This window comes from Microtus pennsylvanicus, chromosome 3 (genome assembly GCF_037038515.1).
Source record: "Microtus pennsylvanicus isolate mMicPen1 chromosome 3, mMicPen1.hap1, whole genome shotgun sequence".
Lineage (NCBI taxonomy): Eukaryota > Metazoa > Chordata > Mammalia > Rodentia > Cricetidae > Microtus > Microtus pennsylvanicus.
Window position 1 is genome coordinate 58680286 of NC_134581.1, and position 141376 is coordinate 58821661.

Genomic DNA, 141376 nt, shown 5'->3' on the forward strand with positions numbered 1-141376 from the left:
TACACACACAGATGGGGAGCCTCCTGCCCCTGCCCCTGCCTCCCAGCCTTCCCCTCAGCCTCAGCACCTGCAGTGTTTACCCAATGCAAGTCAGGGAGAAGGAGACACCCAGAAGAGCTATAAGCCACTGCCTGTAATTCAGACAGTAAGTGCCATTGCAGCTGTTGCTGGGAAAACCCACCCCCATCCTTGTGCCCTGGAGCCTTCCGAGAAAGCATGAAGGGTTCTATGTATGACTGCAATGGGCTAGAGCTAACCTAGAACATCGTAAGAAATGACAAGGAAGGAGGCACCGTCTCTGTTGTGATGCCCCCACAGTCAAGCAGGCTAAGGTAGATTCCCTGGGCGTTCCCATCTTGTTTGTGCATTAGGGTCCCCAGAGGAGCGTATGGGTCTGCTGACACATACCTCTAAATGCAGAACTTGGGAAGCTGAGGCAGGAGGATGCAAGGCTAGCCTGGACTACCTAGGAATACCCTGTCTCAACAACAAAACCCCTTTTAGTATGTGTATGGTGATTGCATGAATATGTGTCTGTGTATGCATGTGTGTGAGGACATGCACATATGCACACGTGTGGTGGCCAGAGGTGTCTTCTGTTGCCAATCTCTACCTCCCCTTTTGAGAAACCATGTAGAACTAGTTATATAGCCTAGGACAACCTTGAATTTTTGATCCTCCTGCCTCTACCTCGTCTCCCACCTCCACTGCCCCAGTCTCAAGTGCTGTCATTCTGGGAGTGTGCCACCACACCCCGTCTGTGTATTGCTGGGAACAGAACCCAAGGCTTCCTGCACGCCAGGCAAGCACTCTCCCTACTGAGCGACACCTCCAGCCTCCTAGTCTCAAAAGGAAAAGCAGCAGCAACAATTCTAAGAGGAGATTTTAAACAGCCTGAACTGGTGTCGCCTGTGGCTGGAACTGAGCTGCACAGGACTGGCATGGCGCTCTCCTGGAAGGGCACAGTATGGTTTGGATGTGGTTTGCATGTAATGTAAGAAGCATGGCAGCCAGTCTTACTAGCCTTCGTGACAGTATTGAGAGGTCAAGGAACCTTTAAGAGGTGGAGCCTCCTGCAAGGTCACAAGCTTATTAGCAGTACATTCCTCCAAACAGATTGACTAGCCATCTCGGGACCCTGGTTAGTGGGAAGAGAGAGGTTGCTATAAGAAAGAGTCTGATCTTTGAGTGTTCTCTGCTTATCCATCTCTCCGTGGGATCATCGTCCTCATACCTGCCACTCTGATATCATTTGCCATGAGGCCCTCGCCTGATTTCAAATCAATGAAACTACCTAACCTTGGCCTTTCAATCTTCAAAACTGTTAGCTAATTAAGCCTCTTTTCTTTATAAACTCCCCAGCCTCGGGTGTTTTATGATAATAAAGAAAAATACAAGGAATTTGGGGATGCAAAGACAAGGACACTTTTAGGCTAATAAGAGGAAGCAATTTCTAAAGGGTAACCAGGGTGCTTACAGGGGGCTTGGGGTGGGGGACCAGCGCTGCTGAAGCCCCATTCAAATCTCTGTGCTTCCTCCTCCAAATCATGTCAAAGAAATCCTCCACCTCTATAAAACAGTGTCTCCAGCTCTCTGGAGGGGACTTGTAAGTAGGGAGCTGCCCAAGGAAGCCAAGCTCTTGACTGATGTAGAGTGCCTGGGAGTGGCAGGCTGGGCCCTGAGACAGGCCTGGACATCACATGGCTTCTAATGTCTCCAACAGCTTTTCTATTGCTCTTGAAACATCTTCTTCAGGTCAGAAAGGCCTGGAGGCCCTGCTGGGCACTCTAGTTGTTATTGTTATTTTTTTTTAATGTACAGGTAGAGGTGTGTGTGAGTGTGAGTGTGTGTGTGTTTTATAGGTATGTGTGTATCTACATTTACATGTACATATATTTGTGGGTGCATGGGGAGGTCTGTGCATGTATGTGGAGGCCCAAAGTTGACATTAGGCATTTTCCTTGATCACTCTCCACTTTATTTATTGAGGCAGGGTCTCTCATGAACTAGAGCCTACTCAATACCTAGTCCAGTGTCTTAGTCAGTGTTCTGTTGCTGTGAAGAGACACCATGACCACAGCAACTTTTATGAAGAGAAGTTTTTAACTGGGACTGTTTCAGAGGTTTAGTCCATTCATGTCGTGGTGGGAAGCATAGCAGCATGCAGGCAGACGTGGTGCTACAGACGTAGCTGACAGTTCTACATCGGCAGGCAGCAGGAAGAGGGAGCAAGTCACCGGGCCTGACCTGAACTTCAAAGCCCGCCCTCAGTGACATGCTTCCTCTAACAAGGTCACACCTATTCCAACAAGGTTAGTTGCGCGTCCTAATCCTTTCAAGTAATGCCACTCCCTATGATCCTAAGGTGGCCATTTTCACTCAGACCACCACATCCAGCTAGCTGTTTGTTCTAGGGATCCCATCTCTGTCTCCCAAGTTCTGGAATCGAAGGAGGGCTTTCCCAGCCAGCTTTTCCTTCCATGAGATCCAGTCCTTACCATTGTCTGAGCCATCTCCCCAGGCCCCACATTCTGCTTCTGATGGATATTGGACCTAGAAACCTTCCAAGCACAAAGCAGGCCTAGAACTCCTTTGTACTCAATGAGAAAATAGACCTTGTGGGTCTCTCTCTCCTTGGGGAGGTAGGGGCCTGAGCTCTGGCCAAGAGGAGGGTCCCTCTTCCCCTTCCAGAACTTTCTCCCAACCGCACGCACTCATCAAGGGCCAGTCTTTCGTGCTCGACCTCTTGAAGTGCTACTGTCAGGACATGGTCCATGCACAGGGCGGGACTTCCAGCCACTGTGCCCTTGACCCATGGAGTCTGCTTCGGGCTCTGTGCTCTCAAAACAGAACACAAACCATATGGCCTCTGGCTTCCAAGACCTGGGTTGCAGAAGAGTGGGGTGGGATAGCAGGGAGAAGCATAGTTTTCTACAAGTCCCTTCTCTAGGAGAGGGGAGCTTCTTTCCAGAGAGAGAGAGAGAGAGAGAGAGAGAGAGAGAGAGAGAGAGAGAGAGAGAGAGTCCCTGAAGGACAGATGTTACCAGAGGGGGCGCAACTGGCACTGTTCAGATAGCTGTGATCAGACTGTGATGTGTGACAAAACTTTGCCTGGGGAGACATCACACTAGATAGCGAGCCCACTATCTAGTAGAGTGCTACTGGAATCCTTACAGGCGTATGGGCAAGAAGTCACAGCAACAGGAAGGACACAAAGACAGCTGTGTCGGCAAGGCCCACTCAAGCATGGGTGACAGCTCACAAATATTAGGAACTTGGGGCACACTGCAGAGCCTACAGACAGCAGCTCAGCAGGTTCAAGACTGTCCTTTCCAAGGGACTCTGAGCTAAACCTCTTCCAGGTAGCTCAGCTGGTTTGTTTTCTTCTAGGCAGTGGACTGGTCTCAGAGTCTTTACAGCTCAGCTTTCCTTCTGTCTGAGAGTTATACTCCGTTTTTTTTTTATTGTTTACTGTAGCGGGGAGGGGCCTAGTGAATCTGCTCAGTTTCAGGGAATTCCTGAAGCTGTTTTGGGGTTATTTACCTTCATGTTTAAGGCACTTCTCCACAGGATGGAATGTCTTAGCCTCAGAGGACGCTGTTACACAACAGACTGAGTTGAGAGGGAAAGGAAGTCACTGGAGATACCCCCCCCAGCCCTGCCCCTAACAATTTGGAGACCATTTGGAGACCTTTCTCCTCCTTCATAGTACCGCCAAGAGAGAGAAGAGGTTCCAGAAGGCTCTGTCCAGGCCCAAATGGAAAGGCGTCTTGTCCCTGCTGTAACACCCTGCACTAGGAGGGAACAACGAGGCTCAGGGTGCACACGTCTCCCTTTGTGTGTCCCCATCCCCACTGCTGTGATGATGAGGAAGGGAGAAGAAGAGTCTTCAGATGCCACAAAGCTCAGATATCCCGACCTCAAAAGTGCTGTGCTTAGGCAGAGAGGAGAGACATGGAGACACAGGGAGAGCAAGGTGAAGACGGAGGCAGAGAGAGGAGAGACTGGCTGCAAACCCAGAAACACGTGGAACAGGAAGCTGAGAGGGAGATTCTCTCTTCCCTGTCCTGCCTTCCTCTTTTCTGTCCTCTTTCTCCTTTATCCCCTCCTTCTGAGCCAGGATCTCACAGCTTTGTCTCTTGAGTATTCGGATCACAAGTATGTGTCACCACCCGGACTTGGGCAGTGCCTTTTCCTTGGTTTCTATGTTTTTATCTGTGTGTACAGTGTGCAAGAGCTGTGGCATGCAAGAGGATATCACAGGACAGCTCAGTTCTCGCCCCCTTCCGCAGTGGGTTCTAGAGAGCAAACGGTTTGCATGGCAGGCTTCTTTCCCCACTGAGCAGTCTCAACAGCCCACATAGGTATCTTGAACAGACACAGAGAGGAGCCCCAGGCTAGACACAGTGTAGAGGAACTAGCAAGTCCCCTAACGGGTAGGCACATGTGGTGGCGGCCCGGGAGGGAACATCAATCAAACACCTCAGAAAGGACAAGTGGGAGACCCTGAGTCATGTGGATGGGACTGGTTCCTCTGAGTTAGTTTGTCGAGATGTCAGAGGAAGACAGACCGCTAAGACTGACCCCATTCTCGCCCACCCTCTCTGGGCCTCCCTCTGTCACCTGTGGACCCCTGCAGTGTGAGCTCTGCTCACCCAGGCTGATGTGCCACCTCCGTGAGCCCACACTGAGGCTAGTGGGGAGAAACCAACACTACTGCACATTTTCCTTCTGCTGTGTGCTCTGAGCTTGCGGAATGCATGCAGATGTGATCTTCCGCCACACCGTGAACCTGAGAAGGAAGAGGTTACCTGCCACTTCAGGGGCGGAGAAACAAGGGCTCAGAGAACAGAAGCATCTTGGCCAAGGCCATTTGGATACAGACTGCCTGGCCCTTGGAGCTCATCCTGCCTGGCCGTATCACCCAGTGTCTTCCTGGCAGGTGGCCTGAAGTCTTGTTGGGCATTTGGGGGACCATATCTCTAAGGACATCCTGTGTCCCTATTTCCACAGCTGGCTTGGGCTTAAAATGTTTCTACACGGACAGCTGCCAGTCTGACTTTCCTGCTCTGTGCCACTCCCTCCCTCCAGATCCTGCCCCTCGTCCCAGCAGCTTGCCCCAGCAATTTCACTGCTGCAACCAACCAACCAACCAACCCACAACAGTCTCCCACTGCTGGTCCCTGGCTTAGTTCCTCCTCCCCACCCCAAGGCATCCCACACTTCCCAGGCTCTACATTTCCCTAGGTTGCAGAGAAAGTAAAAAATAACTCCTAGCCCTGAGGACCAGGTCTACACTTCAACTCTGCTACTTACCAGCCTGTGGCTGTGTGAACTTGGTCAGGTCGCTTTCCTCTCAGGCTCTCCATGTTGAACCCAGTACTCTCCAAGTTCCGCTCTGTGTCCTCTAGGCCAGCAGCCCGCTCACTTCTCTCGGCCCTGCTCTCGTCTTCCTGGGCGCTCACCATCCCTCTCTCCCTGCTCCACATGGTGCTTAGGTATCTAGCTTCCTACCTACTACCGATATGTGTGTGTGCCTGGGTCTATGGACTTGTACCATACACGTTGGATCCCTTGGAACAGGAGTTGCAGGAAGGTGTGAGCTGCCTGATGCGGATGCTGAGAACTAAACCTAGGTCCTCTGTAAGAGCAGAAAGTAAGAGCTCTGAACCACTGAGCCATCTCTCCTCATGGTGTTTTATCATTCAGCTAGACTCTGAACTCCCTGAGAGCAGGGATGGGGATGATACCGATGTGCAAGACTGTCGTGAATTAAGGTATGTTGATGGATTAATCAGCAAGGCTCACATGCATTTAGCTTAGGAGCCTGCTTTTCTTTACAAGGTGCACATACCTGCAGAGGGTGGACTCTGGGTGGGCACTAGGCGTCTCTGTTTACCTTGGCGGCTGGTAGTGAGGTGCTTGCCCATACTGTGGGTTCTGAGCTTTGGCAAGGAGTACACTGAGGCCTCCCAGAGAATGCTGCATCTACCTTCTACCTCCAAAGCCCATTCCTATGCCACAATCAAAAGACGGTATCAGAAAACGCACAGGGCTAAAGGTTCTTCTGTTACTGCCATACCTGCTTGGGTAGGGGCAGCCCTTGCTCTCTCCTGCCAATGGGCTTGGCAGATAGAGTAGGGATCTGCATCTCCATTTAGTGGATTCACCCGAGGCTGAGCACAGCGTGGAGTCCATTTCCACTCCCTTGTCACACTGTGGTTTGCAGAAGATACTTGCATGTCTATGTGGCTAAGACACTTAGCCCTTAAGCAATCAGATCTAGGAGTGCAGAGGAGAAATAGCTCAGTTGGTAAAGGGCTTGCTTTTCAAATATAAAAACCTGTGTTCCACCCCACGGTTCATGTTTAAAAGGGACAATGGGCTGGAGAGAAGATTCAGCAGCGAGAGCACTTGCTGCTCCTTTGGAGGACCAGATTTCAGTTCCCAGCACCCACATCAGGTGGCTCACAAACACCTGAAACCTGGGGGATCCAACCCCCAACACCTTTTATACTGGCCTCTATGGGCACCTGGACACACAAGGCACACAAATTGAAAGGAAAAAAAAAGTCAGGAATCAGTGGCTCATGCTTGTGACCCCAACACTGGGAGGCAACAACAGGTGGATCCCTGGAGCTCACTGGCCAACCAGCAGACATGAATGCACACAAACACACCACATACACACACAGAGTTACGAGAAAACAAACCCAGCCGCCAAACTATAAAGCAAGGTGCCCAGTGTTAGTGATCTGGGATCTATAAAGGGGGCCGAAGGCAATTCGCTCCAACACATCCCAGTGTCTCCATTCAGAAACAGACCTGGAAGGGGCCGGGGCTTTGTGCAAGGTCAGAGGTGAGTGGAGACGAGGGCCTAGGAGTCTGAATGCCCAGCCTCCTATTGGTGTCTTTACCTGCCAGCAAGACAGGGCCGCAAGCAGAAGGGAAGCGACTAGAGGGAGGACCAAGGTGTCTGTCCACTGCCCACTGCAGACTTTCGGATTGATCCTGGGGCTTGTCTGCCTGCAGTGGGCAGGAGGAGGAGGAAGTGGCTTTGGGCTGCTCTTCCGCACCTGGAGAGCCAGCTTCCAGATCCCTGGAGCCAGGTTTCTTTGTCTTCTGTGTCCCTTCATTCTTAACTCTCTGTCCACCAGCTGGCAGGGGATCTTGCACCTTCCAGTCTGGGAGCCTGGGACCTGGAACTAGGAGCTCTCCGAGAAGAGTAGAGGGTTACCAAGGAATCCGTCTTAGGTGGACTGACGGCAGGGGTCATAGCCAGTCAAGGGTCAGGGGCCTCTCAGCAGGGGAGAGGTGGGGCTTTCATGTCCTGCTAGCTGCACCTGCAAGGTGGCTTCTGGGCTCCCAGGCCTCAGATCTAAGGGTAGGGGTAGTGTGGAGTACCAACCAGAGGGTACAGGGTGCGAGAGAGGACCTTGTGCACCTCAGATTTCAGCTAAGGGGCACCTGAGGCTGAAGAGACAAGGCTTTGGAGGTGAAGAGGCCCAGGGTTCAGGACTCCAAGCCTGGCGCGGCCAGGGAGCTGGGAGGGGAGCCCATCTCTCGGCTCCTCCCCGGGGCCGCCCTGCCCCGCCCCGCGCCGGGACAGCCTGGGCGGGGACCCGCGGCGGGAGGGCGCGCCGCCTGGTGCTCCAGGTGCAGTTCCCACGAGCCTGGGGGCCACGGTGGCCCTGGAGGAGTGGCCCGTCTCCAATCTGCCCCTGCCGTGTCTCTGCACCCTGTCCACTGGACGCCAGTGAGCCTCAGAACCCAGGTAACCGAGGGCGGGACTCGGCCAGTGTTCCCCACGGGTCTCCGCTCGCGTGCGTCCATCCAGTCCATGCGCTCTTTCTCTCTGCCGCTGGCCGCGGAGCGCGGGTGCTGCTTGGGGATGTGTCTTGAAAAGTTTGCGCCTGGACGGCGGTGCATCAGGCGACTACTAAGGGAAACACTTGCCACCCGCGCACCCCGAGCCCACGTGAAAGAGGAGATGCCTCTGCCCCAGCCTCTCTGAACATCCAGTTTTTCTCCCAATTAGAGCAGCCAAAAGCACCACCCTCCTCATTCTGGCTCTCCATCCCTGAAAAAAATCCTGGGATGGGAACTGACAGTTGGTAATTCTTACGCCTTAGGGATGTTTATATCCGAACTTCCCGCCTCCTCCCCACAGACACACGCTATGAACCAGTCAGTGTGCACGGAAGGCACAGTTTTGTGCCCAAGGAGGTAGGTCTGCACTCTGATAAAGAGAGTGCACGGCCACATGAAGCCGGCTTCTCCTGTCCCCTCTGTCTCTTTCTGTTGGTCAGGCCGGGTCCTCGTGGACGCCCAACTAGGCACTCTCAAGACCAAGTCTGATGAGCCTAGGTAGTAAGAGGGGCTACAGCCTGCGGATGGAGAGACCCAGAGCCCATTAAACCCTCATGGGTGTGCCCACAATGGACTTTCTTCCTTCCGTGAGAGAAGGGCTCACTGCCTGGTGGGGAAAGGAAAGCTGCTCCTTCCCCCAGAGTCAGAGAGAAGAGATGGGGGAGGGGGCTGGGTGGAATCTAAAGCAGCCATCATGGCTGACATGAACACCCCTGATTTCACTTTCCCCCAGGGACAAACCATGTAGGCAGTAGATGAAGAAAGAAAGGATACCCCCAAAGTCTAGGCATTTGGCTCAGGCACAGTGGTGGGCCTCAACCGCAGCCTCCAAGACCAGGTTCTTCTGCGTGCTAAGAGATAACTCCGCTTGTTTAATGCAGTGGGGAGGTGCTTATGGAATCAAAAGACAACTTGAAGGAATAGATAGGTTCTCTTCTCCCACCATGTGGGCTGAGGACTGAACTCAGATTGTCAGGCTTGGTAGCAAGCACCTTTACCCGGCAAGCCATCTCTGCATTCTGGTTGTGACCTGCAGGGACCTGTTTCTCCTTGGGCTCCCCTGCAGTTCAGGAGTGCACAAGGCAAGGGCACCTCCAAAAAGAACTCAAATCCCCTTAGGAAGCACTGCCAAGCCCCAGCCAGCCCTTTGCTAAGCTCCCCAGACAGCAGGAGGCAGGACCGGCATTCCCTCCTGTAGCCATAGTGCTTGGCATAGAGAAGAAACTTGGCCAGAACAGCGTGAGTTAACCAGAAACAGCTGAGTTTTTTTTCCAGCAGGCAGGCCTTTGCCCTTGAAGAGCAGGAAGGACATCAAAACCTAGGACCAGAAAGCTGCAGACACAATCCCAGATGCCTTCACACTCTGCCCCTATGTGGGGCAACTTCTATCTTAATCCAGCAAATGAAACCATTATCGTTAATCCCACTATTGCAGGGGCAAGGAAAAGCAGTGTGCTGGGTGAAGTGGACAGCCAGTGTGTCCCTCTCCTGAGCTGGAGGATGAGAGACTTCGCCCCACCTTGTAGAATTCTTTCCCACTCCTCAGGAGGTCTCATTTGGAAACATTAATGCCATTGCCTTTTATTTATTTTTTAATATTTTTAAAATTTTATTTATTTTTATTTTATGTGCATTGGTGTTTTGGCATGGGTGTTGGGTCCTCTGGAACTAGAGTTACAGACAATTGTGATCTGCCATATGGGTTCTGGGAATTGAACTCGGGTCCTCTGGAAGAGCAGTCAGTGCTCTTAATCACTGAGCCATCTCCCCAGCCCTGTCATTGCCTTTCTTTGATTCTTACCAGCCTGGCAGGGTTGCCAGGGATTAGGAAAGGAATCGACTTTTCTTACCTCAGTTTCCTCTAGTGAGAAATAAGGTTTTATGAGCAAGTGGGTGCTCTAAAGGCATCTGTAGGCTGTGGCATAAATCCAACGGGTGGTGTGTGTGTGTGTGTGTGTGTGTGTGTGTGTGTGTGTGTTAATCTGGCTTCTCTAGGTGGGCTTTATGTCTCCCTTGAGCAGTGACTGCATTTCGGTGTTCCCCAGAGAGCAAGCCTCATCAGGAGCATGGAGCATATAGTAGCTCCCCAAGAAGTATTCACTGATCCAAGACAATCTCTACAAGAAGAAAAATTTCCCTAATTCATGAGACTTGGAGAGCCTTGAATCCCTTGACCCTTTCTTCCCTGGGTATGGAGAGGGGAAGACAAGGGCCTGGAGAGAGAAGAGGGGGACTCCCAGAACCCAGGCAAAGGCCCTCAGGCTGGCTGCCCTCAGAGTCACCTACAGGGATCTCTCTACGAGCTGATGGCCACTGTGAGGAGCAGTGGAGGAGTCCCAGTGAGGAGGGATCCCAGCTTCCTAGGGAGGGGTGGAGGCTAAGATGAGCTGGGCTAAGTGGCCAGGCTGGTGGGGAGGGGGAGCTCAGAAGCTCCCCTAGGTACATAGGAGGTGAGCCTGGGGGCAGGGGTGAGACACACCCTCATACAGAAAGCGGTTTTTCTGCCTGACCCTGATAGGCCCACCGGGAGCTTTGGCTTTTTGCCCCCAGTCCTGCCTCTGACCCTAAATAGCTCTGTTCATTGTCTCAGCACTGGAATGCACCTGCTGAACCTTGGAGTTGGGGCAGGGAGTGCAGGAGCCTGACCTTGAAGAAGTTATAATTTCCTAGCTTGCTGGGGTAGTTGAGGAGGAGGAGGAGTGAGCCAGTCAAGGAAGAAAAGTAAGGCTTCACCTGAAGAAATAAGTCAGGGTGGTGCTTCTTCCGTATCTGAGGCCATTGTTGGCCTCCCTATTGGTCTGCCATCCTTGCCCCTAGCCACCCTCTGTGGGGAGAGAGTGAAGCGATGGCTGAGATCTGGTTTTCTGTCCCTTTGCATGTTGGCTTTCTCCTACAAGTCTGATGGCTTTCCACCACAGGGGATGGAAAAGTACGCCTATTGCAACACTTCGTGAGTCAGTGTTCACTCTGCTGTCTAGTGTCTGGCCCTCACTTGGAGACAGTGTTGACTCTTTGGAGACAAGGACAAGGATAAGCCTGGAGACTGTTGTGAAACTGTGTGGGCTGGCAGAGGGAGCCATCACAGGCAAAGATACAGTCACTTCTTGGGGAAAAGGATGGTGTTCCCCAAAGTGGTGGCCCAGTTTCATCCCAGTCTCTGATTTGCCTGTAAGTTTTTAACCTGCAGTATTCTTCTGCCTTCTGACCTTGACCAGGCCAGGGTCACCTACAGCAGGTTCTGGACTGTTGGAACCTCAGAAGAAGAGTTTCCTGAGCCTCGGGCAGGGCATTTTGCCCCCTAAGGTCATCTCCTTTGGTTAATTAGAAGCTTTGTAGCCAAGGTGGCCTATGCAACTTGGGGAATTCATTGGGAGCCTGTCAGAGATATGGAGCCCAACCCCATAGCTTCTAGATCCCAGAACCCAGAATCCAGCTGCTTCAGAAACCTGCCACTGGCCTTGCCAACCTTCCCAGCAGCCGAAGGCCAGTGTGGCTGGCAGAAAGCCCCCTAAAGCTCTGGTTCTAACATTATCCAACTGGAGTGTGGCATTGGACCTGTTTCTGGGTCTCAGTTTCCTTATCTGTCAGAGTAGCTTGGATTCTATAACGGTATCTTACCCTTAGCACTATTGCCGTTTGGAGGAAGAGAGGCGGTGTGCCATAGTGGGTGCTTCCCTGTACCCTTCGCCTCTTCCAATAGTGCCATCATATCACATCTTCCCTGAGTCATATATGTGTGTGTATCTACTATGCATATATGCATGCAGTACCCATGGAGACCAGAAGAGGAGTCAGATCCCCCTGAAACTGGAGTTAAAGATGGCATGAGCTACCATGTAGGTGCTGAAAACCAAACCTAGGTACTCTGGAAGAGCAGCCAGCACTCTCTTGGAATATATATTTCCATCTCCCTTGGTTGGCTTCAGATTCACAGAGATTTTCCTGCCTCTGCTGCAATTAAAGATGTGTGGCACTATGCTGGGCTTCGGAGCCCCTTTTGACCTCTGGGAATATCTCTGGACATCACCAGAGGTGCCCTGGGGCAGCAGCATCACCTCTGGTTGAGAAGGACTGCCTTAGATGGTCTCTGAAGACCTTCCTTCCCTTGGGATTTCTCTTGGTACAAAGGGCTTCCGGCTACGAGTGTGTCCTGTGCACGAGTGAGAAGTAAGTCAGAGGGAAGGCAAGGCTGTTTAACCTTCTGCTGAGAGCCAAGGCCAAGTTCTCTGTGCCTCTAGACCTCTAGTTATGTAAGAAGGACCCATGCGTGTGGTCCGAGCCCCACCCTGGGGTCAGCGACCTTCCAGTGCAGGCAGCATAGTGATGAATTCTGTGCCCTACTCCACATTCCCCTCTCCTTGCCCTGGGAAGGGGCACAGGAAGTGAATCAGCTCAGCAACCACATGAGAGAGGGCCGAGTGCCCTTTGAGATGCATGCTCACGCCCCGACCAACCTACCCGGGCTGTGTTTTGATTATTCCTTCCATGTTAGCTATTTATTAACTCTGCCCACGGAATCCCCCTCTGACCTTGTTGCTTAATGGAAGGGCAGAAGATTTATTTTGGCGGGGTTAGGCTTGGGTGCTGCGGTTGTTGACGAATCTTGGAAGTAAATCACAGTTGCTTTGGGCTGTTCGTTCTTACCATCTTCAAAAAGAAACTCAGGCTCTGGGCTGTGGCTAGATACTGGGAAGGATCCTTGGAGTTAGACCTATTCCCCGGGCCGCAGAAACCCCCTAATCCAAGGTATCTGTCAATGCCCTGCCCAAGTGTACAGAGGAGGGCATGGCCAGCCATGAGGTCCCCTGTGCTGGAGGGAACTCTACAAGAGTAAGTTCCTTTAGGGAGGAGATGGTGACTGTGTCAGAAACTTCACAAGAGGGAGGGTTGGGGGCAGGAGTGGTTTTGTTGTTTGTCTCTTTGTTATTGTAGTAAAACACAGAATATAGCATTCTCCTTTTGGCAGTGTGTGTGTGTGTGTGTGTGTGTGTGTGTGTGTGTGTCATGCACACCTGTCGCTGCCAGAAGTGATCCTTAGCTGTTACTCTTCAGGCACCATATACCTTGCTTTCTGAGATAGGTTTTCTCACTTTTATCTCGAACTAAACAAGCAGGCTAGGCCTGCTAGCACTGAGATTACTGGTATGCACCATCATTCCTGGCTTTTTTTTTTTATCTACATGGGTGTTGGGTATCAACCTCAGGTCCTCATGCCCACAAGGCAAGCACCTTACTGGCTAAGCCATTCCCCATGCCCTGTTCTGAGACTATTGAAAGGTACAATTCATTGTCACTAAGCACATTTACATTATTCGACAGCTGTCACCACCATCCAGCCCCACAACTTCATCATTTGCCAGTTAAAGCTTTGCACCCAATAAACACTAGCTTCTCACTGTCCAAGCCCCTCTGCAATTACCCCTCTGCTTCCTGTCTCTGTGATTGACAGCTAAGGGTACCTTTATTAAGCAGTGTGAGTCTCTTTTCTGTGGCACATAATACAATACCACAATGGCCTACGTTTTAATGAGAAGAGGTTTATTTGGTCCACAGTTCTGGCTCAAGGTCAAGGTGATTTGTCTAGTGCTGGTCCTTCCGACTGCCAGTCTGGAAGTAGTACAGAGCATCTCCTGGCAGCAGACAGGAAGCACACCACTGTGGACATGTCTTCTCCCCATTTTTCCTGAGAGCTCACTTGGAGATTCTAGCTGGGGGCACAGATACTTGTATGCCCTTGAAGAATGGTCTGCCTTTGAAAGATGCCCACCTGCGGAGCACAGGGTGGGCAAGACTGCGCCCTATGTCGTAAGTGGAGTAATCCAGTATTTGTCTGTGTGACTGACCTCCCAGCTGACAGCATCCTCATGGTTGGTGCAGGTTGCAGCTTGAGCTACAGCTTCCTTTGGAGGCAGCTAGGGACCACATTCCATGTGTCTGCTCTACTGCCCTGAACACCTGGGTGGCTGCCACCCTTCAGCTACTGTGGGTGATTCTGGGGTGAGTCACGTAAGCATGTAGCTGTTGAGTCCTTGACTTTGACCTTTGTTTGGGAGTATATGCCATGAAGTGGAGCTACAGATCATATGGGAAGAATAAATATATCTAGAGTTTTGTATGCGTTCTGCGATAGGCCTGAGCTGGGTGAGATATGGCTCAGTGGCCAAACATATTTGCTACCAATCTTGAGACCCATGGGGTGGAAAGAAGAACAGACTTTTGCAAGTTGTTCTCTGACTTCCTCATGGTGGTTGTGATGCACACACACATACACATATACACACACAAAAATTAATAAATGCAATTTTTAAAAGTTAAGCCTTTTGAGATAGGCTCTCACTATGACGCTTAGGCTAGCCAGAGGCTTGCAGCCCTCCTGTTCAGTCTCAATAGTGCTGGAATTACAGGCATGTACCTAAGTTTAGGATGCTTCAAGGAGAGATGTTTGACCTTGACTTCAAGGATAAATGAACTCCCTGGACATCTAAGGGGTAGACAGGCGTAAACTTTCAGCTTATGGCCTGGAGTGAGCGGCACACAGGCTCATGTGCCTGGCATTGGAGGCTGCGCCAGAGGCAAGTGTAGTAGGAGCAGGTCGGGTGTAGAGTCTTGCTTCCAGCTAAAGAAACTGGGCTCTACCTCATGGAAACTGAGAAGCAGTGAAAGAGATCTCTGGCAGGAAGCCATGTAGGCTGATTGCCATCTTACAAGGATGGAGCTGGAAGTGATAAAGCAGGTGGGCTGGGAGGGAAAGAGGCTGGAGGCAAGAAAACCATACAGGCAGAAAACCAGAGCGCTCACAAAGTCCAGGAAAGTAGTGGCTGCTCAAGGGTGCTCACAGAGCCTAGGATCGTGGTGGCTGCTCAAGGGTGCTCACAAGCCTAGGGTGGCAGTGGATGGTCAAGGGTGCTCACAAAGTCTGGGGTGGTAGTGGCTGGTCAAGAGTGCTCACAGAGCCCGGGGTTGCAGTGTCTACTCAAGGGTGCTCACAGAGCCCAGGGTGGCAGTGTCTGCTCAAGGGTGTTCACAAGCCCTGGGTGGTGGGGCTGCTCAAGGGTGCTCACAGAGCCCGGGGTGGTGGGGCTGCTCAAGGGTGCTCACAGAGCCCGGGGTGGTGGGGCTGCTCAAGGGTGCTCTTCTCCAAGATTGCAGCTAAGTAGACTATGCAGCCTCCCCCTAGATGAGCTTACAGGATGAATGCTAGTCTGAGAAGATGAGAGAGCATCCGCTTGGGCTGGGCGGCTTTGAGGGCCCATGAGAAGTATCTGACAAGCATGTAAGAGTAAGGGTGAGAAGCGGGCAGTCAAGGGACAAGGGAAAGGACTGCCATGGAGGCCAGGACATGAGGTGGCCTCTGGGCAGTGTGGCCTGCCCCCATGAGTGTCTTATCAATCCACACACTGATTGGGTTCTAGGCCCTGTGCCTATACGCTGAGGAGTGGACACACAGAGATGAGCATGAGCGATGACTTTAATTCACTAATTCATTCTGTAAAGCGCAGGCTGGAGCTGGGCCAGCACCTTTGCACAGCTAAAGATTGAATGGTGATAGGTGGCATGCAGGACCAGCGGAGCGTGCAATGACAGTACGTCCCGGACCTTGACGGTCTGAGGTGCAGTTTCTAAGCACCCCTGATAATTTTGCCTTTTTCGTTCCTTTGTTTTGTTTTTTGAGACAAGGTCACGTATGGCCCAGACTGGCCCAGGAGTCATATGTAGCTAAAGCACACCTTGAACACTTTGCCTCCTGTGCCAGGATTACAGGTATGAGCTACCAAGGTTGCTTTATGCAGTGCTGGGGATGGAACTCAGGGATTCCAGCTGTGCTGTGTCCCCATGCCATGGCCAGCCTTTTGGATCAGCAGATTCCTTATTGTAAAGGAGACAGTTCTAGATGTACTGTAGAGTGTTCCTCAGCATTTCTGCCTTCTGCACACTCACACGGGGGCGGGGGTGGGGTGGGGTCAGATGTTGTTCTCTGGGGAGTGAGTTTGTGCCATTCCAGGTGACCTCCATTGGTCCTGGGGTCAGAAAGGCCGATAAGAAAGTACTAACCTGAATTCATCAAGTCTAAGCAGGGATGGAGACTCCCATGATGGAACTGATTAACGTCATATCTAAGATAATCACCGAAGAAGAGGGAGGGGCTTATTCTGGCTTGTAGTGTGGGGTGTTCCATTCACAGTTGCTTGGCCCTGTTACTTTGGGCTTGTGATAAGCCAGAGCACCATCGCAAGAGCACAAGGAAGAGCAGGCCAGCAAGCAGAGAGAAAGGAATGGGTAAAGCTCCAAGATTCATTCAAGGGTTCACTTCCACACATCTAGCAGACTTCACATGGGACGCCGCATCTTAGAGGTTCTGCCACCTCCAGAGAGTGCCATGGTGGGGACTGTGCCTTCAACACATGGGTCTTGGGGGGCATTTTACCGAGCCATAGCAATGGGAGAGAACATTCAAGGCATAGATTATAGGATGTGCAAAGGTCCGAGGTGGGGAGAGAGCATACAGGGAGACCAGTGAAGAAGCTGGGGTCGCCGTTGAAGAAGGCTTTGGTTAAACAGACAAGCTGTGGTGGAGGTGGGGGAAAGTGGGCAGGTTCTGGGTGTGTTTCAGAGGTGGCACGGCTATAATTCAATGACCAAAGGGCTGTAGACTCTACAGCGGCAAGGGAACCTCCCAGATATGAAGAGCAAAAGTGGCTGGAAGCTGGTGAGTCGCACCTGGGCCATGTTGGTCACAGATACTCAGGCTAGAAGAGGGGTCTGGCTGGACGCACACCTTGAGAGTGAGCAGCACACTGATACCGAAGCCATGGGATAAACGCGAGAGTCCAGGATGGAAGGCTGAACCAGGCACAGGCAAAACAAGTGGGCGCTAATCTCCCCTGCTCTGAGGCACCAGTCAGGCTTCCAGGCTTCGCTTGGGGAGGCGCAAGGTCAGAGCAGGAAAAGGCTCTAAGGGTGGGGAACCAAGGCAGCTCTAGGCAAAGGAAGTAGCTGTACCACCCACGGAGCAAGGGCAAGTCAGATGAGAACCCGTGAGTGGCCCACTAACAGCAACAGGGAGCAGGGCAGCTGGTTCCCCAGACATTTGTGGGCTGAAGGGAGGAGGGTGTGCAGAGGGCAGGATGCACAGTTAGGGAGGGCTTAGTGTGTTCTCTGCCCGAGGCTTTATTTTTTTCATTTATCTCTCTGAGTTCTTCCCTGTCTGTATAGAGAGCTTTTCTTTTGTCTAGAGTATAGGTTGTCACGTTGAGGCTTCTGCCTCCACCCGGGATATTCTAGAGAGTCACCTTGTCCCCGAGTCACTTTGTAAATGCAGGTGGCCCTATGTGAGGTCATGTCCCAGGAATGGAGTGGCCCGCCAGTATGGTTATCAAACTGGCTTGCTGATCTGGAGATAAAAGCTTTTCCTTGAAGTTTTTGCTTTGATTTTTTTTTGTTTGTTTGAGTTAGGGTCTCACAGGCTAGGCTGGAACTTGCAATCGTCTGACCTTGGACTCCTGAATGCCAGGATTTTAGGCATCGAATAGAATACGAGTAAGGAGAAAAAATCCACGGGCCTGGAGAGATGGCTGGGTGATTAAGCGCACTGACTGCTCTTCCAGAGGACCTGGGTTCAATTCCCAGCACCCACATGGCAGCTCATAAGCAATTGTAAATCCAGTTCCAGGGCGATCTGACACCTTCACACCATTGCACATAAGTAAAGTTAAATACATCGTTAAAAAGTTCTTAAAAAAAAAAAAGACCACACATTTCTTATTGCGTGTTAGGGGGTGCATGAACCATAGTACACACATGGAGGTCAAAGGACGCTTGTGAGAGCTGCCCCCCTCTCTCTACCATACAGGATGCAGGGATCACATTCAGACGGTCAGGTTTAGTAAGGGCACCTTTATCTGCTGAGCCATCTTGCAGGCCCTGTTCTATGTCATTTTAACTTGCATTTTTCTTACTATGCACAAGGTGAGCGTGACAGGCAGGAGCTTTGTACTTCCTTTTCAGTGAACAGTCTGTTCATGTTTCACCCAGTTTTCATCGTGTTTTTTGATTTTTTTGTATTGAATTAGAGGAAATCTTACTGAATCAAAGGAAACCTTTGCTTATTTTTTTCCCTTTTGAGACAAAGTCTCACGTAGACCAGGCTTGAATTCCCTGTGCATCTGAAGATGACCCTGAACCTCTGATCCTCCTGCCTCTGTTTCCTGAGTGCTGGGATTACACACACGCACCACCACACTCAGTTTCTGTGGCACGGGGGTTGGAGGTTGAACCCAGGACTTTGTGTATGTGAGGCTAGCTGTCTACCCCCTGAGCTACATCCCTGGTCCTGGAGGAAACATTTACGTACCAAGAAAATTTGTCTTTTTTTTTCTGGAATATAAATTATAAGTCACCCTTCTTCATTGGATCAAGGAAGCCTTTGTTGTGTGTGGGGAGGGTTGTTAAAATCAATTTGTTTTATTTTATGTATCTGAATGTTGTGCCCCCCTGTGCATTCCTGGTACCCTTGGAGGTCAGCAGAGGGCATTGGATCCCCTAGAACTAGAGTTATGGACCTTGTGAACCATGGTGTGGGTGCTGGAAACCGAACCCAGGCCCTCTGCTGGAACAAGTGATCTTAACTGCTGAACCATCTATCTCTCCAGCCCGTTCTTCTGGTTCTTGCTATTACTTCTAAATTTTAAGAATTATAGATGCTGGTGAGAGGTCATTTCCTAGCTGGCAGGCAGGGTGTTCTGGAGTAGAGGTCCTTGTGGAGGCAGTGGAATAGGCAGGGGTGGTCTTGGAGCAACAGGGGAAGGACTTGGGGCTCATTGAAGGGGAACATCGAAGGAACAAGGGAGATGGCTGAGTAACCCAAGGACGAAGTCAGGTATGTGAGGTGTTGTAAGGTCCTTGGGACAGGGTCCACTATGTCAGAAAGACAGGTAGGTGGACTCGGAGTCAGGGCTGGATGAAGGAAGGGACAGAACCTCTGTCCTCCTTGCATTGTCTTGGGTCCCATCTGTGCCCTTAGCTTCTGTTGGACACCAGGCCCTGAGGCCTGAGCCCACACTGGCAACCATGTTCTCATCGTACTCACACATGCCTGGTCACGTGCCACAGCACTGGGATAGCCCGTGCCCAAAGCCCATTGATGCTTAGCTAACCAGTTTAAACTGGCCTATTCTTAACCATTTCCCTTGCACTGCCTCACCTTTCCCAAGGGCCCAGGCTTCTCCTAACTGCTCCTGCCTCCATCCACTGGCAAACCTGGTGTTCCTTTGTCCCTACATGGCGTGGTCCCTTCTTATAGGAAAGTAAGCAGGACAGTCACTTCCAATGGTCTTCCTTTTCTGTGTTGTCGCCAACACTGATTTCCAGGTGTTAAGTCCCAGAAGTACTCTTGAGACCTTGGGAAACCCTCGAATATAAAGAGTAAGAGAGTCGGTCTATTGTGTGAATGCTTAGTAAGCAAACATTCAAGGCTGAGGAGATGACTTAGGAGTTAAGAGCACTTGTTTTTCCAGAGGCCGGAGTTCAGTTCCCAGCACCCAGGCTGGGGAGTTCACAACTGTCTGTAAATCCAGCTACAAAGCATTTAATGCCCTCTTCTGGTCTCCCACAGGCATCCAAGCATTCATGGCATGTATCCTACAGACATACACATACATTTTTACATATGTAAAAATAAGTGTTTTTTTTTTAAAAAAAAAAAAGAAAAAAAACCAAAAACCCAAAGCTCTCTTGGAAGCCATCCTGGAGGGGGTGGCTAGGTGGCTGGGGCTCTGAGGAATGGACATGAAGTGGGACATTGGAATGACCAGAGCCAAGTGGGAGGCATAGGCTGTGAGCACCTGTGTTGGACGTGAACAGTGAAACAGTGGTCAGCCATCACTCCCAGCGAGGGTGTTCTTGTGATTGTGGAATAGGCACAAGCCAGGGTGAGAGCGTCCAGTATAGGATGGGTCCTGGGGATACGTGGTGGAAACAGGTTTCTCCCCCCAAGAGTGAGTTGACATTTTGTGAACTCTTGCTGCAGGCTCAGGGCAGGGCTGAGCCACTGCTTGTGCTAGAAGGCTCTGCACTGGGCTGCCTTGGGGCCACACCAGCTTCTGCTGATGAATGAAGCCATTGCCCATCCGTCCTGGTGTCATTGGCAAAGCCTTGCCCTGAGTGAACTCAACCACCGGCCTTTGCTCCCTCAACCCCAGGCCCCACAAGGGCAACCTCCTTCCTGCCTGATCCCACAGCACAGATGTTTCCTCTCCTGCCTGATGTGGGCCTCCTACCTCCCTCCTTTCTCTTGCCTTCTCCTTTCTCTAGCCTCTCTCTCTCTCTCTCTCTCTCTCTCTCTCTCTCTCTCTCTCTCTCTCTCTTTCTCTGAGGCTCAGTACCCACGCCTATCCCCTGGTCTGAATTCAGAGGTATTTAAAAATGATTTTATTTAAATTTTTAAGTTTTAATTTATGTGTGGGTGTTTTGACTGCATGTATGTCTGTGTACTACCTATGTACCCAGTACCCGGAGACTCCAGAAGAGATTGTTGGGGTGCCTGGGAGCTGAGTTACAGACAGTTATGAGCCACCATGTGCATGCTGGAAATCGAACTTGGATCTTTTGGAAGAGCACCAAGTGCTCTTAACCCATGAGCCACCCGTCCAGTCCTGGTTTTATTTTTAACTATGTCTATATATGTATGTCATTGTGTGGCTTAATGTTAGTGCAGGTGCCTGAAGAGGCCAGAAGAGGGCATCTGATCCCCTCTTGGGTGGAGTTACAGGTAGGTATGAGCCACTTGACATGGGTGCTAGGAACCAAAATCAGGTCTTCACTGCTGAGCCATCTCTCCAACCCATAAAGAAGTCTTAAACACCCCAAAGGTGTCAGGACACTATAAATGGTGTCTGGGGATGTGGCTCAGTGGCTTGAGCATGGTTCAGACCCCTGCAACAGGTCGGCAAGAGGGCTCAGCGGGTAAAGATGTCTGTCACCAAGCCCAAGGACATGAGTTCAGTCCCTAGGACCTACATGGTGAGAGGAGAGAACCGATTCTCGAAATTTGTCCTCTGACTTCCACACACAGACTGTAGCACATTTACACACACACACACACACACACACACACACACACACACACACACACACATAAACACACTAAACAAAATGTAAAAGAAAAATAGTTAAGCTTGTATTGTTTGAGAAAAAGAGGAAGAAAAATAGTAAGTAATAATGGTGGTGATTGTCAGTGCCACTGCTGTTTGGGGCTGGGAGACTGATCCAAGCTCCTCAAGACACATAGAGTCTTTTAGGAGATGAGTTGCTGGCCTAGGTCATAATCCTGATCTCTAAGTCTGTTGCTAAAATTCATTCCCAGGGGGAGACATAAGCGACACCTGCCTCTTCTCCTAGGGTTCCGATGGTAGACAGAGGCAGAGCTCACTTTGGAGAGCCAGTGAGTTTACTGGGCTTCCTCTCAGAGTACAGGTGAGGGGTTACTTACAGTGATGTGGGCACTTCTTCCCAACAGGCTACACCCGGAGAGCCTTTACCCTGCAGGCATGAGGGTGGAGCTCCATTCCCTAATCTTCCCCAGAAAATATACTCTAGCCCCACCCCAAGGCAAAAAGGGCAGCTTTGCATACAGCAGGTGGTAGGGAGCCGCTGGGTGCTCAGGTGAGGGTCTCACGTCCCTTTTGCCCCTCCTTGAGAAGGTGTAGACGGCCAACAAGCCCAGCTGGGATAATTCTTGCAAGGGGACACTGCTGAATGGTAGTTGATTGGCTCGAGGACAGCGACGTCCCTATTCTGTGGGGTGCTCACAAACGTCCACCCATTTGGCTCAGAGGACAGCGACGTCCCTATTCTGTGGGGTGCTCACAAACGTCCCACCCATTTGGCCCTTCCTGGCGTTACCTTGTGATCCCTCTCTTTGTTGTCTAAAGGGGTCTGTACCTTTCAGAGTGACATTTGTGGGGAAACGATGTCACACTCTCCAAGCCCGTTGCCCAGCTCTTTTGTAAATATTGTATGGCCTCCTCAAAATGCCAGCAGGCAGGCTCACTGCCATGACATGTGTTATGCAGATGGCCTGTGGTTGGTGGAGAATGGCTTCTGGAAAGAGGAAGAAGGCAGTAGACGCTGGGTCTGAGGTGTGGTGAAGGGGTAGGAGGAGACAGGAAGTGCTCGAGAGGTCCCAGTATGAAGGGAGTTGAGTGTCAGATCACAGGAATGGCAAGGCATGACCATGGCTCACCCTGAGGTGGCAAGGAGCTTCTGAAAGGACAGAGTAGGCTCAGTGGAGAATCTGTGAGCTTCTGCCCTGGGGAGCAATGAGTGCTGCCCCCTTGCTGCCAACGGAGGAGCCTGGGGATCTAAGCTGGAAGGATTTAGGGTACTTGGGGGCCTAGAAGCCCTAACAAGCTGGGTGCAACCTCGTGTCCCCAATAAGCCAACCTGTTACACAACATGTCTTAGCGAAAGGAGAGAAAGGCGATTTCCTTATCTGGCTACATTGGAGTGAGAAATAAAAGGTTCAACACCCACCCCATCTTCAAGGTCCTGATTTGAGGTTTAGGTTTAGACAGAGGGCAAGAGGTATACCAGTTAAACAGTCCCGGTCAAGGATGAACCTCCCCATCATCACTGTCTGGGCTCTAGTCTGTCCTGCAAGGTCTGTGTATTGTCAGAACTGTGCAAATCTCTTTCCTGGAAACAAGTCCCTCTCTGGCTGGCACCAGACTCCAGACATTTCCATCTTCCAGCATGAGATTTCTGGGGGAAATCCCAATTCCTTAAGATCCATTTTTTTTTCAATAGTCAGATCACCAAAAGGAGGGGCCCAAGTGTCTCCTTAGAAGACCTCCACTCCTATCAGGACCATGACAGGTGCAGGGGCCTGGCATTTCTGCGAGGGACCGAGGTTCATTCCCCCCCCCGCCTCCCAAGCTACCCCACATCCTGTCCTGGGCAACTCAAAATCAAAGGTGACTTTTGCCCACCTAAAGGCTTTCTTGGCAAGAGGTAGAAGGAGAGGCAGAGGTCAGCCAGTGGAAGAAGCTTCCTGGGAGCAGCGGACTTTGGGCTGGATGGCTAGCTAGGCCTTGTGGCTCATCTCTTGCACGTTTTTGGTACATATCTTCTCTGGAACCTTTTTTTTTTAACTGAAAAGAAATAGGGGAAATTGTGTCGCCGAGGATAAAGGGTTGGTTTACCACAAGACTAAAGAAAAGGTGGGGGGAGAAAGAAGGGAAGTCCCTGACTCTTTGATCTCTCCCCTCCTTTCTCCCCCCTTCCAGTCTGGCCCAGTTTAATCTTCATCTTTGCCCCAGGATGGTCTCTAGTGCTCCACATTCTAGACTGTCAATGGGAACTGGAGCTTCTACATTTACTCCCTGACCAGCTGCTGGTTGTGTGATCATGGGCACTCCAGACTCCCAGCCAGATTTTCTACTGACTTTGAGGTGCCTACACCACTCATTGCTTTTTTTCTCCAGACTACCGGGGTATCCTGGGGGACTAGCTAAAGTAGGGGGACACTGAGGCAGAGATGCCATCTAGCTGTGGGGTTGGAGAAGCACTAAAGCTCCTGACTGGGCCCTGCAGAGCTGGGAATGCTCTCCACTGACCCAAAGCCTCGGGTTTGACTTTCAGATGCTGATAAGGGCAGTGCCATGATAAAGACAGCTTTATTCTGAGCTGGGCTGCAGCTCTGCAGTTTCAGTGCCCCGCCTACCTGTGTGAGAGCTCAAGCTGACTGTTCTCTGGGGTTAAATGATTCCTTTTCAGGGAAGCTGAAGGGCTTTAGGAACAAGAGTCCTGCCCAAGCATGCCTTCACCATCATGATGTACCAAAAGCTTGCCAGGGCTCGGCACTGCAATTTTATTATATATTATATATATGTATTTGGGGATTTTCTACATGCATATAATGTGTTTGGATGAAACCCCCATTCCTGCCCTGTCTTAGTCACTGTTCTGTTGCTGTCAAGAGACACCATGGCTAAGGCAACTCTTGTAAGAGAAAGCATTTATTTAACTGGAGACTTGCTTATAGTTTCAGAGATTTAGTCCATTATCTTCATGACAGGGAGCATGGTAGCAGACATGGCGTGCTGGAGCAGTAGCTGGGAGCTGCATCCTGATCCACAGGCAGAGACAGAGGGGAGGGAGAGGAAAAGAGAGACAGACAGACAGACAGACAGACAGACAGACAGACAGAGTTGGCCTAGGCCTGGACCTGGACACGGCATGGGCTTTTGAGACCTCAAAGCCCACCCTCAGTGACACACTTCCTCCAACAAGGGCACTCCTCCTGATCCTTCTAATCCTTTCAAACAGTTCCACTCTCTGGTGACAAAGCTCACTTGTTCCTCTGGGTTCTGAGTGCACCTTAGTCAGGAGCCTCTGAGGCCTGCTCTGGGGCCTTGACGTGACCCTGGTGACAGGTACTAAAGAGGGTTGAGTTATGTTGCTCTCCTTGGTCTCAGAAGATGATTTAGAGGAACACATTGTTTCCAATCCTCATGAGTTTTGTTTTGGTTTCTTGTTTTAGTTTCTTCCTTTTCATGTGTGTGTGTGGTGTGCTTGTGTGTGTATGCATGTTTATATGTCAGTACAAATGCTGGTTCGTGGAGAGGCCCCAGGTGGATGTCGGGAATCTTCTTCCATTGTTCTTCCACCGTATTCTTTTGAGGCAGGGTCTCACAATCAAATCCAAAGCTCACTGATGTGGTTATTCTTGCTAGCCTGCTTGCTCTGGGATCTCATCTGTGCCTCACAAGCCACCGCCACGCCCACCCAGGATATAAGGGCGTGCTTAGGATCCAAACTCCAGTCTAATTGCTTCCACAAAACACTTTAAGGGCTGGTCCATCTCTCCAGCGCACCTCTTCACTAACTCTTGAGTGGTACATTTTACTTCAGCCCTTAGAATAAAAACAACCACCAAACCACCTTGTGTTTTATAATGCTAGAATGATAACCTAATGTCCCATGTCAGCCACTGGGCTCTTAATCCATGACTGCATTCACGTGTTGTAAGATCTGTTACACAAGACATCGATGAGCAGCGCGCATCCTGTCTATGCTCATAGGGATACTTTTATTAGCTGCCGTATAGCCTGGGGCAGCCAGAGAAGGCGGCGGTGGGATGGGGCTCAGTCTCCACAGCCATGGCTGCACTTGCCCTAGCTGAATCCAGTTGCACACAAATGTATGTTGAACACCCCTTGTGCAGGGAGGCCTGCATACAACACTCAGCAGCGTGCAAGCTCACCAAAGCATCAGCTTCTGGGGGACTGGGAACTGATGGTGTGGAATTTCCAAGCCGTATCACCTCTGCGTTAGTTGTGTTTCTTGTTGCTTGTTTGTTTTTAGATTTATTTCATTTTCATGTGTACGAGTGTTTTGCTTACTTGTTTGCCTATGCATCCTGTGTATGGTTGGTGCCCACGGAAGTCAGAAGAGGACAGTGGATCCCCTGGGATCCCCTGCAGCTGAAGTTATGGACAGTATGAGCAGCCATTTGGGTGCTGGGAATTGAACCTGGGTCCTTACAACAACAAGTGCTCTTAGCCACTCACTGAGCTGCCTCTGGCAAAAACCCCTGACGAAAGCAGTTCTAGGAAGGGAGGCTTCTGGCACTGTGGGGGGCAGGTGAGAGATGGCAGCAGCTGTCACATCTGAAGCTAGGGGATGGAGATGAATGCTGGGTCTCAGCTTCATTCAGCTGGGAGCCTGGACCAGGGAATGGTGCCACTGAATCCTCAGACTGGTCCTCTCTCCTCAGTTTACCTGATCTAGAAACTCCCTCACAGACAGCAGGGATTTGTCTCCAAGGAGACTCCAGGTCCTGTCAAAGAGACAACCGGAGGCTCAGAAAGGCACCCAGGACCCTCAACACGTGGAACTGACTCGGGGAACGCGGGCCACGTTACCATGTGAACCTAAGCACCAGCACAGGCAGGGCCATCCACCTGGCTTCCCATGGGCGGCTCACTGGGTTTGGGTCTGTTTGCAAGTTAGGTCCTTTCCCAGCTGGGCCCAGATGGCCCCTCCCCTGTCCTCCAGCTGCAGCTAACTTGGGTGACCTTCTACCTGGCAATTTTCACACTTCCTTTGGCTCTGTGACTGCCCCCTTCCCATCTTACCCTTGGGGTGTGTCCTCTGGCTAATGATACTGAGAAATGACTCACCCACAGGTGGACTGGTTAATATCCACCATTCCCAAGTCTGGCGGATGAAGTTAGAAGTTAATGGTTGCTGAGAAATGTGTTTCACGAGCGCGGACCTCAATCTAAAGAGGGACGGATGCCATTTCCCTGTGCCCTCGCTCTGGCTCCCTGTGGCGTGGACCTAGAGTACACTAGAGGTACTGTTTCTTGACCTGTTCTTTACACGCACACACACACACACACACCCTGCATCACCACCTCCACGCTCTGCTCCCGTCTCTAGCACCTCTAGACCCAGGGCCAGTAGGCCTCCGTGTTCACTGCCTGCTTCCCTGCTCTGGGCCTCGGCTTTCCCAAGGGACACTGCTCTCTTCTGCCAAAATTGAGCTCGGCTTTGGGATACCTGCTTCTACCCAGAACCTCCTTGCTCTGAGCCCCACAGCCTTGCTCTGGGTACCCTCTCTGGACTCTCACAAGCCTTGGACGGCTCTTTATGTACATTTCCCGTGTATTGTTGGGTTCTTTGCTTGCCTGACGATTCAGCAGAGGAAGAGGTAAGAGTCTCACCTAGATTGGGTCAGCTGGGCTCAGGACCATCCTTAAGCCTAAAGTGCCCTGTGGGGTCAGTGGAGGGAGAAATGGAATTTTCCAGGCAGGTGAGGGATGTGTGAAAGGACAGCTGAAAGCCTCAGGAGTGGCACATGGGGAGGATAAGGCAGGACCTGTGGTCAGATAATGGCCCCTGTGATGTGAGGTCAGCAAGGAGATTTGTTTGTCCCTTGCTGCTTCCTCATCGGCTAAGTTGGACATCTTGTCTCCTCAGCAAAGGGGCCTCTCTCTGTCTGAGAGCAGCTAAGATGGCCGACGCCTGGCCAATCGGTGACGCCAGGGCTGAATGTGTGCCTACTGAGTCTGTGGAGTTACACGTGAAGTGAATCTTCTTCAGTAGCTGTCCCCATCACCTGCTGTCCACTTTGTCCTGATGCGTCTGGCTTTGGGTTGTGTAGCCCTGTCTCTCAGGATACTGGGGACGTTGGAGCGTAGACACTCAGGACAATGCCCCTTATCTGGCTGTGCCTGGGAACTGACCCTGAGACTTTAAAGGCAAAAGGTGTATAGGATCTGAAGAAAACCAGCGACTGGAACCTGATGGATGTTCTGCAGGCACCCTGGGGCCTCTGACGCAGCACGCTGGAGGTAGATTGGAGAGGAAGGACTGGCTCTGAGGAGAAACAACAGGATTCATTGGGTTTGGGATGGCTTGCTGGAGGTTTCCAGGCCCCTTCTGTCCCTAACTCCAGCCCCTCTCATCACCTCATGTGAGGATCAACTTCCCACCAAGAGCATAGATGGGCCTGGTTTCCACAAGGGCAGCCCTCCTCCTCTGTCCTGGTTCTTCTCCGGGCTCTTGTTTCTGCCCCTGCGGACTACACAACACTTTCAAGTGTGAAAATACTTATCTTCTCTCTACATCCTCTCTTGTCTTTGCTCCCACACAGTGGCTGCTTTATCTCAGGCTGCTTTCTGATTAGATTAGCAGCTGGAGGGGGAGGTGGAGATGGGACTAGCCTTCCCCAGCAGTCTAGGGGCCCAGCACCAGCAGTCAGGGCCTGTGATTGCATTCTATGGCCCTTCCCAGTCTTAGGGAGGAGCCTGCTGTGGCACCTGCCCTGGGGGCCAATGAACTAGTAGGTAGGGCTGGGTGCCTTGGTAGCAGTCTTTAAGGCGGTAGCTCTGTGACTTCTGTCCCTCTTCCTGGGGTCCAGAACTTCAGTGGTTCTGGTCTTTTCTGTGCTTTGTAGTCACCTGACATCCCCTCCCCTGAGTCCCTGAGAGCATGAGGTACCTGAGATATAATACTCAAAACTCCCCGGGCTATCTGGGCACGTGGTTTTCCCGCCATCTCCGACAATATGCACAGGGTGTGACCACTGGATCAGGCTACTCCTGTGTTCATCCATATCTGTATTTTTGCAAAGTGGCATTTCAAAACTGTGAAACAGTGGATGCTTCATCATTTGAGATACAGAAATGGTTGTGAACACTAAGTAAAAGAGAATTCACAAAAATGTACATTTTTATTTGGACCTGAGATAGCAGATGAACAGAAATCAAGTTTCTAGGACATTAAAACCTATGCTGTTTTTGTTTGCTTCCTGATGTATGTTTGTGGGCCTGGCATTGGGCACGCCACTCAAGCTCTCTGCTGGGTGCACTGAAGCCGCAGCGTTTCCAAGGTAAAACATGAAGAGGAGGAGTCAGTTGATGCCGCGGAAGCAGACAGAATCTTTACATCAAAAAAGTTGTTGCTAGGATCATTTGTTGAAAATATTTTTTTTTGGCGGGGGGAGCATGTTTTGAGATGGAATTTCTCTGTGTAGCCCAGTCTGTCCTGGAACTCATTCTGTAAACCAGGCTGGCTCCTGAACTCAGAAATCCACCTTCCTCTGCCTCCTGAGTGCTGGGATTATAGGTGTGCGCCACCACCCCTGCCCGGCATGATTTTATTTTTTTTTTCTAGGAAACAGTTTTTTTGTGGGTTAGCGAAGATGACACTTGAGATTGTCCTCGGCATCCATATGCATGTGCACACGTGTATATGTGCACACTCATGTAGACACAATGCTAAGGGTAAGGTGGGGGAGGATGGCTAGGCAACAGCAAGCACAAAAGTATGGAGGACACTCCTGGCGCTAAGGACAGAGGTGATGGAACGGGAAAGGGAAGCATGGCCAGGCTGGCAGGAGGTGAGGCTGGTGGGAGGTGAGGCTGGTGGGAGGTGAGGCTGGCGGGAGGTGAGGCTGGCGGGAGGTGAGGCTGGCGGGAGGTGAGGCTAGGGTTGTCTGTGGGTATCTGGAGGACATGCTAAGGATTTTGGGTCATCCAGGAACTACTGGAGGAGGGCTTCATGGTTTATTTTTGAGACAGGGTCATGTTTGCAGCCCAGACTGACCTGGGCACCGTCCTCCTGCTTCCAGTTCTCAAGGGCTGGGATTGCAGGTGTGCACCACCGAGCCCATTCTCAGGGTTTTCCTGTAGGAGCATAAGGTGTGGACCATGAGGAAAGCAGAACCTTAAGGGACAATGAAGAGTCTTTGAGGTTTCCAAGGCCTCCTGGAGCTCACATCCACTAGACCTGAGGTGCTAGGCGAGCCCACGTCTGCTTTGATCCCAGTGAGTGCATAGGGATAGGAGGGTGGCTACCTATGGCGGGTACTGGATATGATCTCCAGATGGCCTCTCCAGTGCTTCCCGTATGGGCCACTTGGCCCTCCCAGTCCTCACCTGTGGTGATAACTGAGGGAGAAACCTGGGCCTTTAGCCCTAGGAATTGTGACTTTCCCAGATGCCTAAACCAGTCAGCAATAAGAGCCCTCTGGGGAAACTGCAAGGTCAGTGCTTTTGCTGGGACCCACAGGAAGGCCCAGATGTGACTTTCTCAGGAATCTCAATATTTACAACTCTGAGTTGATTGACACAGGTTAATCTTCCAAGACCCGCCAAGGTTCAAAAGACTCACTCACCTGTTTCCTTTAAATAGTACATTTGCTTTGCAGACAGCGCTGTCTACCTGTGATCTGGTGTGAGGCAACTCTAGCGTTGGAGAAAATTTAGGAAGGGAAGCCCCTAGGTTGGCTGCCCTGCCCTGCCCCCACTGCCTTGAGAGAACCCCAGTCAACGCTTTTTTTGTTTTCTGTCTACAAATATAAGCTGTTAAATGTAACGAGTCTTTATATGGCGGTATAACAAGATTTACGCCATTACATAACCTGTTTTCCCTTTAGCGACTTGTCATGACACGGTTTCCTGTCCGTTACCACCAGTCTGTAACGTTTCATAGTGGCTCAGTCCAGGTTTTCATGGGTGTGCCCTAACAGCCTTGCTGTGCAGCGTGCTGAGGAAAAGCACCCACTTTTTTTTCCCAGATGTTCAGTAATTGCCTAGTGGTAAATATTTAGAATAGCTCCCACAGCTGGCAAGAAAGAGAGATAAAAAAGGTTTAGCTCCCTCTCTGAGCTCTAATGCCCAGCTGGGGGGTCACCATGGCAACCTCCTGCTAGCCTCATTTGTGGCTCAGTACCAGCAGCACTGCGGTGGGGGTGGGGGCTGGTGGCAGTGAGCAGGGCGGTCTCTGTCTTTGGAGATGTTATAAGCACAGGGTAGAGGAGCAGGGGGCACCATCCTCAGAGCTGAGAGCTGAGGCCGCAACTTAGATAATGGCCATCCTTGGCTAGGTGCTTGTTCGCCATCAAGCACCACGTCCTTCTTCTTAAGTGCCACTTCTCCTGTCCTTGGTCAAGGGACAAGGGCATGAACGAGGGGGTCATTGTCCACGTGCACACAGTAGATGACAGAGTGAGCATTGGAAATTGGCCTGGTGAGATTCCATCAGGTAGTGGTGAGCACTGTGCACACTGGAAATTGGTCTGTATTTGCTACTTAGAATCCTCCTTGCCACCCAACTGGAGGTTCCCAGTCTTCCCCCGCATCCCACCCCATGCCCTCATCCTGAGGCTTTTGTCTTAGCAACCCAGGCAGCCTGTACTTCCCTGGTTCTGATGTGGATGTAGTGACTCTTCATCCAGGCTGACTACCTGCCACGTGGCCCCTCTCCCACCTTCATGCTAAACAAATTGGCTTATACACAGTGACCTCTTATCTGCCGGGGATACATTCTCAGACTTGGCCTAAAACCATAGGTATTACCAAACTGCAAAGTGCAATGTCTCCCATCTTTCTTCTGATAAACATATGTCCATAATAAAGATTAATAGAGAGATTTAGCACAGTTGGGGGTGGTGTGCTGGACAGCAGCGTGGCTCAGCCGATATATTTGCCTCCAAACCTAGTGACGTAAGTTCGATCCCCAAGACCCACACCACAGAAAGAGAAAACTGACTCCCACAGGTTGTCCTCTGACTTCTGAAACACACACACAAAGTAAATAAATACATTCATTTATTTATTAATGTAATTTTAAAAAGAAATCAGGTATATTAGTGAATGGACAACAGTCATAAAAACAGAACCTTTGCCATGATACGTTGTAACAAAAGTTGAAAGAATAGTGTTTCTTCCTTTCAAAGGATCAAAAAGAAATGCTAGCCGGGCGGTGGTGGCGCACGCCTTTAATCCCAGCACTCAGGAGGCAGAGGCAGGCGGATCTCTGTGAGTTCGAGACCAGCCTGGTCTACAAGAGCTAGTTCCAGGACAGGCTCCAAAAAAACCACAGAGAAACCCTGTCTCGAAAAACCAAAAAAAAAAAAAAAAGAAAGAAAGAAAGAAAAAAAAAGAAATGCTAGTATTTTTGTGCCGAAGTTGATCCTGGGTTCCTGAAATTGCTGACAGTGAAGCTGTGGATGTGATGGTCACTGTCCTCTTCGCCTGCCTCGGGCTTTCCCAGTGTGCCCTCGGGTCTCTGAGGAGGCTGCACTGGAGAGTGGGCAGGAGTCACCTCACGGTCTCACACAGACTCCATGCCCTCCGTCTCAAAGCCTGGCCCTCCTTTCCCTCTATGTCCTTAGAGGCCCCCATTCTCTCCATCTTACCGTCAGTGGGACCGTGGACCACCCTTGGGTCTGATGTGCACTGCAGTGTGGGTGTGGAGGCCCCCATTCTCGCCATCTTACCATCAGCTGGACTGTGGACCACCCTTGGGTCTGATGTGCACTGCAGTGTGGGTGTGGAGGCCCCCATTCTCGCCATCTCACCATCAGAGGAACCGTGAACCACCTTTGGGTCTGATGTGCACAAGAGTGTGGGTGTGGAGGCCCCCATTCTCGCCATCTTACCATCAGCTGGACTGTGGACCACCCTTGGGTCTGATGTGCACTGCAGTGTGGGTGTGGAGGCCCCCATTCTCGCCATCTCACCATCAGAGGAACCGTGAACCACCTTTGGGTCTGATGTGCACAAGAGTGTGGGTGTGGAGGCCCCCATTCTCGCCATCTTACCACTGTCAGTGAGACCGTGGACCACCCTTGGGTCTGATGTGCACAAGAGTGTGGGTGTGGGGGGCTTCCTTCCTCACACCACAGTTCTTCTAATGACAAGCAAGGGAAACTGAGGCTCGGGGTGAATCCTGGTTCTCATCCATCAGTGCCATCAGTCTGACTTTGCATCCCGTAGATTCTCTACCTTTGTCAAGAATCCCTCTCCTTTGAGGGGATACCCAGGTGTTTCTTGGCTTCTGAAAGTTCCCTCTTTGTGTCTCTCAAATTTATCTGAAGCTTTAACTTCCCCTCTGAGACATGGTTATGGATTGTTTTAAGTACATTGATTGACTGATTGATTGTAGGTAGCACACATACGGCACAGCATGTTTGTGGAAGTCAGAGGACAACTCACAGAGTCGGCTTTCTCTGTCCACTAAGTGGGTCCCAGGGACTGAACTCAGGTCATTGAGCTTGGCAGCAAGCATCTTTATTCACTGAGCTATCTCATTGCCCCCCCCCCCCGTAAACTGCAGGCCTCTGTGTTTGGAAAGTACCCTGGGGCTCCTCATTCTCCCAATGCTCCCATCTCTTCCAATCCCCTGGAATGGGGGTCTAGGGCTCTGTGTGCTCTGAGCCCCGATCTGAATTTACTGTTTCTCTTCTTGTGATTAGACACTTGATTTTGCCACCAAGGGCCCAGAGTTATTAATCTGAGCAGCCAGCCCAGAACCACATAGCTTCTTGCTCATCAAGAGAACTGGGGCTCAAGGTTTCTGTGTGAAGACTCCACATTTCTTAAATGTAGGCCTAGGTTTTGTTCATTTGCTTTTATACAACATTTTAACCAAATGTCATGTTTGTTTGCTTTTTGAGACCGGTCTCATATATCCCAGGCTGGCCTTCAGCTTGCTATGCAGTGGAGGGTAACCTTGAACTTCCGATCCTCCACTTCCTGGGTACTGAGATTTCTGGCTTGCCCCACTCCACCCAGTTTATACAGTGGACAATCAAGCCAGGACTTTGTGCACGTTGGGCAAGCATTCCAACTGAGTTCCAGCCCCCACTTGTATGTTTTTTCCTTAATAGATTTAATTATTTAGAGTCATCATTCAAAGTTTACAGGAAAAACTGTACAAAGGTGCAGAGCCTTCCAAATATTTCTTCCACTCGGCCTCCAGTCCCCTGTCATTAAAATGGGATATATAGATGTATAAATAGGTATCGATCCTTTTTTTTTTTTAAAGACAAAGCCTCATGTAGCCAAGGTTGGTATTGAACTGCTCCTGCCATCTATACAGGTGACCACCACTACATCCCAACCAGGGAAATGTGAACAAATCAATACTGATACACTGTTACTAGCCATGGTCTTTGTTTATATTAGGGCTTCTGCGTTGTGCCTTCTGTGCATTTGACAAATGCATAATGTCACATGGCCATCATTACACTGTGGTTCTGGCTTTTAAAACACTTTAGAAGAGAAGGCTATTTGTCTTGCACTCCCCGCCTTTTCAGAGTCCTGCCCCACCCAGCATTCAGCCTTTCCCGCCTCCCTCTACTTTTTAGAGCTCTGTCTCTGCAAGCGTGTCTGTCTGTCTATCTGTCTGTCTCAGGCTGCTGCAGGATCCCTAAGGTGTGACTTAGGAGTCGCAGTCTGGGCCACTCTGCAGACAACCCTGAGAGCTACCTCTGGCAGCCTTCCCAGACCAGGACAGCCCTGCCCTCACCACACCTGGATGGGTGACTGGCCTGAGAGAGGGGTGTGCCCTGTGTGGGGCTAAGCATTCTACAGAAGAAAAAGGCTCAGGGTGTGGCTGGCAGGCTTGTTTGCAGACTGGCTGAGGCCTGAAGGGCAGGAATGGGGAAAGAGATGAAGGGAGATGGGTGGGACCCCTATGCCTCACCCTCTGTTCCTGGCCTGGCCTCACAGCTGGAGGCTGGAAGGGAGTGAGCCAGCAGGCTTGGGAAAACAGTTGAGAAGGAAAATTAGCTAAGAATGCCCTTCCCTGTAAAACTGCACCTCACACGTACTGGGAGATTCAGGTCCCCTCTCATTGCCCCCAACACACACAAGGCAGCTCTGCTTCTGCATAGCCAGAATGGGGTGCGTTGCTTCCTTTCTGTCTAAGGAACTCAGAGGTCACCGTCACTCTTTGCACCTTTGCTTAAACTGTTCCTTCCACAACTGTGCACTCTCCCTGAGCTTGCACACTCCATTTGCACACATACCACTCTCGGAGCAAAGCTACCCTAACCCTCCGCTGGTACTCCACGAAGATGCCCTGCGGGACTCCTCCACCCAGCTGTGCCCCTTTGTCCACAGAATAGCTGACCCAGTTGTTCAGTGTCTTCATATCCCCACTATTCTGAGGAGCCTGCCAAGGTTCTGCATGGTGATATACCCCATTCCCGGAGTTGCCTAACTCGCGGCCAGCTCACCCCATGGATAAGTGGGCATGTAGAGGGGCAGACTGAAGCCTGTATAACCTCAGTGGAGAATACTCAGTAAGGTTTTATAGGGTCTCATAAAACAGACCAATTCCTGTCATCAGCTGAGCCCTCTAAATAGTGGCTATCAAAGTGACCACACCCTCAAGGCTTGGAATGAGGCACGCTAGCCTAACAGTCATCGGCTGGGCGGCTTCGCTGCAGGCATCCTGGAGGCAGAGAGACTCCATCCTTTATTCATTTAGCCTTCCGGCCCCCATGAGGACCAACGCTGAGAAGTGAAACCACATTTTCAAGGGTACCAGCTGGTAAGCAGAGAAGCTGAACCTGCAGCTGTGGCCCAAAAGACTACTTGGAGGGGTTGGTGAGGTCTGAATGAGATTAAGTAAGGATCAGGGTGCCTCCTAGAGGAGGCAGACATGACTGGACCTTGAAGGTCTAGAGAAGTGGACAGTCAGGGGGTATTTGAGACCTGTGGACATGGCCCCAAAGCTTGGCCAGAGTTGAGCCACCCAGGGAGCTGCAGAAGAGTAGTTATGAGTGGCCACTATCCAGGCGTGGGCTCCCCCTGGGTGACGCACTGTGACAGCTGTGTCCGAAGATGAACCCTTCAGGTGAGCTGGCCTGAAGGTGAGCACTACGCCTATCGTCTCTAGGTGTGGACACCCCTCTAGTGCAGGACAAGTCTAGCCGAGGGCCTCTCTTGGGGCTGCCTGCAGAGATAGCCCCCGCCGTGTAGTCATTAGTTGCTGCACCCCTCTGGAGCCTGCACAGCTACGCCTGGCCTACTGGGATCTGTCTAGACACCAGAGTGCCTCAGAGTTTGACTTAACTCTCTGGGGCTGGTGGTCCAGACCTTTTTCAGTTCACAAACATCACTGAAGATTTGATGAAAGCCATGGCTGGTCCCAGTGTCACAAATGCTCGTGTACCCTTCTGTGCTTTCTAGGTTATAAGCCCCCGCCCCCAAAGGTGTCATGGATGCTGGCTCCTCCCCTGATATTTTCTGCTCTAGTCTTTCCCAGGCTAGACAGGACTTAGTAATGAACTTTATGACCCGTTAGCAGCATCTTACCTGCACTTTGGACAGAAAAGACAGTGTGAAGGGACCTGATGTCCTGACTTTCATGAACAGTGAACTACCCAGTGGCTATTTCTGTCTGTTGAGGTGGACAGACATTTGGACACTCTGACTGCAGCCTGGCTTCAGATTAAGAGTGACATCAGATGCAGCATGCTTGCTGACTGTCCTGTGAGATTGCTCTTTCCCCCCTTGGGTGGCCTCAGGTTTGGGTTCCCACAGGGTGGGGCTACTGGATTTTCCAGTTCTACAGACATTTCTGTACAGGTTCCCCTTGTTGCTTAGAGAACTTGTTTAATCTTGACTTTGCCAGGCCTTGTCCAGTGACTTCAGGCATGTCCTTCCTATCTAGAATGTCTGTCGTCTATGTAGCAGTACAAAGGGTGGGTTGGACAAGACTATGCTTCTCTGCAAAGAAAGTGCTTGGCAGCAATAGGAAATATATGATACATAGTTGTTTTTCTTTTCTGGAAGATTTGGAGAGAGTAAATTTTTGTATTAAAACAGCCATAACTGAGTTATAGACCAGATTGCAATACACATGCTTTTAAAAAAAATAAAGAAGATGCTTCCTTTATTATGATAGAAGTACATTACATAAAATTTATCATTCTGCATGTTTATGTGAGTGCACATGCATGTGTGCATGTGTGGCGGCCAGAGGTTAATGTTGGGAGCTGTCCTCAACGCTATTATTTGAGGCTGGGTCTCTCATTGAGTCTGGAACTTAATGATTTAGTTAGTCTGGTTGGTTAGTGAGCACCAGGATCCTCCTGCCTCTGCCTCTCCAATGATAGGAGTAAAGTCTCACACTGCTGCCCTTGGCTTTTTATGTGTGTTCCAGGGGTCCGAACTCACATCTTCATGGTCAGGTAACGGTCTTTACTGACTGAGCTATCTCCCCAGGAAATACTCATATCCAGTTATTTTGTACAGTAGGTGTCCTAATGGAGGCAAAGTGTTGTGTTGTGGTTTTGAATTGTATGTCCCTTGAGACAGTGCTGAAGTATCTTTCTATGTACTTAGTGATGTCTTTGGGGCAAATATATCCAAATCTTTTTCTCATTTGTTTGCTTAATTTTTTCCCCCCATACAGCCTTAACTGTCCAGGAACTCACTCTGTAGACCAGGCTGGCCTCAAACTCACAGAGATCCGCCTGCTTCTGCCTCCTGAGTGCTGGGATTAAAGGCATGCGCCACCACCGCCAGGCTGCTTTAAATCTTTTATTCCATTTGTGTGTGTGTGTGTGTGTGTGTGAGAGAGAGAGAGAGAGAGACAGAGAGAGACAGAGAGAGAGAGAGAGAGAGAGAGAGACAGAGAGACAGAGACAGAGAGACTTTGTAGGCACACTTGTACCAGGGCATACCTTAAGATCAAAGGACAACTTGTGGGATTGATTGGTTCTTTTCTTCTACCATGTGGATCCCAGGAATTAAACCCAGGTTGTCAGGCTTGGCAGCCAGCTCCTCTACCTGCTGAGCCTCCTTGTTGGCCTCGTATTTCTTTTTAAGATTGGTTTTGTTGTTTGCTGTTTCCCAGCCTGGTCTGAACTAGTAGATGGAATCCTCCTGTCTCAGCCCCTAAGTAGCTGAGACTGCAGCATGTACCACAGAGCTCAGGTTTTTGTTCAGTTTACAGTTGCTGTTTTGAGCCACAGTCTCCCTGTGTAGCCCAGGCTGGCCTGGAACTTAGGACACCCTGTCTATACTGGGCTCACATGGCAAGCCATCTCTCCAGCCCTGTGCTTAGAGCTCCCCACTCCATGCTCAGGGCTTATGCCTTTAGAGTACTGGGTAAAGAGGCCAGCCTCTCCTGCCACGCCTAGGAGGCCGGGCTCTACTTGGGCACCAGCATCTAGCCACTCAGATTGGGTTCTGAGGACAAGCAGAGAGGTGATTCAGGCTCCTCTGAGCATCTCCCCACCGCCTTCGGCAGGCCCCGATGTCCCTCTGTAACACTGCTTCTTGGGATCAGTGTGTAACCTCTTGTCTGAAAGTCCCCTCCACATAATCGCATTTATCAGGTCCTGGATCTGTGCTGTTCAGTGTTTTCCTGATATTTCATGGCTAAGTCTAAAACCAAGGACTCCTTGGAGTCCCTAGAAAAAAATAATTATTTTATTTTTATTATTTATTCTGAATGTAAAATTATTAACAGAGTATTTTTTTCTTTTTGTTTCCTTTCCTTTTCTTTCTTTTTTTTAAAAAAATATCTTTCAAGAGTGTTTCTCTGTGCAGCCCTGGATGTCCTAGAACTTGGTCTGAGGACCAAACTGGCCTCAAACTAAGAGTCCAGTTGCCTCTGCCTCCTGAATACTGAAATTAAAGGGGTGTGCAAAAAATTTATTTATTTGTGGGGGCTGGAGAAATGGCTCAGAGGTTAAGAGCATTGCCTGCTCTTCCAAAGGTTCTGAGTTCAATTCCCAGCAACCACATGGTGGCTCACAACCATCTGTAATGGGGTCTGGTGCCCTCTTCTGGCCTGCAGGCATACACACAGACAGAATATTGTATACATAACAAATAAATACATATTTAAAAAAAATTTATTTGTGTATTTTATGTGCACGAGTGCTCTATGTACATGGTCACCTGTATGCAAGAAGAGGACGTCGGATTTCATTATAGATGGTTGCGGGCCACTGTGTAGTTGCTGGACCTCTGGAAAAGCAGCTAGTGTTCTTAACCACTGAGCCATCTCTCTGGCCCCATAATTTTACTTTCTGACATAATATTTTCTAGAAACTAAGAAATGTGTCATAGCTGAGTTTCAAGTTTCTTAAGAGTCGTTGTTGATCAGTAAATTCTTTGAGGGTGGCACCCTGACAGTGTGATGCTTTCCCTGGTAGTGGTGCTTGGGAACCCTGAGGAGGCACCCAGCATAGGAGAGAAGCGGTGTGGATGGAGAAAGGGGATGAGAAAATACAGTCTTCCAATGGAAGTAAGGCTCGGCTACTCCTGATGATCTCTTGAAGAGAGTGACCGTTGTAAACAGACTAAGACCTAAGGCCGTCACTGCCCATCATCACAGGGGCTCCATCACTGCTACAAACACTCTACCTGACGCTTATGGGCACACTATCTTAGCTGCTTTCCCGTGGCTGTGACAAAACGCCTGGCAAAGGCACCTGTTCCCACCTCCTGCTCCCACCTCCTGCTCCCACCTCCTGCTCCCACCTCCCCAGCACTGGAGTTATAGACACACATTTCAATGTGCACTGGAGACTGAATTTAGGAACTCATGCTTGTGTGACAAGCACACTTATTACTGAACCATCTCTCCCCACAGCCTAACATTTTAGCAGCTCAAAACTGGAATTCATTTCCATTCAACAGCATCTCCTGATTATAACTGGCACGGCTTTCTCTCTTTTTGGTCCATGAAAATGGTGATGTACTTCCCAGCTAACAGTGTCTGAAGGTCATTGAAATGCCATCCTGGGCTCAGTTGGTATTTGGAGGTGCTTGGGGACAGTTGGACCATATTTCCCACATCTGTGCCCATTGTTAGGCCAGCACTGTGAGAAGCTGGTGCTGGGTTTCTGCCACCCATATTTGTTTAAGCAAACCAGCATGATGGCATCATGAGGACTTCTGAACTTGTCCTTTGGGAGCCTCTCAAGCACACCTTGCCTAAGAGGTCACCCCAGGCCAAGGCGACAGCTGTCTGGCAATGATGCAGGAGGAGCCTGAAGTAATAAAATTAGTGCTATAAAGGATTTACTAATATGCCTTGCTTAGGAAATACTAAGTTACACAAAGTAGAGCTTAGGTAAAGGAGCACCGACCCCAATATGGCTGGAAGGTACGACAGGTGCTAGCCAGGCTGGTTAGAAAGGAGCACCCACTCCAATATGGCTGGAAGGTATGGTAGGTGCTGGCCAGGCTGGTTAGAAACTATAGCAAGAAGATTCTGCACCACAACTGTTCAAAAGAACAACACTGTTGTACTTAAAAACAATTCTGCCAATACGTTGCTTTGTAAATCTCTCATCTGCCCAAGTGGCCAGACTGGCGGTCTCCTGTGTCTATTTAATTGTTCAAAGTGTGAGCTGGGGCAGGACCTGAAGGACATTTGAGGATGACACTGTATGTGGGAAGTATGAGCCTAAGGCTGTATGAGCTGGTCAAATGCTCTGTGCGAGGCCAGCTCCCCTTCGTGCATTAGCCAGAACCAGCTGTGAGCTTTTTATTAAAGAACCTTCTTCTTTATTAATCTCTAAGGCTGTGATACACTTCCCTGCTGGGAAGGCATGTAATCCTGTGACAGCATCCTTTAAACATTGGATCTGAGTTCCAGCTACCTATTCCTCTCTTGTGGACTCGTGGGCTCCATGGGAGGAGCCAGTCATGGGGCTATGGTTAGAACATTACCCTCACAGCAGGGTCTCTATGGTAATTATTTAAAGATTATATTACTAATACTGGTGTGTGTGTGTGTGTGTGTGTGTGTGTGTGTGTGTGTGTGTGGTGTGTATAGCCAGAAGAGGGTGCCAGATCCCCTGAGGCTACAGTTTCAGGTGGTTGGTTGTAAGTCTTCCCATGTGGGTCCCGGGATCCAAACTCGGGTCCTCTGCAACAGCAGTAAGTGCTGAGCCATCTTTCCAGTCCCTCCATATGAAGTATTTCAAAACTGATCATAAACAGTATAATACAGGTGAGCTCCAGGCTGGGAGAAATGCTGTCTGACAAAAGGGTAAACAGCACCCGAGGGATGACATATAAGGTTGTCTGTGTCCTTTGTGGGCACACACGTGAACACACACACACACATTTTCTGTGGCACAAGATACTTCAGAAATACAGGCTCAAAGACCCAGTGAGAACTGTGTTCATGCTCAAGTTCTAGGAAGAGTGGGCAGCCATTTGAAATGTATGATTGGACACAGAGTATGGGTGGCCTAGTGAGTAGGACCCCCCCCATGGGAAACCCAGCCGGGCCTGTCTGCTTGGAATCTTCTTTACCTCTCCATGCAGTGTACTCTCCTGTTGGAGTGGGGACCTACAATGGAGTCTGAGACCATGAGTTCTCTGAGTGTTACAGATTGCTATAGGGGAGAGGTGCCAGAGGACAGGGCAGGAGGAGGTCAGAGAGCCCTTGTTTCTGACGCCTTCTAGTCTTCTTCATCTTCTTCGGTTTAAGTGTTCAGCTTGATAAGGACTCGTGTCTTGGGAGCCTCTACATTTAACAGGCATACGATGAGACAATATTCTTCACTTGGATGAGGAAACTCAAAAAAGTGACAGTATTTATAAAGAAGATACTATCTTTGATGACACAGATGAAGGCTTCATTCAATGCATTTAATAAATGTGGAAAAATTTTAAGTACTCTATTAAATACAGTTGGGATTCTATATGTGTGCAAGACTAAATTAATAAATCCAGGCTAACAGTGTGACTAATTGTTGGTTTATTGATATTACTATATTATTATATTTTTGTATCCTGTCATTGGGATCCAACTCACCGGATTATTTTGGGTCACCTTATATGACAATATTTGTTAGGTATCTTCAGGTTTTTGTTGTTGTTGTGATAAAGCACCATTACCAAAAGTAATCAAGGGAGGAAACGGTTAGTTTTATATACATCATCATGGGAAGTCAGGACAGGCATCCAAACAGGGCTGGAACCTGGAGGCAGGAGCTGATCCAGAGGCCATGGAGAAGGAGCGCTGCTTACTGGCCTGCTCTCCATGGCTTGCTCAGTCCGCTAGTCCGCTAGTTCCCAGGAGCATGAGTCCAGGGATGGCACTGCCCACAGTGAGCTGGGCTCTCCCACACCACAGATTTGCCCACGGGTCAGTCTAGAAAGGGGCACTTTCTCAATTGCAGATCCACCTTCCAGAGTGTGCTAGCTTGTGTCAAATTGACATAAAACTATCCCACACAGTGGGTTGTCAAGTCTTCAGCTATAGCCTTCAAGGCGTGGGGTAGCCCAGCTGGGGTTGTCTTCAAGGGCAGGGACCTGTAAGAATGGAATCCCATCAGGAGATGAATGAGGTATCCAAGTTCAGATTTTACCTATTATTAATTTTTGGATGCCCTTGAATTTGAGTTCTAATATGAAACCTCCTGCTTATGGTTTTATTCTCATGACTTTTAATGGCTATTCCAGAATAACCCCAGCAAGTCCTTCCTTTTTTGAGGTGGTATCTCGTATATTCCAGGCTGCCCTGGAACTCTCTGTGTAGCCAAGAATGACTTTGAACCTTTTTGTTTCTTTGTTTTATTTTTCAAGGCAGGATTTCTCTGTGCAGCCCTGGCTGTCCTGGAACTCACTTTGTAGACCAGGCTGGCCTCAAACTCAGAGAGTCACTTGCCTCTGCCTCAGGGCTCACCTTGAACTAATCTTCCTGCCTCTCCCTCCGAGAGCTGGGGTTACAGTGTGAACCCACTATATTTGGTTTATGTTGTGTTCAAGATCAAACCCAGAGCTTTATGTACGCTAAGCAAAGACTGTGCCAACCGAGAAACATCTCTAGCCCTTTTGTTATTAAAAGACATAGAAACTTCTGTAAGATGAAGTCTTCTATGAGGCACTATTAAGCTGCATCTTCCTGATGGGTTTGGATTTCATCTTAGAAACTGTGATGGTTAACTTAATTGTGCACTTGACACAACTTAAGAGTCCTAATGAGGGATTGTCAACACTGGGTTGGCCTTTGAACATGTTTGTGCAAGATTATCTTAAATTAATTGATGTAAGAAAATTAAGGCACCGCGGGTGACATCATTCCCTAGACAGGGGTTCCTAAATTGCATGAGAATGAAGAAAGTGAGCTCACGGCGATCAAGTGGGCCTATTTCATTTCTGCTGACTGTGGGTGTCATGTGACCAGCTCTCTCAAATTCCTGCCACGGTGACTTCCCTGCAGTGATAAGACTATAGCCTGCACATTTTAGCTAGAATAAGCCCTTTGTCCCCTAAATTGCCTTAAAAAAAATCAGTGCTTTGCCACAGCAAGAGAATTAAAAGTAGAACAAAAGCCCTGTGGTTCGGTTCAAACTTGTCTCTAGACCTCTCCATAAAGACATAGCAACCCAAGCTGCAATGTTGGTGATCCTGAAGCCTGCAGTCTGATTCTTCTAGTGTCTTCGGAACGAAGAGATGGTTTCCAAACAGGACTAAAAGGATGAAAGAGTTCGTTCCAGGCTCAGTGATGTCTGAAAGGCTTAAGATCGGCAGTGTGCCACAACTCCCCATTATCCGCCACTGGTCTCCGGCAATTATTGACAAAATGATGGGTGTTTTAGGTGTTGGCTGACAGCTAACCATGGGAAAGGCCTCATCGCTTTGAATGCTGTGAGACTCTAACAGCAGAAGCCTTGCACTTTTGAAACAGGTCAGTCAAGTTCCGTCTTATCTGCGAATTTGCCTCGGCTTGCTGAGTTGGCAAGAGTGGCTCGCTACTTGCTGCCCAGGCTTAGCACACATCACAAACATTGTTTCCCATTATCTCCCAGTGCTCAGGAGAAACTCAGTCTTGGTGCTTTGTGCCAGGATGCAATTCCCTTTCATTGAAGCCAATTCTGCTATTTGTGTGTGGTATACGTGTTCATATATGTGCATGTGGAGGCCAGAGGTTGCTGCGTGTCTTCCCAGTTGCCTTCCTTTCATTTGTGTGTCTGTGTCTGTGAGAGTGTCCAGCCAGCCACAGAGGTCCCAGGAGGGGTGTGACTGGTGATCCAGGGAGGTTAGGAAAGGTCCCTGGGCCCTCAGAGAAAGACTCCCCTCTGTTGACGGGGACATGAAGGAGGCTCTAAGGAGGCAGCAGGCCTTGGTCCAGGGATGATAGCAAGAGAAGATCCACACTGTGTTGGTCCCTTGCTTTGCTCTTCCCATGTTAAAACAGCATTTTTGCTTTGTGGGTCTGAGAACTTTAGATGTCTGTAGTTCATATTATTTACAGTTACTAAACAGTCGTAATCCTGTCTTTGATCAACTTTATTGTTTACTGCAAGTTGCTCTGTCTCCAAGAAGCTCCTTGGATTTTTGCCTGGCCTGGTTCTTTCATGTGAGAGCACTGTGGTCAGTGCTTTCTGGACGAGCCGATTCATCCTTGAGAACCCTGTGGTCGGTGCTCTGGATGAGCTGATTCGTCTTTGAGAGCACTGTGGTCGGTACTCTCTGGACGAGCCGATTCATCCTTGAGAGCCCTGTGGTCAGTGAGCTTTCTGGACGAGCCGGTTCGTCTTTAAGAGCGCTATGGTCAGTGTTCTCTCTGGACGAGCTGACTCGTCTTTGAGCTAGAGAGTAGTTCCTGCCTTCTTTTTAACGTTTCTATTATATTGTGTCTGTGTGTGCTTTTCCAAGTGCGTGTGGGTGCCGCAGTAGAAGAGCAGAGGACAGCTATAGATTGTCTGTTTTGTTTCCTCCCATGGGGGTCCTGGGGTTTTCAGGCTTGGAGGCCAACAGCTGAACCCTCTCATGCCCTCCCCATTGTTTCCTTATGTCACCTAGGATGGCACAGGCTTGAGATTCCTCTGCCTACCTAGGAAAGCCTCAGCTTTTCCTAGCTCAGCAACTCTGGGAAAATCATCTGCTGCTCACTCCTCAGAGGGGAGCGGATAGCCTCAGGTCCTTTACTACCCGACAGGTTTTTCTTTTCTAAAATTTCTTTCTTTTTCCCTCCAACTTTCTACTTCCTCAGTTCATTCTGCTATAGCAAAATACCTTAGATTGGGTAGTTTATAAACAATGAAAAATTTATTGTTTCCAGTTCTGGAGGCCCAGAAATTCAATATCAGGATGGCAGCATCCCAAGACTCCTTTCTTCTTCATGGATGGCTCCTTCTCCTTATGTCCTCCCAGGGCCCAGTGTCAAGAAAGCTCCCTTAGGCCTCTTTTATGATAAAAGTACTAATCCCATTCAAAAGAGTGGGACCTTCATGACCTCATTACCTTTCAAAGGCCTTACTTCATAACACACCGGGGATTAAATTCTAGCATACAGATTATGAAGGTCAAAACTTGCATATTGCAGTAATCAGCCATTGGAGGATCTAATTGCTTAAATCTGTTAGCATTCACTGAGTGAGGGATGAAGTAGTCTGGATTGCTGCTTTTAAGAATTTTTTGCTTTTGTTTTGTGACAGGGTCTCAAGTAGCCCAGGTTGGCCAGGAGATGAGGATGCCCTTGGCCTCCTGATCCCCCACTCTGCCTGCACCTCCTCAGGGCCAGGCTTGATGGCATTCACCAGCATGCACAGGCATGCCTGTCTTCTGCAGTGCTGCGGACTGAACCCAGGGCCTTGAGTGTGCCAGGCAAAGCGCTCTGCCAACAGAGCTCCATTCGTCAGCCATGGGCATCTTGGCTTTTTGCTATCATTCTAAAGCAAATGTCCAATAGTTGAGCCACCAGATGGCTGATCCAGCTGGAGTTAGGTGGAGTCTGATCTGATTTTCTCTTGCTATCCTCTTTCAGGGAAGTCACCCAGATATCCCTGGTATGCCACAGTTCTGAGTGGGACCTGCTGGGAGGCCGGAGAGACCCCAACTGCCTTGCCCGGCCTGGTATCAAGATGCTGAGTTGGAAGCTCCCTAGGCTGTTCCGTGTAGACCAGGTGCCTCAGGTATGTGCTTTTCGTTCCACAGCTGGGTTCCAGAGTCTGCAGGCGACCAGCCTCTGCAATAGGGGAGTTCAAGATGCTTTTTGCAGGCCCCTTCTCTTTTAGGCTGCCCTCTGAATCTCCTGCAGAAATCAGGACCCCTCGCCACACCCATGCGCCAGGCTGGCTAAGGGTAGTCCTTCAATCTGTGTTTCATCCAGAAGCAAAGTCCTTAGAGAGACCTTAGATTTGGGCTAGTCAGAGGAAGTAGGAGCAGCTGCTGGTGGGGAGAAGGCTGGTTAGGGCCTAAGGTGGCGCTTCAGAGCAGGCTAGGGAACAGTCACCTCAGCATGGCCCTGCACAGTGTTCTCTCTCTCCCTTATTTCCCACACCTCTGTTTTACTTGAGACAATCTAGCCTCAAACTCACAAACCCCCTACCTTGGCCTCCCCTGGGTAGGGATTATAGACTCCACCAGCGTTCCTAGCTCCAGCCTCCACTCTCACAGGAAGGCTCGGCCAGGTATGGGGTTGGGCAATGGGAAAGTGTTGCAGGTCTTTCTTTGGACTGCCAAAGAAAGTCCGAAAGTTCTTACTAGTTATGAAAGCTTGGCCTTAGCTTAGGAGCTTAACTAGCTCCTAAAACTTAAATTAACCCATTTATATTAATCTGCAATCTGCCACATGGCTTGTTACATTTCCTCAGTACAGTAGTCTGACTTCTGTGTCTGGCTCGTGAATCCCCCACCACTCAGATTCTTCCCAGAGTTCCTTTCTCTGCCCAGAAGTCCTGCCTGTCCTCTCCTACCAAGCTATTGGCCATTCAGATCTCTATTTAACCAATCAGAAGGTGTCATAGGCAGGTGAGGTAAAAGAGTGTCACATCTTCACGCTGTGTGATCTAGTATCCTGCAACACAGAAGGACTTGCTTAGTAGCTTTTCTTGTCTCCTTTTTGTGGATTCCTGGGACTAGAGAGCCATCCCAGCACACGACATGTCCAAACACCCTGCTTCCATAAACCCTAAGATTTTGGTTATATGCTATGTCAAACTGGTGTGCCTCCATCTTGCCTTGTAGAGAAAGCACAAGACTGTACCTGTCTCTGGGTCCAGTTTCCTTCCTGCAGGACTGGATAAGAATCAATGTTTGTTGTAGGACGTTTCACATGGAAATGAGAGTTCTTTGGGCTCAGCTGACTACCTACACTGATCTTGTAATACCTAACCAAGCTCAACATCACCAGCAGGACACTGAGCAGAGATACCTGACAGGCTCCCGTCTGTAGGTGTAGAGCTAGCTGGTGCAGGGAGATGGCGCTGGGCAGAGTCATGTGCAGAGCAGAGGAGCTGTGAGACAAGATGAGGAAAGCTGGCCGCTCTAGAGGAGGTCCTTCAGCAGGGCCCTGCCTCTGGTCTCACAGGGCTGCCCGTTCCCTTTCCTGCTCACACATCAGTGACTGTGGCCAGTGGGAACACAGGGTAAGTCTTGGATTTATTCATTCGTGACATTTTTATTCACTTCTTCCTGTGTGCAGGATGTTTCTCTACAGGACTCGGAGAAGACTTGCAAGTCAAGCTCTGTCCTTATTGGGCTCCTCCGGAGCTCAGGGGGCTCTCAAAACCCTCACGAGTACTTTGTAAAACAGCTCAGAGGAGAGACAGATGTGTCGCTTGTCTAGGGGAGGAGGGGATCAGGAGAGAGACAGTTAAGATGAGTTTCAGGGACTGGGAGAATAGCGGGTGGTAAGGTGCTTGTTACGAAAGCCTGAGGACTTGAGTTTAAAACCAGAACCCATGTGAAAAAGCTGGTGAGTGCTTGTAACCCCAGTGCTGGGGAGGCAGGAACAGGCACGGATCCCTGGGGCTCACGGTCAGTCCACTTAGCCTAGTCTGCAAGTCCCAGGCCAGTGAGTGACTCTTAAAAAACCAATATGGACGGCACCTGAGGAAGAACCACCCTGGAGATTGTCCTCTGGCTTTCACACACACGAGCACACATATGTACTCATACATGCATACGTGAACACATACACACACTAAACAAATAAATGCAATGAAATTTTAACTCCTCCTAGGTAGTTCTGAGCCTCCTGTAGCTCCCCGTGAGTGAGGGTAAGGATGAATTTGCTGTGCCTTCTTCACGGTGCTCTGTGTCTCAGGGCCCAGCTGGGGCTGTAATCCAGCTTCTCTGCTTTTATTACCGTTTGCTTGAGTCATCTCTTTTCTTCCTTTGCCTTTCAACCCTTCCTGTCGTTACATTTTAGCTGCGCCTTGTGTAAACAGCTCGTGGTGGAGCTTTAGCTTGGCGGCACATGTCTTTTCCTGCGCCGTTGGCTCTGTTAATGTTCAGAGTGATAGCTAGAGATGAATTTGCCTGTTTCAACTGTCTCGTGTGACTCTGTCTTCTCTGCTTCTACCTCCCACTCCGGTTGTTTGGGAGAAAGTGTCACATTCTGAGTTTCTTCGTTGTCTTCTCATTCTGTTTCCCCCTCTACTGATAGACCAGTTTCCCTATCTGCTGCCTTAGAGATCGCTTCAACTGCTTTATCATGGACATCTGTACGAGGCACAAGGAGTAAGCAAACAGGCTAAAAGTCACCCAGGATTGGCCAGGAAGGTGGCTCAACTGATAGATTACTTATCGAGCACGCCACCAAATCCCAGGTTTAAGTCCCAGTACCACAAGCTATCATCTTAGCATTCACGAGGTGGAGGCAGGAGGATCAGAACTTCATGGCTACATAGTGAATTTGAGGTCAGCTGGGCTACACGAGACCCTGTCGCAAACAAGTTCCTCCAGACACCTCGGTGACTTGAGGTGTCAAAGATTTCTTGCATTTCACATTGCATAGTCGTTGGGAGGCGGCAAAGGCAAGCAGATGGAAGATCTGCCATCTCCTAACGGCGCCATCTGGAACAGGTGGCTTCCAAGGTCACCACAGAGGGGAAGAGAGAGGATAGCGTCTTCAGTTGAGTTTCCCAGAAACAAATTTGAGACAGAAATTGGCATGCAGGATGTTAGCTAGGGTGAGGACGGCAGGATGGGGGAGGAGCCATGGCATCAGAGGGTCTCCCCATCACACAAGGCTGTCATATGCCCATCACACAAGGGCTCCACCATGAGCTTCATCATTCAGAACTGTCCCGGATAAAGAAAGTAGGTCAGGACTTTGAATTCTTGGTAGATGGGGATGGCCTGACCCTGAGAAGGGAACATAATGAAGGCAAGATTGTGCCCTTTGACCCAAAACAGTTTCCCCCAAAAGACGTGAGCTGGCCAAGTTCTGAGTGTGTAAAATTCCTCTCAGGATTGCATGGTTGGCTCTGCAGGTAAAGGCGCCTACAGCCAAGCCTGACAACCTGAGTTCAGTCCCCAGGACGCAAATGGTGGAAGGCGACCACAATTCCTCCTACTTGTCCTATGACCTCTATTCAAGTACTCTCTCTCTCTCTCTCTCTCTCTCTCTCTCTCTCTCTCTCTCTCTCTCTCTCTCACACACACACACACACACACACACACACACACACACACACACACAGTAAATAAATAAACATTTTAAATGTGAAGAAAAATGCACTGTAATTTCAAGGCATTGTGCTGCTTTGAACTGTCCTGGCCTAGAGGTAGCTCTGCCTGGAAATATCACCGGACTCTGACCAAGCTTCAAGCAAGTCTAGGAAGTGGGGAAGCACTTGGGTCGGCTGGTGGATGCTGACTATCCTGCCGTCCCTGACTTCTCAGGCCTGAAGCTTTTTAACTTTGAGCAGCTCTGCACATGCATAAGTCGTGACTACAAGTGCCACATTAAAATCTCTCTCATTCTTTGGAGAAATAGCCAGGTCTCTGTTTTGCTTTTTCATAACAGTCTTTCTGGACTGTTCTGAAAACCTCCTTTGCTCTTCTTTCAGTTGCTAAATTCTTCCTTGGTCAGGCCTAGTCTTCAGCCTGTCCTTTTCATATATTTCTCAATATCACTTTTGTTTGCTCATTTGTTTCTAGAAGTTACTCTAGGCCCTTTTTAAATGTTCCCTCTTTATATTTGTTTCACCGAGCACAGTTCTTTTATGTTTCAGTGTCTTCTTCAAACTATTTCTTCCTCCTCCTTCCCCTCTTCTTCATTTCACCTTCTCTCTCTTCGTTTTTTTTTTTTCTTCCCTCTTTTGCTTTTTGGGACAGGGTCTCACTGTGCAGTCCTGACCGGCTTGGAACTTTCTACATAAATCAGATTAGCCTCAAACTTAAGGTGATCCTCCTGCTGCTGCTCGAGTGCTGGAATTGCAATTGTGCTCCACCACACCTAGCTGGGACTCCATCCCTCCTATCCTCTTTTTAAATCTATTATTTTGAGGTTTTATGCATTTTTATTTTGTGGGTGTTTGGCCACATGCAGTGCCCACGGAGGCCAGCAGAGGGCATTGGATCTCTTGGAACTGGAGTAATGGATGGTTGTGAGCCACCAGGTTGGGAACTGAACCTAGGTCAGCCGGCAGAGCAGCTCGTACCCTGAACCGCTGAGCCATCTATTCAACCCTCATGCCTCCATTTCTGGCTCTGCTCTTGCTGCTACTTCAGAACTGCCGCTTTTCCTGAGTGTGCATGCTTGCGATAAGGTGGAGAGCCTTGAGGGAGGCTTTGTGCTTGCCTTTGGGAACTGCAAAACCTTGCGGTCTTTCTGTTTGTAGCTGCATTACTTATCCACTGGAGATATCTTGGTTCTCAGAGACAGTGTGGATTTTGACCAAAACCCCACATACAGACTACCAGAGGGGTCTGAATTCTTGGGAGTTTGTCTTAGTTAGGGTTTTCATTGCTGTGAATAGACACCATGACCATGGCAACTTTTATAAGTGAAATAGTTCAACCTAACTCGGAAAGGGGATTGAGATAGGCTCTTAGTTCCACTTAGATAATTTTTTAAGCGTTGGCTAACAATATCCTGTAACAAATGCCAGAAGAGAACTCAAACCCATAATTACTATAATCTCCCACCTCAGATCGAATTGGAGGTCTCTGATTTTATTGATTTCTTCTAGGCATTGTGTACCTTATCTAAATGAAATCCACATGTTCTCTTCTCCTAACTTTCTCACTGGGTGAAATGAGAGTTTAAGGTTAAATTGGCTATGTGTTTCCTGAGTCATCTCATCCTGGGGATCATTCAAAGAATGAGATAAACACCTCTGAACTGTTCCAAAGAGAGCTTTCGGGGGGCTGGAGAGATGGTTTAGTGGGTAAGAGCATTGGCTGCTCTTTCAGAGGACTCAGCTTGGGTTCCCAGTCCATGTTACCTTGCAACCGGCTGTAACTCCAGTTCCAAGGGATCCACTGCCCTCTTGTGGCCTCCACAGGCATTGCATGCACTCAGTGCACAGCCATTACATGTGAGCAAAACATCCACATGTATAAAATAAAAATAAATAAATCTGGGGGGGGGGAGTTCTGACTCCAAGCAAACAATTCAAAACATGCACTCTGCCTGGCCTGGGGCACACTTTGCGATTTCTGTCAGAGTCTGAACGTTCTTGATTTCCTGCTACTTCCATAACACATTCTTCAAAAATTTGGTGGCTTAAGTAAAAGAGGCCCAGGGGTCTAGCCCAGCACCCATGGGACCCCAGGCTTCACCCCAGCACTGAAGAAACAAAACAACAACAAACGAGCTATGTCATCTTACAGTCCTGTGGACTGCACACGTGGCTCGGATTGGAGGGCTAGAATCCCAGTGGAGGACGACTCAGCAGCCAGCGAGAACTGGTTCCTTGCTCTTCCCAGCTTCCAGAAGTGCCCACTCCTCGGCTCCTGACCCACCCTCTCCACCCTGAAATCCAGAACCCTTGCCTTTTTCTGGCCGCCTTTCTGCCTGCACACCTCTCACCAGACATCCCCTGGGCTCGCCGTTTCCCACGCTGCCCTTTCGTGTCCCTGTGTATTAGGTAGCGTTCTTTTTGCCGTGCCTGATGCTAACTTAAAAGGAGGAAGGATTAAACTCTGGAAAGGGTTTCAGAGGTTTCAGTGCATCCCAGCAGGGTGAGGTACAGCAGCTCCCTCACAACACTGTGGCCAGGAAGCAGAGACCAGGATACAGGAAGGGACCAAGATAGAGGTCCGAAAACGCACCTCCACTGATCGACTTCCTCTAGCCAGGGATACAGGAAGGGACCAAGACGAGATAGAGGTCCCACAACACACCTCCACTGATCAACTTCCTCTAGTCCGGCCCTGCCTCCTGCTTTTCAGCCTCTCTCAGAATGCTCACAGCCTGCATCCACTAGGGTAGGCATCCGCGGTCTAGGTCAGAGCCCTTAGGACCCAGTCCCTTCCCAACGGTGCCATCAGTAGCAGCCAGGCCCCCAGTACACGATCCTGTGGATGTATTTTAGACTCAAACCATAACAGCCTACCTTTGTTCTCATCTTGTTGCTCTTAAAGGGGATGTCCTCTTCTGAGATGAACTGGATTCTGGGCTGGGAGGGGGCAGCACAGAGAAGAGGCAGGAGCCAGACTGTACAGCAGTATCAGCATCTGCCGAAAACTTGTTAGAAAGCAGACTTTCCTCTTGGCCTGCTGGGGGGGCCTTGTCATTCCAGCTCTCCTGAGGCAGAAGCAGGAGGAGCAGGAGCTCGAGGCCACTTTGAACTATATGATGAATGTGAGTTCAGCCTGGGGTGCATGAAACTTTCCAGATAACAAATAAATGCATAAATAAATAAGCGAAGATCCTAATAGCAGCACCCAAGTGCAGTGAGACCCTTGGGTGACCTGCCAAGAAGCCAGGAAGTCGGCTTATGGCCAATGCTGAGCAGCCTTGGAAGAAGCTGAGGACTAAATCCCACTGGCTGTTTCCTCTCGGCTCTGGGTACCAGAAGACCAAGATCAAGATGTGCTCGGGGCTTTTCCTCTGGGGCCTCCCTCCCTGGCTCACAAATGGCTTCCCTCCTGTTGCTTCACCATAGGGTCCTCACTTTGCACACACACACACACACACACACACACACACACACACACACACACCTCTGAAGCCTCTGTATCAATCCAAACCTAATCTTCCTAGAGTCACCAGCCAGATTAGAGAACAGCCCATTCTAGCTTTATTGTAAGTACTGTCCTCATGGGAGACTCTCTTGTCAGGGATGGGGGTGTAGCTCAGATAGAAGAATTGCCTGGAATGTATGAAGCCCTGGGTTTGATCTCCAGCAGAGAATGGTGCTACACACCTGTAATCTAGCACTTAGGAGGTGGAGGCAGGAGGATCAGAAGTTCAAGGTCATCCGTGGGTACGTGGGGAATTCTGGGCCATCTTCAAATGCAGTGTGTTAGGGGTATATACATTTAGCATATACTTTTGAGGGGAGGCCTACTTCTGTCCTTAATGACACTTAAAGAAGAGACTGAAGCTCAGCGTATAGGACAGGATTGTCCAAAATCATTCCCCAGGGGACGGGATGAGAGCTGCACCTCCCAACAGTGCCCTGCTTAGCATGAGAATGCCCTCATGGCCGGAAGGGAGACTGAGGCTTGTATGTGGATTTCAACCTGACTCCTGTAGCCACCAGGAGCATGAGTGGATGGCCTTCCCCTTTTGTCTGTCATGAGGACAATAAAAGACTCGGCAAGGTGGTTGTGAAGATTCTGTGACATTGAGACAGGAAGTGAAGAGCACATGCCAGAAAGCCTCTGCCTTTCCTTCGGCAGCCCCTCTTCCCTTTTCCCTTTTCTCACCAACAAAACCTTATTTACCACAGACCAAGACCCCCACTTATTTCCCCTCAGGTGATTTGCAGCTCAATAGCTAGAAAAAACCAAAGGATGGAATTTCAGGCTTCAGCTGGCCGGTACACTGGGCTCTCAGTAAGTCAGGGAGTCTTCTGTCGCCGAGCCTGTGACAAGCACTAGGAGAGCCAACTGGCTGATGCGCCCTTCCGCGCCGAGTGCCGGGAGGTTCTCATCCCTAATAGACTGCACGCGCCTTGGTTTTATTTCACTCCGAATTGCCCCGTCTGCCACCCTACAGATTCGAAATGGAACCCTACAAATCGGTGCTGCTGTGCAAACAAGCAGGTGCCTCCTTACTCCGAGGGAGGGGGTCGCTGGAGATGGAGCCAGGCTTCAGAGTAGTGAGGCGATGATTGTAACTTGCCGTTGGGGATCAAACTGAGCTTGGAATACAAAATTGTTTTCAAATGTTCTCTTTGCCGTTTTGATGTATGCAGCCTGTGTTCTGCAAAGATCAGCTCCTTGAAGAGGGCTTTGCTGGGGCCGGGGTGGTGGCGGCAGGGAGGGAACTTGCTTCCTTCTTGTGCTCAGAGCTCCTGGGAGCAGGAGCGCACCTGAGTGCTAGCAATTTGGTCCAGCAAACAGAGGTTCACGTTGGGGAGGGGGCAGGGATGGATCTCGGGACGGGAAGGATGGATCCGTGTGCTATTTCAAGTGAAACTCACTCTTTCCTGAGTCACAGAGAGTTGCTACTGTCTTTGTCTGCCCCCTACCCACCTAGCATGGCTTCTCAGGAGTGCCTTAAAATCCTGCCCGCGTCACACAGGCTTGTCATACATGTAAAGGTCAAACTAGAAGGACATGTAGAGGGAGGCTCTAGTCAGTGCCCAGGCCTGGCTTTGCCAAAGACCTCTTCTTCCACCCTCAGATTTGGGACCAAGTCTTCTTCTTCCTCCTCCTCTTCCTCCTCTTTTTAGACAGAAACATGTAGCCCAGCCTGACCTTGAATGCCATCTGTAGCCAAGGATGGCTTTTAAACACCTGATCCCCCTGCTGCCACCTCCCGAGTTCAGGGATTCTAGGAAGGCACCACTTTGCCTGGTTTAAGCTATACTGAGGAGCAAACCCAGGGCATCATGCTTGCCAAGCAAGCTCTTTACCAGCTGAGCTCCATCCCCAGCCCTGGGACCAGATCTTCCACTGTGGTCAACAGGGACAGTATCCCTGCTCTTCCCCTCCAGGCCTTTGACTGTTTTCACCTGTACTGGCCAGAATGCTGGGACCCACAAAGGGGAGAGCAGTTGTTGGTGGCATGCTGAGTCACCTAGGCAGTTTGTAAGGGATGTCTTTCGCTAGCCAGAAGCCCTGCTTCTTGACATGCAACCACCCTTGCTCTTAGAACAGATTCTTTTCTCTTCGACTCTCCCAGTTAAAGTCAGCCACTCTGGCTGTTTTCAGCAAGAATCTTGTCAGGTTGGTTTAGCCCGGCTCATCTTATCTCTTAGGGGTTTCCCCACTACTAGCCCTCAATCTGCTCCTTGGTTATAGACTCATTTGCCTATGCTGCAGCTATCACTGTGGTCCTGAATAAAGTCTTCCCTGCTGTGTGTTGCACAATGATTTAAAGCAAGGATCTACTTAGCTAACTCACACAAAGGAGTGAATAATTAATTATATAGGTTTCTTTCTGGAGACTTTGCATTTTAATAAGCATCCAACACTTTAGCATACTTCAACACTTTTAAAAGATTTCTTTATTTTCTGTGTATGAACATTTTCATTGCATATATGTATATGCATCAGTGTGTGCAGTACCCAAAGAGCCCAGAAGGGGTGCTATGTCCCCTAGAACTGGAGTTAACAGATCGTTGTGAGTTGGCACCTGGGTGCTGGGAACTAAACCCGGATCCTCTGCAAGAGTAACTTGGGAGTCACATTTTCTGAGGGAAGACCTCTGGAACGCCCTAAATTAAAGACAGCCCTATTCCACATGCATCGAAGGCAGAAGGTGCGTGTGCTTCCTTGTCCAAAGCCCCTGTGCCAAGTGCAGGTCAAGATTCTCATGCCTATTAGAGGAGTCTCCTCACTGTTGAAGGAAGGAGGGCCATTTGTTGGTTCTCAGCTGCTCAGTCCTGAAATAATCACATAGAAACCATATTATTTAAATCGCTGCTTGGCCCATTAGCGCTAGCTTCTTTTTGGCTAACTCATACATATTAATTATTAATTTAACCCATCTCCATTAATCTGTGTATCACCACATGACTGTGGCTTGCCGGGTAAAGTTCTGTCCGTTGTCTGACTCTGGCGGTGACTCCATGGTGTCTCTCTGGCTCTGCCTCCTTTCTCCCATCATTCAGTTAGTTTTCCATGCCTACCTAAGCTCTGCCCTATCAACAGGCCAAGGCAGTTTCTTTATTCACCAATAGTATTCACAGCATACAGAGGGGACTCTCACATCAGTTCACTGTAAGCCAGGCACATCAACAGAAGGGTGAGTCCAAACTGGAGCAAGGGCTGGGATATGGAGGTTACTGAGTACCAGCCTCAGCACTCCCTCGGGGTTCAGAATAGGACTTCTACGACAAGCAAAGGCTGGTTTGGAAATGGGATCTGAGTTAGGCATATTTTTTCCTGGATGTTTCTTTATAGGAGGAGCATAAGGGGAAAGAAGAAGCCTGGGGCATAAGGCACAAGGGCGAAGGCAAAGCACAAGGCTAAGGGCAAGGAAGGCATCGGACATGAGGGTCCAAAAGAAGGAAGGGTAATAGAAAGGGGTGATCTCTACAAAACTGTCAGTTTATATAGGCCGACAGACAAGTTAACAGTCCCATAGGTGGTGGCAATAGTATCAAGCATGCATTTTCAGAGTCACAAGAAACCGGTGGATCTGGCAAGGTGGCATCTTATGTCTCAGAGGGGGCGTGGCTCTGTCCCCTGTGGCTGGACACACAGCCTTGGTGGTTATACTAACCTGCAGGCTTGATTTGCATTAGCATCTAGCTGGTTGAGTTAAAGGGAATCTCTTTTGGGAACTTTGCTTTTGACCCCAGCAGGGTGCCCCGGTGATAATTTTTTCTCTATGAAGCTAGTTTTAGCAGCTCAGGCCTTTTTCCTGTATAAACAGTTTATTTCCTGGGCTATGATCTTCTGTTAGTTGATTACCAACGTAAAGGGTAATACAGAATATTAGTAGTCTGTTAAGTCAGAGCAGAAGACCCAGTAGATCACACCTTCCTGAGTCTGCTGTGTGAGGTCCTTTCTTATCAGTGACGACTGTCAATAAAGAAACTTTGTGGGGGACTATTTTTGTATAGATTTTGCCTCTGAGATTAAGGACTTGGCTGAATCCTTTTCACACCAAGGCTTCACAGTGTGGGGGAGGCATCCAGTCGCCCTACAGGAACAGTCAGGTTTAGACACTGCTGGGATATATGGGAGAAAGAAATGCCATGATTTCACAAGACTTTTATAAAATTGACAGCGACTTATCCAAGGACAGATGCCCCCCGCAGCTCTGCAAACGGATTCTCCAGGTGGAGTGTACGTATACACTTACCGTGGATAGTTCAATAGGTCTGTCAGCTGTCCATTTACTGTATGATACTTGTGGACTCACCACACTAGGATGTGGCTCAGGCGGGAGAGCGCTTGCCTAGTCTGCTAGAATTGCTAGGTTTTATCTCCAGAACTCCATAAGCAGGGTGTGGTGGTGCGTGCCATAATCTCAAAACACTGGAGGTGAAGGCAGGAGGATCAGAAGTTCACAGTTATTCTGTGTATCCAGCTCAAGGCCAGCCTGGGCTATATGAGATCCTTTCCCAAAAAGATAAATATTAAGATGATTTGTTTTTTAAAAACGAAAGCAAATCACTTTCATAAGTTAAAGCTCAAACATAATTTAAATTGTATTTCTTTTTTTAAAAAAATTATGTATATATTTACTGATTTCTTATATATGAGTTTACAACATCTTTTATTTATTGACAATGTAACACATGTACACATTATATCTTGGTCCTATCCATCCCCAACACCCACCTCACTTGGCCCTGTTCAAATTGCTGTGTGGTGCCCAAGGAAGCAAAAACAGGGTGACCAATTCCCTGGAGCTGGTGGGTTATGCGGTTACAAGCCACCGTGTGGGTGCTCGAAAGTGAACCCAGGTCTTGTGCAAGAGCAGCAAGTGCAGTTATCTGATGAGCGATCCCTCCAGCCCCCAAACTGTATTTCCTGATGAGACCATGAATCAGCTTCTCTGCCCCTTTCCCTCTGTCTCACCAGTTTACCCAGGAATGAACTGAACATTTCTGAAAATTTCTTTCTCACACCAGAAAGCCACATGTCTGCTGCACTGGTTAGTCTTAACTGTCCACTCAGCACAGCCTAGAGTCGCCTGAGAAGGTGAACCCCAGCTGAGGAACTGCCCAGATCAGACTGTCCCACCGGCGTGTCTATGCGAGATTTTCTGGGCTATTAGTTGATGTAGGAGGGCACCATTCCTGGGCAGGTGATCCTGGGCTATGTAAGAAAGCTAGCTGAAGCCTGAGCCTGTGAGCAAGGTAGTCGGCACGCAGCATCCTCCATGGTTCCTGCTGTATTTTCTGGCAGTGAAGTGAGTCTCTTGATTGGAGTTAATGATGTGTGGACTGGCAAGCAGGCCTGCCTTGAGTTTCCCCCTTGCCTTCCCTCAGTGACAGACTGTGATCTGGGATTATAAATCTTTGCTCTTCTGAGTAGCTTTTGGTCTGAGTATTTTATCACAGCAGGAGAAAGGAAATTGTAACACCTACCCTGCAGGTCACCACCGTCCCGTTTCATAGAACCCACGGGCATTAGTGTGCTGCTTCTTTTTGAGATGAAATCTTGCTACATACACCAGGTTGGCCTTGAACTCATAGAGATCCTCCTGCTTCAGCCTCCCAAGAGCTAAGATTTCAGGCATGTGCCACCAGGCCTGGCTTCCAAACATGCCTTTTTGCTTACTTTATTTATGGTTCTGTGGGAACTCTTGACTAGAACAGCAAGAGGGGGAAGCAGCTCTGCTTGGCACAGTGCTTTGCTTTTGTTTTCAGTGCTGAGGATAAAACTCGAGGCTTCGTGCATGCTGAGTCGGTGGGGCTCTGCCGCTGTCCCCTCCTTCCTCAAGAAACAAAGGGAAAGTGTGGCTTGACCTCCATCATGCAGGCTAAATACTAAGCAACACTGTAATAATTTGTCTCTGTCAACCTACTCCTGTATAGTGTGTGTGTGTGTGTGTGTGTGTGTGTGTGCATGTGTGTGCATTTAGCATGCATGTGTGGACATCAGAAGACAACTTGCAGGAGTCATTTCTCTCCTCCCACCGTGTGGGTTTGGGAATTGAACTCGGGTCGTCAGGCTTGGCAGTAAGCGCCTTCACCTAGGAAGCCATCTCACTAGGTATAATTTACCTTCCAAAGGTTATGACAGTCTTTGAACCATTGAAATCAGTGCTTCTAACCAGGCATGATGGCTTACACGTGTAATGTCAGCGTTTGAGAGGCTGAAGCAGGAGGGCTGCCAAGAGTTTGAGGTCAGCTGAGCTATACAGAGTGAGCCTTTGTCACAAAACAAACAAGATCAGTGTTCTTAGCCAAAATTAGATGTTGCCTCCAAGAGACTGTCCCAGTATTTGGAGGCGTTGGGGTTGTCATAACTTGGCATGGAAAGGGGTTTGTACTTAAGAGTGCTTCTAGCAGGTAGCAGGTAGATGGCCCAGGCACACAGTAAGCCAGTCTTCCACAGCAAGGAACCACCTGGCCCCAAATGCTGGAAGTGTGAAGAAACCTTGAGCTAAGCAACACAAAAAGGAAGATTCATTTCCTGCTAGCCGAGTAGCTCGACAGATGGACCCCTTTCCTCTTCTGTGTTCTCCCCAGTCCCCGCCCCACTGTGAGAGTATGCCTCTCCAGTCATGGTGGGACTAAGTTCCACTTTTCTTCACTTGATGTTACCCTCTGAGATGGGGCCCCTGTGCCCCGGTGTGTTGTCAGTTACTGTTCACATGCGGGTCAGAAGTTAAAACTGGACAGCTTCCTCGTTGCTTCACCACCTTGTCCATCCATTTATTTATTGAGGCGGGGTCTCACTATGTAACCTTGGCTGACCTGGCATGGGCTACCTAGACCATGCTGGCCTTGAGCTCACAGCGCTCTCCCTGACTCTACCTCTTGAGGCGTGCACTTCCATACGCAGCTGCCACCAAATTCTTTAAGACAGGGTCTTGTCCTAAACCCAATACTCACCAGTTCATAGAGTGGCTGGCCAGCAAACCCCAGGGATCCTTGTCTCCACCTCGCCAGCTTTGGGGTTATAGGCCCTCGCTGCTTCCTGTGCTTGGTACCTCACACTGGCACTTGAAATCCAAACTCACGTCCTCATGATTACCACTTCACCCACTCCTAGACCTTTGGTTACCATTTTAATGGATGTAATACAACACTTCAGACAAGTCAGTACCCACATCTTACCTAGCCAGTCTAAGTTTCTTGCCGGAGGTGCTGGGGGAAGAAAAAGTGGTGCTTACCGGTGGTCTCTTGGGGACTGTGGCTCAGTGATCCTGCTGTGGCCAGCCTCCCCTTCCCACAGTCCAGGCTCTGGCATCATCATCGGCCTCATCATCAAAAGGCCTTTATGAAGTCCCTGTGGATGCCTCATCCCACTGGGAGGCTCTACCGCAGAGATTGCCCCACCAGCCTCTGACATCCAGGGCAGGCTGCCTCAGGCAGACAGCATACATGAGAGCCAACCACGAAGACATCTAAAGACCAGGCCATTGGCCTTAGGCAAAGTGCAAACACGGACTCTTAGACAACATTCATGCCAAGGGTAAGCATAGCCAGGAATGCAGAGCCAGACTCCACTCCCAAAGCCAGTCTGGACCTTACATGCCAACTAGCTAGGGACGGCGTGGAGGACAGGGTTCTTAGAAGCTCCTGGGGGAGAGAGTGGACAAAGGCAGGGAGGCAGAGGACCAGGCCAAGGAACTATTTACTCAGTCACCCAGGAAAGTTGATGTTAGCAAGAGCCACCCCTCCCTTTGTCTCACCTCCTTGCCCCTCCCTTGTCTTCCCTCCACAGGTGTTCCATGAGCAGGGCATCCTCTTTGGCTACCGACACCCACAGAGTTCCGCCACTGCCTGTATCCTCAGCCTTTTCCAAATGACCAATGAGACTCTCAACATCTGGACGCACTTGCTACCCTTCTGGTACCTTCGGCCCCCTGGACAACCTATCTCATTCGGGATCCCTGGGGACTAGACTTTGTAAAACACAGCTGGGTGGCAGGGAGATTTTATGCTAGGGCCAGGGGTCCCCTGTGGGTACAGGTGCATGGGTGATGGGGGAAGGAGCCAGGACTGTCATGGACTAAGCGCCAGGCTGTGGACTGCCATAGGATTCTAGGGTTTCTATTGACTGGGTAGCATTTATCTTCATCTCTTTCAGTCTTACAGGCTTTGCTGGTCTTTGAGAAGTCTTTATTAAAATGTCACTAACTTGAGCAAGTCACTTAATCTCTCTGAGCCAGGCATTTTCTGCCTGTAGAGCAGGCATGATCCTCTGTCTGTGCCTTGGGGGTGCTGTGAGGACCTGAGAGAAGACCCTGATAAAGACAAAGAGGCAGGAGCTGGAGATGTAGCCCTGATTGTAGTGTGTGTGCGGCAAGTTCTGCTGTCAATCCCTAGTACTGCATGGCACTGCGTGAACCAAGCCTGGAAGCCTCACCCTCCTCAGGACTCTGCAGGTAGAGGCAGGAAGAGTTCAAGGTCATCTTCTGCTAGTAGTGAGTTTGAGGCCAGCCTGTGCTACATAAGACCCTCTCTGTAAAAAATAACAAAAAATACATAGGCACGGTTGTGGGTGCTTGTAATTATCTGGGGACTATAGCAGCCAGGTACCGTTGGTTAACTTTAATGGAGCCAAGTAGGAGCCACGCTCTGGGAAGTAAGGGTGCAGAATGGGGTTTCCAGGAAGGCTAAGGAGGCTCCTTGCTGAGAAAGGTGGGGTGAAGATCAACTTTACACACCTCGAGCAAAGGTTCTGGAAATGGAGACAGGGTCACCTCTCCACACCATGGTGCAGCTCTCCGAGTATCTGTGGGGATTGGTTCCAGGGTCCCCTAAAGATGCCAGAACCTAAAAGTTCTCTGTGTGGCAGGTAGCACCATATTTACATATCTCTGCACATCTTCCCATGTCCTTTAAATCATCTCCAGATTCCTTAAAATACCCAAGGCCGAGTAAACACTATGCCAAAGGTTGTTTCACAGTTCAGTCAATAAGGACAAGAGAAATGCCAGTGTGTGTTCAGTGCAGAAGCCAGCCTTCCCCGCTGGGATATTTTGGTTGACTCTAAGGAAACAGAAGGTGGAGGTCTGGAGGGTTGGGTATGTGTCAGGCCTAGGAGGACCTCAGTGGTCAGCAGGTCACTGTCCTACTCAGGTCTCTGCGGGCTGACATGATGGTAGGTGCAGCTGGAGAGGGTAAACTGTCCACACAGCACACAGATGATGACCCAGGCCAGGTCTGCACAAATCCTTTGAGTCATTCTGAGAAGCTGAGCGAGGTGGAGAGTCCCTGAGTGTGGCAAGCGGACGTGAGCCCCAGGAAGGTCCCTGTGATTAGCCTGGAACAGCTAGCCCAACTAGATGCGTGGTGGTGTATTACTTGTATTTTAATAAATAAGTCTTGCCTGAAGACTAGAAGCAACTCTAAAGCCACCAGAGGTCAGGAAATGGTGACACACACCTTTAATCCCAGGATTTGGGAGACAGAGGCAGGTGAATGTCTGTGAGTTCAAGGCCACCCTGGGCTACACAAAATCAATGCAGAAACAAATCCAGGTGGTGGTTGCTCACACCTTTAATCCTAGTACTAGAGGGAAATCATGCCTTTAATCCCAGCACTAGAGGGAATATAAAATGTGGGGAGAGAGAGAGGCTTAGTCTAGTTTGTGGTTGTCCAGCCTTGGTGGAGCTAAGAGTTCTCTAGGGGCTCAGCTGCCTTGCTTTTCTGGTTTTCAGGTTGATTTATTTAAAAAAAAAAAAAATATATATATATATATATATATATATATATATATATATATATATATATATATACTACTCTATAGATGTCAGAAGATAGAGTGGGGATCCAGAAACTAACAGGAGGGGAGAAAGGCGACACAGTCTTGGGGTGAAGTGGGGTGATCTGTAGAGAAGCTTGACCACCCTGCAGCCTGCCGTCTGGCCAGTGGCAGCAAGGTCTAGTAGCTCGAGAAGGCTGTTAGCCACATTAAATCTTTGCTTACGTAGAAATCTGAGACTGGCAAGATGGGCCAATGAGTGACGGCAATTGACAAGCCAGCCCGGCAGCCTGAGTGTGATCTCCAGAACCTATGTCAAGGCAGAAAGAAACAAAAAAGACTCCACAAAGTTGTTCCCTGGCCTCTATATATGTGATAAGCATTCACGCGTGTGTGCGAGCACACACATGTGCACACACACACCACACTCCGTACACACAATGATAAATACAAAAAAATTGAAAGACTTTATGCCTTCTGAACATGGTTATACATGCCTGTAATCCCAGGATTTGGAAAGTTGAGGCAGAAAGAGCATGACTTTGGGGCCCAGCCTGTTTCAATTTGACATGCTGACAAATTGAAGGCCACCCCCCAAGGGACTAGATCCAGGCTGTTCCCCTGCTCCCCGTTCTCCTCCCTGGAGCTGCTGGGGCCACTTGTTTCTGTGTGCCCTACAGAGCTTTCCCAGGCAGCCTTGACTGTGGCATGTGCGCCCCGCCACCTGTCTCTTCTCCCATGGTCTTCCCGTTGCCCATCTCCCTTGAAGATCACATTATCTATTTAGACCATTTTAAAATTTGTGCAACTATGTTATGTCTTCCATTGCTTGTATATCTTGAGGTCCATGCACAGCTGAGTCGTCTACACTGCTCACAATTCCCAAAGCTAAGCCAGGCGCTCGGGTCATCCACCCTGACAGCACAGAGCATTCTGGAGAACCCAGGGAAACCTGCGCTAGGATACCCCAAGCAAATAGGACGAGGAGGAATCTGTTGGGACGAAAGGAAAATTTTGGAGGAACAGCAAACAGCCTAAGTGCCACCTCTGCTAGACCATAGGAGAAAGCAGGTAGCCAGAAAGATTTTATGGCTCTCCTTCAGGTACTGGGTGGAGAGATGTGTAGAGTCCCTTCCCTTGATGGACATTGTGGGAAAGCCACCTAGCTCTCCACCTAGCTCTCCAGCTGTGGTTTGTGAAAGGGAGGTGTTGTGTAGGCAAAACACACATAGAGTTGTAGGCCAATGTAGGTACACATGTAGGTACATGTGACTTAGGATGGTCTTCCCAATACTCAGAGCTACCGTAAGAGGGGACGAGACCCTCATTCTAAGGGGTATGTAAGCTGAGACTGGAGAATATCTTGGGCAAGGTGTTATAGGAAGGATCCTATCCCTAAGGACTGTCTTTTTATCCTACTTCCTAACTCACTGCTTCAAGCACAGAGGCTTCTCTAGTGCATGCCGTTTCATTGTAGTGAAGAGTCACTGGACGGGCCGTCTCCCAGTGGGGGTGGGAGGCAGCCAACAGTCCAGAGGGGATTGAGCGGGTGCGCATTCTGTTCCAGGTTCTTTGTGTGGAGGTTCGTGACTGCACTGTATATGACAGACATCCAGAATGACAGCTACTCGTGGCCTATGCTCGTGTACATGTGCACCAGCTGTGTGTACCCCCTCGCATCCAGCTGTGCACACACCTTCAGCTCTATGTCCAAGAACGCCCGGCATATCTGCTACTTTCTGGACTATGGTGCTGTCAACCTCTTCAGCCTGGGTACGTGAGGCCCTTGCCCTTCCGTCCCCTCCTCCCTAGAGTGTCACCTGTTTCCCAGGAGATTTGATGGGTTTTATTTAGGGTTTTAGCAAAGTCATGAAGATGCAGGAGCCCTGTCCAGGGGCTCTGTAAAGAAGCTTGTTCATACGTGTGCTGCCTGTGGATATACCCTCACTGGCATGTTTGCCAATTCTATGGTGTAAATGTCCCTGCCTTGTCTCCCTTCCTGTTCTCTGAGTGGCATCGCCAGTTGTAGAGGTTTAGAAGCTTAGGAACAACCTCACTACATAGTAACTCCACCACACAGGTCCCTGTGCTAAGTACTTAGGACTTTGGTTACTGTGATTTATTTAATTGTAACTTTTAGTGTTAGGAATTAACCACAGGCTTGCAAGGACTCTGAAATGTTCACAGTTTGGCTCTCACGGGCCACCATGGGCTGACCCCAGCATATCAGGGCTGGGATCTGGTCTGCCTAGTGAGAAAGGAGGATGGAGTCACAGACCTCCTTTGCCCAGAGGCTTAGAGGCGTCAACTTTCTAAAGCACTGAAGTAGTGGGGAACTGTTGGTGAGTGGGTGCTGCTGCCCCATGCTCATTGACTTGTTTTTCTGGCTAGGAAGCTTCTCTCCTCCACACCGTTATCATCCATCCCTTAGGATGCTGGTTCTGGCTTCTTCCTCCATCCCGGCCCCACTCTAGCTGGGAAAGGCAGTCACTGTATCTGCTTTTGCATGAATTTGTCCAGGAGGAGGCTACCCTCATCTTTCTTTCTCTTTTCTCTTCCCTCACAAGTGTACACCTGCCCCCCCCCTCTCAAAAACACTGCTCAATGCTCCACTGTCTAGTTCTCTCCAGTCATTAAAACTGGTTGCCATGGTCCCAGTCCCTTCATGTCACTCTCCAATATCCCTATTCTCAGTCTTTTCTGGTTCCTTCCTTCCCTCTACCCCATAGCTGGGCACACTCAGAATTCTCAGTAACTCAGGATTAACTATGGGTCCTTATGTCTAGCATGCCCAAGAGCAGCCCCCCATCCCTAACATCTCTGGACAAGAGACTCCTAAACCTTATCTTTAAACACTGGATCTGAAGCCTGTTCTTTCTCTCGGGTCCCTGGCTAGGGGTGCCACCTCTTGCTTTGCTCAAGTCTGAATTTATAAGCTCCGGCTCCTCCTCCCACCTCTACTCCCTGTTCTATTTAATCAGCTGTCAAGCTCAGGCTGTCCCATGAACCCTCAGTCAGCTTGACTCAGGCCTGGAGCTTCTTAGAGCTCTGCCTTTCAGCTCCACCACGTTACCTGGGAAGTTCCCGCCTCATCTCTTGCCAGGTCCCCTCCCACTAGAAGGCTTTCAGACTCCTTAGTACCTGGGATAAGGTCCAAATCTTCGACTTCCTAAAGATATTCTCTCTCTCTCTCTCTCTCTCTCTCTCTCTCTCTCTCTCTCTCTCTCTCTCTCTCTCTCTCTGTCTCTTTCTCCTCTCCTCCCCTTCCCCTTCTTTTTTGAAAAAGAGCCTTGAACTTGCTATGTAGCCAAGGATGACCTAGACTCCTGACTCTCCTGTCCTCTTTTCCTAAGAACTTTGAAAACAAGCATGTGCCACCACTGTCGATTTAGACAGTGCTGGGAGTGAGGCTCAGCTGTGTGCATGTCAGGCAAGCCTTCTACCAACTGAGCTACATCCTCGGCTGCTCCCTGGGGATTCTAATACAAACAAGCATTTTGAGAAGTCCTTCTCAGCCAGCTGTGTGCTGAGTCCCCGACATGCACCTCTTTAAAATGGATTTATTTTTATTTCTGTTCGTCTGTGTGCCACATGTGTGGGTGCCAGTGGAGGCCAGCAGGTCCTCTGGAGCTGGAGTTACCGGTGGTTGTGAGCTTCCCGACATGGATGCTGGAAACTGAACCAGGTCCCTCAGGTCCCTCTGATACACATTTTGACACAGCACTTGGATTCAGATCCTGACCTTGTGCCACATGTTCCAAATTCAGTCTTAGACCAATCTCTTAGCTTTTCTAAGCCTTGTCCTCTTGAGCAGATGTAGCAGGGTTATGAACAAATTCAAATGCTTTGATTCTGTGTCTATCTCGCAGGGTTAGCTATTGCTGTGATTGACAGTGGTCTCCTTTACCTGCTTCCTGGCCCATCTCAAACACCCATCCCCCACGGGAACCCCTAGGCTCAGGTCAGCTTTGCTTTCTGCTATATTTTCAGGCAGGTTTGAGCCCCTTTATCTAGTGTGCAACGCTTGGTGCACACCTTAGCTCCAGTCAGCATCAGTGGAACATCTTGGTCCAGACATCTCCCTGAGCGTCAGGTCTGGAGAAGGGGTCCCTGGTCTCCTGGAGCTGAGTTCCTGGGTGAACGCCCACAGGAATTCTGAACAGTTTCGGGAAGGTGATGCTCAGGCCTCTCCGTCAGCACTTGGATTTGTTTACATGTGTGTGGAGGGGAGGGGACCTCAGGTGGTGCTTTTAGAGACGAAGTATCTCACTGGCCTGAGAGTCACTGATTAGGCTAGGATGCCTGGCTGATGACCCCAGGGGCCCATCTCTTGCTGCCTCCCAGCACTGGGACTACAGGTGACAATCACCAGATGTGGTCCCTTCAGGTGACAAACATCAGGCTGTGGTCTTTAGGTGACTACCACCAGGCTATGGTCCCTTCAGGTGATGACCACCAGGCTGTGTCTCCTGTGCTTCTATAAAATAAGTGTAAGCTTTCCATGGGACAGGATTGTAAAGACAGAATGAGTATACACACACACACACACACACACACACACACACACACACCTCTAACAAGGACATAACCTTATAGATTTTGAGTGGACAGAGAGGCAAGAGGATATTCGGAGAAGGCAGAGAGGCAGGCTAGCTCAGGATTCTGTGCAGAAGATGAAGGCTAAGGTCGCCTTTCCCAGGAGTCCCCGTGGTGCTGTGGCTTCGCCTGGGTCTCAAGGCTGCTGTTTCTTCTGCAGGCTCCGCCATCGCCTACTCTGCATACACGTTCCCTGATGCACTGATCTGCAGTACCTTCCATGAATGCTACGTGGCCCTGGCCGTGCTGAACACCATTCTTAGCACTGGTCTCTCCTGCTACTCCAGGTACCGGGCACTATGATCTTGGGTGGGACGCCGGGGAGGACCTAGCATCCGTCCCCATAGGAAACGCCCAATAGAGAAGGCTCTAGGAGCCTGGCTCCAGGTAGAACCCCTGTTACCTGATGTACTGGTTGCTTTACTCATTGCTCCTGACAAAAGCAACAGAAAGGAAGAAGGGTCTTCTCTGGCTCACAGTCCATCAAGGCAGGAAGTCATGGCAGCCGGGGCTGGAGGCAGCTGGTCACATTGCGTTTGCAGTCAGGAAGCAGGGGGATGGATGTTGCCGCCAGCTAACTTGATCCTTTTCCTTCACTTAAAGACCCCAGTTTACAGTATGATGTCACCCACAGTTAGGGTGAGTCTTCAGTTAATCAAATCTAGGAACTTCTGCATCAGCCTGCCCCCATTCAAGATTCATCTCCATGCCTGGGTATCCCTTGGGCAGTCCCTCTACCCTTTGGAAAAGCCCACCTATGACCCGATGCTCTGAAATTCTCTGTAACTTAAACAAGAGTGTTCCTACACTACAATTTTTTAAAATTTTATAGCTGGCTTTACTGCTTAGGCAAGTCACCATGTGTCTTCCTTGAACTTCAACTTGTTCACCTGTACAGTGGGGTCCACACTGCTCCCTTCTGGATAGAAGATGTAGGTCATGTGCCCAGGATGACACACACCCTCCATGAGGGCTCAAGCCTGGCAGAGAGGGGTCCTCATAGTCAGGCAGTCCTTCACTCAGAGTGATGGGGGACATGTTGTCGCTAGATACTTGTGATGGGGGATGCGTCATTGCTAGGTACCTGTGATAGTGGGGGATGCGTCATCGCTAGGTACCTGTGATAGTGGGGGATGCGTCATCGCTAGGTACCTGTGATGGTGGGGGATGCCTCATCCCTAGGTACCTGTGATGGTGGGGGATGCATCATCGCTAGGTACCTGTGATGGTGGGGGATGCATCATCCCTAGGTACCTGTGATGGTGGGGGATGCATCATCGCTGGGTACCTGTGATGGTGGGGGATGCCTCATCGCTAGGTACCTGTGATGGTGGGGGATGCATCATCCCTAGGTACCTGTGATGGTGGGGGATGCCTCATCCCTAGGTACCTGTGATGGTGGGGGATGCCTCATCGCTAGGTACCTGTGATGGTGGGGGATGTGTCATCACTAGGTACCTGTGTTGGAGGATAAAGAGTATTCCAGCCGGGCGGTGGTGGCACACGCCTTTAATCCCAGCACTTGGGAGGCAGAGGCAGGCGGATCTCTGTGAGTTCGAGACCACCCTGGTCTACAGGACTGGCTCCAGGACAGGCTCCAAAGCCACAGAGAAACCCTGTCTCAAAAAATCAAAAAAGAAAAAGAAAAAAAAAGAGTATTCCAAAGTGGCCACAAGTCACAGCCAGCTCCCCACCTCTAATCCTGCTATCCTTTTTCCTTTCAAGCAAGACTCTGTGGGGTGGAGCGTGAGCAGTGTTGTCATGGGGACAGCTGTGCTAGTTGAAGCTGTTCTTTGCAGGAGTGGATTGCCTGAAATCACAGGCTCCCTGGGTCGCTTAGGAAACCTTCCAGATGATTATGGTCAGGTGACAGTCCCATCTAGAGAGTACCACCATGCCAGAAGAGGCAAGTCAGGAGAGGTCCTCTGTACCTCCAACTGCACTATCCCCCCTCCAGGGAGAAGCAGGCAGAGTAGGGGGTTCTTCTTTGGGATGGTTATGGTTCGTTTCCTCTGGGTGACACCCAGATTTCGGGGGAACCTGCCAAACTGGTTTTTGTTTTTTAAATGTGGGAGGATAGGTTTTTGTACATTAGAAAGGTTCACCCCAGCTTGCCCTCCATTTTCCAGGATATTTGAGAAGGGTATGAGGCAGATGGGGTTTGTCCCCTGGGGGTGAAAGCGCCTTGCATTGTGTCCACCCTGGATTTTGTATGGTTGGGGATGGGAAGGGTCTCTCTTATCTTTGTGGAAATCACAGAATTCCCTGACAGCTGGGCAGGGCTTGAATTCATCTGTAGAGCCAGGAAAGAAAATCCCTTGTCCTGGGTTGCTATGTCCTAATTCCAGGAGGAGTTAAGTTATGTGGGATACAACCTCTGCACCAGGATGGAAATCTAGGGTACCACTGATGGTGGAGAGGGGTTGGGTCCCCATCTTGGACGAATCAATGTGCAAGCACGGTGAGAGCCATGTTTACAGCACAAAGATGCAATGTACCTGAGCGATCTTTCCTCTGGCTGCCTGAGCTCCTAGGTGGGCCTGGACACCCCTGAATCTGGTCTTTGGGTCCGTTACTGCCCTGTAGTTGGTTTCTAAGCACCTTGTGGCTTTAGTATTTAGAACTGGGATCGGAGGGGACAAACACTGTGGGTAGTGGGGGTTGGGGCAGCTCATGGTGTGAAAGATACAATCCCTATGATTAATAGGACAAAGCTGATTTCCCAGGGGCTCACAGTGCAGCGTATGAGGACATTTGCTGCCTTTTAAGTTAATTGAGTTTTTGAAAGCTCCTGACCGACCACCTGTTAGCCACCAGGGTATATTGCTTTCTGCTAGCTCAGAGTCCTCCTTGACCATTCCGGCTCAGTGTTGGGTGTTGTAGATTCAGCAAGCCTGGTGTATTTGGATGGTGTTTGGCACATACCCAGGAATGTTTTGTGCCCCCAAGTTTTGGAACTTCTCTCCTTGACTATGATACAATTTGTTTTTGATGATCCAGAGAACACATCCGGGGCTATCGTTCCCCCTCACCTGACCAGTGTTCCTCAAAGGCTGCCTGGGCTCTGGGGATCCATGTGAAAAGTTGCCACCCCTAGCAGAGTGAGGTCTTGCCTAAAGAGAGGGCCAGGCAGAATTCTCTCTCTCTCTCTCTCTCTCTCTCTCTCTCTCTCTCTCTCTCTCTCTCTCTCTCTTTCTCTCTCCAACACACACACACACACACACACACACACACACACCCCAAAGGGTCTGAAAGGGCACTTTCATTGCTCTGTGAAGCAGAACAGAGAACAGGGGAAACAGTCCATGTCCGTGACATACACTTGGATACACAGGGCCTTGAGAGGTTGGCTTAGGACTGAGAGTGAGCCAGTGACAGCCCTGAAGCTGGAGATAAGGGAGGGCCTTTGGGGCAGAGCAAACAACCCGGGCAAGGATGGTAGTGTGTGGGAGTGGAGGGCCCAGGAACAGCAGCAACGCACTGGAGGGTGGGAGGGAGGATGGCTAGAGAGGGCCCGAGGGCCAGCTCTGAGGTGTAGTGCTCTCTCAGAGGACCACTCTTGGCTCCTTAGGAACAGCGACCTCCTGGGCTGCTCTTTTTGGGCTCAGCTTCCTCTCCACAAGACCTTTGAGCTATGTCACCAGTAGCCATGTGGGGGGTCCTCTCATGCTGTCGTACTTGAGAGGGGAGCTTAGCGCTTTGGTTTGTGAAGGATAGTCAGTGCCCCAACACGATCCCTTCTTGACCCTGCCCTCAGCTGGCAGCCAGCGAGCTGTCCTTGCTCTCTTTGCCTCATGCCTCCTGTCACCGTAGATCGTCCTTTCAGGAAGCCAGTCCGGCCATCGAGTTTTGTTTGGTTTAGTGTTTTGATAGCGGGTCCCACTGTCCAGCCCTGGCTGCTTTGATACTCATTACGTAGCCTACCCCCTGCTCTGGTACAGGCAGCCACCACCTCTCCCAGCTTTCATCCAAAAATTTTGTTTTGCAAAGTCACTGAGGTCAGTATGGTGAGCATCACAAAGTAATCTGGGCCAGAGGGATAATCCCTCAGTATGCAGAGTGATAAACGTCAGCTTCAAAAGGACCGGGGTCAGAGCTGGGGCAGTGGTTCAGCAGACGAAGTTCTGGGGGCTGTGACACCCCAGCCAGATGGCAGAGGTGCTGCCAGGGCTAAGGACAGGCATAGGAAAGTGTTCCCCTTCCTGTGAGTCTCCAAACTAGAATAAAACCTCACACAATAGAAGACAACACACACACAACTGTGTACTTTAGCAATTGAATAACTTCCAATTAACTGCTTGCATCAACCATTAGTTTTGGCATTTCAGTTGCCAAGATTTATTGACTCTGATCTTAAGGGAGGCTTCTTCCCCAATCCAGTGTTTCCTGTACTGCTTCCTGGACAGAGCTCTCAACCCGTGGGTGGGAAAGCTTTGGAAACTATTGCTGGGTGCTTTGGAGGCATCTCTGGCCAAGGCCTTCAGAAATCTCTGGCTGTGGCGACATCCTGTGGTTGGATGTGGAATTGCACCTTTGGAGTGGTTTTTTTTTTTTTTTTTTTTTTTTTTTGTCTCCTGTGGTTAAGAGCTTTTTTGTTTTGTTTTTGTCTCTGTTGCTTTCTTTTCTCCTATTCTGCTTCTTTTTGTCACCCTGTAGACTCAGCTTTGTTGCTGGAGAGGCTGATTCGTTTACCCCCCGGAGGAAGCACATTTTCAGGCCTGGTGACATGTGGTCTCAAGTCGCAGGAAACCGGTGCTTTGGGGGGCAGCCCTCGCCAAGTCAGAGCCAGGTTTTCTTCCTGTGTAAGTGGCCACAAGGAGCACTCGTTAGGAGTGAGCCTGTCCCGGACAGGGCAGAAGCATAAGGGGCTGGTTGCGATTGGACAGCTTCTGCTGGGGTTGTGGCAATGTGTTTCCTTTGGTCCCTGGGGGAAGAAAGACAGAGACTGGGGCTATGAGAGGCAGACAGGGACGATGTGACAGTCGGGGGACAGATACCTTGGGCTAGAGCCTAACTGTGTCTGTTCTCAGTTTCTTCTGGGACCGTTGCCCAGAGCCCGTTTCTCCTGCTTTGACCCTCGGCTCCATCATAGCTCCATCAAACAGGAAGTGGTTTGTTTGCTTTTCCGAGCTACATTTAGTACCGGGGGCCTCGTTTGAGGGAAGGATAGGTCACACACAGCTTTAGAGGCAACCTGCCATATCAGCATGGTCCTGATGTGTCCAGTCTGTGTTGGAACCTGGTGTGTCCCTATGAAACCACAGCCCACTGCCTTCTTTCCAGTGTTGTGGCATAGTCCAAAAGGTAATTGAGTTCTGCTTCTGTATACAGTGTGATCTGGGGTCTGTGCTTGAGAGGCCCCTTCCTGTCTTGGTGGGACCTTCAAAAACCTCTCTGCTGCTAAATCTCCTCTGGCCTTTGCAGGTTTCTGCCTGAAGACACCCCCACCCCCCATCTTGGGCTGCACCCATTGCATTTCATGCTCTCAGAGCAAGTTTCTCCTTCTTGTTGAAGTTCTGTCATTTCCAGCAGTGTAGGAGGCGTGAGAGAGGCTAGTGGAGAAACTGAGGTCCACAGGAGGCCATGTAAAAACGCTTGTTGATGACCCATGCGCTCATGTGTGAGTTCCTGAACAGCCTCCGTTTCCTCCCTGACTTCAGGTTTCTTGAACTCCAGAAGCCCCGGCTCTGTAAGCTGCTCCGAGTCCTCGCCTTTGCCTACCCCTACACCTGGGACTCGCTTCCTATCTTCTACCGGGTAAGGACATGGGTACGTACATCTCTTCTCTTCCTGTCAGCAATGCCAGGGGCTTTGTTGTCTTCTGAGCTCTGAGAGAGTCATAACACCCCAGTGGGTTTAGGGGGACTCATAGGAGTCGAGACTTGGGTGTTGCAGTTAGAGATAGTGTGAACACAGAGGCCAGACAAGCTGACGAGGGCCTTAGGAACAACCACAGAGACCTGGGCAAGTGTCTTAGTTAGGGTTTCTATTGCTGTGAAGAGACACCCTGACCACGGCAACTCTTATAAAGAAAAACATTTAATTGGCACTGATGTACAGTTCAGAGGTTTAGTCCACTGTTGCCATGGCAGAACATGGCAGCATGCAGGCAGATATGGTGCTGGAGAAGGAGCTGAGAGTCCTACCTCTTCATCTGCAGGCAACAGGAAGTGAAGTTTGAGCCACACTGGGTGTAGCTTGAGCATATGAGACCTTAAAGTCCATCACCACAGTGATCCATTTCCTCCAATAAGGCCACATCTACTCCAGCAAGGCCACACCTCCTAATGGTGCCACTCCCTAAGACCGAGCATTCATACACACGAGTCTTTGGGGGACATTCCTGCTCAAACCACCACCACAGGGCAGACAGCCTGGAGTTTGGTGATCATTGGTATGGGAAAAGGCCAATACATTCATGATTGTATATTATCGGTAACATAGGGTGTTGCTGAAGGAAAAGGCGGGGATGAAAGTCTTAAAAGGATAGATGGGGGTGAGGCCGAGAGTACAGTGGCAGGGAGCTGAGGTCGGAGAACAGGACAAGAAGGAAAGAGACTCACTTGCAGGACACACGGGCCCGAGTTCAAATTCCAGTCTCCATGGTTACCTGTTGTGTGATTTGGGCAGTACACACACCCTTTCTGAGCCTGGGTTTCCTCATCTGTGAATGAGACTCACATCTGCTTCTGCGTAGGAGCTGATGAGGATTCCTCGGTATAATGAATCTTAGAAGGGTCAGCACTACCTTGTGCATAGACTTCTCCCAGAGGCAGTGTGAGGCCCAAGTGGCAGGGGGTGAGTCTACAGGGTAGGGAAGAGTTTTACTTGCTACACTGGTTTTGCCTGTATTTCCCTGAGTGGGTCTACAGGAGAGCTGGAGATGGGAATGCAACTAAGAGCTCTCGCTGGTTCCTGGAGGGAGCTTATGCAGGGGCACACAGGGAACTTCAGCTGAAAGCGGTCCCCAGTTACACGCAGATTTCATGCTGTGCGATGCTATCTGGAGGCTGTGCCAGATGATAGGGCATAGGGCAGGGGGTGATTGCATCAGTACCAGAATGGCCCTGCCTAGATTCCAGCCTTCACTTCACTAACTAGCAGAAGCTGTCCGACTGCAGCATGTCCTGTCTGAGGGATAGAGATGGCTGGCCTGGTGCCTCTAGTAAGGAGAAGCTACTACTGTTATTTATAAAACTAATAAAACAAACAAAAAACCTCTGCTTAAGCTTGAAGCAATATAGTGGTCATATTGAGGGGTGATTGATGCTGGGAATGAGTCTAAGGTCTTCTGTGTGCTAGGCAAGGGCTCGCATAGAGCTATATCCCCAGCCCCTTATTGATTTTGAGACAGGATCTCACTAGGTTGCTCAAGCTGCCCTTCAACTAACTCCATAGCCTAGACGGGCCTTGAACTTCCAGTATTTCTGCCTTAGGGAGTGAGTTCAAGCTTGAGTCACCAAGCTAGGCCAAATGGTGATTCTTTTTGATGATGCAGAAAGGCTTCCAAGCCTTTTTTGTGTTCAAAGATTTTTTTTTTCCCTGTCACATTTATTTCTTCTGTGTGCACATGTCCACCCCCCACCACGTGTGGGTCACAGCAAGCGCAAGGACATAAGAGGACAAATGGTGGGAGACACTTCTCTCCTTTCACTACGTGGGTCCAGGAGTTTGAACTCAGGTCATCAGGCTTGGTGACAAGGGGCTTTACCCACTGAGCTATGCTGCCTCTAAGCCTTGACGCCTTCATTAGGAGCCTCAGTTCTGTAGCTCTGCATCTGGAGTCCGGGCAGATAGGGCCATTCCTCTGTGCTTGCATTTTATCCTCAGAAAGCAGCAATATCTAATAGGATCTTTCTTCTTTCTTCTTCTTCTTCTTCTTCTTCTTCTTCTTCTTCTTCTTCTTCTTCTTCTTCTTCTTCTTCTTCTTCCTCCTCCTCCTCCTCCTCCTCCTCCTCCTCCTCCTCCTCCTCCTCCTCCTCCTCCTCCTTCTTCTTCTCTTTGTTTAGCTCTGGCTGTCCTGGAACTTGCTCTGTAAACCAGGCGGGTCTTGAACTTGGAGGTCTGCCTGCCTCTGCCTCCCAAGTGCTGGAATTAGAGGTGTGCGCCACCGCTGCCCACTGCTCATCTCTATCGGGCCTCTTCTCTTCTATCTCCCTTCCCCTCCTCCCCACACTTGCCTTGATCAGGCCACAATCCTAAGGAGGTGAGGCCTGGGCCTGAGGAGCTTGTGCTGGTATGCTGAGAGGTGTAGGTCTGAGAAAGACCTATGAGCTGGCTTCTCAAGACCTTTTGCTTTGTTTTGTTTTTTTCCAAACACCTGCAGCTCTTCCTGTTCCCAGGAGAGAGTTCAAGAAATGAAGCCATCTTGTATCACCAGAAGCACATGGTCATGACCCTCCTGGCCTCTTTCTTGTACTCAGCTCACCTGCCGGAGCGACTGGCTCCTGGACGCTTTGACTACATCGGTGAGTGGGGTGGGGCAGGGGTAGGGGTGACCCTGAACCAGGGGGTGACTCTCAGCTGGGGTGGGGAGATCCTTGACAATGTGTACACAGCCACCAGGCAGGGGACCTGGAGAGGAGTGACCCTAGAGGGAGTCACCCAGGCATAGGGCATGTGAGTGACAGGGACAACAGTGACCGTATATCTTGACCAAAGCCATCATTTGTGTTGTTACTGCACTGCCAGAGACAGGGAGGATGGGAACAGGGAGGTGCAGGACCCTGAAGCATTCCAGTGAGCAACCATAATGTTGGCATCCCGAGTCTGACTTCCCAGTACAAGAACATGGCGGGGGCAGGGGCAGTCACAGAGAGGAAGAGGGAAGATGGGCTTGCCAGAGACTGAGGGTCCCAGACAGCAGGCAGCTTACAGAGGACAGTCTGTCTTGAACATGGTGAGTGGAGGGCCTGGGGTCTTGTGGAGCTGCGGGTCCCAGGTGTATCCCTACCGAGGCCGCAACTTCTGCGCCCAAACTCAGACCTCCTGACCCAAGAACTCCAAAGCTGGGGCAAGGCCAGCAGCACTCACTGAGGTCATGTGACACTCAAGGGAGTATGACTTGAGAGGGCACATGATCGTGAGTGGTATCAGAGCACAGGAGCTCCTAGCTGCAGCAGTGTTCCCTCCCGCTTTCTCCAGAGCAGGATGGGTGGGGTCCTTCAAGGGTTTATTTTGGTTTAGCTTTGAGGGTGTACCCCACCATGAAAGGGAAGGCATGATGGCAGAGCGGGAGGCAGAAGGTCGTATTGTGTCCACAGTCAGGAAGGAGAGAGAGAGAGAGAGAGAGAGAGAGAGAGAGAGAGAGAGAGAGAGAGAGAGAGATGAATGAAGGCTGGCGCTTGGCTTGCATTCTTTGTATCCGGTCCAGGACCCCAGCCCATGGAATGGCAGGCCTTCTCACCTAGTTGGCCTAGTGTAGAACTCTCTCACGGATATACACAGAGACTTCAGTTGACAATATTAGCCATTACAGCCCCTTTGGGGACAAGCCTTTGGCACAAAAGTTCCTTAACTAGATGTTATGACACTCAAAAAGCCAGTTACTGTCCCCACCACAGCAAGCACCTGGGTCCTCCCCAAGCCACCTTTGCCCCTGCCTGGAGCGTCCTCTCCACTCACTTAGAGATGGAGCCAGATAGGCTTTGTGATCTGATTAGAGCCTCTTCTTTCCCCTTTGTCCTACTAGAAGGGACTGCCTCCAGCGAAATTCTTAGAGCACTTATTCTAGAGAGAACAGGGTCAGAGGCCAGGAGCGAGAGGTCCCAGTCCTCTGCCTAGCACCCGGAGACAGCTGTGGATGAGAGCTGGGGGCCACATCGGCAGGCAGGGGCGTGGCACAGACTGGGCCATTATTTTGCCATATGTTTTACTTATTCACTTAGTCTTGTCCTCTCAGGCCTAAAGACACACAGCAGAAAACCGCCTGTGTGATAGGGGAGGGTGCTTTCCTGGCCTGGTTAGCCCTGGCCTACAGGAAGTTCCCGAGACCTGGTAGGTGGCTTAGTTGAAGCCACTCTTCCCGGTGGGGCCCTTTCAGATGTGCCCATTGCTGGTGGCACAGCTGCTGCTCATCTCTCTAATGGAAACGGGTTGAGTGAATGGCACGAGTCAGGAATCTGTGTTTGGCACCGTGTCACAGCTGCGGCAGACGCCACTTGCCTGCACCACACTACACGCCCTCCACTAAGGCTGGGTGCCATCTACTCACCCTCCTCCCGGGACAGACGCCTGGGCTGAAGGAAAGCGGCAGGCTTGCTTGCTGGAGTTCAACAATCCTGTTTCTGCTGCTGCCAGAAGTGGAGGTGCTGTGGTCAGGCGCCCCCTAGAGCCTGAAATGGGTTTTGCGGTGCTGTACTGAACTTTTCATGCATTGTTTTTTTAATTTCATGTTAATTTATTTAATGTGTTTGTGTGTGCTGCTTTGGGCATTTGGAGGTTAAAGGACCACTAGCAGGAATAAGTTCTCACTTTCTACCACGTGGGTCCAGAGTATTGAACTCAAGTGGTCAGGCTTGATGGAAGGTGCCTTTCCCACAGAGCCTTCTCTCTCTCACACACACACCCTTTTTATAAACTTATTGTTTAGATAGGGTCTCAATATGTAGTGGAGGGTGGTTTTCTACTCATGTAGCCCAAACTGGGCTTGAACTCATGACCTTTCTGTCCCTGCTTAAAGAGTGCTGAGGTACAAGTAGGTACCACCGTACCTGGATACAGGTATCTGGAGAAGCCTTATTTAACAGCCGTGCTGTATTGGTTTCTTAGGCCTGCAGTTCCCACAGAGGGAAGAACTGCATGCAAGTGTGGCTGGTCTGCACAACAGAGTGCTGTTTTCTCCCACTCAGCAGGCTGACAGTCTGAGATGTAGTCGTCAGTAGGACGCTGTCTTCGTACTTGCCCTGGCCTTGGTACCTTTCCACGGTCTTCATGGGATTCTTCCTCCGTATAGATCATGTCCAGTGGATTAGGGCCCACCCCAGTGACCTCGCTGAAACTTAACTGTCTCTCCGTAGACAGCCACAGCTTGGACTTCACATGTTCAGAGGGACAGTTCAGTCTTGGAAAGTGCCATCTTCTCGTCCTGCTTTCTGTGTCATTTCCCTAAGCCTGGACCTTTCCTCATGGCCCTGCCTACTTCTGCCCCTCCTGCTTGGGCTCCTGCCCACTGATTGTGCAGTTGGTGAGCTCAGTCCTGGAGCGAGAGCTCCTGGTCATGTCTCCAATTAGCCGGAAGTTGAGACAAGAACACTTGGGAAGGAGAAGAAGGAAAACTCTGGCTCTTCCAGGGCAGCCGAAGTCAGAACTGGAGCCCTGGAAGAGCAGGGTGTCCACATCTTCACTTGGAAAAGAGCGCTGATGGATAAGGTGCTTTAGAGAAAGAATCTTGCTCATCTAACCTTCCTAGCTTTCTCATATTAATTTCTAAGAATAAATATAGCACGGAGTTATATTAGGCCAGATTCTCTAGAACAGAACTCTGTATGTATGTATGTACGTATGTATACACACACATATGATATAGGGCTTACTAGACTGGAGTTTGGGTAGTCCAACAGTGGCTGGCAGCCTGCAAGAGAGGCAGAAAAGCTGCTGGTGTTCAATCTACAAAGCTGGATGCATGAGTAATTCACAACTGGGGCTATGGGCCTGCTAGCCGCCTGTGGAGCTGGCAGTCAGTCCACACTGGAAGGCTGAAGAAGCTGGAGTCCTGATGGCAGAGGACGGTGGTGTCAGCAAGAGATGCACTTGCTGGGGAGGGAGGCAGGGGACACCGCTTTCAGTTACAAATAGCTTCACTTAGAAAGCAGACCCTCCCCTTGGTTAATTGTCTCTGGAAACACACACACACACACACACTCTCTCTCTCTCTCACACACACACACACACTGTCTCTCTCTCTCTCTCTCTCTCTCTCTCTCTCTCTCTCTCTCTCTCTCTCTCTCACACACACACACACACACACACACACACACACATGGGGAGATGTCTCCTAGACTGCCTTGAATCCCAACAAGTGCACAATTAAGACCAGCTACCACAAGTATGTTTGACTATCTACTACCACACTGTCAAGTCACAAATCAGTGTTGCTTCCAGCAGCTGGGGACAGGCACACCTGTGGTCCCAGTGCTTTGAAGGCTGGAACAAGAGGCCCATAGTAGTTAGTTCTAAGGCTAGCCTGAGCTCTACAGCAAGAAACTGTTACAAATATGAACCAAAAACAATGATGTATAATTCCTCCAGTATATGTACCAAAGTGCAAATTCATTTGGGACATGTCGACCATTCCAGTATGAAACCTTCTGCCCAGGCAGGGAGAATTCCCATTTCTACCCTCTGCTATAGCTTCATCTATTCCCAACATTTTTAAGTTTTAAAATTTTTTTGTATGTGTTCATATTAATGAGTGTGTGTGTGTGCATGTGTCTGCAGTCCGCGGCTAGAGGAAGATGTCAGGCGCCTGCCATGCTTTATCATTCTCTGTCTTATTGCCTTAATCTCTCACCGAACCAGTAGCTTGGCTGAAAACCAGCAAACGCCAGCTAACCTCCTGTGTCCACACAGCACTGGGTTTAGAAGCATGCCTGAGCATGCCCGAGCATGCCCAAGCACGCCTGTCATTTTATACGAGTGCTAGGGATCCAAACTCAAGTTTTCATGTTTGCTTAGCAAACGGTCTTACACACTGAGCCATCTCCCAGGTCCTTTCTCAGCATTTCTTTCTTTTAAGCATAATTGTTATTGATTCTTTGGGAATTTCACATCATAAACCCCAGTCCCACTCATTTTCTAGTCCCTCCATATCCACTCCCACCCCCATAGTGCTCCCCCAAAGAAAAATTTTAAAAATTAATTCAAAACAAAACAGAAAAACAACAACAAAACCCCCACCTTGCTTCTCCATCTCCCCCCCCCCCACCTCTTCATTCATCTTAGTGGCACTGGGTGCTGCAGTGTGTCACACAGTGTACGCTTTTGTCCATTCCACTTTCCTTGTTCTGACTGTGATGTGTTGGTGTGGTCCACGGCCTCTGGCTTCTGATACACCATCAATGCCGGATATCCCGTCCCACCATTGCCCCATCTCATGGAGATTCTGCAGCCATGGTTCTGTTGGACCAGTCTCTTCATGCACTCGACTAGGTCACGGATGGTGTAGGTGCTGGGGAAGGCCAGTTCAAAGCCCTGAATGCTGGTCTGCATGGTAGCTGATTTGGTCATTCTGGGCTGCTGGGGCTGCCCCTCAGGTGAGGGGCCAGCTCTTCTATACTGGTGTTGGTGATTAGGGCGGCTCTTCCATACCCATGGTGAAGGGTGGGGCCAGCTCTCCTGTGAGGGTCAGAGCTAACTATTCTATGGCAGTAGCCAGCTCTCTTGGGGACAGTGATGGGTGGTGCTGGCTTAGCACAGCCCTTTGGTTTCAACATGCATAGTTCCTATGGTCCCCTGTGGTATCTTGAGCAAGGGTCATATCTGGGTCTATGATTCTACCGCAGCCATAGTCAATGCTGATATCCATGGTTTATGTTGACCTTTGGCAGCAGCTTGGACCCAGATGTCACCATGGCTTTGGGTGGCAGTGCAGGCCACTCAGATAAGTATGGCACAGCTGGAGTATAGCGCTCGTACACCAACACGGCCTCAGGTGTCAGGCTAGACCCTGGGCATCCTTTTGGTCTTCAGTGTTAACTGAAGCATGGATAGCAACACAGACCCTGGCTGCAGTAGGGTCATGATCCCAGACATGGCCCTCAGCTGCAGCTGTGGTCCTGATAACACCAAGGCGCCGAGTGGCAGCACGGGCCACCTCAGCTCAGCCCGGCCCCTGTGGTGGCACAGTCCTCAGACACCAACATGGCCACAAGTGGCAGCCCGGACCCTGGGGCATCAGTGTGGCCTTTGGTGGTAACATGGGCCACGGATGTCAACACAGACTGGGTTATCAATTACTCTGATGGGGTAGGACCATGGCTCTTGGCAGCAGGCCAGGATCAGATGTCACCATGGCACTTACAGTAGCTTGTTTCTGACCACCTTTGTTTCTGCAGTTCCTCCTCTTTCCGCAGCACAGAAACCAGTCGGTTTCTCTTTCTCTCCCATTTCTCCACGATATACTTGCTCATCATAATGAGGTCTGTCTGCCTGGTGCTGCAGGCCTGTGGGTATCTTCAGCCAGTCCCAATCAGTGAGGATCATGGAGGGCCTGTGGCTGTCTTTCACCCGCCTCTCTAAGCATTTCTTGGACATGAAATTATAAAATAAGTATTGTTATAGAAGCCTGTAATCCCAGCACTCAAGAGGTGGAGGCAGGAGGATCAGAAGTTCAAAGTCATCCTCAGCTCAAGTCTGGGCTACCTGGGACCCTGTCTCAGAAGACAATCAGCACTGAAATAAAGAAACGAACAAATAAAATCATATGTGTGATCCCTTGTCTGACTACTTGGATTTAGCTATCCCATTTTTAGCATACATATCATAGCCTGCGTCCATACACCTTTTGATTGATGACTTCCGGCACTAAATTTATTCTGAGCATGTGTGTGTATACACGGGTGTACACAAGCCAAATGCAGAGGTCAGAGGATAACTCCCAGGAGTGGCCCTCAGGCTACCAGGCTTGGCAGCAGGAGCCTTCACCCACTAAGCCATTTCTCTGGTTCAGACTGGTAATCTTGACAACCTTTTGTGCTTTTTCCGCAGGCCACAGTCACCAGCTGTTTCATGTGTGCGTGATCCTGGCCACACACTTGCAGATGGAAGCCATCCTGCTGGATAAGACTCTGAGGAAGGAGTGGCTTTTGGCCACCTCCAGACCCTTCTCCTGGCCCCAGATAGCAGCAGCCTTGCTTCTGTGCATCATCTTCAGCCTCAGCAACATTATTTATTTCTCAGCTGCTCTCTATCGGATTCCTGAGCCTGAATTACATGAAAAGGAAACGTGATTTACAACACGCCAGGTGTCAGTGTTAAGTCACTGGTGTGGTGCCGGCTTACCATGGCCAAAAGAATGTGTAGTGGCTGAAGTCTTGACGCTTTTTAATGGGCTCGTATCAAAAAAAGCATCTAACCCGGGGAGAGTTCTCCACACATGCACTGATTCTGTAAGTGTTCTGTAAAAAGGAGAAGAACATGGGCTTAAGTCCTGGACAACGCAAATTATTGAAATATTACGTTTTAAACTTATTTAAAATGGGGTGTTTAGGAGATGGGGGTGCAGCACAGTTGGTAAATACTTGCCTACAATATACAAAGGCCTATTTTTGTTTGGTTGGTTTTGGCTGTTTTTATTTGTTTGTTTGAGACAAGGTCTCACTATGTAGCTCAGGCTGTCCTGGAATTTACTGTGTAGACCAGGCTGGCTCCTGACTCCTCAGGGCTGAGATTAAAGGCATGTGCCATGTACCACTAGACTGAGTCCCTGGTTTTGATCCTCAGCGAAGCAGGAACCTGACCTGATGGTGTATACCTATAATCCCAGCACCAGAGGAGTAGAACCAGATGACCAGAAGTTCAGATACTTAGTGATTTGAGGCAATCCTTGGATACAGGAGATTCTGTCCCTAAAAAAATATAGTTTTTAATTTAAAGTCGAATTAAGCATATTGTCCTGCCCTGCCCCCCCCCCCCTTTTTGACATGGTTTTTCTGTAGCTTTGGATTTGGAGCCTGTCCTAGAACTCTGTCTGTAGACCAGGCTGGCCTTGAACTCACAGAGATCTGTCTCTGCCTGCTGGGATTAAAGTTCTGAGCCACCACTGCCTGGCTGCCTTTCTAATTTTTATATTAATGTTTAAAATGAAATTGGCTGCATTTGATGAATTCTGTATAGCTAAACTTCTTCCCCAGGTGAGAGATGGGTCAATGAGTTACGAAGCTTGCTGTCAAGCCTGACAACAGGCGTTCGATATCCAGGCCCTGCTGCAAAATATTCCATAGTGGAGATAAAATGTGTTGACCTCTGGAGCTAAGTGTATCATCTCAACTGGTAGGGCTCCCTGTCACCTTTTCAAGCAATGAAGGCGTTGTCTTTGGAGATGTCACATGCCTGACACTGTTTAAGCATGCCCAGTATGCTGCCAGACTTAGAATCTGTGCAGAGGGTGTTGAAGATCTCACCAATGGGACAGTCAAATATCCTGTCTTCAAACCCAGGTAAGCCGATGACATGCATTTCCTGGGGTGAACCTAGGGCTTCTTCCTTCCCTACGTTAAATGCAGATCACATCCACATGAGGACTCCAACACAAGAGGGCAGGGAGCAAAAGCTAAAGACATTTGTGGTGTCTTTCATTATACAGCTTGATCAAAGCTCCAGCAACTGGGGAGATACCATGATCCCAAAGGTGGTTTTCCCAGGGTGAGGCTTGGCCATTGCTCTCCAGATGTGTTGACCCCTGTGATTTCCTCAAATGTGGGGAGACTCGACTGCATAATTTGTGGTAGTGGGGGACTTTATTTGTGCTCTCCGATACGGGGCAGGGGAGTTTCAGTAACCCGCCATCTATGTGTAAATCCTTGTATTCTTTCCAGAGTTTTCTACTGTCGATAATATTTTTTAAAGTGGTTAAAATAAAAATGAAGTCTTGTAGGTCAAACTCTAGACTAAAAAGAAGATAAAGCCAGGAGGCTTGAAGGAGAGGCACTCAGGCATGCATGCTGATTTAAAGCTTTCTGTTTCCTGTGTGTGGATGAAATGAGGCCAGCCATCTTCCTGACTGCTGGGTCAGCCTCGCATTCAGGATCCATACCTTTCCTACCATATCCCTTCTAGAACAATAAACCCAAATAACCCCCTTCTTAAAAGAAAAATAACATCACACACACCCCCAACAGAACTCTGCTAAGAGCCACAACCTTGTGCAATGATCTTTGCAGTCTTACACAAAAAATGCTTGTGCAGGGCCATCTACCCATAGCTGCCTGTCTGCCCTGGGGCCAATGTTACCCTTGTTATTGATGCTCTGAACCAAATATTACTGTATTCATATGCAACATAGCATGCTTCTCATTTTGTCTTAAAATCCCACCATAGGGCTGGGGATGGCTCAGTGGGTCCAGTGTTTGCTGTGCAAGCATCAAAGCGAGTTCAGATTCCCCAGTATGCACCATGGAGACCTAGGTGTGCCTGTAACCCCAGCACTGGGAACTAACTGGCCAGGTAGTCTATCTAAATGTAGAGGTTTAGTGAGAGGTCCCTTCTCAGCAAGGTGGAAGCCATGGAGGTAGACACGCTGACGCCACATGCATCAGCATGGATGAGAGTGTCTCGGCACACTCACCCTTGCCTAGACTCCTAATGTGCATGTAATTTCCCACAGCACAGGTGCAGTCATTGCAGCTCTGTTCTGGATTCATTTGTTGTCTTTGGAGAAGCTCTGTTATTTAGGCTCGTGGTATCAAACACGGCAATTCCTTGCTTGTTGCATTAGTAATTAAAGATTAATTTATTTATTATGTATATAACATTCTGCCTCCATGTATGCCCGCACGCCAGAGGAGGGTACCAGATCTCATTATAGATGGTTGTGAGCCACCATGTGGTTGCTGGGAATTGAACTCAGGACCTCTGGAAGAGCAGCCAGTGCTCTTAACCACTGAGCCATCTCTCCAGCCCCCTTGCATTAGTAATTAAAGTTCAGGATTTTATAGGGTTTCAGGGAGTCCAGAAATGCTGATACAAAGCAAAGTTTAAGAGAGGCCCATCAACCCATGATTTGTACTTGGTAGTGACTTTGGGGGTCATTCATCACAGAGCTGGGTCCCTTTGCCGACTTGGAATACCCTCTGTCCTACACCCTCTCCAGGATTAGGCAGCTCAGCCATGTCAATGGCCTTGCCAGTAGCTCACAGTCTCGTTCTTTCATGACAAGGGCCAACATATTTTGGATGTGAGTGGTCAAGAAATATGGTTTGATTATTTTATTATCTGTTTACTTCTCCCTGGGAAGGGAGACTGATACAATTATATGGGCTGGTAAATTTTGTTACATTAATTACAAACTGCACAATCAATTTTGTTCTTTAATAGCAATGTGACATTGTTAGTGGCATTTTCACAGCCCCAATTTTATGGTGAAAAGAAAAGGTATAAAATTGGACTGGGCATGGGGCTCAGATGGTGGTTTTTGCCTGGCATGCATCAGGCCCTGGCTTTGATACCCAGCACTGCATATACTGGGCATGGTGTTACATGTCTATGATCCCAGCATTTGGGATATGGGGACAGGAGAGTCACATCATACTCAGCCACACAGTCTGAGGCCAGTCTAAGATTCATTAGGCAACCAAATAATAACTCTAGTTCAGTGTTTCTCAACATCTTTGGGGGTCGAACAACCCTTTCACGGGAGTTGTCCAAGACTAGCAGAAAACACAGATATTTACAGAACAATATATAACAGTATCAAAATTATAGTTATGAAGTAACAAAAACAATTTTATGGTTGGGGGGTCACCACAACATGAGGAATTCTATTAAATAAAGGGCCACAGCACTCGGAAGGTTGAGAACCGCTGCTCTAGTTCTAGAGGTTTCGAGGCCCTCTGGTTTCCATGGGCTCTGCATGAACATGATGCAGACATAGCCAAAACACTCACACATATAAAATGAATCTTTAAAAAGCAAACAATAACAACAAAACAGGCATAGTGTTGACACTCTGGAGGCAGAAGTGAATAAAACCAAACCTTCCAGGCCTGCTCTTGTGAACATAGCACTAGTAGATAAATCCAGAAAAGATCAGTCCTGTGAAGGAAACAGACCCAGGGATGTGGGGAGAGAGGTAGCCCACTGAATTGCACAGCCTGTCTGATAAGCAACAGCTCAGGAGAAGCTTCAGGACCGGCAGGAGCCAGGCTGGCTGGCGAGTAGTGGACAGACATTTCTGGCCTTGGGGCCAGGAGGGCTATCTTATTGGAAGGAGAGGAGCCAGGCTGTTCCTTCCAGAAATGTTGAACAGCACTCTGGGAAGACAATGATGAATTCTGAAGAGGTTCTGAATTTTCTCTGAGAGATTGCCCGAGGGCCTTCTTGTGCTCCTTTCTAAGCGCAGGGAATGCTTGGAGTTCTGTAATAAAGTACCTCAGGCAAGACACTTATCAGCTGCCATCTTGTCTAAGCATCAGCTTTCTAGAACAGCCTTTGCTTTGGCCTCCCTGAAGAGGGGATCAAAAGGAGCTCAGAGATACCTTAGTTCACCCTGTAAAAATGTTGCCCAACCATGTGAAACGAACACATTCATGCCTAAGCATGCTGACCTATGAGATGCAAGGAGGGAGGGGTGCTGGATACCGGCTATTCAGAAAAATCCTCAGGGGATTCCCGCCTTATGTTGCTAGGAATGGAACCCAGGACCCAGCTCAAAAGTTAACCTCACTATAAGACCTACCAAGAAAAACAAAACATGTATTTCAAGACCTTTATGCAGGCTTGAGAGATGGCTCACCTATTTAGAGCACTCGCTGCTCTTGCAGAGAACCCAGGTTTGGGTTCCAGCACCTACACAGAAGCTCACAATAATCTAAAACTCCAGTTTCAGGGGATACAGTGCCCTCTTCTGGACTTTGTAGGCATGGCATGTACATGGTGCACATACAAACAAACAGGCACACACACACACACACACACACACACACACATGAAAATAAAAATTTGCGTCTTTAATCCCAGCACTTGGGAGGCAGAGGCAGGTGGATCTCTGTGAGTTCGAGACCAGCCTGGTCTACAAGAGCTAGTTCCAGGACAGGCTCCAAAGCTACAGAGAAACCCTGTCTCGAAAAACCAAAAAAAAAAAAAATGTTAAAAAAGAAAATAAAAATTTGTTGTACAAGGCGATCAGGCCGAGTTCTGCCGCCTGGCTAGCTTAACCCAAAATAATTACACAGAAACTGTATTTATTTAAACACTGCCTGGTCCATTAGTTCTAGCCTCTTATTGGCTAACTCTCACATCTTGATTAACCCATTTCTAATAATCTGTATGTCACCACGAGGTCGTGGCTTACTGGGAAGATTCAGCATGTCTGACTCTGGCGACTCCATGGCGGCTCTCTGCCTGCCTCCTTCCCAGCATCCTGTTCTGTCTACTCTGCCCACCTAAGTGCTGCCCTATCAAAAGGCCAAGGCAGTTTACTTTATTCAACCAATGAAAGCAACACATAGTCAGAAGAACCTCCTACACCAAATGTGTAAGGGCATGTTGTCTTTGCAAAGGACCTGAGTTTGGTTAACAGCACCCACATTAGGTAGTTCACCACCACCTGGAACTGTAGTTCCAGGGGATCTGATGTCCTTTTATAGTCTTTTTAGATACACACACACACACACACACATGCACGCGTGTGCACACACACACAGAGTTAAAAATAAATCTTGCAGGGCAGTGGTGGTGGTGCGTGCTTTTAATTCCAGAACTCGGGAGACAGAGGCAGGCAGATCTCTGTGAGTTTGAGACCAACCTGGTCTACAGAGTAGGTTCCAGGACAAGTCAGGGTTACACAGAGAAATCTTGTCTTGAACCCCCTTCCCCCAAAACATTTTTTTTTTTTTGGTTTTTTGAGACAGGGTTTCTCTGTGGCTTTGGAGCCTGTCCTGGAACTAGCTCTGTAGACCAGGCTGGTCTCGAAATCACAGAGATCAGCCTGCCTCTGCCTCCCGAGTGCTGGGATTAAAGGCATGCGCCACCATCACCCGGCTAAAACATTTTTTTTAAAATACAGGTTGTACTGTTGATTCCTTCCTAATTGCTACTGCTGGCCTAGAACTTACTATGTGCTGAGATTAAACACATGATTAATCAGACTTGAGCCAGGTGACTTTTTTTTAAGATGGGGAAATTTAAGATGGGACATTTATAATCTCTAGCACTTGGGTGTCAAGGGGAAAGAAGATCACCAGTTAGAGACCAGCTTGAGCTACATAATAACGTCCTTATCACAATTATCTCAGAAACGCTTGAGTTAGCGAATTAGCTCAGTAATAATAGCACAGCCTCTGGGTTTTCTTCTCACTGCTGGGGGGAGAGGGGGAGAGGTTGCAGGTGGGAGGGTTAATAAGCCCTATTATAGTCTACTTTTCTTTTTTTCTGTTGAGACAGGATTTCTCTGTAGCTTTGGAGCCTGTCCTGGAACTAGCTCTTGTAGACCTGGCTGGCCTCCAACTCACAGAGATCTGCCTGCCTCTGCCTCCTGAGTGCTGGGATGAAAGGCGTGCGCACGACCGCCTGGTCTACTTTTCTTTTTAAAAGTTGTATTTATTTAGTGGGGGGGGGGGGCATGCATGTGGGCCTGTAAACTTGCAGGAATTGCTTCTCTCCTTCTTCCATGTGGGTCCTGGCAATCAAACCTAGGTCATCCGGCTTGGGGTCAAGCATCCTTACAAGTTTAGCCATCTCACAGTTTTGAATTCAGAAACATGTTGCCAAGTACTGCAGACATTCCCAGCCCCCGTCCCCCCCCCCGCCTCCACCTTCTGATGCTTAGAACCCCTTCTGTGGCAGTGGGGGCCTGCTCCCCTTAGCCACCCTGCTACAGTGTTCTTTCTGACTTGCTCAGTCCTTGAGTGTTTGGAATGCCGTTTGAGAATTACTAAGCCACGCCGGGGTGAGAAAGGGGTGTCCTCACTGCTTTGCTGTGTGAGCCTGGGGTGATAGTCCAAGCAGTCTAAAACACTGTGTATGCTATTTCACTTCCTGTGTATGCTATTAATTTGAAATGTGGCTGACGGGACTGGATTTATTTCATGTGAATTTATTATGTCGGCCCCTCCACCTGATCAATTCCTTGTTTCTGGAGTATGAAAAAGGTAAACATCTAATCTTTCATTGTACAGCTGCCTGGAAACCTGAGCCAGTGTTTCCAAGACAACTATTAACAGCCACTCAGGGTGACTGAGGTGTGTCAAATGGGTTTGAGCTGCACAACAGCCCTGTCTCCATTTTCTCTCTTCTTCTCAAATACCCTGAGCTTCAGCAGTTATTGGTGTTTTTAGGCCTCCCCCAGCTGGGCTTGCTTACCTGGGCGCCTTAGCTACCTGCAGATTAACCGTCACACGAGTTTGTATTTGAGCAGAACATAGTCTTGAGCATCTGTAGTGCCAGTCCCCTCTCAGCGGTGTGCATAATACTCTCTGTTGTAATTTAGAAGGCAGCACACAACAGAGCTCACGTGGAGGGTTTTTGTTTTTTTAACTGGGGGAAGGAGAGGGGGAAGACAGATCTCTGGGGACAAGAGCAGGAGAAGAGAAGAGAAGATTTGGTCTTAAATAGGATGTCTTCATCAACCCCTCCCCTTGGGGTCAGGGATACACAGCAGAGGAGGAAGAAAGCTTGTATCATGAAGTACCACCAGAGACTGGCCAGCATCACAGGGTCTGCCGGGATACAAGCCGGCTGGGTACCAGTGCTGAGAGGGAAGGAGACAGGCTCTTGCCCCAACCCAGAAGCTGTCTACACTTGATACCCACTTGCAAAGGAAAAATTAGTTTCCTCCAATGGAGTCTCCCTGGGTATATTAGTCACACTTAAGGTCAGGCCCCACACACAGCAGTAGATGGCCAACACAAAACGAACTCAATGGTATTTTTGTAGACTTTTGGTCTCATTTCACTTTGTTTGGGCATTTTTTTTGTCTTGTTCGTCTTTTGTATGTATATGATAGTGTTTTTTTCTTTGTTTGTTTGCCTGTTTGTTTTCTAAAGAAAAACAGAAAGGGCATGGAGATGGGTGGGTAGGGAGGTTGGGAGGATCTGAGAAGAGTTGTGGGAGGGGAAAAGTAAAATCAGAATATATTGTATAAAATACATTTTTCAATAAATAAATAAATAAATAAAAAAGATGTCCCCCAGATATAGATTGGCCTCTTTTCCATACTTGCCCTGGTCTACATCTAATTCTAGAGGGAAATGCAAGTCTTCCAGGGCCATAGTGATTGATACTTTTAAGAACTTGAATGAGCTAGAGAGCATTAATATGGACAGAAACAAGGAAGAGAAAACCCAGCTGGAAGAAAGCGGCAGATGGAGCAAAGGGAGAGCCCCTCCAAAGTCCTTCAGTGAGAACCTTCGTCCAGCCTTTCACACCTCAGGGCCATGCCCACATCTCTAAGCGCTGGAGAGCCCCTCCAAAGTCCTTCAATGAGAACCTCCGTCCAACCGTTCACACCTCAGGGCCATGCCCACACCTCTAAGCGCTGGAGAGCCTCTCCAAAGTCCTTCAGTGAGAACCTCCGTCCAGCCTTTCACGCCTCAGGGCCATGCCCACACTGCTAAGCACTGGGCACGCAACAATGTCATCTACCGAGGCTGAGGGGTATAAACTCGGAGAGGACTCAGTAAACAGGGGCTGTCAGTTGGGAGCTGAGTGCTGCTGAAATCAGCAGAGCAAGTGGCAGGCTGCAGGGCAGATCTGCTGACGTGAGGCATCCTCAGAGGAGAGGAAGAACGAGAGACAACAGAGACTTCTGTGAGGGGGCAGATATGTCCCGAGCATGTGTGGTAGAGTAGGGACAGGTGATAGGTGACACGGGACCCCACTGAGGGTCTCAAGCAATGGGTGATGACATCACTCTAGAGTGTCACCTAGACCTGTGATTTAGAGGTGAGAGGGCTATCAAATGGAACTGTTTTGAAAGATGGTGGCTGTAGTGATATTTTGTTTATAAAATAAAGCTTGCTTGAAGATCAGAGTGCAGAGTTAAACCACTAGTTAGCCAAAGAGACCAGGCAGTGACAGCAAACACCTTTAATCTCAGCACTCCTGAAACAGAGGCAGACAGAGTTCAAGGCCACCCTGGGCTACGCGAGATTGAAGGTGTCTAAAGAGAAATAGAACTCACACAAAGGTGATCCCAGCACTTGGGAATCACATACCTTTAATCCCAGCACTAAGGAGGTGGAGACAGCAGTGGTATGGCTGGGCAGAGAGAGGAATATAAAGCAGGAGGCGACAAAGAACTCAGATGCAGTCTGAGGACTTGGTCTGAGAGACGTCTGGGGTTTTGGAAAGACAGCATTCAGTCTGAGGATTCACAGAGACAGATCGTCCCTTCAGTCTGAACATTGGTAGAAGTAGGAACTCTCTGGTGGCCGACTGCTCTACTTCTCTGTTCTTCAGCTTTTGCTCCTGATAGCTGATTCTGGGTTTTTATTATTAAGATTAATTAGAATTGGTCCTACAGGTGGCTGCAAAGCCTGTTAGGTTGCTATCTACTTCTGGGAATTTATCCTACCTCTACTTTATAAAAGAGCATGTGTCCAGGTTTATTCATTGTAGCAGTTTGCAAAAGCAAATATTAGAAAGACTAATGTCCAATAACATGGGTATTAAACTACGGATATTAAACGGACTATCCTTATCCAGGCTGGCCCTAAAGGAAGCTTTGAGCAGGGCTTGAGTTGCAGAACGCAGGTGCAGACACATCAGCATAGGGGCAAAGATGGAAGCGAGATAGCATCAATTCGTGGGAGACAAGAGTAGGTTCTGGTGGCTGCACAAAGGCAGTGCGTAGATTTTATTCATCTTTGAATGCCCAGGAAACATCACAATCAAGAATTTGTGTGTAGCTTAGTGGGATAACCTTTGCCTAGCATTTGTGAGGCTCCGGGTTTCATCCCCAGCACCATGAAAAGAAAAATACATACATACATACAAACAAACTTATATACATACATACATACAAACTTATATACATACATACATACAAACAAACTTATATACATACATACATACATAGGAAAGATCTAGTGGACCCAGAGAAGGAAACTCACAGAAGGTTGACTGTCAAATTGATGTTGTCTTCAAAATCATCCCAGAGGTTGCACTGCAAGTTTGAGGACAGCGTGGACCACATGAGACCCTTGTCTCAAAAGAACAAAATAAATATTAAAAGTAAGATGAAATGTAAACGTATCATTCACTGTAAAAGGACAAATAAAACATACAATGCAGTGCAATGACTTAGATGGTCTGGTGGCCCGGAAACCAGTCGGCTAGAGAGTAGAACACTCCCGGCGGGAACTTTACTTCCTTTGAGGTTCTCGGGACAAAAGCAGGGAGACCTCAGTCTCTGCGTCAGAACCGAACGGGCCGGGATTTCCCCTTTTCGGATTTTTCTCCCGCGCAACCCTCCTCTGTCTCCGGTTGTTTTCCTCGGGTTGCTAAGGCGACGAGCGCCCTTGCCCACTGCGCCGGTGCTCCCCGAGGCCCCGCCCCTTCGCCGCAGGCTGCCGCTGATTGGCCTGTTTGAAATGCGCCGGGCGGCCGCACACTTAGGCTTGCAGCGTCGCCGCCGGGCTCTCTGCAGACTGAGTCCGGGTCTCCGCGGCCGCTGTCTGCAGTCTTCTTTTCCCGCCAGCTCTGCTCCGGTCTGAGCCAGACGTCCTGCGTGCGTGTCTGGATAGCACGGAGCCTGTGGTCATGAAGCCAGCGTGAGTACCAGGCCAAGGAGGGGATTGGTGAGGTGACGGGCGGGGGTCGCCGCCCTCCTCACGCTGCGACCGGGGGGTTGTCCGGGAGCTGAGCCCGGACCCACAGCGCTCCGGTGCCTGCCGACCCTGGTGTGCCCACGCCACCCGCGAAGGTTAGCTCCGAGTTCGGGGTGACCGGGTTGGCATCCTTTGGGCTGCCCAGTCTTCCTCAGCTTCCTCAGCAAAGCCGACCGCTTTGCAGGTGGTGGGTGTTAGGGTCCGGAGTGCGCGCGCAGCGGGGATGTGTTCTGGCACTTTGGGGCTTGAGTCCCCGCAGCTCCGTGGCCACCCCTTCCCTGGTCCTAGCCTGGAGGCCAGGTCCCTTTGCGCTATCTTTGTCCCCAGGCTATCCCACTCGCCTGCTCTGTCCCCCACGCCCACATTCCTCAACAATTCCTAGACTCTTCGGGCGGGCCACATCCTGGTAGCACTTGCACTGCGAGGGAGCGTTGGCTTTAGACTTCGTTTCCTCCGAGCTAGCCTTTCTCAAAAACGGAACTTGTTTAAATGAGAAAACGTCAAAGTCTTCTTATTTGTTTAAAGGACACCTACCCCAGTGTATCGCCCAACTCTGGTTTACTTCTAATTTATGTGTGACTATACTGAGAAAAATATTTTGATAATCTACAGTCCAAACCAACCATTAATTTTAGTGTTAAATATTCCTGTAGCCCATAAATGAGAAAGGAGAAGTCATATGATAGAGAATGTTGAAGTAAATTAAAAAAATGTTTTTTTTCTGTTTGGGACAATATTTGGGGTATGAGCTAAAGAAAGGAAAATAGGTTTTCGTTTTTCGAGACAGGATTTCTCTGTGTAAAGAGCTCTGTCCGGGAGCTCGCTTTGTAGATCAGGCTGGCCTCTAACTCAGAGATCCGCCTGCCTCTGCCTCCTGAGTGCTAGGATTAAAGGCGTGCGCCACCACACCTAGCAAGGATAATAGTTTTTGTCATTCAGCGACCAACTGTTCCTTGAAACTACAGATTATTTATTTATTTATTTCTATAATTTGGGATTCAACTAAATTCATTCTGTGTGCTGGGCTCTTCTACTCCACAGAACATCCATAGCCCTTAGGCATACAAATTGGTCAGAAAGTGAATTTGTGTGCGATTTTATAATTGAGTAATTATGCACTGTGCTTGTACACCTGTATAAAGTTAAATGTTGACTTCTCAAATTGGTAGTGACTGTAAAATTGTTGCTTAAGAAAATATACTAAGTTTTCAATAAAGAACTGATAGATTAGCAGACTGGGTTTGTATCTTACTGGTAGAGAACATGCCCTACAAGAGCAAATCTCTGAATTTGCTCTCCAGCATTGGAAAAAAAAACAAACAAAAAACCGAAATCAAGCAAAAGTCCCCTGGGTACTTCTGGTATCAAAAGTGTATTTTCCCAGTCCCAATTTTGATGAGTTAAATTACCATTGCTAGAATTTGTGAAGTCTTGTGTGTTGGTATTGGACAGAAATTTATGTTTTGTTTTTGGGATTTTTTTGTTTTTGCCCAGGAAAGCTAAGATGCCGAGGAAACCTGTAATAAAAAAAGGATCTCAGTCAAACCTTAAAGATCCAGTTGGGGTAAGATTTATATGTGTGTGTTGCCTTTAGTCTGTTTCTGTCTTATTTGCTTGAAAGAGGAAGGGGAAGTGATGGACAGTTGGGTCAAAGAGCACACAGTTAAACTGATCCACTAAATTGATTAAAACTGGCTTTAGCCTTGAAGTTTGCTTTCTCTGTTTGGATTAGCCCAGAAGAAGGTAGTCTTTAGTTGCTAATCACTAAACCTGCTATCTCTAGTTAGAATCTGAAAAGTTAAATGTTTGAAACTCCTACCAGGTTCTATCTACTCTTGGGATAGGAACTTTGTTCTCAGTTCTTGGTCCTCTGTATGTGGGACCTACACGTTCTCAAGGAGAACCCTGCACTCAAGGTTCATAGACTGGTGTAGAATAACTCAGTGTAGTTCATACCTCGTCCTGAGAAGGGTTGCTTGCTCTGCCGTGCTCTGAATGCCGCCACCCCACTACAGAGGGTCTCTGGTGCTGAGCTGCACCACCTGCTCACTGTGAGTGAGTACAGCTGGACAGTTTTCCCGGAAATGATCTCCACCCTCCACGTACTGTGATTATAGGTATGTGCTGTCACGCCCACCCGCGCTGGCTGTTTGAAATGATATCCAGTTCTGAAGAATTTAGTCACCTTTCAGGCATTTAGAGAGATTTTTATGTTAGTACAATTTTATTTGAGCACAACAGCGAAGAGAAACCGTACAGTTTAATATTTTAACCTAAATTTATTTTGATTTAAATACATTTTTGCATTTGATCATTCTGAACTGCAGATTTTGTTTTTCATAATTTTGTGTTTATGTTGGTGTGGGAGATCAGATATTTGTAGATATATGAACAGAAAGCTTTCATGGAAAATCAAGTAAGTGGTGAACATTCAAGGTGGTTCATACCTGCCCTCCCAGGCAGGCAGATTGCTGAGAGTTCCAGACCCGCTTGGGCTACAGAGTGAGAACCCTGTCTCAACAAACAACACAAACAGGAAAACCAAAAAGAAAACTAGACAAAAAGTCAACCTTGTTTAAACACCTTTCTCTTTTTCCAGGTGTACTGTAGGGTGCGCCCACTGAGTTTCCCTGACCAAGAGTGCTGTGTAGAAGTGGTCAATAGTACAACTGTGCAGCTACATACTCCTGAGGGTTACCGGCTCAACAGAAATGGAGACTATAAGGAGGTAGGTTCCTACTGGAGCCAAGTTGTTTTTGCTTGATGAATGGCCCTTTTTAGTTTAAAAATTCCTGCGTGATCTCATTTGTGGGAAGGGACGCTTTAGCCACCTTATCTAGAATGTCTTTGATTTCTAGGACATACATATAGACTTTTGGTATGTTGGAATTATAGAGGATTGTGTCCAAAGGAGTTTGTTCTTTTTGTATTTTTGAGACAGGGTCTCACTATATAGCTATGGCTGTCCTAGAACTTCCTCTCTAGACCAGGCTGGACTCAGTTCACTGAGATTCGCATGCCTCTGCCTCCCGAGTGCTGGATTAAGGCCAGGACCGCCCAGCTTCAGAGGGTTTCTTATCCTGGATATATAACTTCACAAGGAGATTTGAATGACAGTTAATAATAGGCATTTTGTGTTTTCCCTTTTGCTGGGGCTTGAGTCTAGGGCCTTGTCCATGCTAGGCAATATCTGCCACTTGAGCTACATCCACAGTAGCATTGTGCCTTTGGATCAGTCTGTTAGGGAGTGGTTTTGTTTTATTTTACTGACAATATTACCTTGTAGTCCAGTGTCTTAGTCACTTTTTTATCGCAGTAAAGAGACACCACGACCATGGCAACTTACAAAAGAAAGCATTTAATTGGGGTCTTGCTTACAGCCCGTGGCATCACCAGCAGCAAGCATGGTGGCAGGCAGGCATGACACTGGACTAGTAGCTGAAAGTTTACATCTTGGTCTACAGCCATGAGGCAGAGGGACACTGGGCTTTACTCGGACTTTTGGAACCTAAAAAACCTTATTCCATACCTCCTCTAACAAGGCCACACCTCCTAATCCTGCCTAAATAGCTCACCAGCTGGGACCCAAACATTCTAATACATGAGCTTGTGTGTGGGGGAGCATTCTCATTCAGACCCTCACATCCAGGCTGGCCTCAAAACTTCTGATCCTCCTGTTTTGGTCTCTCTAGTGCTGAAACTAGAGGTGTGTACTACATGCCTTGAGTGGGTTTTTACTGTTACTTGATTTTTGTGGTGTTAGGGATTGAACTCAGGACCTTGTTCATGCTAGCCAAGTGCTAGCTAGCCACATCTTTTTGAAATGGAGTCCCACTATAGCTTAAGTCTGGCCTTGAACTGGTGGTGATCATCCGCCTTCACAGCATGAGTGTTAGTATTTAGTACCCAGAGAGTATTTTGTTTATTTGCAGTGCTGGGAAATGGGTTTAAGGCTTCCTGCATGCTTGGTGAGTGTTTAAAGGAAGCCCATGCCTTTATGGACTTTATACCCTAAATTGACAGTTGGTAGACAAGTAGGTCATATAATAAGGCAGAAAGTCAGAATGCAGAAAGTAGAGGATTGGTTCCACTGTCTGCTTTCTAACTGCCACTTACTCTTCGTTGTTGTTGTTGGGACAGGATCTTACTCTCTAATCTGTCTGAGAGCTTGCTGTGTAATCTGGAATGGCTTTAAATGTTTAAACTGTCTTTAAATTGGCATTCTGTCCGCCTCATTTTCCTGTATGCTGAGATTCCAGGCCTGAGCCACCACACTGGGCTGCCATTCAGGCTTGTGCGTACTACTGCAGAGATACCATTCTTTAGACCGCCTACGTCCTTGTTGTTTCTCAGTAGCTTGTTCCTTCCTGAAGCTCTTTCTCCCTCTCCAGCTCCTGGCTGTTTTGTCACTAGCCGCCCTTTGCTGACTTCTCCTGTCTAGTCTCTGAATCCTAAGGTAGACTGTGTCCAGGGTCCCTATGTTTTTCTTCTCTCTCATCTTCTGTTTCCATCTTCCTTTTTCTGAGACAGGCTCTCCCACATTAGCTTGGGCTGTACTAGAACTTGCCTCAGCCTCCAGAGTGTTGGGAATACAGGTGTGGGTCACTATGCTTGACCCAGGGGCTCTGTTTTCTATAATATCATTCCCATGGTTTTAAGTGCTCTGGAATTTATATGGCAAGGCAAAAAAAAATTTTTTTTTCTTACTCTAAATTGGAATGTCTGACAACTTTCTATCTTTGGTGGACATCACTTACCCATCTCAAATTTTGGTTTTTGAGACAGGGTTTCTCTGTGTAGCTCTGGCTGTCCTGGGACTCAACTCTGTAGGTCAGGCTGGCCTCAAATTCAGAAATCGATCGGCCTGCCTCTGCCTCTTGAGTGCAAGGATTAAAAGGCTTGCACCACCACTGCCTGGCCCATCTCAAGTTTTATATATTGAAAGGAGCTCTTGAGTCCCCACTACCCTTTAAATGTTTTCCTCTTAACCTTTCCAGAAGATGGTGCCATTGTTGTCCTGTTGTCCAGTCCAGAAACCTGGAAGCTTCTTTCCTTTTGTATCTGTTCATGCTGTGTCATGCATAGCTAGCCTGTCAGTTCTGCAGAGTGGATCCTGAGATAATCTTTCCTGTCTCTTTTCACTACTAGCTTATTCTGAGTTGGTTACTAGTCAAGCTGTGTGTGGTGGGGAAGTGTTTTTATCTTGATCCAGGGTAGTGAATACTTTAGCTTGTGCTAAATGTCACTAACAGCATGAGTCCCCTGACTGACTCCTTTCTAATCAGCATTGAGATGTGCCCATTGACTTCAGGCTGAGGGGGAGCAATGGAAGATGGCGGGGAATGGTGCTTAATGTCGAGAACTGGTAACAGTCAGTTCTCAGGTGTTTTGAGCATGGTTTGAGCCTTTCCTGAAGCCTGTCTGGCTGCCTGTTTTTACAGAGGATCTTGCATAATGGTTTCCACAGAGCTGCCAGAATGATCTTGCAAAGAAGAAAGAGATCTTATCATTTCCCTGTGCAAAATCTCTCAAGGAAAATTCTGTTCAACCAGCTTCCTGCTTATCTTCCCACCCTTATCTTTTTTTTTTCCTGATTTTTTGAGACGGTTTCTATGTGTAACAGCCCTAGCTGTCCTGGAACTAGCTCTGTAGACCAGGCTGGCCTCGAACTCACAGAGATCCACCAGCCTCTGCCTCCCAAGTGCTGCCTGGCCCCTATCCTTATCTTTCAGTACTCACCTAGTCTTTGGGGATCGTCTTTAAGCCAGCATCATGCTTACCAGCCACTCTGGCTTAACCTAGACTTCTCCCTTGTAACCTCATCTTGAATTTTAGCTTAAATCTTACTCCCTCAGGGTGTTCAGACTACTCCAGCAGAAATAGCACTTCACTCTTTGTTCTTCATTCAGTGTGCCTGCTTTATAACAATATTGATTTATTAATAGCTGTGCTTTGTTTAAAGATGACGGTGTCTTCTGAGATCATTGGGCAGTTTCACCATTTTGCGAACGTGACCAAGTGTGCTTGCAAATGCTAGATTGCCATAATAGACACAGAGGCTATCCAGAGTAGCGCTCTTAGACTCCAGTGGCACACAAGACTGCTGTGTGGAATACAGTAGTAGGCAGTTGTACCACAGTGCATCTGTACCTATCCAGACAGGCTCGTTCACACTAGCATCACCATCTCCTGGAGCAATATGGTGAGCTTTTATTCCTTTAGACACTAGGAACTTATCACCTTTGTAATCTTAGAGGACCACCATGTAGTCCCTTATTGAACTGAAACATCTTGAGATGTATATCTGTGCTTGTGTTCACTGTTTCTTTCCTGTTCTTCATGAAAGCGCCAGCCGATATGTGCCTTTCAGTCCAGTTTGTCAAAAGAGAGTACGTTTGGATTAAGCAAGAATGCATGGTCAGGAAGGTTGGCGGAGCAGAGCAGGTCTTTGAGGCTATAATGGGAGTTGAATACTGACTTACTGAATTTCAAGTTTGTACAGATGAGTTTAAAGTTCATACAAACACAAGGTTTGGTGGAAATTGAGTACTCGGAGAGCATTGTTCAGGAGCTTGAGCAGGTACCTTCTTGCATCTGTTTTCATTACGCCAAAGGAGGAGGTGTTCTTGACGAAGAGGAGGGCATCTGTTCTCCTTGGCACCGTCCTACATATCCTTGCCATTCAAGTCTTTGTTCTGAAGTACACTGAGAATGAAAACTTAACAAAGGTAAAAGTTAGCCTAGCTGAAGTATGTGTTTTAAACTTTTTTCTTATCTTTTTCTTTTTTTTCTTTTTTGAGACAGAATTTCTCTGTGGCTTTGGAGCCTGTCCTGGAACTCATTCTGTAGACCAGGCTGGCCTTGACCTCACAGAGATCCGCCTGTCTCTGCCCCCTGTGTGCTGGGATTAAAGGCGTGTGCCACCACCGCCCGGCTAGATTTTTAGTTTTATGAGTGTTTCGCCTCCATGTATGTATGTGATGTACACCACATATGGGTCTGGTGTTCGTGGATGTCAGAGGAAGGCATCAGATCTCCTGGAATTGAAGTAATAAACAGTTGTGAACCACATATTGAATTGAGGTTATAAACACTGCTGAGCCATCTTTCCAGCCCCTGAAGTAGGTATTTCATCTTATTTATCATTTATAAATAGTAGATTGGGGGCCTGGAGCGATGTCTCCTCTGTTAAGAACGCTTGCTACTCTTTCAGAGGACCTGGGTTGGTTCCCAGCACCCATATGGTGACTCAACTTCCTTTAGCTCTGGCTTCATGGGATCAGATGCTGTCATCTGGCCTTCATGGGCACCAGGCACACACATATAGTACATACATACATAAAGACAAGCACTTGTACACTTAAAATAAGAATAAACATATCTTTTATATGTGTCTATAGGTCTACGTATATCTATGTCTTTGCTTTCATCATCTACAGTCCCACATCCAGGAGTTTAACTAGGGGTTGAAAATCTTCAGAAATGCGCTATAGATTTAGCTCATTGGTAGAGTATTTGCCTAGCAAATGTGAGGGAGATCCTGATGCACCCCCATGCCTTCAGGAAAAAATCTGAGTATAGACAGGTATTTCTTTGTCATTCTCTATGCAACACAGAAGAATAACCATTGCATTAGTATAATGGCAACCTAGGATGGTTTAAAGTATATTAAATGGCAAATGCCATGCCTTTAAATAGTGGACTTTGGTTCCAGATCCACCATGGTAATGGTGGCATATAATTTCAGCACTTTGGAGGTAGAGGCAAGAGGAAATTCAAGTTCATTCTTGGTTGCGTAGTGAATTTGAGACTACTTTGAGTTACATGAGATTGTCTTAAAGTTGTGTGTGTGTGTGTGTACGTGTGTGTGTACATATGTGTGTAACATGCTGTCAAAGTAGCGTTATTTTATAAAAGAATTCAGATAAAATTATGTTTGTAACTCATTTCTAGTTTTTAAAATGCTATAATCTTGTTATTTTGCTGTCTTGTTTTCAATGTCTTTTTATATTTGTTACTTTTGCTTGTCTTTTGTACCTGTTGTACCTGTACCTGTGAGGTCAGAGGATGACCTGTAGGAGACAGTTTTCTCCTTTCACTATTTGGGTTTCAGGGATTGAACTCAGGTTCTTAGGCTTGATAGCAAGTGTTTTTACCTGCTGAGCCATCTTGTTGGCCCTTGCTACTTTAAATATGCCTTCATAAAGAAAAAAGTAGAAAGCAGTAGGCAGAGGTGGTAATGCATGCTTGTGATAGATAGCCGCTACTATCATTGAAAATTGAAGGCCAGCCTGGTCTACATTACAAGTTCTAGGCCAACCATTAGTACATACAGACTCTGTCATACAAACATATTCAAAAGAAAAGAACAACAAAGAGAAAACCATAACACTTAACTTTTTTAATGAATTTAATTTGGGGTAGGGGATACAGGGTTTCTCTGTTTAGCACTGGCTGTCCTGGAACTCACTCTGTAGACCAGGCTGGCCTCAAACTCACAGAGATCTACCTGCCTCTGCCTCCCCAGTCTTGGGATTAAGGTGCATGCCACCACTGCCCAACATAAATTTAAGATTATAGGTCATTACCTTGTATTTTTGCTTTGTTAACAGGATCTCACACGATAGCCCAGTCTGGCCTATAATTCTGTGTAGCCCAGACTGCCACCCAACTCATGGCAAACTTCTGCCTCAGCCTCTGTAGCACTAGGCGTAAATGTTCACTTAATCTATGCAGCATTAGTGGACTTGACTTTTCTTCACGCTGCTCAGTGTATTTGTTAGGACAGCTGTGACTTATGTATGTTGTGACTACTGAAGGCTCCAAGCTTAAAGATCATTCTTGATTTTACTTTACATGTCTGGATTTGAAAACTCACAACAGAAACATTCAAGCGTAGGACAGATATATTTCTAGTCTCGTAGAATTCCATGTTTATTCTTTTTCTTCTCTCCACAGACGCAGTATTCATTTAAGCGGGTATTTGGCATTCATACAACTCAGAAGGAACTCTTTGATGTTGTGGCTAGTCCATTGGTAGATGACCTCATTCACGGCAAAAATGGTATGGATCTTGGAGTTTAGTTGATTTTTCCTCTTAATCTTGTAATAAAACTTTTTACTGTTTATTTGGTTTGACATTGAATTCAGATTTTACTCATTAGAGTGATGCCCAGTTTTGGGGTTAATTTAAGTGTTTTAAATACAATGAAATGTTATGTGGAACTTAAGACTGTAACTCCTTGTTGTTGCTACACTGTAGGTCTTTTGTTTACATACGGTGTGACAGGAAGTGGAAAAACGCACACAATGACAGGGTCTCCAGGGTATGGAGGACTGCTTCCTCGTTGTTTGAATATGATCTTTAACAGCATAGGGTCATTTCAAGCAAAACGTTACGTAAGTACAGTTCCTTTGGGTTGTGACTGTCACAGTAGATACAGGACTAAGACATCTATAGAGACAGTGATACCGAGGAAGAACCTCAGCACTGGAGCTGCTTTGATTCTTACTTATGTTCAGATGTGGTGGGCATGGTGGGTATGCCTATGATGCCAGTACTTGAGCGGTGGAAGAGAATCAAGAGTTGCAGACCAGCGACTCTGCCTGTCCTCCAAAGTTTAAATGGCAAATGCTTTCTGTTTTTACCTGTTGCTGTACCATAGCTGATGGTGGTGGTGCACGCCTTTAACCCCAGCAGAGGCAGGTCCATCTCTGTGAGTTCGAGGCCAGTTCAAGGCTAGCCCAAGGCCAGCCTGGTTTACAGAACAAGTTCCAGGTCAGGCTCCAAAGCTACTCAGAGAAACCCTGTCTCGAAAAAAAGTTGCTGTACAAGCCGGGGGGTGGTGGCGCACGCCTTTAATCCCAGCACTCGGGGGCGGAGGCAGGCGGATCTCTGTGAGTTCAAGGCCAGCCTGGTCTAATTCTAGCTAGTTCCAGGACAGGAACCAAAAGCTACAGAGAAACCCTGTCCCGAAAATCAAAAAAAAAAAAAAAGTTGCTGTTCCTTAAATTAAATAAAATTCTTTTCAAAAGTCTTTTCTGCCCTGTTTTAGGTTTTTAAGTCTAACGATAGGAACAGCATGGAAATACAGTGTGAGGTTGATGCATTATTGGAGCGGCAGAAAAGAGAAGCTATGCCCGTTCCAAAGACCCCCTCTAACAAGTGAGTAACTTGGTGTTGGACTGACTCAGAGTGCGAGGAATTCTGTCCTGCAGTTTCTGTAGATCTGGGGAAGGTGAATACAAATTAGAGAAGTTAGTTTTACAGTTGACTTGCGAGGTCAGGGTTGAGGTGTGTTTTTAACTGCTCTGGTATTTTGTCTGATTTCCAGAGGATACTTCCTTCTGTGAGATGGGGAAGGTGAATGCCTGTGCCACGGCTACAAATCTCAGGGCTTGGCTGTCCTTGACCCACCTTGAATCTGAATAAAGTTGCTTTATGATTTCAGTTTTAAGTGGCAGAACATTTGAGTAGTTTTTTTTCACTCTGGTATCATTTTTTTTTTCTTTCTTTTTTGAGACAGGATTTCCTTGGCTGGCCTGGAACAAACTTTGTGTAAACCAGGCTAAGCTCAAAGGCGTATACCACGCCCAGCAATTCAGTTAGGTTTCTATTGCTGTGATAAAATACCATAAGCGAAGGAAGGGTTTATTTCATCTTTTACTTCCAAGTAACAGTCTATACTGAGGGAAGTCGGGACAGGAACTCAAGCAGAAGCTGGTGCAGAAGTCATGGAAGAATGCTGTAAACTGGTTTACTTCCCATGGCTTGTTTACTTTCTTTTTTTTTTGGTTCCTGTCCTGGAACTAGCCCTTGTAGACCAGGCTGGCCTCGAACTCACAGAGATCCGCCTGCCTCTGCCTCCTGAGTGCTGGGATTAAAGGCGTGCGCCACCACCGCCAGGCCTTAGCCTACTTTCTTATACAGCCCAGGACCACCTGCCCAGGGTTGGTACTACCTACAGAGGGCTGGGCCCGCCCACGTCATTAATCAAGAAAATGCTAGATAGACTTGCCTTTTGGCCAGCTTCATGCAAGGTATCTTCTCAGTTGAAAGCCCCCTTTCCCAAAGACTCCATCCAGCTTGTCAAGCTGACATAAAACCAGCCGACACAGGTATCTACTTTTTGTATTAACTCACAGTGGGTAAAATCTGACTTTGAGGGATCTGTTTCTTGTTTTAGGCGGCAAGCAGATCCAGAATTTGCAGATATGATAAATGTACAAGAATTCTGCAAAGCAGAAGAAATTGACGAAGACAGTGTCTATGGTGTTTTTGTCTCTTACATTGAAATCTATAACAATTACATATATGATCTATTGGAAGAGGTTCAGCTTGATCCCATAAAGCCCAAGTAAGTAATAAAGATAGTCTCTTCAGGTAACACGGCAATCCCTGGTTTCTTTGGGTATAAGTGGGGATAATGCTTAGCATTTGTTTTTAGTCATGCCCAGTGGATACTTTTATCTTAACTGGATTGTAGCTGTATTAGGAATCCAGCAGGTTAAGGCATAGTGACCTGAAGATCCAGCTTGAAAATTGCTTTTGAAAACTTAGCCTTGGGTTTGAAACAAATCTCAATTTTATAGACAGTATTGGGGGCATCTTTCAACACCCTGACAGAGCTGGAGGTTTTGCAGCCTCGTTGGCTGGCTGGCTGTGTCTTGGTGTTCTCTGTAGAGTGGGTCCTTGTCTGTACAAGTGATTCTTATTTCATCTATTGCAGATTAGTGTAAAGCCACATTGCCTTGTCATTCTGAGAGGTAAAATTCTACTCCTTAGATATCTGTGGGTCTTGTCTTATAGAATCTGAAGACCAGTTACCTTGTAGCTTTACAAAAGTACCTCTCTTTATGCCAGAGTAGATTTACAAATCTTGTGTCTGTTCTTGAGTGGGTGGTTTTGTTCTTTAGCTGAAGGCTGGTCTTGCATACTGTGTTCATTGTAGCCAATTAAAACATAAATAATATGAAGACCTTTGTCTTAACATTTGTGTGTATGTGTAGAGGAACATGTGTGGAAATAGCTAGATTTAGAAAACCATTAAACTGTGAGCAGAACTATGTCCACTTTTATCAGTGTGTTCACTAATATGAAAAGTTCATGACTCTGATTGAGGCCATATTATGCTTCTTACTGAATTTCATTTCAGTTAAGGAATTACTAATGATTTTGTAAAATAACTATAAAGTTGGTAGGTAAATGAAATCTGAAGGTCTTAAGTCTTTTGCTTTACTCAGCCATTCTTTAGATGAGAACTGTTTTGTTTTTGAGGCAGTTACTGCATTACACAGGCTGGCCTCCAATTGAATGTTATTCTCCATCAGCCTCTCAGTGCTGGGGTAGCAGTGTGCACCACCAAACCCAGCTTCCAATGCAAACTGTACCAAGCGGCTTTTTTTTGGAGTTACCTGTCTGTCTTTGGACTGTTGGAATTAAGAGAAAGAAGTACCTGGGTTGAGTTACAGAGAGGAGCAAGAGTACTGTCTTAGAGGCAATGCCTTTTATGTTACTTTCCCACTTGAGCAAATATTTTCATGTGCATTTTAAACTGTCCTTTTTGCAATTCCAGTTTTGTGTACCTGTTTTACCTAAACTTCTGTTTATTTATTGCTACCAATTAACTCTTTTGCTTTTTCAAGACAGGGTTTCTCTGTAGCCCTGGCTGTCCTGAAACTCGCAGAGATCTACCTGGCTCTGCCTCCTGAGTGCTGGGATTAGAGGTGTGTTTCACCACCACCTGGCAGCTTTCTTTCTTTCTTTTTTTTTTTAAATTAAGTCTCGCACTATGTCGACCAAGCTGGTTTGGAACTCACAGAGATCCACCTGGCTCTGCCTCCCAAGTGCTGAGATTAAGGGCATGCCACACTATGCCCAACAGTACTAATTATTTTTATGTCTCTCTTGTTTGCAGTTTGTTTGGCTTGTTCCAAGTGATATTGTTTCAAGTGATACTGTCTGGTTTTAGTCATGCAAAGGAAGCAGAGTGCCTTCTTAGAGTATCTATCGGAGGGAGCCTGTTTTGCGCTGATTGTGGATTTAATGTGAGGATAGTGTTAGCTCTCCTTTTCTGAAGGGTTAATTTTTATTAGTTTTTAACAGTGAAGGGTTTTAAAATCTCTGTCCCTGTCACTCATCTGACTGAAATGCTGCACAGGATGACTGCTCTGGAACAGTAATGTCTGCCTTATTCCTTCACTAGGTGGAACGGCTGCAGTACACCTATGAGGAACGCAGAGTCTGTGTATGTGCTGACATTGGCCCTTCTTAAGAAGGGTGTAGTTAACACTAGTGGGGGGCATATTTGGCATGTTTGTAAGGAGTTTGCTTTTCCTTAGCAGTGGGCAGGATGCTACCTCTAACCCTCCTTTCTTTTAGAAAATCTTCCCTTGTTATCAGTGATGGTAGCTGGTAAATGTCTTCATCCTTACCTTTCACAAAATGGGCTGTGAGATGGCTCAGCAGGTAACGGTGCTTGCTGCCAAGTCTGACAACCTTGAGTTCCATCCATGAAGCCCACATGGCGGAAGGAAAGAACTGACTTGTTGTCCTCTGACCTCCACACATTCAATTCCAGATAAATAAAATTAAAACATGGGTCTGGAGAGATGACTCAGTGGTTAAGAGCACTGGCTGCTCTTCCAGAGAGCCTGTGTTTGAATCTCAGCAACCACCTAGTGGCTCACAACTGTCTGTAACTTCAGTTTCAGGAGATCCAATGCCCTCTTCTAGTTTCTGTGGGTGCTAGGCACACATGTGATACACATATTTATATACAAGCAAAACACCCATACATATAAAATGGAAGCATTATTTAAAAAATTAACTAAAACAGAACATGCAAGCACCCTTACCTAACCTTAACCAACTGCAAACTAAAACTTACCAAGCCACTTTTCAGGGATGACCACTCCGCATATACTAAGTCCCTTCTGAACTCGTTTTCTGCATTGCTTTATAGGTCAGAACCAGTTGAATATGCTTTTAAATGAGGGAAGTGCTAGATTGTGATGTGTAACCTGTGCTGTATACGACAGTGCTATGCCAGAGTACTGTTGTAATCTTAACTGTCTGTTGTTTCGTGTGCTTTTTAGGGTGGCTTAGAGCAAACTTTAAAAACAGCATTGGTTTCTGCTTTACAACTAATCTTGATTCTATAATCTTGTTTTTTAAGTCTACCATTTCTTTGGGGATCTTATGTAAATTTCTGTCCTTTAAAGAAAGGATGCCATGGGAGCATACTGTTCTGTCTCACCATGTGGTACCTCTATCATAACACCACAAGAAGGCCCTCACTGGGTGTCAGCACTGCACTCATGGACTTTCCAGCTTTTAGAACCAAGCAATAAATTTAAGAAAAGCTGGGGATGTGCTCAGTGGTGGAGCCCTTGGCTAGCATGCATGAGGCTTGGGTTCTGTCAGTGGTGTTAAGGTGAAAGGGGAGATATTGTGTTGCTTGGCACTTTAACCTTAGTCAGGAAGACAGTTGTACCTCATTTAGGAAACTAACCATTTATTTCTCCCCCACAGACTCCCACAGTCTAAAATACTCCGAGAAGATAAGAACCACAATATGTATGTTGCAGGATGCACAGAAGTGGAAGTGAAATCTACGGAAGAAGCTTTTGAGGTTTTTTGGAGAGGTTAGAAACAACTAGAATTTGAAAAATGTGAACTGATGGTCTTAATCTCAGATTTGTTGCTGTAATTGAACAGCAGTCCCTTTGGATTAATTGGAAAGCAGGTTTAATAAATGGCCGAGTTCAGGTATAATCCATGATTTCTCTGTCATCATAGGTCAGAAAAAAAGACGTATTGCAAACACCCATTTGAATAGAGAATCCAGCCGGTCACATAGTGTGTTCAGCATTAAGCTCGTCCAGGCTCCCCTTGATGCTGATGGAGATAATGTCTTACAGGTATGTTTGTATATGAATCTTGTCTTTATTTCAGCCCTACAGTTTTGGAAGATGGCCTAAATTAGGGGCTGCCTTGGTGATGCGGGTTGCTCAAGAGTTAATCCCTGTATAACCATGACATAGATCCTAGTGGATCCTAGATCCACACATAGCATGTGTGGCAGGTGCAGTTTGCTGTGTTGTGAAGAGGCTTTGCAAAGCTTTCAGACTCTGTGTGGATGTGTTGCGTCATTTTAGGAACAGGGTCTCCTGAGCCTGGGATGACTCTGAACATTTGTTTGTTTTCTCTTTTATTTCTGACATTATAATTGTAATTATATCGTTTCTCTCTTCCCTTTTCTTTCTCCAAGCCTTCCCCATACTTCTCCTTGCTAGTTTTCAAAACCATGGCCTCTTTTGTTCGTTTTTTGTCTCTCTATTCAGACAAAGCTGACCCCAGACTCGGGGATTTGTTGTAAAATATTTTAGGTGTGTTACTCTTGGAACATTTGTTTAATGATATAAAGATGTATTTAATTAAATAAAATTCACCTGTGCATCCTCTGCCATTCTGGGTGTTTGTATTGTGCACACATAGTGTCCAGTACGACTCAATAACATGTTAATTGGATCTTAAAGAACATTGTAGTGCAGTATAGATTGTTGACTTTATCCCTTGCAGGAAAAAGAACAAATTACCATAAGCCAGTTGTCTCTGGTAGATCTTGCTGGAAGTGAAAGAACCAACCGCACTAAAGCAGAAGGGAACAGATTACGTGAAGCTGGTGAGTGCAGTGCTGTACTTACTTAAGGCTGTAACCTTTAACATCTCGGAATGACAGTTTGTATTTATCAATGGATGGTTTCTGCTTAATCCGTGAAATAACACTGACTATTAAACTTAGCCTTTAAATTGGTTTTTTTTTTCTGGCATGTGTGTGTACCTCAGTGTGCAATAAATGTCAGAAGGTAACACTTGCAGGTCCTGGTGGTTATCCTGCCTCAGTCTTCTGAGTGCTGGGATTACAGGAGTATATCATCATATCTAGCTAAATGATATATTTGATATGCATGATGGAGTTAGAGGTCTTAGTCAGTGTTCTAAGATGAACAGTTCTTAAACATTTGGAAGTCCAATTGAGACCTGAATTTTTAGAGGCATGATTAATATATTAGCCTTGTCCTGGCTCAGAAACCCAAATGAGATACATCAGGGGGAAAAAAAAGCAAGATGACTAAGAAATCCTGTTGAGATATAGAGGGACAGAGTTTGTTGGCACCTAAGACATTTGACTGTTAGAAACATGTCACTTTTAGGTGTAGGAGGGACTTCTGTCCCTTTCTCACTGTAGTCTGAAATGGTTACTTGGGATATGGCTGGCCTCCGTGTATGAGCCACCTGAGTTCAGTCTTCAGCATCACCATCCCTTAAAAAAAAGAAAGGAAACAAGCCAAATTAATGAGATTGTCTATTCATGCCATAATTTAGGGTTTGGAAAAAACCTAACTGTCCTATTGATCTGAGAGACACCACGACCAAGGCAGTTTATCGAAGGAAACACTTAGCTGGTGGCTTGCTTACAGTTTTTGTGGGTTTGTCCACGACCATGACGGCAGGGAGAAAGGCACCAGGAGGTGTGGTGCTGAAGCGGTAGCTGAGCACTAACTCTAGAGCAGCTGTGGTCAGATGGCTCACGACCATGAGGTAGAAAGAGAGAGGCACTGGGAATGGCTTATGCTTTTGAGACCTTAAGGCCACCCCTAGTGAAACACTTCCAGCAAGGCCACACCTACCATTCCTTCCCAAATAGTTACACCAATTGGAGATCAAGCAGTCAAACATGAACCTATGCAGGCTGTTCTTCACCGCCAGAAAATTAAGTGTCATGTTGTATTCCCAGGCTAGATAGATGGATCAGCAGTTGAGCTTCACTGTTGGACAGGTGTGGTGGCATGCACCTCTAATCCCAGCACCTGGAGGCAGAGGCAGAGGCAGGTGGATATCTGTGAGTTTGAGGTCAGCCTGGTATACAAAGCAAGTTCTAGGACACAGAGAAACCTTGTCTCGAAAAATCAGAAAGCTAAAAAGTACTTGTTCCTCTTCTAGATGACCTGGGTTCACTTTTTAATATCCACATGACAGTTCACTACTATATGTAACTCTGGTTCCAGGGGATCTTATGCCCTCTTCTGGCCTTTGTGAGCACCAAGTACATGAAGTATATTTACATATATGCAGGCAAAACACTCAGAATCAAAGAATAAATTCTCTTTATTAAGATTTATTTATTTTATTAAGAAGAGTAATATTGTATTTGGAGAGTCTTTTTAATGGAGTTGCTGAAAGATGGTTATTGAAGCTAATAAGATTAATACTGTTGAAAGTATGGTGGGAATATTACATGGACAGCTCTCTATATAATTTCCCAGCAGCTAATTGAAGCTGTGTTATAGACAAATGGATGTATTATAATTACTGTTTTCAAATGTCCTCTGTATCTGACTTCCTCTCAGGTAACATTAATCAGTCACTAATGACGCTAAGAACATGCATGGAAGTCCTGAGAGAGAACCAGACATATGGAACTAACAAGGTACATAGCAGTCCTTGCCAACTGCTTTGTGGTTTAATTGTGCATTTTATTTGTTTAATATTCTTAGCTTTCGAATGTCTTTATAGATGGTTCCATATCGAGATTCAAAACTAACTCATCTGTTCAAGAACTACTTTGATGGGGAAGGGAAGGTGCGGATGATTGTGTGTGTGAATCCAAAGGCTGAAGACTATGAAGAAAGCTTGGTAATTTAAGGGTATTTCTCCTATACAGTTGGGTTTCTCTAGGGAAAACAGCTACTTGAAGAATGGCACACTGGCTGGGTGGTGGTGGTGCATGCCTTTAATCCCAGCGCTCAGGAGGCAGAGATAGGCAGATCTCTGAGTTTGAGGCCAGCCTGCTGGTCTACTGAGTGAGTTCCAGGACAGGCTTCAAAGCTACAGAGAAATCCTGTCCATGGGGGTGGTGGTGGTGTCGGGGATGGCAAACTGCACTTTTTGTAGATTGATACAGTGTTAGTGATATGCAAATGAACCATTTAGCCATCCATAAAGAAGGACTTGGGGAGGCTTACTTTTTCCGGGCTCTGTTTTGTATTTTTAGCAAGTCATGAGATTTGCTGAAGTAACTCAAGAAGTTGAAGTAGCAAGACCAGTAGATAAGGCGATATGTGGCTTGACACCAGGGAGACGATACAGAAACCTACCTCGGGGCGGCCCAGTTGGAGATGGTATGATTTTGTATTATATTATTATTCATTTGCTTGTCTTTCTGTAAACTTTAAAAAAAATCTATTTACACCCTTCTCAAGAACCAAATGAAACTTTGAACTAAAATATAAGGTTTGCTTGGTTGTTTGTTTTGTCTTATTTTTGAGAAATTCTATGCTTAAAGTAGGGCTTAGTGAAGCATACCTGTAATTCTAGCACCGAGTGAGTATGCTGAGGGGGGAAAATAATTCTGTGGTTACTGGTTCAGGGGTTCTGCTCACGGCATCAGACTTAAGCTTTCATAATTTTTAAATTCAATACAGAACCTTTGGTGACTGAAGTGATTCTGCAGAGCTTCCCACCACTGCCTCCGTCCAAGCTTTTGGATATCAATGATGAGGAGACCCTTCCAAAGCTGATCGAAGCTTTGGAGAAACGACATCACCTACGTCAACTAATGACAGAGGAGCTTAACAAACAATGTAAGGGTAGAGCTGCTTCTAGCTGCTGTGACTTCAGAGGTAGAAACAGGTCTTAGTGACTCCATCTGGTGAGACCTCTTTAAGGAGGACTTATTTGACTTTTTAATGGTCTCAAGGTGTTTAATTTGAATGGCAAGATTTTGTTTTCAACAGATCTATTTTACTTTTAAAGAGTATAAGAAGGAAAAAGTGGGTGTCTCTCCATCTATTTTATTTTTAATAGTGATGGACACAAAATGGTATTTTATAATTTTTCCCTGTTTGCAAGTTATTTACATTCTGTAATATTTGTACATCAGTGGTATAGGGGAAAGTGAATAATGTTTGGAAATGTGTAGAGCAATTGAACAAATCTGGTCCATGGAAGTGACTCTCTCTGTGAGTGACAAAGTAGGGTGCCAGGGTCTTCAGCCCAGGCTCAGCTATTCTCAAACACAGGATTATTACTGTTTTTACATCTGTAAGCAAACTTTAAGTGTTAGGGGGAGGTTACAAAATATTTATATAAACTTCTCTTAATAGATTTGAGAATCAAATTCCTGGCTTCTTTCCAAACTTGTTTTTAATCTTTTTTCACTTTTTGTATCAAACCCAGGGCCTCATGCATATACAAAGCAGACACATACAGGCCGCTGCATTCCCAGCCTTTCTTATGTACATTTGCCATGGGGGGATTTGCTGGAGTGCTACATTCTACTGAGTATCTGCTGATGAAAGTTGGTTTTGTTTTGTATCTGCACTAAACAGCACAATATGCTTTGTTTCAGGTATGAACTTCAAAGCCTTATTAAAAGAATTTGACAGTTCTCTTCTAAATAAAGAAAACTACATCCAGGAAAAACTAAATGAAAAAGAAAAATTGATTTCAGGGCAGAAATCGGAAATAGAACGACTGGAGAAGAAAAACAAAACTTTGGAGTACAAGGTTTGTGGTCAGACTTTCACCTATGTACTGGCCATTCGTTACTTCTCAGAACAGCTCACGTGCCTGTCCCTATGAAGGGCATGAAGTGAGGAAGAGATGTCAGTTTCTACTGTTCAGAGTGAGTGGAGCTTAGCTTGAGGAGATGTAGGCACCTGGCTTGCAAGGGTCTTTTGAGCAACTTCTTTCTGAACTGGAGTAGAAATGAGGATTCAGGTGAAATAGTGAGGGCAAAAGTGGTCTCTCTCTCTCTCTCTCTCTCTCTCTCTCTCTCTCTCTCTCTGTGTGTGTGTGTGTGTGTGTTTCCACAAGTTTGCTTTTATGAGCAATTGAACTATTTATTGTATAGTGAGGTGAGATGCTTGCACAGCAGATGCTAAGCACAGTGGTCCCCTTTGCAGATTGAGGTTTTGGAGAAAACAACCACTATCTATGAAGAAGATAAGCGCAATCTGCAGCAGGAGCTCGAGAGCCAGAATCAGAAGCTTCAGCGGCAGTTTTCTGACAAGCGCAGATTAGAAGCCAGGTTGCAAGGCATGGTGACAGAAACATCGATGAAATGGCAGAAGGAATGTGTGAGTGTTCTTCTTAGGTTAAATATTGTGCATTTCTGTGCTGTGGCAGAGCTTTGGTATTTGTTAATCTCCGGAAGATGTACAGAACTGTCATTTTCCAGGAGTAAAGTTGGTGATGTGGTGTGCTTGTGTAGAGGGAAAAAGCAGACTGTAATTTGCCATTGGTCTCCGTAGGAGCGTCGGGTGGCAGCCACCCAGCTGGAGATGCAGAATAAACTCTGGGTCAAAGATGAAAAGCTCAAACAGCTAAAGGCTATTGTGACTGAACCTAAACCCGAGAAGCCAGAGAGACCTTCCCGGGAGCGGGACCGGGAAAGGATCCTTCCTAGATCCGTCTCTCCTTCGCCTGTGCCTGTAAGTGTTTGCCACTGTATATAGATTAGTGCCAGAGAAATCTTTTTTTTTCCATTTAGAGGAGTGTTTCTGTTTCATGTTATATTTTAAGCTTCTGCTCTTAAAACTTAGCACAAAAGGGCAGGGCATTGTGGCACATGCATTTAATCCCAGCATTTGGGAGGGAGATTGAGTCAGGCAGATCTCTGTGAGTTTGGTCTACACAGAGTTCCAGACCAACCAGGGTTACATAGTGAGTTCCTGTCTCAAAAACAAAAGCATATCACAAAAATTTAATGCCTTTAGTTTCTTACAATGTTAAATCTTTATGTAGTGAAATTGTAGAAAAGTAATATTGTTCCTCTCCGTTTTTCAGTCTTATTCATTAATTTTTCTCCAATTTTTCTAGCTTTCTAGTAACAATATTGCTCAGATTTCCACCGGCCAGCAACTCATGAGCCAGCCACAGCTACACAGGCGCTCTAACTCTTGCAGCAGCATTTCTGTAGCTTCCTGTATTTCGGAATGGGAGCAGAAACTATCTCCGTTCAGCACACCTGTCAATGTCACCTCTCTTGCAAGGCATAGGCAGCAGGAGCCAGGACAAAGTAAAACGTGTATCGTGTCAGACAGAAGGCGAGGGATGTACTGGACGGAAGGCAGGGAGATGGTCCCTACATTCAACAGTGAGATAGGCGTAGAAGAGGACCGTTGCCGCAGGGTTTGTGCCAGCATTCTTTAAAGCACTGTAGTGATAGACTTATCGCCTTTGCTCTTGTAACTTGGTTTCAGAGTTTGACGGAAAGCTGGATAGGCTCCAAAATGAAGAAGCTCTGACTTTTCTGTTAAAGACTGAGCCATCTGAAATTAAGACTGAGCTCTTCGTGTGAGAAAGCAGAAGCATGTGCCTATGAGCTCTGAATGTCAGCCAGAATGGTGCCCCTAATGGAGACTGCTCACCTGAACAAGGGGTTTTGCAAAGAATCTAGGAACATGAGTGTCTTGCTTCCTTGATTCCTCACTCTTATTTTTTCTGCCCCTACTTCCCCACTGCTTCCACATTTGCTGGGGATATAGCCTAAGGTTTCAACATGCTAAGATGCTAAGCAATGGCTCTATCACCGAGCCATAATCCCCCAACCCAAATATGAATATATAAAACTACACTTTTTTTTCCCCCGTTTGATTCCTCTTCCCCAAATTTTTTTTCATGCTGTTTTGGGCAGGAAGAAAGTTGTTTTTTTTTTTGTTTTTGTTTTTGGTTTGATTAATAGGTTGGATACTCTCCTGCCTCCACCATCAGCAGAGTTGCTATTTTGTGCAAGTCCTTTCTCTTATGAGACACTCCAAAATAAGTCACAGATGCTGTGACACTCAAACATTTTCCTGTGTAGCCACCGTCTTTGCCACTTTGAAGACAGCATTTTCTGTGTGGAGAGCCCCTCACTGCTACCTGCCCTCATGATGGCCTTTCCTGTCAACCCAGGCTGCTGCCAGATGCATGCACTACATGTGGCGATCACAAATCTTTCATCTCTTTCATATATAACAAAATATGCTTCCTCCTTTTTGATTTTTGTGACCTGAACTGTTTGAAACTGACAGCTTTTACATCTTGAAGTTTTAATCTTGAAGCTTTACAAGGCCTTCAAGCGTGACTAACCAAACTTATGTTTTCTTCAATATTAGATAAAATTTCCTTTGAATTTGAATAATCACACAAATGCTATGAATTAGATATTCAATAATCTTAACTACTTTTAAAATTATTATTCTAGGTGAAAGGTCTTGTAGTAAATACTTTAAGATCCTCTTACATGCCAGGTGGTGGTGGCGCACACCATTAATCCCAGCACTCAGGAGGCAGAGGCAGGCAGATCTCTGTGAGTTCGAGGCCAGCCTGGTCTACAGAGTGAGTTCCAGGACAGCCAGGGCTGTTACATAGAGAAACCTTGTCTCACAAACCAAAAAGATCCTCTCACATGATTTGGAATGTAGGTAAAGCCCTGCAATTTGATTACTAATGATGGTGACCAGTCTTGGGTTCTTACAAGGCAACAGACAATTCTATTGTCTCAAGTTCCTGCTTTGCAAATTTTACTTTGAGCCTTTTAGGGTGCAAATCATGGTGAATGGTCTCTGTGATCACCTCTAGTAAATCCTCCTCTTCTGTGTCTGACTCCAGCCTGCTGGGAGGTCTGTTTATACCTGCTAGCAATAAGGGAATGCTTGACTTGGCCATGCAACAGTCAGGGGAATAAACTAAGAGACAGACTTTAACTTCTTTCTTGAAATCCAAATCTCTTTAGAAGTGCAGCAGAAAAGTTTCCATGAGGTTAGTATCTCTATCCATGTTCATTGATCAGAAATTATCAGGCAGACCGAATTTCACATTTTGGTGAGGAAAGAATTTCAAAATACTTAAGTCATGACTACTAGCAGATTCTCTGCATTCTGTCCCCTTTCCAAAGTTTGATTTGAATGTATTATACTGCAAATGTGTTCAAGGAAGCACTTCTGCTAAATGCTAGATCCTAAGAGCTAGGTTTTCTTATTCACCATCAGACCATTTTTAGAGTAAAGGTTTCTGCCTGCGTGGAAGCTTAGTATCTTTCCTGGCAAGTTGTGGTGACTGTTGTAGAGTTGTCGTTAGGGCTGTCCCTGAGCTGGTTTCCTGTAACTGAACAACTGAATCACAATCCTCATTTGGCTGGGTCGGAAGGGCTCTGACTGCGGACTCTCATTTGTTTTCAGTTTTATGAACAGGAGTCGCTCACAGTTGCTTATGCTACCATATCATGTATATGAAATACATTTTCTTAAGTTGAATGTGCTGTTTAACTTGGCACACATGTCATTTGACTCGAAAACAACTAATTTTTATGATACAAGCTGATTTAATAGCATAGTCTTTGATTCTTGAAACTTTTGGAGAAAATGTTGGTATAGTTGAAGATTTTGTGGAATTGTGTTTTGAGATATAAAAATCTTTACTGCACGTGCCTAGAAGTACTTAGCACTGTTCAGGCGTGCTGCACTTGAATTTCTGTATTCCTGTGTTCTTCAGGGTTTTGCTAAGCGAGAACTTCAACAGCTTGCAGTTTTTTGGTCTGGCCGTATATGGAGGAATGTTTTCTATTAGATGACTAAACACAACTTACGTGTTATTGCTCCTGCTGATAACCTGCAACACAGACCTGTTAATCTGTGTATTACTTCACAAAGCAGGCATAATAATTGGTTTTTGATCAAGAATGCAAAATGGATTATTTCTCCTGAACTTGCCATAAACAATATCTGGAGTCACCACAATTCTGTCTTTTGCCCTTTGTTGAAACGGAAGCTCCCATATGACTATACTCTCTATACACTGTTGTCTAAAGATGCCTGTTGGTTCAGTTTGGTAAGAGAACATTAAATGACTTACATGCTTAGCTTGGACAGGTCTGATTTCTGTTGTTGTGAATTTGTATGTAAACTGCTGCACTTCTAACAGTTCCTCAAAGTAATCTTGGGTTGTGCTTGTTTCTCAATTCCTCTTTCAACCTGATCAGAACACACCAATTCCTGTACGCCACAGAAGGTCCCGCTCTGCAGGGAGCAGATGGGTAGATCATAAGCCTGCCTCTAATGTGCAAACTGAGACAGTCATGCAGCCACATGTCCCTAACGCCATCACAGTGTCTGTTGCAAATGAAAAGGCACTAGCTAAGTGTGAGAAGTACATGCTGACCCACCAGGAACTAGCCTCCGATGGGGAGATTCAGACTAAAGTAATTAAGGTAAAAACAAGTCTTCACAAAAGACTACCAGTGAGAAATATTTGCCCTGCTATCCTTTGATGAGATCAAGGACTTAAATGGGGTGTTGGGTGGAACTTTTGTTTAGTAGAAAATTAATGTAATGCTGAGGTTGTGAATCTGTTGGGGCTGGATCTGCTTAAATAGGCCTAGCGTCTTGGGGTTCTTAGTACTCCAGATCTATGATGTACTTTAGTTACATCATATTTAGCTAAAACATAGTTTCAAAAGTAAACCCAGAGCCATATGGACAACTTGTTGGAACCCTGGTACTTGGGAGGCCATGGTAGGGAGGCCACCAGTTTGAGCTCATCCTGGAGCATGTAGTTGTCTTGAAGGACCAGAGAGCAACAGAAAGGAAACCTAACAACCATCTCCTATTTTGCCGTTATGTCAAGATAAAATGTTTGCTTTAAAACTTGTCCTGTGCTGGGTGGTGGTGGCGCTTGCCTTTAATCCCAGTACTTAGGAGGCAGAGGTAATTGGTTCTAAGTGAGTTCAAGGCCAGCTTGATCTACAGAGTGGGTTCCAGGACAGCCAGGGCAACTCAGACAACTCTCCTCTCCCACCAAAAACAAACAAACAAACAAAGAAAAACCCAACAAACAAAACTTGTCCTGTGGTCAGGCATGGTAGCACTTGCAGGAGGATCTCAGTTAAGAGTTTCAAAGTAAATAACACAGAGAATTTGATTGGGAATGTTAACTCAGCGGTGAACTACCCAAAATCTTTCTTGTAAAGAAGAGACTTTCCTGTCTATAGAAGACTTTTGATCTTATGGCCAGTGGGAAAAGTGTGGGGGAGATGACAGTGATGGGGGTGGAGAGTCATTTCAAGTCGAGAGGACAGTTACAATTAAGACTACTGCCACCAGGCAGACAACAGCACCCTGGAGCTGTCTCTGCTAGGTTAATTTAGTTTTGAAATTTATAGGTGCAATAAACTATTTTCTCCATAGCTAGGAATGTTACTGATTATCTTGTACTGGACTCTTGTTAGTGAAGGTGAACTGAAGTTTCTGAAGTGTTTTATCAGTAGATTCAGCAGCCCAAGGGTCTTTTGGGTTTATGGGCGAGTTTTAGATATGCTTGCCTATCATTTGGATTTATCAAAGTATAACAGTGACCTTTTCTCTTGGATTTAGGGTGATGTTTATAAAACCAGAGGTGGAGGGCAATCTGTTCAGTTTACTGATATTGAGACTTTAAAGCAAGAGTCGCCTACTGGGTGAGTGTTGGTCACAAATATCTCTCTAAAAGTCTGTTTCTTAGCCTCTTGTTCTTAGGAACAGAATATCCTATGAGGTTTATCATTAATTCTCCCAGGGGTATAGTTGGTTTCTCCTCCCTCTAATGTTTTCCATTCTTCTTAGATGCAAAAATGATTGTTGCATCATGTTTCCCCTTTTTCAGTAGTCGAAAGCGAAGATCGTCTACAATAGCACCTGCCCAACCAGATGGTACAGAGTCTGAATGGACCGATGTAGAAACAAGGGTAGGGGTGAAATTAAATACTTGCTTGCTAAAATTCGCTGTAACACTATAGAACTGAGTGTTCGCTGAAGTTGCTGAGGCAGGACCACATACTGCCCGTGCAGCCTGGAAGCCTATAACTAACATTCTGGTGTGGCACTTGCATTTCTTTAGATCTGGTCTTTACTAGAGGTCCTCTGTGTGCATGTGTCTAATGTATATGGGAGTCAAGAGTGTGTTGTTCCAGAGTAACGAAAATCATAGCAGATGGACAAATCCGCAGCAGCACCCAATGCTCCCTATGACTATTACCAATAAGGAAAGACTCCTAGGGAAAGAACCAGCTTCTTCAGGACTCCTCTCCTTCCTTATCTAAAAAGATACCTGGGTACTCTCCCAGGTCCTTCTTGCTTTTGTTGCCTGCGCAGAAGTGGATCCTAAGTGTGTGACTGGTGGTTTAATCTAGGTGTCTTCGCTGAACTAGAGCAGTGTTGGATTTCATCGCAGTAGAGCCCATCTAAATGTGGATGTGTGCTTCTGGATCGTTGGAAGGTGACCTTTTCCTCTTCTGTCATTTGTCTCTAGTGTTCCGTTGCTGTTGAGATGAGAGCAGGATCTCAGCTGGGACCCGGATATCAGCACCATGCACAACCCAAGTGAGCACTACAGCCAGCCCTGTGTCCTCCCTCTCCCAGGCTTTCTATCACCTCTGCTCCTCCAGCTGTACCTTACTCTCTGCTTTTACCTGGGCCCTGCTGACAATTTATGGCCGGCCTTTGTAGTGTCAAGCTCTCCAGAGTGCTGTAGCTCTACTGGAGGAGGTGTCAGCAGATTGATGGCTTTTGCTCATATTTGGCTACTTCTAAATCTTTTTGAGGCTGAACTGAAAGCACCTAGAGGGGTGTGTCTTTATCAAAATGACAATGCGTATAATGCACAAAAAATGTTGAATACTAGCTGTCTTTGGAATCTTAGACAAGGCTTTGTTCTCAGCTGAGGTCTCTGATTTCTTTGCACTTCTGCAAGATGACTCAGACACTGGGGATGACAGCATTGTGTGTCACTGTTACCTAACAGACGTCATGGTTTTGGATTGGGATACATGCTCTATAGATAGGTTAATCCCAGCACTCGGGAGGCAGAGGCAGGCGGATCTCTGTGAGTTCGAGGCCAGCCTGGTCTACAAGAGCTAGTTCCAGGACAGGAACCAAAAAAGCTACAGAGAAACCCTGTCTCGAAAAAAGTCAAAAAAAAAAAAAAGGATGAATGCCAGAACTGGTGTTGAAGGAAGTACACACACCATTTGCTCTTTGGTTAAGTCCATATTTCCATATTTCATAAAGCCAATCTTTACACATCTCTACCTTTTTTTTTTATTTTATTTTTTGTTTTTTCGAGACAGGGTTTCTCTGTGGCTTTGGAGCCTGTCCTGGAACTAGCTCTGTAGACCAGGCTGGCTTCTAACTCACAGAGATCCGCCTGCCTCTGTCTCCCGAGTGCTGGGATTAAAGGCGTGCGCCACCACCGCCCGGCCTCTCTCTACCTTTTTAACTTGGGTTAGTTCCTTTGACAATTTGGAAGATGGCTGTAGTAGGTTAAGAACAGGGGAACTACCTCCTGTTCTGTTCTCTAAGCTGCTTGCTTGCTTGCTCCAAAGACTTGAATTTTCTTCTGATAAAAGGAATTTTCTCAATGTTCCTAAAGACAATGTCGCTAAGTGCAGAATTCAATATTAAATGCTGCTTTTGTGTTTTAGGCGCAAGAAGCCTTGACCTGACAGCTCTGGTAGCAGAAGAATACTTTTGTTTGTGTTGGTGATTTCTCCAAAGCTATGCCATGTGCGGTGTCGCAGTCATCCTGCAGAAGAATGTATCTAGATCATATTGTATTTTTTGTGACTTTTTCAACTGTTCTGAATATTTTCTAAGGTTTTATAAAAAAAAAAACAAAAATGCTGCTATTGATTAGCCACCAAAAAAATGCACTTTAGACATATTTAACAATTAAGACTTTTAAAATAAAGATGGTAACTGGCCAATGATAACAATCCATTTTAGGAAGGTTTTAGAATCCTGTATGTATATATTCACTTTCTGTTTTTATATATGCAAATGAAATACAATAAAAAAAAAAGCACTAAGAAACACAAAGCTGTGTAGTGGACATTCTCTCAGCATGCTCCCAAGCACCTGCAGTGTTCTGTTTATCTGGTACTTAGTATTAGTGGGATACAAGAAAAGAGCACTAGAGAATAGAAACTTGGCTGTGAATAAATGTTGCCTTTATGGGGTATGAAACAGGCTAAGATATTGCTCATGGCCCCCAAAGTCTGCTTATTAAGTCCAACATCAAAACTACTGTGCTCTTTGTCCTATCCTAATGCATTCTTTGCTGAACACTTCTTAGCTCCTAATGGCTAATGTGGTTGGAAATCAACTTTGATTATACTCTACGACTCCAGCATTCCTCAGAAGGAAGGTGCTCAAGACAAAGGCTCAGATGGAAGCCAGGTTTAGCAGGATTTTTCAGTGTGCTTCATCACTCAGTTCTGAGACTCCCCATGTTGACTGACACAGCTCAAGATGCTCTATGACGTTCTCCCTATTCCCTCAAGGGTGCAGTTTTCCTTACACTGAAGAGAATAATGTTGCAATTGGCTCCTCATGCATATACTCGAGTGTTGAACGGCTACAAGTGCTAGTTGTAGGCTGTGTGCACATCCAGCTTTAACCAGGTTTGCCAGTGTATCATTCTCACCTGCAACTCCCAGAACTGATAGGCATGAAATAGGATCCCTTTGGTTTAATAAGTCTTTCCCGATTGTGAGTTTGGTTTCTCAAGAGCCTTTGCAGTAAAACTACATAGTAAGTTTTTGGGTGTGTAGGATTTTTATGTATCCTTTGCAACTTGAAGCTTTGGATCTTCCTGCCCATGACTTTAATGGCACCTTTATGATGCCAAGGGTTGATTCCATGTCTGCCACCAGAGCCCCTCTCATCCTTTGGTAGAGCGTTGTTTTGAAGCACCTACCCACGCTCCTTGGATCTCTACTTTCCACCAACAGCACTAGTGTAAGTAAGTGTGCTTACTGACTTCTCTGCCAGTCCGTGCATCCATTTGCATTGTCAGTGACACTTAGAAATTCCTCGAGGGCCAGGTGTGGTGGTGTAAGCCTCTAATCCCACCTCTCAGCAGGTTGAAACAAGGAGCACCACAAACTCAAGGCCAGACTGGGTTGTAGAGTAAGGTCCTGTAAGGGGCTGAGATGTAGCTGAGTGGGTAGAGTGCTTGCAGAGGGTACACCAGGCACTGGGTTTGCTCCCTCGAACTGGCTGTAGTGGTACAAACTTAAAATCAGTCCCAGGTGGGGGCAGGAAGATCCTACAGGTTATCCTCAGCTACACAGCAGGTTTGAGGTCAAGAACTGTCCGTGGTTTTTTTTTTTTTTTTTTTTTTTTTTGGTTTTTCGAGACGGGGTTTCTCTGTGGTTCTGGATCCTGTCCTGGAACTAGCTCTTGTAGACCAGGCTGGTCTCGAATTCACAGAGATCCGCCTGCCTCTGCCTCCCAAGTGCTGGGATTAAAGGCGTGCGCCACCACCGCCTGGCCCGTGTTTTTGTTTTAAAGATTTGAGGCCTGCTTGTCAAATCCCATTGAGATCATAATTATAATTTTATTTGTAACTATATAATTTGGGGGGAATTATCCATTTTAGGGTCTTAACTGTGAAAACTATATTGCTCCACTTAGGTTCCGCTTGATAACTTTCATGGCTTGTTTGTGGTGCTGAAATCGGAATTACATGAAATTTAAAGCAACATTGTATGTTGGAGGTATGGCTTTTTGGTAGACCACTTGTCTAGTATGCAGGAGGCTCTGATTTCAAGTCCTTAACACCGAAACCTTTACACAGACTCTTCCAAGAGCTCTGCAACTGAGCTGTACCCCAACTTGAGGTGTATTTTAATTTTTTAAAAATATTTATTAAGTATACAGTATTCTGTCTGCGTGTATGCCTGCAGGCCAGAAGAGGGCACCAGGCCTCATTACAGATGGTTGTGAGCCACCATGTGGTTGCTGGGAATTGAACTTAGGACCTTTGGAAGAGCAGGCAGTGCTCTTAACCTCTGAGCCATCTCTCCAGCCCCCTTAATTGTTTAAGATGTGTGTGTGCGTGCGCGCGCGTGCATGAGCAGTCTTGGGATTTCTATTGCTGTGCTAAAGCGCCATACACTGAAAAAGAAGCAAAGGAAGACATTCATATTTGTTCCCCATTTCCAAAGAATGCTTAAAAGTATTTTCTATTAAGATATTTGCTTTGGAGGCCAGGCGATGGTGGCGCAAGCCTTTAATCCCAGCACTCGGGAGGCAGAGGCAGGCGGATCTCTGTGAGTTCGAGACCAGCCTGGTCTACAGAGCTAGTTCCAGGACAGGCTCCAAAGCCACAGAGAAACCCTGTCTCGAAAAACCAAAAAAAAAAAAAAAAATGTTTGCTTTGGGCCGGGTGGTGGTGGTGGCACCACACCGTTTAATCCCAGAACTCTTGAGAGGAAAAGACAGGTAGATCTCTGTGAGTGCCAGGACAGCCTGGTGCAAAAGAGCTAGTTCCAGGTTAGCTAGGACTGTTATACAGAAAAACCCTCTTTTGAACAAGAACAATAAAAAACAAAAACAAGCTATTTGCTTTTAATGTCTGTTCAATACCCTTGTCGGATTATGAAAGTAAATCTCCTAGTTTTCTAGGGTCTATGTAATAAATTGTCAAGTTTTAATCGTGTGGTTTCCTGTCTTTTTGGGGGGGCTACCATACCTTGCATTATCATGATATTTTTTTGCATACTTTTAAAAATGTTGACTTTTTATGTGTATGTGCGTTTGTCTGTTTATGTCTGCCAAGATCTGATCCCCTGGAACTGGAATTCGAGTTCTGGGATGGCAGAACCGAACATGGGTCACCTAGAAGAGCAGTAAAATGGCTTTAACCTCCAAGGCACCTCCTGCACCCTCTGTGCTTTCTTAATATAATGAATTACTTTGGAGTTTTCTTGGGATGAATTGTCCTGTTTAACCTCGATACACTGCAGTTGACGTACAACTCCGGAGACCACCCCCCACACACACTCATGGTATTTACCTACTTATGAGACGCGCTGGGCGAGCGCGTGCGCGAGGGTGGCAAGGTGGGGGTAGGGCCAGCCACGTGATCGTCAGCTAGTGACTTTTTCAGACAGTGTGCCCAAGCCACGGGGACACTCCTGCAAGTTCGAGCAGGGGACCGGACCAGGGCGCTCACCCCAGAAAACTTTCCGGTTAGCTGTTAAACCGTAGTTCAGCATTTCTGATACTCGCAAGCCGCCACAGGCCGGCAAAAGCGGAAGCCGAGCGCCCAAATCCGGAACTGCGTCATGCAGACACCGCCTCTCGTTTTTTGGCTCAGCCTTTTCCGCTCGGAGCCGGGATTCGATTGGTCGACGCGACCCCGATAAGAGGCTGCGCGCAGGCGTTTGTGACCTTTTCCTCTGCTGCCGCCAAGGTGCTCGGTTCTTCCGAGGAAGCTAAGGCCGCGTTGGGGTGAGGCCCTCACTTCATCCGGCGACTAGCACCGTGCCGGCAGTCCGCATCATGGCCTCCGTCTCTGAGCTCGCCTGCATCTACTCCGCCCTCATCCTCCACGACGACGAGGTGACGGTCACGGTGAGTGCGCGGCGTGGGTAACTGCGGGGAGGCCACGTGTGTTGGGCGGGCAGTCGGCTGCCCGACTAGTCGCTTTCTCGGATATTCAGTTCCTAGGCTTCCTGGCTTTTGGCGCGCATGCGCTCTGTTTTTACCCGCGCCTTCCAGCAGCCGTGAAAGGCGTTCTCGAGTGTGCGTGTGGTTGTCAGAAATCAGTTTTGAGTAGGTTCTTAACACTGGCTTTTAGGATTCCAACTCCGTCATTAGGCCTAAGGGGCAATCGCACTAGCCTCCAAGCTTTCAAACCTAGCCGATGTTTTTATGATAAACGTTTATGAGCTGTCCTTAGAAGCTCAGACTGGCAGTGTGGCCGTATAAAAGCGGCTTCTGTGACTTTGTCTTAACCGTATTCTGATCGCCCTGATGGACTGCGTTTGTGTTCCAGGAGGATAAGATCAATGCCCTCATTAAAGCAGCTGGTGTCAATGTTGAACCTTTCTGGCCTGGCTTGTTTGCAAAGGTAAGATTTGGGGAAGTCCTGCTAACACTATCGCCACTGTCCCTCTTGAATTTTGTATATCAGTCCCTGGTTTCTAACGGGGACTTTAACCATGTCAATCGATCAAATCCTTTAGGTGTCCTAGTTAGGTTCTGTACAAATTGAATTTAGTGGCTTTTAAGTTTGGGCATTTGAAACAAGCAAGATGCTTGTTAAGTAGGAAGCTACGCTCTGGACAAATTGTTTTATTTCTTGGAAGGAGAGGTCAGCCAACTTGTGGAGCTGTGTTCAAAGAGTTCAAAAATTTTGAAAATCTGCCCATTACTGCTCTGTTGGGTTACTTAGGGCAATTTTCCCGACATGAGAGGAAATTCAGTAATCCGCACCATAAAACAGCAACCAAATACAGGCCCAGTTTACACACTTCGTATCAGTTTTGTGTTGACTGTAGTCCTGTGCCTTGGTCCGGGAAAGGCTGAACAAAACGTGTCAGCGCAGTGTAAAGAATAAGACTTAAAACTCTTAACTGTCTGTTGCAGGCCCTGGCCAATGTCAACATTGGGAGCCTCATCTGCAATGTAGGGGCTGGTGGGCCTGCTCCAGCAGCCGGAGCCGCACCAGCAGGCGGTCCTGCCCCCTCCACCGCTGCTGCCCCAGCTGAGGAGAAGAAAGTGGAAGCAAAGAAGGAAGAATCCGAGGAGTCTGATGACGACATGGGCTTTGGTCTTTTCGACTAGGCTCTTTGATACCATGGCTAATAAAAGGATGAATCTGTAGATGAGCTGGTGTTGGTTCTGTGCTTGTGCTACAGGCGTGGCTTCTTGAGGGTCCAGGGATGGTAGCAGGTCCCTAAGGATTCAGGGCAGGATAGGATCTCGAGTTTAAGGCAAGTGTGAGTTACGTGTGGAAAAAAGCCTGGGTCAGTTATGCTGTAGTCCTAAGGAACTTGGCCTGGGGTCGGTCTGTCTCCAGAAGGGCACCTTTCAGTGCCAAGGTGCAGAGCTCCTGGTTAGTGTCAGCCATTTTGAAAATGGACAAAGCCCTAGAAGCGCTTGCACTGTTAACAGCTCTTAAGATACTGTTCAAGGTGGCCAATTATCTCTTATAATTTGCTCCTGTAAAGTGACACTTGGACGGTTGGGGGGCGGGTCTGAGTAGAAATTGTGTTTGGTGAGCACCCTGGCTTCTAGGGTTACCAGTAGGATTGGGTTGCAGCATCTGGAAAGGTCAGGAGAGCCTGTCCACTAGGATTTCCATTTTAAAATAGGCCCTGGCAGCTGCAAGTTCCTTTAGGGATGCAGAAAAGCCAAGGGAGAGAGAGCCACATACACATTGCTGAATGTTAGCCTTGTACTCATTGTAGGGTTATAAGTTGCACTGATTGTCTTCAGCGTTTTATTCCCGTGAAAGATCTGCTTGGCATGAACAGGTCAGTCGACATGGTTGCCAAGGCTTGCTGAGTAAGCTGTGTTCAGAACCCAGCTGCTTTTATGGAACCACAGACTGGAACCCTCCTTATTAAGGTTTGAGTGGTGGGTGCTTTAACACAGGCTTGTTTCTGCTGCTGTTTAGAGCAGCTGTAAGGAAGGTTCCAGCCTGTTACCCTAAGAACCAAATGTAGCTGCACTCATAGTGTCTTTGAACTCTGGGACTAGAGTGCCCTGCCACACCTGGCCTTTAAAAGTATCTTCTGCACAACATGTAGCAAGGCTGTCTGACTACAGTTAAATCCTTAGGAATAGAACCTGAGACACAGGAATGTTGAATAACAAGCCTTGGTTTACTGTTTAAGTTACAAGCTGCTGTTCTCATCTGTAGGCAAACCTTGGATGTTTGTAGTTGGAATAAAATTCAGACCCAGGATAAAGCTCAGTGATAGAATGCTTGCCTAATGTGTTTGGCACTGGGTCTTCATAGGGCAGATGATGTACATAGCATTACAGGATAATATTGCTCAGATCTACACTTCTGGCCTGTATAATATTGGGGATTATAATGTCAGTTAAGGGGGGGTATTGCTTCATTCTTATAGTCTTGGGAGTTGTTAACCTCCCTTCTGCTGGAACATTGCCTTCCCTGGGTGGTGAGTTTTTTCCCCTGAGACAGGGTCCTTACTGTACAGCTTTGGCTAGTTTGGAACTTACTGTGTAGACCAGGATGGCCTCCTGCATTGTGCCATGGTTTTCCCTGTCATCCCAGCATTTGGGAGGCAGAGATTGGATGATCAGGGAGGATTTGAGGTTGCCTGCCAAAAAGATCAGAAACCCAGTCAGTCCCTTTGTAGAGCTGGGAGATGTAACCTGTTTGGTTCTGAAGCTCTGGGGTCCAACATGGAGAGGGAATAGGTTTAGGAAGCAGGACCCGAAAGGTTTTCCAGGTGGGAAACAATAGGTGCAATTTTTCTGCTTTTCAACTGGCTGGGTTGCGAGTGTATCCCACCAGACCCATTTTGGACTGGAGAAATGGCTCATATGCCTGCCCCAGCCTCCCAAGTGCTGGGATTAAAGATGTGCACCACCACTGCCCAACTAAGCACATGTGTTTTTTAGGCACATGTATGTTGGTACTCAGGGAGGCTAGAGGCAGATGTCATGGAACTGGAGTTACACTTGTGAGCCAGCCAGCATGGGTCCTGAGACTCAAACTCTGGAGGTGCAGTTTGTACTGATAGGAACCAGTCACCTCCCCAACCCCAGGACATCCTAACTCCACATCCCAGAATCTAGGAGAGGGCCTGCCCAGGATGCCTCAGGCACTCTATTGTGATCTCATTTAAGTTTATTTGCAACCCTTTAAAAATCAATTTTAGGACTTAATAAAACTTTATATATGGTCTCTTAGTTTGGAATTTGGATTTCTGTTGCTGTAATCAACACCATAGCCAAAAGCACCTTAAGGAGGAAAGGGTTTGTTAGGTTTACGTTCATTATCTAAAGAGGCAGTCAGGTCAGGAGCTGATGCAGAGACCGTGGAGGAGTGCTGCGCACTAGCTTTGTCTTCTTCCTTGGTCTGTTTTTGTTTTTTTTTTTCTTCTCAAGACAGGATTTCTCTGTGTAGACCTCAAACTCAGATCCTCCTTCCTCTGCCTTCTGAGTGCTTGAATTAAATGGCTCAGTTTCAGACTTGCAGCAACCAGGATCACCAGCCTAGGGATGGCACCATCCACAATCAATGAGCTGGGCCTTCCCACATCAACACTATGAAAACACCCTACAGGATTGCCCACAGCTGGAGATAGGGAACCTTTTTGTTTGTTTCTTTGTTTCTCTCTTGGTTGTCCTGGAATTTGCTTCCTGAGTGCTGGGATTAAAGTCGGAGCCAGCACCGCCCTGGGAGCTTTTTTTTTTTTTTAAGATTTATGCATATAGTGTTCTGCCTGCACACCAGAAGAGGGCACCATATCATTACAGATGTGTGAGCCATCATGTGGTTGCTGGGAGTTAAATTCAGGATCAGGACCTCCCAAAGAACAGTCAGTGCTCTTAACCTCTGAGCCATCTCCAGTCCTTGGAAGCATTTTCTTAATTGGGTTCCTGGCGCTAGCTTGTGTCAAGTTGACACAGAGCTAGGAGTACACATGGCTAATGTAACAAAGCGCAGCTCTCCTTCCAGAAGCCCACACCCGGCTTTAGTGACGTCTTAATCTGTACTTGGAGGAGCAGCAGGAAGAAGAGAGATCCCACTTCCTGACTGACTGACTCCCGAGAGTGGCCCTTGACGTTAGCAGGTGTGCCGCAGCGTGCATGCACTTGCGTTCACACCCATATCATACACTCAGCACACAGTTGAAGAGAACTAGAATTCTTCATCCTCCTATTTCTACTTCCCAAGTCCCGGGGTCACGGGGTGTCACGGGGCGCCACTGCAAGCATTCTCCTAAACCGTTTTTGTTTGTTTTAAATGTGAATTTCAGTTTAAAAACTGGGCATGGTTTCTCTCATGTGGAAGAGACACTCGACTTCTAGGCAGCTACCGAGGCAAGAACTCTGGCTGGTTTTCAGACAGTTTCAGCTCAAAATAAACAGAATCAGGAAAAGCCTTGCTGGATTTCATGCCAAGGCTGGGAAAGGGAGGGTAATGCTTTGAGATGGGATTTGGGCTAGCCAGTGGTTCTCAACCGGTGAGTCACAACCCCTTTGGGGATTACATACCAGATATCCTGTATACCAGATATTTACAACTCAACAGTAGCAAAATCACAGTCATGGAGTAGCAATGAAATAATTTTATGGGTGGGGGTCACCACAACACAAGGAACTGTAGTAAAGGGTCACAGCATCTAGGAAGGTGCTTTAGTCTGACCTTTGCCTTAGTCTGACCTTAGCTGACCCTGACCCTGCAGCCTTTCAGAAAGTTTGTTTGTAATTCATAGTTTTGGAGCCTGGGAAATCCAAGTCTGGGTGGCCCCATTTGTTACAAGTAGGGCTTTTTGGCTACATCACAGCTTGGTGGGTGGTGTCTTAGTGTGTAAGGGGACAGACACCATCCACAGAAGAGATCAGGGGTGCCAAGTGACCTAACAATCCAGTCCCACAAGACCTGCATGTGTTCCTTGTGAGGGCATTGCCTCATGACCTAACTTCCTCCCACCAGACCCTGTTAACAGCTTCAGAGGATTCCAGGCCTCGGGATGACCACACTGGAGACCGGGACCACGGGACACAAACATGGATAACAAATCATGTTTAAACCTAAAGACACCTATGTCCTGGAGATCTGTTGGCACGCGGGGTTAAGTGTTCTGATGTGCAACTACTAGTGTTGCGTCAGGTCCCAGTGCTGCAGGGCTGTGTGAGCTTGGGAGGATTAATCTCCCCCTCTGGTTTATTGTATGCTGGGTGGGAGTGGTGGTAGCTAACGCTATCTACCTCAATGAGTTTTTATAGGGACGATGAGGCGGTATGGGCAAAGCATTTACACAGTTCTTGTTTTAAAAAAATATTAGTGTCGCTGGACATTGTTGTGTGGTCTAGTCCCGGTCGCTATGGGAGGCTGAAGTGGTCATATCATCTGAGTGGGTGATTTCAAGGACCCGTTCTGGCCACACCATGAGACCCTGCCTCAAAGGGGCGTTGGCATTTCACTTCTTAGTTTTCTCATAATAAATCGATGCTTAGAATCTAAAAAGAGAGACGCAGGGATGACTCAGTGGTTAAGAGCGCACACTGCTGTTGCAGGGGACCCGTTTGCTTCCTGTCATCCGTGTAGGGCAGCTCACAACCACCTATAACTCCAGTCCCGGGGAATCTGATGCCCTTGGCCTCGGTGAGCACCAGCATTCACTTGCACACACCCCCTTACATATAATTGGAAATGAAATAAATCTGAGCTGGATGCTGTGGGTACACATTCAACCACAGGACTCAGCATGCAGGGGCAAGAGGATCTCTTGCGAGTTTGAGGCCAGCCTGGTCTACATACTGAACTCCAGCTTGAGTTACATAATGAGATCCCGTTTAAAAAACAAACAAACGAATAAACAAATATATAATTTTTAAATAAAAAGATGGAATGGCAAAATGGCTCAGCAGGTAGGAACGCCTGCTATCACACCTGATGATATGTTTGATCCCTGGGGCCCACACGATGGAGGGAGAGAAGTGACCCCTATAATTTTTCCTCTCATTCTTACTCAAATGCCACAGCACACACAGCCCATATACACAAAGTAATGTGAAAACGATTTTTAAAATAATTTAAAGGGAAATCAGAGAAGTAATTTGCAGTAACTTTTTTAGTTTGCATGTTTTGACTGTGGGAAAAGTCAAACAGTGGGATCTCAGGATTCATGAAGGTAGAATTGAATACAAGCTGGATTTATATGGGTTGCTTACAAATGAATGTGTAAGGATGCTGGCTCAGTGCTGCCCCACAGTGGCCTGTTGTGGGAATGGCTTCACAGCTGGGTGCTCCTAGGCTGAGCTATTTTATCAACCAGTGAGGGAGGGAGCCCACTCCGATAGTGTGTCAACCTGTGACTGTCAAGAGGAAGCTAAATGCACTTGAGTTTGGTCTTACCTTCTTTGTAATTTACTTTCGCGCACTTGACTTTTCCTTTCTCACACTCAAATTCATTTCTTGTCTGAGAGCCAAGGATGTGGCTGAGCCATCCTGTGATCGGGTGAACCCTGTGCTCCTCCAGGCCCATTCGAAGGAACAGCTAGATGTGGACGGCTTCTGCTCTTGCCATGAACTTTCAGAGGTGGCTGCCGTGACCCCTGAATAAGAAAGATTCTTGTGAAATGGAGACCTAGGGCGAAGTTTGTGTCATCGGGAAAATGATCATCCTCCTTGAATTTTTGTGTTATTTTGTTTAACTTTTAAGATTTATGCTTATTTGTGTGTGTGTGAATGTGTGTGTGTGAATGTGTGTGTGTTCACATGACTGTATGCCATGTGTGTGATGCTCTCGGCGGCCAGAGAGGGTATCAGGTCCTAAGCAGTTGGAGTTCTGTGTTGTAAGCTCAGGGAAATTCTAGTCATCTGAAGAGCAGGAAACACTCCTAACCTCTGGGCCATCTCTCCAGAACCCCTTTTAGTTTTTTTTTAATTATTCAATATTGCATGATGTAGACATGGGTGTAGGTGTGTGTGTGTGTCAGGACACAGCCGCTGGAGGAGCCGGTTCTCTCCTTACACCTTTATGTGGGTTCTGCGGATCTGAACTCAGTTCCTCAGTCCTGTTCAGAAATGTGCCATCTTCTTGCCGGCCCTGTCCTCTTTTAGAATGAGCTCTGTGACTTAGCCTCTCGGATGCTGAGAAATTCATCCAGAGAATATATGGCCCCATCTCTTGGCAGAAGTGACCCACACAGACAAGGCCTCTGTTTTCCTCCTCTACTCGATGCTGATTTCTCTTGTGTAATCTATGTGGCTCTTCCTTTGACTTGGCGGGATGTCTGCACTTTGAGCTAAGTCTTCATGTCCTTTTGAGGAAGAGGATGAAGGACTCTGTATATTAAATGAAAGTGGAAACACTCAGAAGGTTCTGTGCGTAGCTGTGGCAATATGTTCTCTGAGATGATTTTAGCCAGTGGTTGGATCCAAGTTAGTTTTAAGGCTGACAGGTTTCTACGGATCAAAGGTTTTGGACCAGGGTGTATCTTTACTGGGTAAATGAGAAGCTCTTGTGAATGAGTCCAAGGAGGAAGTCACAAGGTGTGTTTAAAGATCCGGCACGGTTAAGACCTGTTCCTTTGTCTGCCCTCCTTCCAGAGATAATATTGAACCAGTGTAAACACTTAGAGACAAACCTTGGTGGTTTATTGGGATTAAAAATATTATCCAGGCGGGTGAGATGGCTCAGTGGGTGAAGGCACCTGGTGCCAAGCCTGCCCACTTGAGTTCCTTCCCCAGAGCCCACATGGTAGAAGGAGAGAACCAACTCCCGCAAGCTGTCCTCTGACCTCCACACGTGTGTCACAGCATGTGACATGCGCACAAAAAAATAAATAAAAATCTTTTTTAAAAAACTTCTATTTTCCTGCTTATTCTGTTTTGGAGATAGGATCTCATGTAGCCCGCAGGGCCTTGACGTCCTTATGTAGCTAAGATAACGTTTAACTTCCTATCCTCCTACCTCCCTCTGAGTGCTGGGATTATAATCTCCCTCCCCACAGCCAATTTATATGGTATCAGGGATCAAAATTGAGCTTCAAATATGCTAGACAATTAATCCCTTTCAGCTAAACTATGGCCCCATCCCTACTGCTGTGGTGTTGTACTTGGCCACCATTACGGCTTTTAATTTTGTTTTAGAGGCAGAGCTTCATGAATCCCAGGCTGGCTTTGAATTTAGTATGTAGTCCAGGCTGGTCTTAAACTCCTGCTCCTCTCTGCCTACTCCTCCCAAGTACTGGGACTGCAAAGCTAGTCTTGGTTTTCTTGCAGCCTTCTTTCTCTTTTTCTTTTTGGCTTTTCGAGACAGTTTTTCTGTGTAATAATCCTGGCTGTCCTGGAACTAACTTTATAGACCAGGCTGGCCTTGCACTCACTGAGATCCACCTGCCTCTGCCTCCCAAGTGCTGGGATTAAAGGCATGCGCCAGCACCATTTCTTGTTGCCCTCTTGAAACAGAAGTAATTTCCTGGGGAGGTCAAGACATTGGTGTCATAAGACTCCTGAGCCAATGAACTCACTTCCGGCTCTTCCTTTCTGTGGGATCCTGTCAGGGTCGGGGTTTTGCCTCTCTACCAGGAGAGGTGGCTCCTGGGGTGGGAAGTGGGGAGGGCAGGGACTGTGTGGAAGAGAGAGGCCTTCTGCTGCAGGGAGCTGTGGTGTGGCATTGGCCAGCCCCAGTACTTCCCTGGACCTCAGCCTCCTGGCTTTTGTATCAAGGACTTTCAAGGACTCTAGTCCTGGCTTCCCTCTCCCCAGCTTGTGTGGTGGAGTCACCTTCTCGCCCCAGGGCCACCTCAGCTCCTTGCTCTGTTTATTCTCAAGCAAAACCTTCCTTCTGTTTACTCAGCAAAGATTCTTCTAAGACGAGCTAAGCACACCGTTTACTCTGCTAACAAGCCTTGGCACATACAGGGAGACTTGTGTTGACTTATTCTTGAGCCGCCGTTGACATTCACTGGGTAACACAAACACAGAGACAGCCTGGGAGCGCCGGCCTGACACAGCGCTAAGAACCTGCCTGGAAAGGGCCATGCTTTCTGTTTTGGTTAAAATAACCCCTGAAGTAAAAATAATACCGTATACACTGAAGCGATTCCAATTAGTACCTGTCCTGACAGCAATGAGGATATACTGAAGAGATTTGTGTCCCCACTTTGTCCCACTGTAGAAACAGTGGACCCTAAGAAATTGGAATTTTCCTCTGAGTTTTGTGCTGGGAGAAGGAAAAGTCTGAGACCTGGTCCTAGCCAGAGGGGCACTTGTCTCCAAGGAAGATTCCACAGTGACGGGCAGGAGCGCAGCTTGGCGGGGACTCCACGGCTCTGCCTGCTTCTTGTACTCTAGGCCTAAATCTTGTGTCAGGACTCGAAAGATGGACTTGGGCATTCTCTACCTCATCCCCCCCCCCAATGTAGCCACACTGAATAAATTGCCTTTTTTTCTTTTCTTCATTATGACTTGCCTGTTTGATTGGCCTCTTGAAGGCGAGTGGCTGAGCCTAGCTCTCTACCACTGCCAGGGCCCAGGCTCTCTCTGTGTTGTCCTAACAAAATTGGTAGATAACACAATGATGTCTTTCAGATTTTGGGTTTCAGTAGCTGACATTTTGAAGGTCTCTAAGAAGCTCCTGGGTTTTCCTTCACAAGACTGCACGTGATCCTGCAACATTTGGGGACCTTGGCACACTCAGAGTCTCCTAGGCTGTGGGTTCAATTGCGCCTGTGTTCGTAGTGGCCATGGCACGTTGGGACGATCCCTTTCTTTCTCTGGCTTTCAATGGTTCACCCCCCTTTTTTTTCTTATTTTGATTTATTTATTTACTTACGTTTTAAGATGAGGTCTCACTATACAGCCTCTTGCTGACTTAGACCAAGCTGGCCTCAGATTTACAGAGATCCACCTGCTTTCTGCTTCCCACGTGCTGGGATCAAAGGTGTGCGCCAATGCATCTGACCTCAGGGTCCATCTTTATGGTGAGGGGCAGTTGTCTGACTGCGCACCTTCAGTCTGAGTGCCGGTGCTGGAATATTAAAAATTATTTGTTGAGCGAATGAACACATCATGTTGGCTGGTTTCTTCAGCCTGCGCCAAACCCTCCCGAAGGCGGGCTCCCCTTGAGTCATCATTGTCTGACAGGATCTGCCAAAGAAGTCACAGCTCAGATGTGAGGTTGAAGCGGCTTCTCCTGCCTTCGCCTGGCTCTTTCTACCCCAGCAGGTGCTTGTAAAGGGAGCGTCTTTTCAGGTGAGGAGACTGTGTATAAGGTTTGTCTTTGTTGCCCAGAAACTGTTGACATTCAAGACATCCTGTTGCCTTCGCTGGGTAATGAAAAATTGATTGCTTTTCTCTGTCAGCAGGAACTCTGCAGCCGTTCACCTCGGCCCCCAGGGTGGGAAATGCTTGCTTCTCATTGTAGAGGCATTTGCTTCCTTTCAGGAATTTGGGGTGCTGTAAAAGGAGGTAGAAACAGGTCTCTGGGATGGGGGCCAGGTCATAAGGGTGCCTCTTGCCAGGGATGTGGTCCATTTCTCCTCAGGTGCTGCTGGGTCCGGCCAATGCGGTTGCCAGGCAACCCCTGGCTGAGCTTCTCTCCACAGTATCTCACTGTTCACTCAGCCCAGAGCATCTCTCTGTTTCTCTGGTCCCAAATCCTCCTTGTCCCTTTGTGGCTGAACACCTTGCTTATAGCCATGCATTTTGTTTTTTCTTTTGGCTGTGTGTCAGACTGGCTGTTCCTACACAAGGGGAACAAGCGAGCCTCTGAGAGAAACACAGCGTTTTAGATCTAGGAGGGACTTTGGTGTACCCAGCCCTTCCGACGTTTATATTCGTGAAGACGGAACTCAGAGAGGCAAGTGACCTGTCTATGCCTGCACAGTGATGTGACAGACATGATTCCTGATCAGTGGCTGCAGCATCTGTCTGTTTGCTGTGCGCATGCCTGGTGCCTGCAGAGGCCAGAAGAGTGTTTCACAGCACACCCTGGAACTGGAGTTACTGATGGTTGTGAGTCTCCAGGTGGATGGTGGGGATTGAACCTGGGTCCTCTGGAACAGCAGCCTTTGATCTTAGCTACTGAGTCTTCTTTCGAGCCCCAGGAAGACTTTCAAAGATGCTGATGGCTTCCTGAGGGTGGGACTGGTGGGTGAGTCTTGGTTAAGGCTTCCTCTTCATCCACTGCCATGTCTGATGCTCAAGTGTGCTTTGCTCTCTGGAGGGAAGTCACCAGCTCTCAGTTGCCTATGTTTCCTGCACGGCCGCCTTAGCGCCGGACGGGCCTGTGGGTTGTTCTTATGACCCTTGCCTTGGTGATGGAGCCATGCCTGGAGACATGTCACTGTCCCTTGGCCCTGACCCCAGACAAGCCTTGCATGCGAACTGATCACATGCTTTCTTCTGGAGCCCTGGGTCTGCCTCCCTCACTAGCAGAACCTACAGTGTGGCTGTGGACAGCTGTAGTTTCAGCTGCTTGGGGCACTGCTGTCCTTGGGACTGTCTTGCTGTTGGCCTGGAGCTGAGTCCCAGAAGTGATCCAGGAGCCCTTGCTGTTTGTGAGGCACACCTTAGGAGATGGATTCCTCATGCTGGTCAAGGAACTGGCTTTCTTTGTCTGCTTAGGACCAGTGTGGTCTGGGGACACATGGTGGCTCACAAAAAGTGGTTATGGGTACAGTGAGTACTTACTAAATACGGAAGACACCTTTGAAGCAATCTGCTGCTTTTTCCTCCTCTTTCTCCTCCTCCTTGTCCTCCTTTCTCCTCCCGTTGCTCTCTCTTCTTCTGTTTCTCCTTTATCCTTCCTCTGTCTTCCCTTCTTTCAGATTCCAGATAAGAGTTCTACCATTGAGTACAATCTGCCTATTTTTATTTTGAGACAGGGTCTTACTAAGTCGCCCAGGCTGGCTTTGAGACCTTGGATTCTACAGCAACAGTGAACCTGAATTCATGCACTTTTGATGGGGTCGGAGGTGAGTGGGACAAGGTCCTGCAGTGTAGCCTTAGCGAGCCTGAAGCTTGCTATATAGACCAGATTGCACTCAAGCTCATGGTGATGCTCCTGCCTCTGACTCCGCAGTGCTTGGCGTGCAAAGTGAACTTGCAATCAAGCAGAGTAAAATGGTATTTACCAGACATGGAGTGGGCAAGACTGGGCTGTGTGGTTCACAAAGTCTCATTCAGGTAGGAAGAGTGAGATTCCTGAGGTGTGTTGCCTGGAAGAAGGTTGGAGTTAACGCTAACATGTTATATACTTCAAAATTGTTTAAAAGTGAGGATAAACATTCTCACTGTGGAAAAATAAGGAAGAGGGTGATGGATATGCTACTTATCCCCACTTATTATACATCTATACAGTTATTACATGTCACCCCGAGAATATATGCCATTATTGTTTGTCAATTAATGATTGAAATAAGTAACCAACTCAAGGACAACCTGTGCCTTTTTCACAGGTGGCCTTTCTGATTCTCCGTAGGGCTGAGTCTGTGGAGTTCTTCTTTTGGGCAGCAGGGGGCAGCAGCGACATGGGACTCATCTTTCGGATCAGGCCCGGTTTCTCCCTTATCCAAGCATCCTCTGGATGCATTCCCAAGGATGGGAAAGAGGTGGGGTTCGTGTTCTTCATCCGTCTTTGTGAAGTCTCCAGGGAGAGTGCCCGGAGGACCACCCAAGTGGAGCTGGAAGGAGCGTGATGACCAAGGAAGAGGAACTGCACGCGGCTTTGGTGTGTGCGGCACAGGGCTCGGATTCTGGCTGCCTGGGTTTGAGTCTTCACTCAAACTGTGATGCCTTGGGAAAGACACCCAGGAAGTCCTGTTTCCTCAGGTGCAAGGGGTGTAATGGCAGCTACAGATAGGGTAGGATGACTTGACGTTGGACCTGCCCTCTAGGATTCTGTGTCAATGGGACTTTGTGGGTGCATATTTCTCTTGAGGACACAAATCGCTGTAATTCCTGTACTGAGATGTGCTTCAGTCTGTTTCTTCGCTAGGATGCCTGTGGGGATGGACCCAACACTCTGTAGTGAATTTCTCAGTGCTGAGAATTTCCTCTGTCTTCCCCGCATCATTGCAGCGACTCTACACATTTGACGGTATGCGAGATACCATGGTTCCTGTCGCATAGTGGAAGACTCTGCGCCATGGTGGTTGTGATCCTAGCAACTAAAGCCAGGCTGCCTAGGTTGAATGAAGTCTTGTCAGCGGGTTTGCCAGCTATATGACTTGGAACAAAATGCTCAATGCTCTTGGGCCTCAGTTTTCCCGTTATGCCTTTTATCAGACTGTGATAATTGAGCAAAGGAAAGCAGGGGAAGGCCAGATGCCTGTACTGAGCAGGTGTCTGTATGGCACCCCGAGAACAGGAAGCTATCTATACTCAGGGAGGAGGGGGATCTGCACTCAGTACCAGCCAGAAGCCTGCTACCTGCCAGATACTAGGTACCAGGCACACAGTGTTGTGACTTATCGCCTCCTGTGGGAACACAGGCATTTATACCTCTGATTTGCAGATGAGACGCCAAGACTCAGTTTACCCAGGTCTGAAGAGTATAAAGAACTGGAGGTGGTTGTGGCCTTGCAGTCTCTGACACAGAATCCAGAGTTCCTCTTTTCCTTATTTGCGACAGGAGGGAAGGAGCTATGGGAGGGGGGGTGTTTGGTCTTTTTTGTAGTATACTAGAAGCCCAGCGATAGCCACATTTCAGCCCTTCTTTTTTCCATGCTCCTGGAGGGATTTCAAGAGGGCAAAGGGGTGAGTGAGAAAGTGGAATTCTGGAGCCCTTGGACTTCAGCACTAACTGATGTGGCAGGAGAGAATGGGCAGCAGGGGGCGCTGTGTCACCAGCAGAGAGCTGCTACTTCCCTGAGAAGGGCTGAGGCTCTTGGGAGACAGGCCCCTGGATGAGGCCAGGGAGGGAACTTCCGCCAGAGAACTGAGGACCAGAGGGGTCTCCAGAAGGTTCGTTCATGGTGGACACTGTAGATATTCTGGGTACTGCTCTTCTTTCTTGATTTGTGGCTCTGGGTAAATGTCTTAACCTCTCCCCACACCCAATGGTGTGTGTGTGTGTGTGTGTGTGTGTGTGTGTGTGTGTATGTGTGTGTGTGTGTATGTGTGTGTGTTCATGTATGCACACCTGTGGAGGCCAGAGGTCAATCTAGGGTATTATTTCAGGAGTTATTTCTTTTTTAAAATTTTATTTAAAAGAATTATTTTAGCCAGGCAGTGGTGGCGCCCGCCTTTAATCCCGGCACTCGGAAGTCAGAAGCAGGCAGATCTCTGTGAGTTCGAGGCCAGCTTGGTCTACAAGAGCTATTTTCAGGACAGCCAGGGCTTCACAGAGTAGTACACAATTTTACTTAAATTCTTAGAAGACAGTGGTCCCCTGAGAAGGAAGTGAGGGAGTAGTTTGTTGCTTGTTGGCGACTAGGGAGTTGGGAATCTGAATGAGTGAACAAAGGACAAAGACTTTATGTGGAAGCGGAGGTTAACCTCTGGCGTTCTCCACCGGAGCTTTTGGGATAGACTCTCTCACTGACCCAGAGTTCACCAGTTCAGCGAGGCTGGCCGGCCAGCAAGCACACGGAAAGTCTCTGTCCGCCTAGGGCTGGGCTAACCCACAGCGGCAGGCAGCTCTACTCAGCTTCTGCTTTGGTGCCGGGGACCTGGACTCGCGTCCGTTACTTACTGAACCATCAAGCATCTCCACAGCTCCTTATTTTTTATACTTGAAAATTTTGTTTTAAATATTTTGACTTGGTTTGGTTCAGTAAGGAAATTTTTATTCGATATAGACTTTCTTATATTCCAAACTAGCCTCAAAACTCACTATGTAGGGGAGGGTGACCTTGAACTTCTGACCATTCCGTCTCTACCAGAGCTCTGGAATCACAGGCGTTAGCCACCATGCCTCACTTTTCCATTGTTTTTCAAGAGGAAAAATTGTATTGTAGCTTGTCAGCCTAAGTCTCTTAACCAATTTCCTAAAATCTAATAAAACATGCAACGTGTTTACATGTGCTACGCACCATCGTGTCGGCTGTAAAAGCTTATGGCTTTTCCTCCTGATCACACCAGGACTAACAGGGACATTAACGAGCACTCACTCTGCTGTGGGACTCTGCCGCCCAGTGCCAGCCATGGCCAGGGGCACCATTCCCTTCATTACCCAGACTTCGTGTATTTCAGAATGCAGCTTAATTCGTTCTGCTAATTGCTTCTCACGCACGCTTTTTTTTGTTGTTGTTGTTTAGAACACTTTCCACCAAGCCTGAGGACCTGCGTTTGATTTCTAGGACCCATGTGGTGGAAAGAGAGAGAGAACAGTCACAAGTTGTCCTCTAATTTCCACATGTGTGTGCTAAGGCACACACACGGACACACACTAGATAAAATGTAATTTAAAAGAGAGAAGTGAGATAAGGGCGCATAGAAATTTGGAAATGCATGCAACATGTTGTTCCCATGTAAGTAAGCACTACCCACGAGGCACACTCCTGAAGGCGGCTGAAGCCAGGGAGGAGCCGTCCTGTAGGGAACATGCTTACGGGAGGCTGATGCAGCGCACACCCGAGGTTGGCGCTTCATGCGCCGTTGATGCCCTCCAAGCCTGAAGGGTCTTGCTCAGTTCATTGGGAAGAGACTGAGAGGTTCGGGGACTTTTCCTGGGTCATGTGGGGACTGTGTCAGGATTCAGTTGGGAGGTCAGGCTCCTGGGTTTAGCTGGTGACCCTGAGCCCTGCAACAGCACCTCAGGCCTGCACTGGAGCAACTGGACCATTCAGGGCACTGGACCAGTTTACTGGACAAGTCACTTCATATGTGGACACTGCCAAGTCACACTCAAAGAGCTGACGGTGGTCCTGTCCCTGCTTTTGGAAGGTCAGGGCTCTCAGTAAATACACCTGCTGCTTGTTTACAGAGCTCAGTTTGGCAGGGAGTGGCTGTCAGCCCTGTGGCTGGGCAATCAAACCTGGGGGCAGTGTCTTTGAAACCTGTCTGTGCATGTGTTGCTGGAGTGGGGAGGGCAGAGCTGCCTGGCGTCTGACAAAGCCACACTGTGGTCTGGGTGTTCATTTGGTGTGACACTGTATGGCTCTGTGCCATGCCTATCTCCAGGACATTCTCTGGAAGTAGAAGAACAGGGTGGATGCTTAAAGCAAGCTAGGGCACTGGGCAGGAGGCTGCTCCAGGGAGTCATGGGCCCGGAAACTGCCACTGGTCAGGAAGCTGGGTGTTGTCTTTCCACCTCGTCTTTGATGCAGGGAGTCCACTGGGCCTCTGGGACACATTGTGTCCCATCAGGTCCTGTTTCTTAGCCTCTCCGGCTCGAGAACCTGGGGAGGGATGGGAGGGGAGGAGCAGCTAGCCGGTGAAATCTGGCAGGTGGAGCTCAAGGCCAACTGTGAAGCTGAGGGGTTTGAGTGGGCACAAGAGGCCATGGGCACAAGAGGCTGGAGGGGATAGCCTCGGAGTTCCAGACTGAGCTGAATGCAGAGGAAGGGGCCTGGGAGGATGCTCTCTTCACGTTCTAGAAGGCTGCGTGCTCCATTCTGCCGTGAGGTCTTTGCAGATCTCTGTCTTCCTTTTATGTATTATTCTTGCGTTGCACATAGGTGTACGGGCCAGAGGGCAGCCTTGTGAAGGTGCCTCTCTATTTCAAGGAGGGTACTGAACTCAGCCTGCCAGGCCTGACGTTACAAGCTGAGCCTCCTGCCCTTCTGTCCCACCCCCAGACCTCTCTCTAGATCTCAGTTCTCACTCTCCCCTCTCCTTTTATTCCCTCTATTTTTTACCAAGCCCCTTTCTCCTCTTTCCTCTTTTTTATGCTTGTCTTACCTGCTCATGACACCGGGAACTTCTGAGAAGCAGGGGCGTGCTGCCAATTTTACATCTTTAGGGTGGTCTGACGTGTGCTCGCGTGTACTCAGCCGCTCCAGGTCATTTCCTGCTCTGGAGCAGCCCGATGCCCTTTAAGGCACAGCGTCCTGAAAAACCTAAGTATCCGCTTTGCCTTTAGCCACCAGCCTCTGCCTAGCTTTTGCTCATTACCTTTGGACGTTCCATTATCTCCTCACGAGAACTGAACCAAATACAGGGCCTGGGTCTTTTTCCTTGACCCTTCTGTTTCAAGGTCAGTGTAATGACTGAGACGTTATTGGGTTTCCTGCATCAGCGGGAGGGGTTCACCCTGTAAAACATGGTCAGCTAGACTTTTACACTTGACTTTCAAGGCTCTGCCAGTTTGTGAACACCTGACTTTTCTTTTTCTCTCCTTTTTTATTTCCCCTACCCTCTGGCCCCAGCCTTCCCAGCTGGATTCCTCTCAGCGCAGACCCACTGTAGAACCAAGGCATCAGCTAGGCTGGGAACCTCCCCCAAGAGGACCTGCCATCAGCAAGAGGAGCCTGTGCCACAGACTGACGTCCTCCAGGGACTCAGAAGTCCTCCTGCGTCTGGCCTGAGGCACCTTTGCCTCTATCTGCACAAGAAGCCTTCTCCCTCTCCTCTCTCATCCTGCCAGCTCCAGTGGGATCTGGCACAGTTTCAGGCTGCAGGCTGGAGTCAGATCTCAAACTGCCTTCCTCTGGGAGACAAGCACCCGAGAGCGGACGAGTCACCTTTTCCAGCAGTCACGCTGTTCTCCGAGATCTTAATCTCTCCTGGCCAGCTATGCTGGAAAAAGCTTCTAGGCGAAACTAGATCTTTCTGAGCAAAACTGGAGCTGCGCTTCTACCTATTCCCCCATGCCAATGGTGCACTTTGCCCAGGAGAAGCATCCCCCCCTATGGTGGTGGTCATCCCATAGTCATCCCAAACTCACAGAATTGTGAGTCCTCCTATCATCTCCTCTACCTGAGGAGGTGCCCGGCTGAGCCCTGGGCACTGAGGGTTCAGTGAGGGCCTCC

General features: G+C 47.9%; 3 protein-coding genes and 1 non-coding gene across 17 annotated transcripts; all 4 read left to right on the forward strand.

The window, feature by feature from the left end:
- Positions 1-7607: 7607 nt before the first annotated feature.
- Paqr5 (progestin and adipoQ receptor family member 5) lies at positions 7608-83929 on the forward strand. 5 transcript variants are annotated; one of them, XM_075965589.1, is made up of 9 exons: positions 7622-7774; positions 13423-13674; positions 44923-45070; positions 59862-59989; positions 63415-63620; positions 66604-66730; positions 72104-72200; positions 74770-74911; positions 81150-83929. In XM_075965589.1, the coding sequence occupies exons 2-9, from the start codon at positions 13598-13600 to the stop codon at positions 81389-81391; spliced, it is 1167 nt and encodes a 388-aa protein (XP_075821704.1). In that variant the 5' UTR covers positions 7622-7774; positions 13423-13597; the 3' UTR covers positions 81392-83929. The 5 variants fall into 5 exon arrangements, with proteins under 5 accessions (XP_075821706.1, XP_075821704.1, XP_075821705.1 ...); XM_075965590.1 differs by lacking the exon at positions 81150-83929 and adding an exon at positions 77462-77993; XM_075965591.1 differs by lacking the exon at positions 13423-13674 and having other exon boundaries at positions 7608-7774; positions 81150-83928.
- LOC142847472 (U1 spliceosomal RNA) lies at positions 82755-82917 on the forward strand. The gene has a single exon (XR_012910222.1). It is a non-coding gene; the product is annotated as a U1 spliceosomal RNA (small nuclear RNA).
- A 7779-nt stretch (positions 83930-91708) lies between the features above and the next one.
- On the forward strand, positions 91709-119819 carry Kif23 (kinesin family member 23). 10 transcript variants are annotated; one of them, XM_075965594.1, is made up of 24 exons: positions 91709-91870; positions 93422-93491; positions 94527-94655; positions 100886-100991; positions 101190-101326; positions 101983-102092; positions 103114-103284; positions 105133-105174; positions 106461-106573; positions 106728-106849; positions 107511-107613; positions 109343-109422; positions 109509-109628; positions 109987-110113; positions 110417-110575; positions 111343-111500; positions 111899-112072; positions 112247-112426; positions 112815-113126; positions 115960-116187; positions 117350-117432; positions 117618-117699; positions 118263-118333; positions 119434-119819. In XM_075965594.1, exons 1-24 carry the CDS (start codon positions 91860-91862, stop codon positions 119447-119449), a joined length of 2904 nt encoding a protein of 967 aa, XP_075821709.1. In that variant the 5' UTR covers positions 91709-91859; the 3' UTR covers positions 119450-119819. The 10 variants fall into 10 exon arrangements, with proteins under 10 accessions (XP_075821709.1, XP_075821713.1, XP_075821714.1 ...); XM_075965598.1 differs by lacking the exon at positions 117618-117699; XM_075965599.1 differs by lacking the exon at positions 115960-116187.
- Positions 119820-123176: 3357 nt separating this feature from the next.
- Rplp1 (ribosomal protein lateral stalk subunit P1) lies at positions 123177-124624 on the forward strand. Its single transcript, XM_075965605.1, has 3 exons — positions 123177-123370; positions 123795-123869; positions 124388-124624. Exons 1-3 carry the CDS (start codon positions 123299-123301, stop codon positions 124583-124585), a joined length of 345 nt encoding a protein of 114 aa, XP_075821720.1. The 5' UTR covers positions 123177-123298; the 3' UTR covers positions 124586-124624.
- Positions 124625-141376: the final 16752 nt, after the last annotated feature.

Bases quoted from the DNA above. Each gene is read 5' to 3' on its own strand.
- Paqr5 (XM_075965589.1), top strand. From the start codon at position 13,598: ATGCCCTTGAAGAATGGTCTGCCTTTGAAAGATGCCCACCTGCGGAGC. The intron at 66,731-72,103 runs GTACCGGGCACT...CCCTGACTTCAG, and splicing joins GGTCTCTCCTGCTACTCCAG to GTTTCTTGAACTCCAGAAGC. The intron at 74,912-81,149 runs GTGAGTGGGGTG...CTTTTTCCGCAG, and splicing joins TGGACGCTTTGACTACATCG to GCCACAGTCACCAGCTGTTT.
- Kif23 (XM_075965594.1), top strand. The intron at 109,629-109,986 runs GTAATTTAAGGG...TTGTATTTTTAG, and splicing joins AAGACTATGAAGAAAGCTTG to CAAGTCATGAGATTTGCTGA. The intron at 117,700-118,262 runs GTAGGGGTGAAA...ATTTGTCTCTAG, and splicing joins GGACCGATGTAGAAACAAGG to TGTTCCGTTGCTGTTGAGAT.
- Rplp1 (XM_075965605.1), top strand. From the start codon at position 123,299: ATGGCCTCCGTCTCTGAGCTCGCCTGCATCTACTCCGCCCTCATCCTC. The intron at 123,371-123,794 runs GTGAGTGCGCGG...TTTGTGTTCCAG, and splicing joins ACGACGAGGTGACGGTCACG to GAGGATAAGATCAATGCCCT. The intron at 123,870-124,387 runs GTAAGATTTGGG...TGTCTGTTGCAG, and splicing joins GGCCTGGCTTGTTTGCAAAG to GCCCTGGCCAATGTCAACAT.